Raw genomic sequence first — 144,179 nt, 5'->3', positions numbered from 1 at the left:
GCGCTGCTCTCCGGGAGTGAAGAAGGGGAACAGCATTTAGAAAGAAGGGGGGGAAGAAAGGGGTGGGAAGATAATAGCATTTAAAACAACAACAACAACACAAGCCAACAACAGTGATTAGCTCCTACCCGTCGCACAGGGACTGGGAGGGAACTGTTGTGTGTCTCACCTGACTTCCTTCTTCCCCGGGGCGGCGAGGGAGGCAGTGAGAGGCGCGCACATACCACTCTTCCCAACCAAAAGCAGCCTCCCCCCTCCAAAAAAGACCCCTTAAAGGCGAGAGGGGAGAAGAAATGGGAGGCGCAAGCGGGCAAGAGAGAAGAAAGAAAAGATCACCACTCTATTAATAACAAAAATAACCGGCCGGCAGAGGCGAGCCGGTCACCCTCCCGCCAGCCTTCATCGACCCTTCGCCTTTCGCTCCTTGGAACCCGCGCGCAGCTTCTTCTTTCGCGCTAGCTCAGCGACTGGCGGCGGCGGCAGCGGCTGTCTCGGCTCGGCTCCTGCACCAGCGCGGGCAAGTCTCCGCAAGGGGGAGAGCCAGCCAGCCCAGACGGCTCAAGCCGAGCCTTTTTCTGCTTTGCTCCAGCTCCGAAGGAGGGGGAAGGAAAAGAAACAGAAACGCACCCAACAAATGGTCGCCAAGAGATCCCGCGGACCGGACTGAGAATTGCAGAGAGGACTGAAGCCGCGCTTTTTGGGTAGTTCGCTGGCCCTGGTGTGTGGCGAGAGGGTGGAAAAGGCAGGCGGGCGCCGCCTTCTCGTCGTCGTCGTCTTCTTCCTTTCCTCAGTCACCGCCTGCCAGGCAGTTCAGAAGTGGAGGAGGGAGGGAGGGAGGGTGGCTGTGTGTGGGCCCCCTCCTCCTCCTCCTCCTCCTCCTTCCTTCCTTCCTTTAAACGCCCACTCCTGATGGGTGAAAAGACAACTTGAAGTTCAGTGCAATTAACTTCGCCGGCGCCTGGGAAGCTGAAGGTGTCGCCCAGCCTCGCCCGCCCTCTCACCGCGCTCTCATGAGTAAGTTGGTCTTCTTCTCTCTCCTCCCCCCACCTCGCTTTGGGTGTACTGTACTGACCGGTCACTCCCGCTTAACACCTACTGTACTTTTAAGCTTTTTAGGGACTTATTGGTGTGGACGGTCTACTTTGGCCGACGAGTGGCAGGGCGACTAGGAAATCCGATGGGGATGTGTGGAAGCCCTCTAGGATTGGTTTGGCGCTGTCGGAGTCGGCTCCTAAGAGGGATTCTCTTAGCCGCCTCTTTCTTTATTTCCAGCCAAGGGAAACCCAGCTAGCTTGATCTGGTGAGCAAGCGGTGCCGACGCGCAGGCACCTGCTTCGTGCTCCCCCGTCTCGCCGCCGCCTCCCAAGCCAAGAAGTTTGCGGGCGAGGTCCTTGGCAAGTTTGCTTGGTTCCGCCGTTCACTGTAGCTCAGAAGTTTGGCTCAGTTCATAAGTTTCAAGTCCGGTGCCCTCGGGGATGGAGGGCGAAGGAAAGAAGCTCCGGTGGAGGGGGAGAGAGGTGCCCGCGGGATGCTTGCGGAAGAACGGCGCAGGGAGGAGCGGGACTGTGGAGGGAAGGGGGGCGCGCCAACGCGGCGACGCAGTTCGCTCTGCCACCGCGTCGAGAAAGTGAGGGAGTTTTAAAAGGCTTCTGTCTTGCCCATTGCCGTGAGTGGGGGAAAGGATGGACCACGCAGGAGCGGGAAGAGGTCAACTTGGGGTGCTTGGCGGCGGGAACGGGCGGGGGTTTTGCGACTGGGGAACGGGGGAGGAGGGCATTTGGCCTGCCAGTGACCTCCAGAAGGCGGCTCCTCATACAGGTGTACCTCTCTCTCTCCGCGTGAGGTCCTCCTTTCGCCCTTACAGTCCTGCCTCTTTTTTGCGGGAGGGGGAGCGCGGTGGTCTCCCAGGAGCTAAAAAGGAAATGCAGTTTCCTTTTGGTACTAACCTGTAGCGAAGCTGGTGCTGGGAGATCACAGAAGGGGCAGCTGGGTCGCTTGCTTGCCTCTGTGGAAATGTTTCTGCAAAGTTACTCGGTATGTGGGCCCTTCTTTTCGGCGGTGTTTGGCCACGTGGAAACCGAACTGTTGTTGACATATTGTTCAGTCGTATCGGTTTGTGTTATCCAGGGTCCGTGCCAAAGTTTGGCGTGCTTGTCAAAGCTTCCTACATTTTTGTCCGTCTCTGAAAAGCTTTGGCAACCTTTTAAGCTCCATCTCTGAAAAGCTTTGACAATGACAGCTAAGGGGCTTGAGTTAAAATGTCTGTTTTAGTGAAGAAGCACTTTGCTTATTGAAAGCTGCGATTATTAGCTTTCACTGTATTGACAGATTATTTTAAACTAACTGTTTTATTCAATCTTGCTTTATTTTATAGGCAAAGCATGAAAAAAGCATCTATAATATAAGAGTGGAGAATTAGTATCTCTATTGCTGTGCCTTTCCAAAGGCTCTGATTTAGAAGCCACTCTTTATTTTTCCCTAGTATTATTTAGGTCTAATACATTCACATACTTCTGCTCCAGTCTGCTGGCAGACATTAGCACAGAGGCTTACATTTTTGACAAATGTGCAGACAGAAATATCATGAATAGACATTTTAAATATTAACAACCTAAGCATCTGTTACAAAACAAATTTAATATATTTACTCTGTTTTTATCACATTGTTAAGAAAGGTTAGAATATGTGTAAAATTTCAACTTTAGTTGGCAAAAGGAATTGATTGGGTATTTCACTATGTCTTCAGGAGTGTTTACAACAGTCACCAGATATGGAAGACTTAATTTGCAGCACTCCTTTAAATAAATAAGAAGGGAATCAATATTAACACAACTCAGAAGCAGAATATAGCTTATAAAGTTTACGCATAGTATAAATTTTGCTTTGTAAATCTCTTCCAACATTCACATGAGTTTAAATACATCATGGCAGACAAAACAGAAAGATAGAAAGCAAACATAAGAAAATGCTTTTGTAATTGCATACATTGTAAATACATAATGTGCTTTACACCATATCAAGTAAAATCATTATAGCTTAATAGAAATCCATGGCTTATAACTGAAAAAGATCCCAAAGGATGTTTCCTCTGAAGATCCTAATAAAAAAGTAGAAGAATACATTCAAAGACAATATGGATATTTCTGTAAAATTGTTTTCTCTTTTTTTCTTAGAAATTAAAATGTGTAACAGTAGTTATATGTAGTAATAAAAGTTCTTTAGCAATAAAACATGTAAATGAAATGGACCTAAAAAAGGAACTTTCCATGTTCATGCATTTGACTATTGATCTTTTAAATTGCACCATAATTTCTTCAGGGGATCTTCTTACAACTGCGTAGTTTAGAAGAATTTCAGAATTCTGCCTATTCCCTAAGGTATATTAATTTGATAGAGAAAATATGCCAATTATTCCAGTTCTGGAATTTGACACAGAAAAAATTATTTTGGCATTCAAATAATAATTTGTGTTAAGACCTATTCATCTCAGATGACAATTACCTATTCTGGATAATTAAGCAAAACTATATACTACCTGCAAAATATTATCGGGTTGTTCATTATTAAATGCCTCATGATAGCTATGTGCTTCCAAATCGACATGACTTATACAAGTAAACAGGGAAAACAATAAATGTGCATAATTTCAACTTTTTAGTGTTTCAGATAACATTTTTTTTAAAAGAAGTTCCATCCACTATTCCAAATCCTAGAAAATGCATACTTTTACAAACCTTAAAAAAATCTGAAGATTAAATTTCATATTTTTATTTAACTCTATGCTCAAGAAAGATCTTGGCCTAGCTTATTCATGTGATTATTATACACCATTGTAAAATAATTTAACTGTATGTGTATTAACGATAATAGAGATAATTATCCTAGAATGAATATACCATGTACAAAATGCATCCATGTCCCTAGAGTCTAGTTTCCTCTGACTTGGGTGCGGTATCAATTTTACAAAAATGTCTTCACTGATACGTAATGAAAGGTAAGAGTTTTCTGTATGTTAACTGACACTATGCAGTTTTAGTTTCCATTAAAAATCCTTGATTTTTTTCCATATTTGTTTACTTAGGGATTATATTCGGATTGGGTGCAATGTTGATGTTTCTAACTGCCAAACCATATGTTTAGACACTAACTGTGCAAGGCTCACCAAATACTTATATTTTTGAGATACCATCAAATGTTTAAGCACTTACACAGACCAGGTATTTGGGAGTTTTTCCTTTCCTCTCTTCTGTTTAGTTATATATTGGAATCTATTTTCTATTGGTGAAAGTAAGGGTGCTTTTGTAAGAAGCATCTATTTTGTTGTTTGTACCATATATTTATGACTAGCTAGGTATTAGCTGAGGACCAACAGTGGTGTTTTCCTTAATTAAATTATGAGACTTGGTTTCTAAAGTGAATCTTCGTCTGTAAGTTGTATGATTTTATTATTTTTGTGTACCTGTGTGGGTTTCTGGTGTGTAACATTTCTATAAACAGGCTTCTAGATTGCAAGAGGGTATCTTCTGTTAAGTATACATTTGATTTTGCCGTAATGGGCACAGGATCTCAGTCATCTTGTTCTGTTTTTGGAATCAACACTTCTGATTTAAAGTCATTATGCATCTAGTCTTTATTTATCTTACATTAAACTGACAGAGCAGCAATCAAAGGAAAAATATTACTTACTTTCCTGAAGTAAATACCAGTTTATAAGTGAGTGCATGTATTTATATCCCTGTCTCCACTAAATAATGGCTCTGTCTCCTTTTTAATATCTACCTGGCAGTATTAACCATGGCAACTAAGTCTTCCTTGTTAGCATAGAAAAAAAAGTTTTATTATTTGTACCAGGAGTAACTTAAATAAAGATTCCAAGGGAACCTGTTTTAAAGAACCAATACCTACCAGTATGTAGCAGAGTAAAAATCACTTTTCTGAAAAATAACATGACTAGCAAGTTGCATAGTGTCTGTTTGAGCTGCTGGAGACAGGGGCACAAGCATATTATTAATAACTGAAAGCACATATGTGTAAGTGAGGAAAAATGTTCAGCAAATCTGTCATCATGAAATTCAGTGCATTTTAAACAACAACTCCACTTAAAATAAAGTTACTTCAGTTTACAAAAGCTATTTACAAAGGTAAAATTTCTACAGTAAGTTAAATTTCATTTTGAAATTTGAGTCTGTTTCTGATATAAAATATGATTAATCCTATTCCTATTTGTAGCACATATAATATTCTACAAGACAAGAATAGATTCCTCCTGCCGAGTTTGTAGATTTTGTTGAAGATCTTTCATCTTCAATATTGTAAAACAAATTTAAATATAAGATTTAATTTATAATTGGAAAGATAATTTAGTATTAATTCATTGACATTGTGACTAAGAATTAAAAAAAAGTACTGCATGGTCAGTGTTCAAACATTAACATAATCTTAAAACATTTAGCCTTTTAATGAGATTACAGTGTTCACTAACAGCTACATGGTGGCAGCCTATTTTCATCTATTTTCATTTCAATATGTGTAAATTACTGATTTTTTTTTAAAGGCACAATTACTAATACTGGCTTCAGCTTCTAAATGATTTATTCATATTGTCTTAGAGTGAGTTCAGACAATACTCAGTTGAGTAGTATCACTTGGTTGAGACTAATCTTAATTATGTTAAAATAATATTTCATATTGATAAGATTCCATAACTCCACTGGCCTAAGCCAATTTACAGAAACCTGAACAGAGACTAGAAATTAGTTTCATGTTTGCATAACATGTTTACCCATGGTTAACAAAATTGTGGTTTACTTACGCAAATTTGCTAGGTTTACATAGAATCGCGAATCATAAACTAACTACATGGGCTGAGGATCACAGAGCAGTAGTCTAAATTATAGTTGGCTAGTTTCACGAACATAGCCAAAATATCATCCATCCATGCCTACTTGCCTACTTACGTATGTACAAGTTTATCTATCTATCTTAGTATTCACCTGCAGTATTTTTGTTTGGACACTTTCAATTCCAGGGCATGGTGTGTTGAATCTGTTCATAAAGTCAGATTTGCATGTGAAATCTAATTTTATCACCTTAAAAAAACTTCAGATTATCAGTGCATTGATAAAGTTGTTCATAAAGCAGTCTATACGTGTTAATAATTCACAATAGTGAATTGCGCATATGTAAAAATCTCAACTAGACTTCTGTCCACATGACACCCACTATGTACTCATCCTCCGACTAAAATGGAATTATATTATTCCAAGCTTCAAATACTCACTTTCTCTAATCAGTGTATGCTGTCTGACCTTACAAGCTTTATATCCAGAACTCATTTTTTATCTGGCATATTAAGGTTTAGCCCATAAACCTTGAGCTAAATGGCAAATGTTCCACAGATTTTCCATTTTGTTTATGGACATGAAACAACTCTTAATATCTTTGTCAAAAGATATTGAGTTTCGCACCTTTGATCATTTCTTGTTGCTGTGTTAAAGGATTATAGACTAAGATGTCCATTTCACCTCATATGGTGATTCTTAGTAAATAGATAAGCATTTCATTTTCACGTACATTAAATATAACTTCTAAAACAAGTTGGATGCTTGATTTATTTTCCTTCCCTGTCAAGAGATGTTGGATAACCTTAGCACCAACATTTTGCTGCTTTAATTTCATAAGGGAGCTTAAGTGGAAAAAAATTAACTGCAAAATGTTGTTGCAACAATTATGGAAATAGAAGCCAAGATCAAAAGATTTTTCTTGCAACTGAGAAAAATATTTCTCAATAGTTATGCTATGGAAAGGCAATGTTCTTAATGCAGTTATATATGAAGAAAAATACTTGCCAGAAATCAATATAAATATTAACAGAACAGGTTTTAGCATTTCAAATTATAAAACAGAAACTATAATAAACATGCCTATGATTGAAAGAAGTTTGTACCTCAATGTGTAAACATTCTCTAGCTTTAAATGTAAAAACAAAAAAAAATCTGGTTTTTTTAGAATTCAGTGGCTTGATATTATCCTTTATTATAATCCTTCTAAACATGACCCTATGGCCAGTATTCTACATAGTTTTGAATGATATGCTTTGACTGGTGCAATATGTGGCTTGTGGCTTCACACTGGGAGTGCAAGCCTACCCAGAATGTGAATTAGTGTAGTATTAAGGGTAGCATGTACTGATATGCTGGAGAGGAGATGGTATTTTTATAACTGTAACATTTTGGGAAGTATTTAGAGCACCATAAGGCACTGATGTCTGTATCATTATATCTCTCTAATATGTAATAGTCACTTTTAAAATAAGATGACAGTTAATATCCCACAAAGTACAACGAACATCTTTACCTTACAGGATGAAGTTTAAAAACTGTAATAGTCATATAGCATAGTACGTATTTCTACTGACTTTTAGACACTACTTAGTGCTTATTTTTTTCTCAGTGTGTGTTTAATTGTATGGCAATACACCATACCATGGTTTCCATAGTTCTTGTACCATGTAACCCCTAATTATTACCGCTTTCTGCAAATGGTCATGCAACCATTTTGTAGATAATGGATCTGCAATATTTTTCTTGGAATATGAGGCATTGATTCAAGAAAACTTATTTTTGAGATGAGTTGCACTATGTTGCATTATAAGCTTGAAGTACTAAGTCTTACAGAATGTTTTCTAGTTAAATGTGATTAGAATAGGTCTATATGTTACTGTACTTTGCTTGTTGGAATACCATCTTTTGTTTTTGCCCTTTTGAGATCACAGACAGCCATTTATAACTAAGAAGTGCTTGAGATGACCAGTTTAAATACATAGGGCTTTCACTGGAATTTTTCATGTGTAGGAAAGTTCCTCTTTATATCCTGTAATCTTGTATATTCATTTTAACATTTGTCTATCCAGTAACATGACATTTAATACAATGGACGTACGTGTGAGCATTTGAAACATCTCGTCACGATCAATAAAACAATTTTAGGGCTACTTTTAGGGCTATCTGGCTCTTCTGTCTTGTAAAATGATTAACAGGGCTAACATTTTGCATGGTATTGTGCTTTTGGAGAATACATCTTTTAAAAAATGGCAGTAGTGTAATTTTCCCACCTATTATATTAGGATCTTTTCCTCATTATTTCATAACTGCAGAAGGTAGTTCCCAAGCCATTTCTTAGAAGAGATAAATACTCATATGAATTCTGAGGAAAAGTAATAAAGAAATATATTGTATATATTGGTTACTGAAGTTAGACAGTGGTGACTGTGCATATAAGCGAGTAAGATAAAGATTTAGCAACACACCTTGAACCTGTAATTATTTGTAACTTTTCATAAATGCATTGGACCTTTATAGAAAACATGTTCCTGAGATTGCATGTAATATGAATAGAGAGCTCATTTTGATTTTCATATCTACTGCAGTATTTAAAACAGACAAATAAACAGAATACTTAAATTGCACACCTTACTGTTTCAGTGTCATTCCTCCATCTAGGAACAAAATTTTCCTGTGAACTCTTAAAGCAAGAGCTAATTATTTACTGTCTGTTATTTAGGATCCTTGAAATAAATTGCATGCAACATTATTAATCATTAAGCTAATTTTGTTTTTGAATACCTAAGGTAAAAAAATAGTCAGCTTTACATTAGGAAGGATCTAACTTGTGAGACATATATCTGTTAGGCACTTAAGTCTTGGTTCAGGCCTTCCTTTATGGCTGTTGCATTAATTATGGTCTAGTCTTTCTTTTCTCACCTTTTAAAATTAATTATTTTATGTTGTCTTTATATTATTATATTTTAATTATATTAGAAAAGGCTTCACAATTTACAATAATGGGAAGTGGCATACAAATACAGTATATTAAACAAATACATCTGAGCTTAAAGAAATGTCTTTGTTTATATCAGTCTTGACACCTTCAGATGTCAGAGGATGTTTTGCTTATTGCTGCTTAATACTGCAGAATCTCTGCAGTGCTGCTTGTATCCTGAAATAACTTTCCCTCTGTGGTATGCAGCTTAAAAAGTTTCAGGCACTTAAAAAGAATCTCTTTTTAAGTTGTGTTTCCTTACTGATTTAACTCTTGCTTAAATTTGTTTTTTCAACAGATTATTTTATACATATCCTCAGGATTGGATATAGCAAACAAAGTCCAGATAAGACAAAATAATGGTAGTTTATCTTAGCCTGGGTATTTTGTGTATGCATATCCTAATGGATATGTTTGATTTGAATCTGCAGCCTTGACATGGTTCTTGGACCTGAGAAAGCTGCATGCATTTCTCTGTCAGTCGATCATCTCTATGTTCACAGTCTCACAGTGTGAGTATTATGTAATGCAATTTAAAGAAAAAATTGTCTTTGTAAAGTTTGAAAAGTGGCACAGCTGCTAATCAGGTGGGATGTGCGGCCTGTGCTCTGAAGTGTGTAAGGTCTTCCTAGAATCTAGGCACAGTTTACAGTGTGATTTCTTGTAACCGCATGGTTTCATTTGCACTGAATCTGTAATTTCATTATTGACTGTATTTAAGCTGTTCATTCACTGAAGGAAGCTCGCTGTTTTATGTTTGATCTTACTAGCGTGCTTCAAAATACACTCTAAATTTTGAATCTGTTCCAAAATATTATTTTGTATCTGTTCCAAAATATTATTTTGCATCTGTTCCAAAATATTATTTTCTAGAGACCTTTTAGGAAAAATTAAATCAACAGAATGGATTTTGTTCTTCTGTGGATGTAATAGGTGCATCAAAATAGCAAACTATTCATGGCATATAGAATACATGTTTCAAAAAAGCAGTCTGTTGTATTTTCAGCCAGTGTTTTGTATATAGACTGTTCCTTTAAAATTGCTGTCTCCTCTATTTGCCCTATTAATTGTTGATATGTTGCCATCCATGAGACAAAAATTAGAGCTGTAATTAAATAATCATGTGATGCTCCTTAGTGCCAGTGAGAGCAAACTCATTTTTTCAGACCCTGATGGTCACTGATTATTCTATTACTACTGACTTGCTTTATTTATTCATTTTTGTGAACAGTCATGTATGTTAACTGCTGGACTTCCTTTTAAAATTAAAGAATGTGAGAAACATTATATCAGTTAATTGACAAGTCATCCATAGAAACTTTAAGAAAACTTACCTTTTCTGCTTTTGGTCACCTGACTGGGGGAACTACATCAGTGGTGGGGTTTGTGTGCCATTTAATTTACACTGGTGTTTGGCTGGGTTGGTTGTTTATATGGATTGCCAGGAGAATTACAAAAGGCACAGGGTATTAAAATTCAGAAATGATTAAAATTGAAATAAAAGGATGCTGTTTCATTGCCAGTACTCTGGCAGTCATAATGACACACAGAGATTAGTTTCCACCTTCATCTTGCCTTCTTTCTCATTTCCTCTTGTTTGTTGTTGACACATTTTCTCTTAAGTTTTTGCTTCTGATCTCTGTGTATCCTTCAGCTATTCCCACATTTTTATTTCTTTTTAGTATAGAGAACTTTCTTAACCTTATTATTACAATAACTTCACGGCTTATCAATATTTAATTTCCAGATATTTTGAGATTTCTTAAAACTTAGGTTACCTCTATTAAATGAGGTGGTGTTATTGTTTCTTATCTACCTTCTTCTTTTTAGTAGTTTAACTTGGAATGTTAAAACACGTGTTCAGCTACTGGAGGAAAAAAGGAAACTACCAGTGATGAATAATCAGTTATGCATGAATTAAAATTTAACAGATGGATGCTGGGAGTTAAAAAATTTTCATTTGGTGTCTTGCTTTTTTTCCCTGTTTGTACTACACCTGTCTCTTATGTACAGATAAACATCTAACATAGTTTACAGTTTTTTCATATATCATGCAAAAAATAACTTATATTTGTTCCTTACTCATTTTTTATATTTAAGAGATGCATATATTGCAAGTTCTGTTAAATGTTGGCTTGTGAAACATAGCTTTTACACTGTATGTTTAATTTCACAATTTAAATAGTTTTAATCCAGTTCATTTATTCCAGTGACAGTACTTTAGTATGTATGTACTAAAGAAAACATGTGCTTATGAAATTGTAACCTGTACGCAATTTATTCATATAGAACCAGATACCAAAATGAAGTAGAATGTTATCGAAGCTATCTTGTTCAAAAGAAAAATTATCTGCATTTTATCAGCTGCTATAGGATAGCAAAAGAGACATCCTACAAGTCTTTCTGGTTAGTTATATAAGATGACACACTTTAGGGTAGAAAATTAATGTCTAGACTGAAGATCCTCAAGGATTCTACATAATTGCATGATTTATTGTGAAACTTGTATGCAAGTATATCTGCAACAAATAGTTATTGTGGCATTCCCACCATGCACTTGAAGTCATATTGTGTTAAATTAAAGCACAATGGAGAATCCTGCAGATAGTGCTAAACCAAAAACTTCCAAAATCCAGTCAATGGTGAGGGAAACTGGAAATTGTAATTTGGCAGCAATTGTAATTAGGCTAGAAGTTCCCTATCACTAAATTTTCAAAGTCAAGAAAAGTAGTATATGTCACTCTATTTGCTTTAGCTTGAGCAGCCTTAAGAAGATTGGTGTGTCTGTTTTGATGTTATAGAAAAAAGGATAACATCTTTTTATGGACTTTTAAAACAGTAGATTTTTAAAAATTCTCTCTTGCTTTAAATACAGACTAAAAGAGCTATCATATGTGCGTAAACCAAAGCTCAATAGGTTTTACACCTGGTAGAGATATTTTGCTGACCACTCTTTAATCACTCTTATCTTTTTAATAAGCCAGTCAAAATATCAACAAATACATGCTATCATTAAACAATACATATGGCACATTCAGTAATTTATAATAAGTGTGTGAGAAAATTGGCCTTAAGTTCAAGCTCAAGCACAGAAAATGTGTATAGCTTAGGCATTCTACAACTGGGCTGCAAAAATCCAGATAATTACTAGATGGTTTTTCAGATTTTACAGCCCAGACATGGTACCTCTGGTATAGGTTTGAATGTACATTTTACACTGTAGTTGTATGCCTTAAAGATACTGCAAAGTCTGAAAGGACTGTTATGGAAATGTGCAATGGACATGCTTATGGAAGTTGCAACTAATCATAGTTCCCCAAAGCATTCACTATATATTTCTGAGTATTGGATGATAATTTCTTTTTCACACTTCACAGTTCATCATAGCAAACACTACTGTATATATGGAAATCAGTGTTATTGAATAAAATGTTAATTGATCAGTCTTAAGAGAAAAGCTAAAATTTGAAGAAACTAAAAATTATCCACCTTGGATATCCCATTTCTAATTACCTTTCCAACTTAATTGCTATTCAGATCAGGTATTCTTCATCAGAATTAATTACCCCAAAACATTCTGTTCTCATTATTAGCAGGCAATATTGTTAGAAGCAATATGTTGATGGAATAACAAACAAACCATTAATTTATTTGATTACTGACCTAACAGTTTGATGCTTTAAAGCAAAACATCATCTTTTTTCAAATGCTCTTGACAGATTAAAAAAGGTCTTTTTAAAAAATATATGTGAACCAGAAAAAGTTTTCAGGTTACTTACATACCATACTTCTTGTAGTCACTTGTAATCACATACTTCTTGTAGTCACTATTTTAATTATATATAAAATAATTAAAAGGAGAATCTTTTTCAGTCTTTTCCCATGTATACTGCAGCTGTTAGTTGCTACACCAAAACATAATACTTCTGCAATCTATTAGACATTCCATTTCGAGTCAATATCAAAAAGTCTGTTTTTAACTACTGTATAAGTCTTTGTACTTGACTATCATTTCCATACTGGAGGAAAAGTGATTTGGCCTGTTTAAGGATGTGGATGAAACTGTGCATAGTGCCTGTCCTGCCTGTCCTGCTCCTTCCACATCCATTCTGTTTAAAAAAGTAAAAAAATTGGAGGAAAACTGCACATTTAAAAGATACGTGCCTATTATATGCTAATGTAAGAAATTTAGTACAACAGTGAAAGAACTCTCTTAGGTTAAACCTTGTAGCAAGGCTGGGCCAGTGGATATACTGTCCCACTTAAAACAGTGCTTTATCTCATCAAAGATTTAAAAAAAATTGTGGAAGGACAATCCATTCAATAAATAATACTGTACCTTCTTTTAAGAACAGGAACTATTGTGATTTTAAAAAGAAGGCAGATACTGATGTTTCCCTCCAAATAAGCAATAGCACTCTAAATACTACACTAAGCCATAATGTGGTTTGTTTCTTTTGCTGTTAGCACAATAATAGACCCTCTTATTGTGTCTTAGCGTTGTGTCTAAAAAAGGCTATCATGGCGTATTCAGCAAACAATGTTTAAAATTTCAGTGTAAACCCAGCCTAAAAGTCTGCTGACTGATTAAATCAAGCAGGGAAAACCTTTGTTCCATAGATTGTATATGATTTGCAGGATGGCCTATCTAGCTTGAAGATTCTTCTCTTTTATCAATAGGCTCAGGTCAATAGGCTATACATGGTGATTCTTTTTCTCTTATTAATAGCTGATAAAATATAAGGGAGAATATAATTTTTCTCCCAGTCCCAAAAGAGTTTAAAATGTTCCCTACTAATGTCAGAGATTATGCAAGGTGGAATTTTCCTGAAGGATTATTGCTAGAGAATGACCATTATGACATTTTAAGATGGCAGTGGACATTTTTGAAAAAAGTCACTGCTGGAGAGTAAAAGACTAATCCTATGACAGACTCTTCAGAAACTGTAAGTGGTACAAAATGTGGTAGCTTGTATTTTGGCAAATCAATATCTTCCTAATTCTATAACAAATACTTTACAGTCACTGAATTGGCTACCAATATGATTCCTGGCACAATTCTAAGTGCTGGTTTTAACCTATCTAGCCTTATATGACTTGGCACCTAAGTACTAACAGGAGATCCTCAACCCACCCAGGCATACATGCATACATTCCACCAACATCTTTTAATGGTCTTCCAGGCCTGTGAGCTGAAGGAGGTGTTGGTTTCTAGGCAATGCTTTTCAGTAGTACCGCCCCTCTCCATATTATGGAGTAACATCCCTCTGAAAAGTAGGCTAGCATCCACATTGTTGGTTTTCAGGAAACTATTACAGACCAAGCTGTTCTAAAATGCATTTGGGCAGTGAATAGTGATCAATGTACTTACTGGTTTGCTGAATTTTTGAACTGATCGTTTATTTTTTTGTTTTTATCCTGCTTTAGGTTTTTCTGATGTAAACTGCCAGGAGTCATGTTTGGAATCTGGTAGCATTAAAAAAAAAGCAAACAAATAAATAATTAAAATAAAAATAAGGGGTGTTTTATGGAGAGATAGCATCCATGATTATAATGGGGAATGTGTGAAAGAACTCCAGTAAAGCAGGAATGGATTTAAATAACATAAGTGATTTCAGATTGACATTAGGAAAAAAAAAACCCTTAATGGTAAGATCTGTTCAACAATGGAATAGATTGCCTCAGGAGGTGGTGGACTCTTGCTGAAAGCATTTAAACAGGCTGGATGACCATATCTTAGGGATGTTGTAATAGTGGATTCTTGCACTAGGCAGGGGTTTGCACTAGATGATATCCAAGGTCCCTTCCTTACATTCTATGATGGTATAAAAAACATCCACGGTATGGGCATGCAGTAGAGCAGTGTTTCTCAACCTTGGCAACTTTAAGATGTGTGGACTTCAACTTCCAGAATTCCCCAGCCAGCATATGCTGGCTGGGGAATTCTGAGAGTTCAAGTCCACACATCTTAAAATTGCCAAGGTTGAGAAACACTGCAGTAGAAGTTTGAACCTATGCAACCTCAATGCATTTGTCTGAGGCTAGTTCCTGAAAGAAACAGGAGCAGTAACATAAGCCTTCAAGAGTTAAATTTTAGAATTCTCTGTTATTGTTCCTTATAAATAATGTCCAATTGATACGTTAGTCCTCTACATGGTAAACAAAACTTTTTTCTCTGGTTGTTTGGCAGCAAAGAAAATACAAAGAAAAATCAGGGATGAGACTAAAAAGAAGATATAGAGTGCAGCTCAAAGACACTACCTTCCCAGGTTTTTACTTTTCTCACATAAAATAATAGGAGCTGTATTATAGCCATTACCTACAGTAGTTTCCTCTAGCCTATAGCCAAAATGAACATATTTTTTGTTTTACACTTTTCAGTATCTCCTTAATCACTGCAACTTTAACATTCTTATTTCTTATTAAATATATGCTAATCAATTAACAAGTGGTATTCGTAATGAATGTATTGTTAATTTGATTTTACATAGCCTATTATGTAAACTATATAGAAAATATGTTTCCCTTTGTCTTCCATTAGTAGAGAAGGGAGAATTCAACTATATACTGTATAATGACACCATCTAACTGGTTATGGGGTTTTCCGGAGTATGAAATCTACAGAAATAAACATAGCACACGTCCTACTAACAGCAACACAAAGACACTGCACTAAGAGGACTTGTCCTCATGACAGAGCCTTTGTTCACTGTAGAGGCAGATTATGTTGTCTTTAGCTGTTCTGGTTTTAAAGTAGTGTTTTTCTTCTTTTCTGGTCTTTGAGTATAAATCAGTAAAGTTTTCTCCTGACACAAGACTTGATTTACTGATGTTCTACAAAGCTTCATTGACAGTGTTGGTATTGACACAGTCAAGGCCTGAGACTTGCCCAGTTCCCATTAACCCTTGGGGTTCTGTGGCTACACCCTGCCCTCCATGGCCATCCTGGTTTAGGTTACAGGAGAGATTGAGCACCAGGCTTCCACAGAGACGTCTGCTTATTTGAAGACTGACTGGTGCTGCTTATATAAACAGGTCTAGTATTCTGATAAAAGAGAATTAGGCCTATATTTAAAACCAGAACTAGAACTATCTTAATGGAAGGTCAATTTAATCTGGGAAAGAAAGCCTGATACTGGTTTACTGGTTCTGTCCAAATGAACATTTTTTCACTGCTTCGACCAACAAGCGGTTTCACTGTTCTTCCTATTTATTGGGGTAACAATATTTAATCTACTCAACGTTTTTTGTATTTATGGATATTTCTAGATGCTGCCAGCTGACTTCCCTTGGTTCTAGCATTGTCATTTCCTTGCAGTACTTAGTGATTTAGATAGTGGGAGCCTAGGTGAAATTGATTCCCCCCCCCCCAAATGCTAATTTCCTCTTCTAAATTGAGGGACAGGTCATGCACCCATAGGGTCATAGGCAGAGGCATAAGATCAGTAACTGCTGGCTAAAAATAGCATTGAGGACAGTTAGTGATCCAGTTATCCTCCTACCTGTCAGTTCATTTTTAGATCTACCGATAAACCTGTGTCCCAACTAGCCCAACTGACAGATTTGGGGGGTAAAGGATGGTCCAAGATGAAGCAGGAGGGAACTTTCAGTACTGCATTGTGTGTACTTCCTGCTTTGCCTCACACTGCACCTGCACCCCACTGATATGTCAGCCAGACTAGTTTGGGATATGGGTTTACTAGTCTCCCAGGAGACCAGTTCAGAAATAGCCTGACTTGTAGGTCATTGGCACAGAGCATCTCTGGGCCTGTGACTTGTCACTTGGGCAACTTGAAAGGTGGCTGAAGCCTCCATTCCAGCACACATGCCCAAGCCCACTGCACCTTATTTTAAGGAATGCTACTTAGTGGTTTCTCTTGTCAACTGGTGACAGCAGTTGGGAGGCGAATAAAGCCAGGCAAACCCAACAATGTTACCCTTAAATTAGCAGATAGCACTAACTACAGGTCATTAGTTACTGTTGTTACTGCAGTGGAATAGACCTTGTCCACTGGGGCAGCACAAATTATGCTGGCATACTTTTTTGCCAACTCAAGGCATGGAGAAATGTACATTAATGTGGCCATGAGAAAGAACACTATATTCATTAGAAGGAATATATTAAGGGTGGGGGGACAAACAGAAAAAATTAAGCATGGAATTGTTATGGATGGGAATACCAGAGCTCCAAAATAATTTAGTATTGAGGTCATCTGGATGAGTCCTGATGCTTCTGATGCAAACCCACAAGGTGATTTGAAAAAGAAAAAAATTGAGAGGGCAACCGAATAGGAGAATGTGACTCTTCAAATTCACTAACCAACTGAGTATGTGGGCTGCACTTATTTGACAGTAAGACCCAATACATTCAGTGTGACTTATTTCTAAACATGTAATGAACTTTTCTGATTAAACAGACTGGTGACAGTTTGTACTTAACATTAATAGTGTAAAGGACATAGCTGAAGACTGAATGCTACTAAAATATATTTAAAATGTAAGTTGAGCATCCTTTATATTTACTTTCAAAATAGAGCAAATTATTAAAAATGAAGGGAAGTTGTGAAACTTAACCATAAGAAAATATCAAATATACTGGATACTTCAAAATATTAAATTACTATAATAAGTGAAACTAGACATATCACAGAATCACAGAGGAATAACAGGTCTACAGAAATGGCAGTGAAGTTAATTCACACTATTAAAGAAACTATAAAAGGCAGTACCACTTCTTTTAAGAAAATGGAACTCAAGGCCAAAAAAAATGAACAAAAGAAGAAACAAAAAAGAAGTAACAGGGGGAGGATGGAGAGAGGGGGATAATGGGGAAAAGAACACCATTTCTGAAAAATCATGAATCACCTCCAAAATAGCACCCTCCAGGAGAAAAAATGAAGCATTTTGAGGAACACCAGTGTTCAATATCAGAATATAGAATTTTCTACCCAACTAGTAATCAATATTGAAATAACCATCCCTGCACCCCTATAGTGGAATAATTTCTGTTCTATTTTCAATATACCTCTTGATGTACCAGCAAAAGTACTTAAGGAACTCCTAAATTAAACTAGTTATCTAAATCTTAGCAGTGTGATTTCATACCTTGCTTTTGGAAAGGAAATTGGCTTTGTTACATGCTGGAAAAAGCTATGGAGAGTGCCCTGTTTTTGGTGGACCTTTTGGCAGCTTTTGATATTTTTCTGGATTTATTGGCTGATTTGAAGAAAAAGCATCAAATAGGAGGGTTTCATTTGTAACAGGATCGAAAAAAGTAGTGCCTAGGAATTATTGTTTAATCTTAAGGTACAGCTCCAATAGGGTTTTTTTGCAAGGATTTATTCTGTCCCGCAGACTTTTTAATATCTACATTAAATGATTTAATACAAGTCTGAAGACTTTAATGAAATGTGATAAGTTCCTCCATCACCTCCACCTCCTCTTTTTTTTTTTTAGCAGTAGTGGTAGGTAGGTGAAATGATGGAAACTCTGAATGGATCATCAAGCCAATGAAGGCCTGGATGAGGATGAATAAACTCACAATCCTAAAAAAATATGATGATAATGAGGCATTGATCCATACTGTACCTAAAGATGCATAGACAAATTCCTAAATTCCTAGACAGTGATTATAGCCAAAAGATGTCTTGTATCAGTTATGTCTGATTTGACAGTTAACACTGTTTCAGGGATTGGAGCATCTGCCGACTGTAAGACATGCATTAATAACCTCCATATTACTTACATTATGCACCCTATTTGTGCCAAATTTCAGTTCTGTTCAGAAGCTTACTGTAGCCCAAAATGTTTCTATCTAATTTTGAGTATCTTATTCATTTTAAAATAAATAAATGTCTTATGAGAATCTTTCAGAAACTTTTTTAAACAATATGAAATGGACATTCTTTTAGTGGATTAATGGACTATTTCTTTCCAGGTATTGGATTCTATTTTTTTATTAGATTTTTTTTTTTTAAATGGTATTTCAAATAAGTTAGATGCAATGCAATTTTATACATAACACTAAATTCATATTACTATATGGTAAATATATATGAAATTGAATTCATATTTTTGAAATCCATCCCATAATTTATTTTGATCACTTTTTACAAAGTTGATTATTAGTATGAGGGCTGGTGCTTTTTTTTTTTTTTTTAATTAACACATTGAGGAATAAAAGACATATTTCCAACAAGTACTGGAACGTTCATGCAAAGCAGTCTACTCTCTTCCCTTCCAAATTATATATTATATCCAAAAAAGTTATTTCTTCTCTCCCCAACTACTAACTCAAATATTTACCCTATGTATTATCTAATGCTGTAAAAGATAACATTTGAATGTGTAATTACCTTTCATGAGTAAACACTATATTCTATAACAGGTATGCTAAAAACCAAAAAACTATAAACCACCGGTATCCAAGGCATTAGTTGCTATATTAATTGTTTTTCATTGATGGGTCTTACATTGCTAACCACTAGGAAATCCATGGGCTGTAGACTAGAGTAGGAAGTTGGAGAAGGCAGTAGCAAATTACTTTCAGATCATGCCAAGACAATTGCACTGACATGTTGATGTAATTCACCAAGAGTCAAGCTCAACCTGAAGGTGATTTATGCTGCCCATTAATTTCTATTTATACCATACTTATAATTATTGTATTGATATATTATATGTAATATGTATATTGTGTGTGTGTATATATATGATATTCTCAAATAGAATGGAGTTTTATTAATTGGAAATGCAGTGGATACCATTTTGAATGGACGATACTGTTTGTGTAATAGGAAAATATCATATTACTAAACGGCATTCTTGCATGGTGGGCAACCTTCAGCATCAGGACTATGTGCAATCCCCCCCCCGCTTTTTTTTCAGCCTTCGGGTTTAAAATTCTGGTTTCACTTACTGGCCTTATCTGCCCCTGCCCACTTTATGCTGTTGCTCAGCCTATGACAGAAAAAGCCGTCCCCTCAAAAACTAGGTAAATATGGTCCTGAGCATCAAAAGTTGCCACTCTGTGCTTGAATTAGATATATCTATCTACTTAATTTGTATTGTACTGAATCTAGATTAAGTCACATGCAATGAGATTGATAGAACAGGATGCCTATCACTCCTTTTAGCCATCAGAAAATACTACACACAAGATCAGGAGACCTTGCTGACTTTTGCATAAATTTAGGGTTCTTGCTGAACAGAATAAGTAATGTGGTAATTGCCCAGAAGGATTGGAAAATGCTAAAATTATACAGAGATAGGGAAGGTACCACCTAAGTAGATGGTCATAACAGCAAAAAGCAAGCCATCCATGGATGAACATTTCATTTATTAGCTTAAAATTATTAATGTAAAGACAGTACAGAATGCAACTGATTGCAGTTCTTTATGGCTTAGTTCTGTTCATCTTATCGCTTTCCTCAGAAAGGAGCCAATTAATTCTGTGTCTGTAATAAAAACATTAACTTCCCATTCCTTGTACAACAGTGTTAAAGTGATTAAACTGAATCTTTCTTTTTAAATAATGGGATTTTGAATGTTTACTATATTGCTGGGGAGTGGGGAAGGAACTTCGTTCAAAAACAAAAAATAACAACAATTTCACTATCTTTCTATAACCTGAAGACTGTATGTATCTTGTAGCCTCTTTTTATTCCAAGTGGAGAGCCAGTTTGGTGTAGTGGTTAAGGCATGAGGCTAGAAACTGGAAGAAAGCCAGCTGGGTGACCTTGAGCCAGTCACTTTCTCTCAGCCCTAGGAAGGAGGCAATGGCAAACCACTTCTGAAAAACCTTGCCAATAAAACTGCAGGGACTTGTCCAGGCAGTCTCCGAGAATTGGACACAATTGAACAGATTAAAAAAAAAGATTTTTGCCATGTAATCCCATCTACAAGGTTTGTGTTTCTCAACTGTTCAGTAGCTACATAGTATTCAGGAGCTAATTGCCTGCAGTTCAGATTTTATTATGCTCTGATACTCCAGGTTACACATGAAATGTTAATTATTTTGCTAATTTGTGAATTAAGGATATGCACACATACACTCCATTCATTCATTCATTCATTCATTCATTCATTCATTCATTCATTCATTCATTCATTCATCAATAAACTGTTTTTAAGTGCCTTGGTCCAAACACTTGAATAAAAATATTTGCACTTAAAATGGTTAAATCTACACTGATATAGTAGATAACAAAACTCACGGATTACTTGAATTTATCAATATGACTATAATATTAATAAAAACATATTAAATTACAGAGTTATCTAATAGTAGTATTTTCTAAAAACATATCAGAAGTAAATCATTAAGTTAAATGGGACTATTCCTAGAGAAGGAATAGTTCAAGCCTATAGCCAAATTATGCTAGAATTAAATATTTTAAGATGTATAAAGTATTAGATTATAATTGTCTGTGTGGGAGGCACCAACTTAATACTGAGATAACTAAAACTTTTTCGTCTTTCTTACCATTGTCTCTGCCCATTTCTCTCTTTTTTTAGGTTCCCCCTTGCTCAGAAATGCTTGATTTATGAATGCTTGATTTGCATCCACTTCACATGTGATTGGAAATAACAAATTCATTGCTCCTCCTTTTACTGCATGGGGGGTGGGGACAGGATTTGGCCTATGAAGGATATTTGATTTCTACTCCAACTTTACATTAACTGTTCCAAGTGCAAAATCGTGATATGCTTGAGTATATGATTTGGATAGAATATTCTGTTTAAAACTTGATTGAAATGTAGAATTAAAGTAATTGTTGATTATGTTGCCATAAAAAATAAAGACTTTCTTGAGTTGAGCTTGATTCCTGGTGACTTTGGGCAACTGAGCAGAAGTGCTTTGTTACTGCTTCACCAAGGATATTTTTTTCAATTTTCAGGCTAGCCTACCATGGGCTTTCTTGATAGTCTCTCATCCAAGTATTCACCACATCCAACCCCACTTTTCAAGCCAAAGTTTCTTAGGAGATGGACATACAGTTGATAATAAAACTTGCAATGAAAAAACTGGCTGATAGTGGATAGTGAAAATCCTTTCCTAGGCTAATAAAAGTGTGCAGAAAGTCAGTACAATTCAAACACAGGTTTTGATTGCTTTGTGCTTGAGTCGGCTATTTTCCATTATACTCTATACAGTAGTGCATTCATGACTTGAGCTTTACCACAGTTGTAACTATAAAAGAACTGGCTGCTTTTCACCTTCATGAGAAACTAAAGTGCTATAACAGGTTTTTCTATCAAAACCTAACTTTTATGCCTGATGTTAGATGCCAATACAGGGATCACAGAAGAGGGAGGTCCATCTCCTACACACACACACATTCCAGTTGAAGCTCAATGTAATCTTCAGCTATTTTGTTCTACAGTAACCACATTCCAGTCATTAGCTAAACTTAACTCAGGCCACCAGCATAAACCAGATCAAATTTACCTGAATCCAGATTAAGCTTGTTACTCTGAAATCAACGGGGAATTAACTGCTACTCCTTTGTACAAATTTGGGGTCTTTAGACTAAGCAGAATACACATTTCAGAAAAATAAACAAATTTAAGTTAGGGACTTCTGGTGAGGACATGGTGAGCTAGAAGTCCCTGAAGGGCAGGAAGGGCATTAGGGCGAAGATCCTGGCTGGTAAAATCTCTCCAGAAAAAGAAGAGATTGTGGGATTGCTCACAGGGATTCCCACAGCAGCTCCTCATGAGTAGGCAGAAGGAATCAAGGTTTTTGTGGTCGGCTGGTAAGTGGAACGTCTGGGAGGTGAGGGATTTCATCTGTACCCACAACCGTAATGTAGCCTAAATGGACACAAAGCTTGGCTGAGCCTCATTGTTTAATTACTTTTGGAATTACATTTTTATTGCTTTTCAAATATTTTTATTTATTTTTATTTATTTATTTTTATCCCGCCTTTATTATTTTTATAAATAACTCAATGCAGCGAACATACCTAATACTCCTTCCTCCTCCTAGTTCCCCCACAACAACAACCCTGTGAGGTCAGTTGGGCTGAGGGAGAGGGACTGGCCCAAGGTCACCCAGCTGGCTTTCATACCTAAGGCAAGACTAGAACTCCCGGTATCCTGGTTTCTAGCCTAGCACCTTAACCACTAGACAAAACTGGCTATTAATATTAAGAATATTTAACTAATATTAAGAATATTCGGTATGGCAAGTTTGATGGCATTCACTGAGTGAGTTTCCTTCAACCCTTAATGAAAGAAAAATTAAGTGTAACTTTAAGGACTTAGCAATTTTGAGGAATAAACAGCAAAAGGGTGATTAGAGTGTTGTTTTTGGAAAGTCGTAAGCAGACTAAGGGTCTAAATGGACTTGAAATGGGATTTTGAAATTAATTGAATGAATCCATCCCGTGGGAAAACGGCTTATGTTTTGAATTCTGAAAATTCTGAAAAAAAAGAAAAGAAAACATGTTAGGACTTTTATCTATCTATCTATCCATCCATCCATCCATCCATCCATCCATCTAATTTATCCCCGCCCATCTCCTCCTGTCAGAGGTCTCTGGGCGGTTGGACAGTAGAGGGAGCTAAAAGGAAGTAAAGATTACAATTAAAGAACACCTATTTGACTTGTTATCATAGAATGGAGCAAAATACCTTAACAGTGAATGTAATGAAGGATATATGGGAACAATGGACTCAGAAGTTAATTTTAAGAATGTCTGCCATCATAGATAGACTCTGTGTGAATGATGTTATAAAAGAGGAACAAGTTCTACTGGATAAGAAATAGATTTGAACGTGGATTTTAAAATGTCAGGCTACAAGAATGAACTAGAAAAAGATGAAATACTGGATATACAAATGAAACCAGCTGACATTTTAATAATTAAAAGGGACATAAAAACAAAGTGACATACAAACAACCAATCAGGAGAGTGACTTGAATAATTTCCCTATATTGGATTTACAAAGGAGATCTGTTAAAGTTTTGGAAGACTTGGTGAGAAGGGACAAAGGAAAAAAAAATCACGTTCTAGGACATTACTTGAAGGGATTAAAGATCAAGGTTGTTAAAAGTAAAGGGAAGAATTTAAAGTTGGCCTCTTTGATCATTGTTAAAATAGATGTTATTTCTGATAACCCTTAATGGACTTTTAGTGACCAGGACTGAATGACGAAGTTTTAAGGATTTGCCTATAGATAAAAGATACGATATGGGATGAAGACATATTATTTTTTGTATTTTAAGAGAAAGTGATGTTGTTAAAATTGTTTATACTTGTTGAGATGAAGAGGGAAGTTACTTTATACTTTTCTTTCTTTTTTGTTATATTATTTTTTCTTCTCTATTTTTCTTTCTTTTCTGCACATATTTTCTTTCTATTCCTTTTTTTTGTAGTATGTATTAGCTTTTATCTGTACAATTGTAATACTTAATAAAATTATTTGAAAAAAAATTAAGTAAGAAATAACTAATTTTTTTATTTCCACAAGGCTTAACTTGAACTGATTTAATCAGGATTTATTAAAATCTAACTGATTATAATATTAGTATTTTCTTGTTTAATATTTGCGGAACTTTGTGGAAAGTTCTTCAGAAATCTCAAGTTCAGGCTTTTGAAATATAGTATGACCAGTTAATTAAGGGGCAGGTTTTAATGGCAGCTGATAATGACTATAGATCAGTCAATTGATTTGAAGCTTGGAGATCTAATAAAACTATGTGTATTCCAAAACACATTAACTGTGTTATATATTCTTTACAAGAATATTTACTTCCACATAATTTTATGCTCTCACATGTCTGATTCCTTATGTTCCTATACTAGGCAGTTAGTTTCTTTCCAAATTTTAAATCCTTTCAAAAAAGCTGTTTATAATATTGAAACAAATGCATTTTTAAGACACAAGGAATGATTGAATTTGAATGAGGTCTTTTTTTTTTTTTCAGGTAGGATACTACCTTTCATTTTGAGTTCATTAATACTCATTCTAATTTTGTTTTGTTCTTAGTCACCTTAAATGCTCTCAGGGCAGAAATTTAGGCTATTTCTAACAACAAGAACAGTATAAATCTTGGTTTACACTTTTATTTTAAGAATGTAGATATCTTTATCCTTAATACTGCAAGTGGCAATCTATACTGTTACTGGAATTTTAAAAAAATTAAAAACTACCAAATAAAGCTACTTTGAAAGAAGAAAATTGATATAATTGCTTGTCACCACTTCTGGTATTTGCATGTACTTTGTACATACATTATAACTGTATTTCATATGCATGGAATTCTATCCAGTATGGGCCAGAGATTATTTATGTTATAAACTTGGATTGTTCTAACTGGTTTGCATATTATACTATGAAAGAATTTAAACCAAACTGGAGTCCTCCAAATATGTTAATATTACAACTCACAAAATTTTCACCAGCCTAGCCATTGGTCCCAACACATTTTGGACACACCTGTTACAGCTTCAATGATTCGTATAGTTGCTTATGTTTTAAACATTTTTGACGTCTCATTTTAAGCCTTTGGGATTTTTCTGAAACATATGGTTTGTGGTTCACACCACTCATGCAGAAAAAGTGAAATATCTTAAGTGCACAGATAATGCCTTCCCTTATAACCTATAGTCAAGCTGCCCTCCTTAGTCTCTCTTAAGCAGTTGTTTTAAAGTGAGTAAGCTGTAGTCTGTGCCTAGTTATTTTGAAGTGGTGACACTGATTTCCAGGGGAGCCTTCTGATTTTAGTAAGTGCACATTCGTGACTGATTCTTACATACATTTACAAATAGGTTGGTAGTTGAAGTGCCTCAGTTGAAAATTGTGTTTCAAATAACACTTAGTATGAAACCTTACAGTGTTTGATCTCTGGTGGCTGTTTCACACATGAAGTTATTTCAAGTTAGAGACACTGATTATGAAGATACATATGAGAAATGTGCTGCATTAATTCTACATTGATATTTGTATGTGCACAGACAAGCTGAATGTTAACTTCTATGCTCAGCTGGTCTTTCAAATAACTCTGTTGTTTCAAGCATCATACTCTTTATTTCTAATATAGTAATATATTCTGTGCGTTGCTGTCTGCTATAAATATTTTATGTATTTCACCCCATTACCATTTTCTGCACACTCTATGGTATTTGTGTTTACTTCAGTAGATGCCAGCCTATGTAACTGTGTACCTTCGATGCTTTGTTTTGGTATTATACAAAGATACATGTGTTTAATACACTTTAAAAACATTTGCTAATTTGTACTGTTTCTTTTTTCGAAGTTTTCAGTGTTTTTTCTGAAGAAAAATTTACCTCCCCATTGTCTATTTAAGAAAACACCTTCACATGACAGCCCACTTTTTTTAAAGAACTGTATTTGCATTTGAAAAGGAGAATAGTAATTTCTGCTAGTTATAGACATTTGTTACATACATCCAGAAACCAATTAAGCTTCTGTACCTAGGCTAAAGATCCAGAGAGTGAGATTTTAATTCACGTTGTCTTCCTTAACTAGCTTCTGGATCACAGCCAGTATATTTTCTATCAGATTTGTAAAAAAGCACCTATCATAATAGTTTGTGTAGACTTGTTTTTTCCTTTCTGCCAGTGTGATTTGCTTCTTACCTGATACAGCATATTCACTGTACTATTCATTTTTATAATTATTACAGTTGCAAATGAATTAGCACCTGCAGTACTTTGCTGTCCCATATCATGATTGGTGTCTTTCCAAGATGGGGTACTGTGGCAGGCTCACTCTCTTTCTAACTTTCAATGTGTTAAAATGATTGATGTACATTACAGCTGTTTTTCCATTTTGGGTAACCTCCAGATGTGTGGATTTCAACTCGCAAATTTCCTAAACATCATGGTCATTGCTGAGAATGCTGGAAAATGAAGTTCACATATCTAAGGTTCCAGGTTGATGAATGCTATACTACATAGACTAAATGAGGGTAACCCATGGGACCCCAGTGACAAGCTGCACCACAAAAAAATGGAATTAAGTTCTGGATAATGGTGGTGTAATTTACTGCTGATCTTTCATGGGAAATAATTTTGTTAAACTTTTTTAAGATTTCTTTTTATCTTCTGCTTTAATTTACTTATTCTTTTTCTGCACTTCGCAGAACAGGATAACACTGCTTATCCTGAAAAGGAGTAGTATGATGGAAACATACATTAAGTATGTATGTCAAATAGACTTATAATAGCTATAAAAGATTTTAAAAACCCAAAATTAAAAGAAAAAAATGCATTGAATTGATGTTGTGGCGTCCAGTTCATACAGTCTTCTCAGGCAAGACTTTTTTAAATGCAGCCTCTGGTTGCAGAAAGACTGCTTCAGCCTGCTGTAGACCTAATATTTATATAATTGGGTGTTTGTTATTTTTATATCCCATAAATAAAAGCAAGCAGTATAAAGTACTTCAGATTATTCAGGATGGTTATGGCTGTCCATTTCCATGCTGTCTTTGCACTGTTATTCATTCTCAATTGTTCCCCATAAGGATGGTACACTTCAGTGCAGCACTGCAAAGAATTGGCAAAAGTCCTACAATACTATTCTATTGAGCTATCTTACATTTATTTTCACTATAAGTTCTCCTTTCTTAAAAAAACAGTGCAGCCATATAGAGTTTGCCAAATTGACATTTTTGTCTGTGTGAACTTGGCTGCAACAAACCTGTGTCAGAGATCTGAACATCTGTGAACCCCTGCCCAATTTTTCCTATGTAATGCAGTAAGATTTCAATGGAAACAACACAGGAAATAAGACCTATTGTAATTATTTTGACTGACATTCAAATGAATACATTTAGGTTAAAATATACATTTTTCCGTTTTTATTACTGAGTTTCTTGCACATATAATACGCAAGATGATACATTAGTGTATCCTTGGGAAATTGCATAATGCTCAACCATAGGTTATTGGAGCAGGTTACCACTACTATATGGGCTTCGTTCAGGATTAATATTATCTTATGCCTTCGACAAATGCACAACCAGACTTAAGAAAACCATGGAGTGCAACTTGTGCATGTGCAGAAGTACTTTCCTGTAATGAAACTCATGGCAATCTTAAAACAGGTAGCATTTCCATTTGTCTATTCAAGGGTTACGTCCAAAGGTGGTACAGGGGCAACTGAAATGGCTAAGGGTGCTGCTCGTGTGCATATATATGCGTGGTTAGTTTCAGCTGCGGCAATTAAGGTCTTCCCCCTTCCTTCTCGCCAGCAGAGTATTCCGACGCGCGCTCCATCCTGCTTCTCCCTCGCTAAGGAACCCTGACTGCCAGCCATATGCTCCTGCGCTTTATGTGCACCTGCTCTCCATCCCCCACCTCGGTAGATCTTTCTGCCTGCACAGATGCCCACGTTCTTTCGAGTCCCACTTTGTTTCTAAGTCTGTTGGGTGCGCTACCCCGCGGGAGTGCCAAGCGAGGACGGAGTTTGCTTCCATTCGCCTTCGGCAACGCGTGCGGGTGCGCCCTTACCCCTATCCCGTTTCAGTCGTGGCTGCTGTCCCGCTAGTACTGAAGAAGGCGCTGTGTATGTGCCTGCTTGGGGGTTATGGGGACTTCAAGCTTGCTTTTCTCTGCCCGTCCCCGGATTCTCCCCTCTGCCGCCCTTTCAGCCCCTGGGCGCCCCCTCTCGCCGGCTTTATCAGGAAGTCGCTACTGCTGCTTCTGTTTTGGCCTGTCCCTGCCGTCAGACCGCTCTGCGTACGCTGCGCGATTACCCAGTGCCCCTGCCAGCGGCATCTCGCTCGCTCGCATTGCTCCCTGTTATTCTGGGTATTGTGTGTAATAAATGCACAGCCGCCTCACACTAATCAAGCTGATTACAAATTCTTGCGCGCCCTGTGCCGGAAATCGCACCCCCCTCGGCTCTCTCTTTCCCCTCCCTTCGTCTCCCCCCCCACCTCCGGCTTTCTGGTTTTAACCCCCTCCCCCTTCTGCCTTAACCCTCCAGCCCCCTTTTTAATCCAATTCCCATTTCCACCCCTTCTAGATGCCCTTTCTTCCATCCTCTCCCTCACTCCCCCCCCACGCGCATCGATTTACGCCGCCACCACCTCCTCCTGCTTGTCTGTCTCTCCCTCCCAGGACGGCGCGTCGGATGATCTGGGGCCGCCGGGGAAGAGCTCCAGGCAGCAGGAGGGAGGCTGCGTCCTCCTACTGTCTTGAACTGTATCTCTCTTTTAAAAAAAAAAAAAAAGCCGGTAGCCCTCCGTGTTATTTTGTATTAAAATGAGGAGGAGGAGGAGGAGGAGGAAGAAGCAGCAGCAGCAGCAACAGCAGCGGCAGCGGCAGCAGAAAGCAATAGCGGAGAGGAAAAGAGGAAGGCGCAGGAGCGAGGGACGGCGGCGGCAGGAGCTGGAGCAGGAGGAGGAGTGATGAGTCAACTAATAATTTAATGGGGACAGAGCGAGCGAGAGGGAGAGAGGGCGAGAGCGAGCAAGCCAAGCTGCGTCCGGGGGACCCACACGCGCACACACACACAGCCCTGTAACATCCAGCAACAACCACCAAACCGGCCTAAATTACAGTTATAGCCAGCCGAGGGACAACAAGAATTTGAAATCTCACAGGATTAATTTATATTGTTTTTTGGTAACCTGATTTCCCTTTTTTTTCTCACCCCTCGTCTCTTGTCCCTAACCTTGATTTTGCTTAACTCTTCCTAAGTATATTATTTTTAATTTTCTCCCAACTGAAGGTTCTTGTTTTTTGTTTTACTTTTGGGGGTGATTGTATTTCCTTCCGCTCACCCCCCCCCCCCGTCTCTCCGGGTAAATAAGAAAGGAGAGATTCTCTGCATTACAAAATAATAATAATAAACAGCAAGGGCGATAGTGAAACTAAGTGTTTGTGCCTTTGGTTTCTACTTTTCTGTAGCCTTCAATGTTTTTATTGTGTTTCTTTTCTGTGAAGCTTTGTGCAGAAAGTTTTCAGGTTAGGTTTTTTTTTTTTTGGTGGGAAGAAGGAATGTCTTCAGCTGTATTTTCTTTCTTTTCTTTCTTTTGTATCTCTGTTATAGCTTATTAGAAAAATAATTATAAACAGAAAACTCACTAGGTTTTCTGCTTTCTAAAGTGTCAGATAGAAAAGCTACCTGACTACTATCCTTTTCTCTTCTTTTTTTCTCTGTTCAGACTTAGACAGGTCATGCCTAACCTGAGCTTCACTGTTGTTTTTTAAAATAAATGCTCTGCTACATAATTGTCAGCATTATGTTTATTTAAATATCATGATTAGTAATGTTATTTCCCTTTCTCATCATCCCCTATTATTGCAAAGCCCACATTTTTCAGTAAATATACTAGTACTTTTCTCTCTCTCTCTCTCTCTCTCTCTTTCGGTTTCTGTTATTGCTTCCCACCAATGGCTGCTATGCTTGGCTTATATATTTTCCTTTTACCTTCCTAAGAAAATAGAATTTTGGGGACGAAGTATCCTTCAGTTTATTTTATTTTATTTTTGTTTTTACTAAAAGGAATTAGAAATCATCATCCTCCTCCTCCTCCTTCAAGACATCGGTCTGCAAAGGAAATCTCCTTTGTTTCCATTATTTATATGCTGTCAAGTTTTGAAGTGGTGAGTTTCAGGTCTTTTTATGAAATTTCGCTCAAACTGCAGTCTTCCTGTTTCTAGATAGTGTTTTGCTTCTTTGTCTCTTTAAAAGGTCACAGTGAAAGCTTGGCCTGGATTATCACAGCCATATGGAATGGATAAGAAGAGAGCCTCTCTTAAATGTGATTAAGGGGTTTTATCGGAGAAAGGAGGAGGGGATAAAGAGAAAGGGGAGGGAGCTAAGTCTCAAAGTATTGAAGATACAGTAGTCACTTCTGCTTGCAGAACCATATCTCTAACAACTGAATTCCACTCACAAAATATTTAGAATGTCATCTTCCTCTATAATAATGAACATATGCAGTGCTATTCCTTCTTCTAAAAACTTGTATCACAGAACAAATGCTTGAACATGAAACCAACTGAAACTCTTCTCCCTGTCATCTCCAAAGATAATAATTAACTTCATGGAGCTGTCACAGGCAAATCATGTTGAGTATACCTCATTGCTATTTCAGATGGAGGGAAGCTTTGTTGAACTTTAGCCTTGAATGTAAGAGTTTAAATTAGTAAATCAGGTGTTTTATGTGCACATATTTTTGCTTTGCATTATACATCTTTGTGCAAGATGATTGAGCTAAACAGTGTAGAGAGAGTGGATATGACCAATTCAGTGTTTTTAGTCACTATACTGTATTTAAAATGAATTGTTAGCTTATAACCTTTGTTCATTGGTTATGACCTGAGGGGAATATGTGTTAACTATTTAAACAAAATGTTAGAGTTTTAAGTTGTAAAAAAGTGGCAGTAATCTTCCAGTTCAAGATATTTTTGGCCCCTCAACTAATTTCAAATGAATGAAAGAAAAGCATGGATGTTAGATGTGTTTTGATGAAGTACTACCAAGGATCCAGTAGATGTTGGTGATTTAGATATGCAGTTTTGGGTTAAATAGCAGTTAATGTAATGAAAAAGAATAATCTTGATTAAAAAAAGTGATTAAAGTAGGCATATTTATTCTTAATGAGACTCATAACCAAAAACAGATGGGACCACAATCAATGGTAAACCTTTGATTCTCAGCATGTCACCCTAGAGTGCAAGGATAAATAACCGTTATATTCTAAACTTTATAGTTATTCAGTTGGCATTCTTAAGGATGCAGCTAACCCTTAAGATTAACAGTGTTGTTGTTTTTATAATGAAATACAGAGCAGATACGAATAAGTAAGGAACAAATTTTCAGTGAGAATACAGCAGCATCACTAAAATGAAAATCTTACCAGATTTTCAGAGCTGAAAAAAGGGGGATATATTTACCTTAAAACATTATTTGTTAATGGATTAATGTTGTTTCTCCTGTGTAATCCCCACCACTCCCACCCATAGTGATAGTGTTCATACTTAATTATGTAAGTACTGCTTCATAAATGACTGGTCACCTGCTCCTAGAGTTCATACTGCATATATAATAGAGCAGGTACTGTGATTAAATCTTAGAAAGGGTAGCAGACCCTCTATTGTAAAGCAAATATCTGTTCACAATAAGCATATAAACAAATTTCTTAATATAATTTTTAATAATCAGAAGCACTCTGTTTCTGTATCATAGTAGTTAATGGTTACTGTGTATGTGTTGTACTACAAAAACAATCATAGTAAAAAAATCACAGAATTGGAAAGCAGTATTGAATTATAGTACTTAGGCTAACCGTTTTTGTTTAGTCTGATAATACAAATCTGTCAGTATTCAAAAATTCATCAAAAGGTTTAATAGGTTTGAAAGATTTTCAGCTGGATACCAAAGAAAGTTATGAGGGTTTAAAGAGGCTTCCACGTATGACATTTATATGGTGACTTGGGTGACCTAGAATCTCACATGTTGCTATGGGAAAATAAGTGTTTAATCTTTTCTGACACTGAATTACCTTTAACGATAGAACAATTCTTTTTACGAATTCCAAGTTAGTATATGAGACTTCATTAAAAGATCACATAAAGAAAATCTCATATTCCTAGTTTAATCTATTGAATGCCTAGCTAATTTTTAAGTCCCTTTATTTCTTGAGAAGTTAAACAATCGAAGATTTCTATTAATTGAACTGAAATATTTTGGTAATTTGAGGAAATCGTATTAAGCTCATAATCTTAGAATTTGTACATAAGAAATTTGTAGCAATGGGTATATTACTCTGTGAATGCTACTAAATATACATGCAACTGTCACTAATGATTTCTAGGATACAAAGTCCATATATCCATGTATATAATGGGCTAAAAAAAGTATTGAAATGTCCTGATAGCTTTGACAGTTAAGCAACTTTCCTACAAATACATTTTTCTTTAAGAAACATTTAACATTATGTGAACATGCTATACAGATGTATTATGTACATGTGTAAAGCTGCCTACACAAAATTACGCACGCGTATACAACACATATATATTTTTTTTAAATCATGGCAGGTGATCTTTAGAGGCGGGACTGAGTATGGATCATTTGAACGAGACAACTCAGGGGAAAGAACATTCAGAAATGTCTAACAATGTAAGCGATCCGAAGGGTCCACCAGCCAAAATTGCCCGCTTGGAGCAGAATGGGAGCCCATTAGGAAGAGGAAGACTTGGAAGTACAGGAACTAAAATGCAAGGAGTGCCTTTAAAACACTCTGGACACCTGATGAAAACACAAACTAGAAAAGGTAACACTATAATTCTCAATATGAAACATTAATTTTTAAATAATATAAAATGTCTTAGAAGAAACCTACTTTCAAGTTTGTGTATAATGTGTACTTCACAATGACATCTTTATTCTACAAATATTGCATTCTTAAATCTAATGGAAATGGTACTTGGAAGACCGAATTTATGCCTGGTGGAGCATCTTGTTTTTCAGGGTGGAGTCTTTTTAATAGAAAAAAACTTCCATACTTTCTGATTATTTTTCTCATTGAAAAGAAATAACACTACTAATCAAGATAAGTCTTGCTATAAACTCATTTTGTAGGCGTCTGTGTGTGAATTGCAAAAGACTTTTATAGCATGTGAATGAATAAGAAGGTTCTTGAAATAGCCCAATTTCTACTTCTATCTGCTCTTGACAAAAATCCAAAATTGGAAGGTCAACATCTCTGAAGCATTTGCTAGCTGGCTTCAAGAAAGTAATGTAAAGCTTTTTTGGTGTTCTGTGGAAAACTCCTTTATGATGACAATTTTTCGCACTTTATTTCCTTAAGTACAATTCATTACTGAGCAATGAACAACTTGGGTGTCATATTGTTCAGTGACTGGTTTGCTGTAATTAGACATTCTCACAAGAAAAAAGCTTTTAGAGCCAGTGACTGATGCGGCGTGTGTGTGTCCATGGCTGTTGTTTGTGTTACAATTCTGTTGAAGTAAAATTAATAGTATACATGATCTTTTTGGATCATAAACAGAACCCATGGTAATTTAATCAAAATATGCTATATATAATTTCAAATTCATTTTAATACTCCTTTCCTCAGTATAACTGGTACATGTTTCTAAGTCAGATTTCTTGCATTTGCTAAACCAAGACAATTAAACACACGAAGGTAGAAGGCACTGGCTTCCATTGTGATGCATAACATTCACCATACAATTATTTACTTTTTCCTTGGATTGGCGAAAACAAAGAATATATTGATCTTAGAGTGAACAGACAGAGCAGTCCGTATTGTTTAGATTTGTATCTATTAAAAATGGAAAAACAGCACTTCAGCAAATTCTTTGGCCTCTGCTCATGATTACCCTATTTATTGATTGTTTGCCAAGAATGTATGCATCTTAAGAAAGCCAAGGGTAAGGCATTAAAAATATAATTTATTGCTGCTTTTTAAACAGAGTGCATTAATATTGTACTTTGAAGCACTGAGGCTATGTAAAAAGGACTTTCTGACGCCTGTAAACATATAAGTTCCATAAATTCCTAAATAGGAGATTTCAGCTGTGTCTGGTATTATGTGATATTTGCACAGCAAACTTTAATGCCAGGACAGTTTTAGACAGGGATTCAACAGACTTCTCTGCTCCTTATGGCAGACACTCTGTTTACATAGACTCATAAACCTTCAGCAAATCCTCTGACATTGCTTTCAGGTTTAAATCATACTATATTTTTAGCATTGAACACTGACCAGTACTTTCCCCTTTAATACTAGAAGGTTATGAAGTTGCTGCACTGTCTTGCTAAGTACTTGAGTGATCAACAACTTGGCAAGCTACAAGAATCAAGAAAGCTTTGCCATTACAATATCATATATAAGTATAGCATACTTATCCTAGTGGAGACAGGTTCTCATTTTAGTTGAGACGTATTACTCTCTCTCTTTTTTGCTTTTTAGTAATGCATTTTCTTTTGTTTTTAAGTCAGTGCAAGAAAAGGATAACATAAGCAGATACAATATTGTATTTCTGAAGTATATGAAGTATGAAGTGAATTAGTGAATATTTTGCAGTTAGGCTTATAATAATAAATTAAATCCTTAGCCTCCTTGTTCTGTTCTGGTTGTGATAGGTGAGAGCTTATCAAACCTCTGAAAAGAAATGAAGGAATAAGTTACCAATTTATATTGTGATATTTGTCTGGTGATTTTTTTCTGATATTAATTGCTATGAGATGTAAAATATTGGCAAGCGTTTAGGCATGTGTTTCATGCTGAGTTTGTTTAACAAACTAGAGAATTTGAACAGTTTCGCAAGCAAGTGTAGAGAGGTTGGTTTGCAAGAGACTGACTACAGATGTAGATAAAATTGTGTTTTACATTGTCCTCTTCTACAATACAAATGAAGGAAGGAATTCATCAGTGAATTGCGTTGACAGGTTGGTAGGTGTTATGTGCCTTTATAGGATTAGATGACTTCTACAGATGTAGAGCGCAGTGATTACAGAGGCATTAATGTTGTAAGACTAATTGGTGATATTAGGTACCCTACTAGAGGGACCTTTGCCATCATTTATACCTTGGGACAGCTGTTTTAACTATTTCAGTCCTTGACAGTTAAGATGGTTAATCTGCTCCAGTGAAGATAGTAAAAGTATTATTGTTAACTTGGTTTCATGTAGTTGTTAGTTTTACTTACTATGCTCTATATTTAAATCCATGTTGTAATTCACATGTACTGTTCAAATAGTAGCAAATAATACTTGAATGGACAATTTCATTTTTATTTCTAGCTAAAAGTAAATATTACTTTGCAAGAGTCACCAATATTCTCATGCGTAAAGGACCTAAATTGTTTCAGTGACACTTCCATAATTGTGCTGAGATACTTGATTTTTAAACTGTTCATTCAGTAGAATCATACAATTATGTGTGAATAGTTCCTTGAAATTTATACGAAAAATGTTCCGGACCTATAGATATAGCAGAACGCTTTATTAAAAAATAAAAGAGTATCCATGCACAACATGTCTACTTAGAAGTAAGACCTGTTGAATTCAGTGTGACTCATAAAGTGAGAGAGAGAGAGAGAGAATAAAAAACAATAGTAACTTGGGCTATAGTAAATTTAAAGTGATTAGCTTTTCAAAACATGTTTCTTCTATATGCAGCTTTGTCTTGTTACTGCAATCCATAAGTTAGCTAAGATTAGATTGGCTTTTTGACTATTTTCTGACTATAAAAATTTGAAGAACAGTGAGATCAAGGTGATATTTTATGAGTACCGCTAATTCTGTAATTTCTGTAGTAGTTTGGGTACTGCCAAAGAAATTTCATTGTAAATAGGATTATGTAAATTACATTGCAGTGGCTTGCTCTGAAGTTTTCTGCAGTGTGTGTTTAAGTAGTTATACTTAAGGTTTTCACAACTAATCAAACAGGTTATGAACAACTAGGGTTATTTCTCTGAAAGCAATCTTATTCTTTATATAAATCTGTATTGAATTCCTCAGCAGACTAAGACCTTTTGCACTCTTTATGAAATGCTTTTGTGATGTTTCCTACGTCTTGCAAAAACTACTGTTGTCAGTAGTTCAGCTGTGTAATAATCCTTTAGTAGTCCATTCAGAAAGTACATGTAAGTACTGTGCAAGTTTTGATTTCTTAACATTATTATCTTATAGGAACCATGCTTCCAGTTTTCTGTGTTGTGGAACATTATGAAAACTCCATTGAGTATGATTGCAAGGAAGAACATGCAGAATTTGTTTTAGTAAGGAAGGACATGTTATTCAACCAGCTGATTGAAATGGCATTATTATCACTTGGATATTCTCATAGCTCTGCTGCCCAGGCAAAAGGTAAATATGTCATGATAAATTGCAACATAGTTCAAATTTTGTTTAGATCCATTTTTATAGCTATTTATTTTATTCATGGGAGATGTTGAGGTATGACTTCGTTTTCAAGAAGTTTCAGTGGAAGAGGCAGCATTAACCATATGTGTAACTGGGTACAAAGAGGACAATTTAAAGCATTTTCCACCAGAAGAGCTGTTGAAAAATTCAACTTTATTCTAGGACTAAACCTCTCTTTCTGTTGTTTACTGAGAAATTTATGTGCCCATAGTGTGCAAAAGAATAAGAAACTGTAGGGCATTGTTTATGTTTTATATAAGTCTATTTATTAATTCTTATTGCAAGAGAGAGAAAAAAATACTAGAGAGACAGTGAATTTAAGATGAAAGTTCATTTATTTACAAAATTTTTTATATTGATATATTCTTTTACCTAATTTCTTAACATTGCTGATGTAGCTTTCCTGGAATCATTCTGTTTGATGCAGGACTGATCCAGGTGGGGAAATGGAACCCAGTTCCTCTATCCTATGTGACAGATGCTCCTGATGCTACAGTAGCTGACATGCTGCAGGATGTTTATCATGTGGTCACACTGAAAATCCAGTTGCACAGGTATGTCACATAGAGCAGAAGTCTGAGTAAGAATTAGAATCTGATACATTGTGAATATTCCAAATTTGCTTAAGTCAGCAGAAAAAACCTGTAAATACTCCCTACATTCTTTTGTTACTGCAGTTTGGGGGGAATAAACCAGCCCACAATATTGTAGAAACCTTATATTTAGATAGTTCTGTTTCATAGCTTTTTTTTCTGGGATCTCATTAAAAGTATATAGCATTTTAGTCAATTAAATGATGCATTGCAAGAAGGCATTTTACATAAAGTTTACTTAAGAGAAAAATATTTTTGCATATCATGAACAGCACCATCTGTGTGCATTTTGAAAAAGAATGACTTGTTCACTCTTATTGTTGCAGTCAAGGTTTTTAAATTTCGCTGTAACTAAAAGAGGGGGGAAGCTAATATATTAATTCTTTTCATGATCAGTTGTGAAAAGGCATTACACCTTAAATTGTTTTACCAAGCGCATCAGAGCAGGAAGGTAGAAGTAACATGGAAAAATAGTCGCCACATGCAGCTGATGTATAATTCATGCATCAATACAGCAGATGTGTTGTATAAAGTAATTAACTAATCGGAACAATCAGGAGACTGAGAGCAATCTCCAGATGCATCTGCTTGATGCACAGAATGAAATCTGTCTGTCTTCAAGGAATGTTCTGCAGCAGAATGCAATCTTGTAATAATCCTTTTTCTAATCAATGTCTCGAATAGTTGCCCTAAACTAGAAGACTTGCCTCCCGAACAATGGTCTCACACAACAGTAAGAAATGCTCTGAAGGATTTACTGAAGGATATGAACCAGAGTTCATTGGCCAAGGAGTGTCCCCTTTCACAGGTACTTAGCATAACATTCAATAAATAATAAAACACCTTAGGCAATGTTGAACTGAGATTTCTGCAGACAGTTGCCATTGGAATTTTTGACAAAAATATGAATTCATAGTTTTACATTGTTGTATCTTAAGCATCAGTCAACTATTTTGATATTGTATCCTGTGTGAAAGAGTTTACAAAAATACCAAGTGGAATATTCATTAATTTTTAATGTCAAAACTGCTTTGCAATTTTTTACCAGAGGTACGTGTATATTGTAGTAGTTAAACAATGGACTTTGTCAAACCATTCCTGGATAGAAATTTTATGTTACATGAAAAATAGGTTAATTTTAAAATCTTATAAAAGTAAAGAGTCACTATCAACTATACAGAAACTTATTTGAACAAATCCAGCCATATAATAATAAATATACAGCTTTTGCCTAATGGATGAAACTGATTCAGCTATATTGCTAAAAATGTTTTGAATTCTTTCCTACTGTTGGTGGGAGAAATGTGAGAATTGTGCAATTTAAAATGCACTACTATTAGATTTTAAGACAGAATGATGATCATGCATTAAATTATAATTACAATTTAATTCCTGTACTCTCTTCCACATGGACAAATATTTTCAATCAAAAATATTTTTTTTACTCTTAGGTTCAACGTTTTCCCCCCTCTTCATATTTTAACTTTTGTTGAAGAAAATGTGTTATTATTAGGATGTAAATATAGTTCCCTTATCTAATTCATTTTGAGTTGCATAACGATAAGCATTTGTCCAAAAGTAGCTTCTACTATTATTTCTATCACCAGTCCACTTGTTTTCTTGTGCAGTGGGCCAGTTCTCAGTGTAATCAATCTTTCCTGAATTTTGTTTTGTAAGAATTACCATGCAGGTAAAAAAGTTTCATATGGTTAGATCATCATGAATCACATCCCAAAATTGTCAGATTAAGTTGCATGGCAGTATGAATTACCTTACTGGCTGTGCAAATGTGGGAGTATCTTTCACAATAAGAAGAAAGACCATTTTGACTTTAAAGATAGAAAGGTATGATTAGTTTATAGTGGTAAACCATACTTACTGATCTGCAAATAACATTAGTTCAAAACTAACAAGAGAGTTCATATATTTTATCACAGTAATCCCTTTTACGGCCCCATGAAATAAGACAATGTTTTTATTCTTATGTTGTAGCTTAAGATTAAGGGACACCTAATTCATTTTGGAGACAGATTTACACTTGGAACTTCCTGATTTACAGCTTGTTCTTTTTGTCTTGATTCTGACACTATTCATTGTTCAGCTTCTAGAAAGTAGTTTAATTGCCTGGGTGTTGGAAAAATTGCTTAATTTTTATGTTTAATGTTGCAACTTTAAATGCATATTTCTTAATAAATGTAATTGAAATAAATGGATTTTTTATCCAAACAAATGTTGAATCTTCAGGAATCAAGATGTAGGATATATTTCCTTTTTCCTTTGGAATGTTCATGTAGATGGAAAATTTGCATTTAAAAAGCTCATGCACCTACTAGAGACTTTGACCTGAGTTTAGTTGTGGCTATTATGTAAGAATCAATCACTATTATCTTTAGGAGTCAGAATCAAAAAATATACTTGCAACTCTTATTCTACAAGAACATTCATTTGGGGTCACAGATTTACATCCTTTACATTTGACAAGGTTTCATCCAGTTCTGTGTGTAAATGGAAGTATCCTGGCAATACCATGGTTTCCAAAGAAAGAGTGTGATACAAGTGTCAGAAATAAATGTGGCTACTATGCATGGGTAGTCCCTTTAGTGCTGATTTTAAAGACTGCAGATTGATAGCCTGATGCTGTGCATATTTGATTCGCATGCTTACTTAGAAATAGGTTCCACTTGATCCAGTAGTTTACTTGGAAATACGTATGTATAGAACTGCAAAATAAAAAAGGAAATTACTTACCAGAAGACATATAAATTATTATTTGCAGAAAATTTTAAAAACTTAACATTTCAATGATTTGCCTTGTGCCCTGCCTAGATTGTTTTCTGCGTTTCATCTTGCGCCTACATATCACCCATTAAGAACCAGTATGCTATCCTGCGTTTATGTAAAGAGAGAATTTTAATTTTGCTGTACTTAGGTGTTTTATTAATTTATTTTATTCAATTTGTACACCACCTGACTCCTAACAACTCTGGAAGGGTATTGCCATCAAGAAACTGGAAAATCATACTTTTTTCCCCCCCAATAATTTAGGTGAGATGTTTTGTAACAAGTTTTGGAAGCCAAGTATCATTGGGCCAGTATCACTGGGAAAGGATTGCATTCCATTTTGCATGCTTGTATCACTGGTTTCAGTTTCATGAAGCGTAGAATTGTACCAAAAATTAACTATTTTTAAAACAAGGTTATTGTCTTCTTGAATAATTTTATGCACAAATACCATGGACAGAGAAAGGATAACCCTCTGGCTGAGATGGGTCTAAAATCATGCTTTCTTAAGTTATTAAGAAGCCTTGCCATTGCCAACTAATTTCCCATCTTCAACATATCCAAAACTAAAACAGATTTGTCTGGAATCTGAGATTTTGAGCCAAAAAATGTATTTTAGCTTTATGTAAGCTTTTACTAACAGCCCTAAGGAATTTATCAGTAAATAACAGCTAATGACTGATTTTATTTACACCAAACAAAACCTTATTTATATATAGTCCATGTATTGTGCTGCTTTTTGTGTTTTTTAAGCACTTTTTCCCCATCAGTGTAATAAAAATTGTATTCTTCTACTTTTTGTTTATAAGGTCAAGCTTAGTTTCTTTTCTTTCACCAATACTCTCCTATGGCTTTTAAAAATGTATGAACACCCTTTTTATGGTTGTAATACATACCAAGTTGTACAAGAGTATTTTTTTGCTACTGTGTCTAAAGCAGCCTACAATCTATCGCACTCAGACAAATTCTCATGTGCCTATGCGGCATTTATTATCTACCCTGACAAGTTTGGGACCTAAAGATTGTTGGCTGTTTGCAGAATAAATAAGCTGCAAGCAGCCACCTGAGGTAAAGGATTATTTTGTGCCCTCGGAAATTGGGTTTGAAATGCAGTGGATCATACATTAACCTTTGTTTAAGCACTGAAAGATCATATCTCCATTCTTTTGAGCTTTTCTGCCTACCTTCATGCATTTTGTTATTTTAGTAGTCTTCAGACTAATTTTAAAAGCCTTCTGCAAATGTCCAAGCTTCTGATAAGAACATTCTATCAGTCTTAGAACAGTCCTAAAAGGGAGCAAATAGGAGAAGATGACATAGCAGAAGGAGAAATAAAATGTCTACCTACTAGTATGAGTTTAGTCTTCATTTCATTGCAGATTTAAGCTTTGCCTAAGCACCAGTGTCAGCTTCCTCTATCTATTGTTCGTTTTATTTCTGTATGATAGGTATATTTTAATTTCTGGGACTGGACCCTGTATGTTAGGAGGAAGCATACTAAGGTAGACAATATGTAGGGTATGCTTAAGAAAAAGTAATCAAAATTAAAAGCCATTATTCCTACAAAGCAGAATTTCGCAGTTTCATACCTTTAGATGTGTTGGACATCAGCTCTCACAATTACCAACCAACATAGCCGAAAGACAGATGGAAGACTTGATTATTGGAGTTGAAATTCAACACATCTGGAGGGCACCAAGTTGGAGAAGGCAGCTGTAAAAATGCTGTGGAATTACAAGAAGCTCTGACAATGTGGATGACCACTTACAAGCAAGAGTACATTGCTTTTGGTGTTTTTCATTCTTTTTTAATTGACTTACTCTCATTGAAAGCCATATAGAAGTGTTGTACTGTTAATACCTTAAAGCCAGTGAAATACATAATTTGAAATCTGTCTGAGTATTGAAGTTAGGTTTTATTCAGATGCAGAGGACCCAGCACTCTTTCCTCAGGTCTGGATGTAGAGCTGAGTATGTGTTTTAAATTAGCCTCTAAGAATATAGCAGTGAATTGGATTTAGGCAAATTAAGAATAAATTCAGGCAGGATGGAGGTACAATCAGTGAGGGATTGTCTCCCTAGTTGAGTGGGGGTGGTACTCACTGTAAAGGAATAATATTGACTGTGGATACTAACTGATACTGTGTTATCACTAGAGGCCTTGTCAATTGTTAGAAATACATTGTTATCAGCTTTGATTAATACACTTACTGCAACCCTCTGAGATAGCCTATCATACATATTCTGGAAACTATCCACATAAAGCTGAGTACTGAGCTGTATGTGAAGCAGTCTTTCAAAAGATTGCAGACGCTCTGTCCAAAATAAGAGTATTGGGCTTTAACTACTGAATCTATTCTACCACTACTGTATTAGCTGCACTCATTTTTATGTCAATTTGAAGTGCTGAATTTAAGTCTCAGATAATTTGGGGACAGTTTACCTCAAGGATTGTTTCATTCCACATCTATGCGACTAATGCCAGGTAATGATGCTAATAGAGTATCTTTTCACAGAGGCATCCCAGCTGTAGAATATTTTTACTACTGCCTGGCATCTACTTTCCATTTGTGTTGATTTCTTAAAGGCCCATTTTGGAGATTCTAATAGACTGATGTTTGGTTTTTAAAATAAGACCAATTTCACGTGTGCGTGTGTATATAATCTTGATTACACACATGCGCACGCAAGTGTGTTTGTGTGTGTAGTATTTCTAACACATTGTGTATATAACACTTTATCCAGAGGGCTTTGGTCAAGGAGTCACAGAAATATCATACATATGTACATACATAAAATGGGGTATATTGTACAGATCCATATTCATATTAGCACAATTATTTAGAAAAGCAAATACTATCAATAATAGTTGGAGTTTTCACTAGATCTGCAGCTGACTTTATTATTTCTATCAGGGAAAGTACAGAACACTGACACCATTTTAGTTTTGTCAAAGCCTAGAAGACTGCAAGGAGTTCACAGTCAGCCTTTCATCCTGAATTTGTTCTTTTTTGCTGTTGCTGTTTCTCTGAGGTTGCAGGCACTGATATGAGCAAAGAAATAAAGTACTGTTGTCCTTATGCATGGCATCCTTCTTTGTGAAGTTGTCTGGATTGGGAGCAAGGGAGACTGCAAAAGACAAGAGTGGTAAAGTGGTGGACCCATGGACCGTACCTTGCAAGCCCTCCACCCTTGCAAAATGAATAAACAAACAAATGTAAATCTCTAAATAAAATACAGTCAGTACAGATTCCTCATAATGTTCCTTGTTCCAATTGCCTTACCCTTTCTTTCTATAATACAGTTTTCCTTATATTTGATATATTTACCATCAGCTTGAATTACAAAGTCCATGTGCAGAACAGAACACTTATAGCTCATTGATCAGCATTAACTATCACATAACAATATTTATGACAATGCTACAAATAAATCTGTGGTTCAAGTTGGAATCAGCTTTAATAAATAAATAATTTATTTAATATATGTTTAATGGGAAAGTGCTGTGTGAAGTTATATTTGCTTCCCAGTTCATTGACTTATAGGAGGTGGGGAAATAGCTGAGATACTACAGCTTATCTGTCCATACTTTCTTTATAGGATTCTTCATTTATCAAGCTATAAAACAACACTTGCCTGAAGGATGAAACAAGTAATAGCTGTTTCTGTTGTCAAACTGGTCTAAGACCTGATATTTTACATTTATTTATGGAGAAAGAATTTTATTGTATAAGGAAAATGTGTTTGTTTTCTAGAGCAATATATGTCACTTGTTTCAAGTTATAGAACAGCCAGGCATATAAGATTAGACACACACATGCACAATAGCGCTCTTCTTTAATTTTAATTTTACAAATGCTTATAGTCATTTTGAGTCCTTGAAAAGTGGAATAATAATAACATTAGCAATAGCAACAGCAACAACAAATATTTGTGTGTTCTTCACAATCTCAGTAGTTGTATCTTACCATAAAACAGTTGACTTGTGTGTCAGCATACAACTCTTACCTTGCCAGTCCATTGTGAATCACGGCTCTTTCTTTTGTGCTTGATGCAGTCAGTATCCCAGTGGCATTTGAATGTTTAATGCAAAAGTTATGGGTCAGTTAATCTGCCAGGTTTAACTATTTGTAAAAGGAAAAGATACAATTTGAGTTCTTAAGAACTGTATAATTTGAATTTTTTAGAAAACAATTTGAGTATTTTTTAACAATCTGATATGTTCTAACTATATTGCGGGGCAATCAAGGCAAACTGTGAGGCTCAAGCATAGTAATATATTTTGAATTTTGGGTTCAATTTCTTGGTTGGTGCTTTAATTCTCCAGAAGAGTTTTCAGTCTACCTGGATAAAAACAATAGAAAGAAAGAGTTGCTTATTTAATTTCTGTTGACACAAGTATTCACCAAGTTTATTGTTTCCTAATATGTTTGGTTTGTTCTTTGACCATAAGTGGATCACTAGTTTGCAAAGGGATTCAGGCCTAAATACTGATTATCAAAGCATTATCAAAATTATCAAAGTAGGTAGGAAAAGTTGCACAATAGCAGATTACCTTTTTAATGTCATTGCCTGTAATCAAAAGAAGGCCTCTAATACAACCCATTTGAATGTTCTTCCATCAGTCAAATTCAAAGATATTCCAACAGATCCCATGTTTTGTGCACAAGTGACTTAGAAGAGATAGATACAGTGGTTCAGGTGTAGAACTCATTCATCCTTTTTAGCCAGTTTTCCAGATAGGACTGAAGAATTTAATCTAATCAGTAGACAGAATACACAGAAACAATTGACTCGATACATTCAGAGAATAATTATGATTATTTTTAGTTTATCTTAAATCTAATGTAGTAAGTAAGTGACAGAACCTGGTGGATCTTGGCTGATCTCTTTTTGAGATCAGTACTTGGATGGAAGACCACCAGAATATAGAAAACTAGAAAGTTTTTTCTTAAAATGAAAAAGTCATATGTTTGCTTAATGGATTGAACTGAGAAGAATTGAGTAGTATTAAATAGTCCATTTTATTTAGTTAGCATTTTCTTTCATTTATCAACTGTCATAATCTACATTGACTTGTTTATAATAATAAAACAATATTAAAATCAAAACATCAGTACAATAATACTGTACAATAGTACAGATGGCATGCACCCTTCATTCCCCAAACGCTGTCCTGAAAAAGTCAGTTTTATTAGCTTCCAGAAGGCCATTACAGTACATGCTGATTTGACTTCTGTGGGAGGTTGTTCCATAACATAGAGCTGCAGCAAAAAAAACCACTGTGTGCAAAGCTTTGTTCCCTTAAGTTCTCAGTAATAGGAGATTATTAACAAATTTTGTTGGAAACTGTGCAGCAGCTGAGTTGATTCTGAAGATGGTCCTGAAAATATTAGGACCTGAGCCATATAGGTTCTTTGTAGGTGAACACCAAAACTGTGGTTTGCCCTGAAACTATCGGCATCTAATGCAAAGTCCACAGTACAGGTGTTACATGATTATGGCAGCTCTAGCTTCCCAGCAGGTAAGACCTTGTACTAATTGCAGTTTCTAAGCGGTCTTCAAAGGCAGTGTTATGTTGAGTGTGTTACAGTAGACCAGTTGTGTACTGATAAGTACATGAATCGCTGTTGCCAGTGCTTTCTACTCGAATTAGAGCATTAACTGGTATATTCAAACCTGACCATGGCCACCACTCGCCTGTTTAGCAATAGTTTTGAGTCCAGGAGTACTACCCTGGTCATGGATCTACTTCAGGGACATGCCAAGATATCCCAAGTTAAAACCAGAGCTAGCAGGTTGCCTTTCTGAACAAACAGCAACTTGGATCTGGCTTGGATTAGGTTCAGGCAGCAATGGAGCATCCTTAATTTACTTCCCTTTCATGTTTTAATTCTTGAACAATAGTGAAAGTACTAACCCTCCGAGTTTGATTATACAAACACTGAGAGACAACTGTACAAATTACCCTTTTCTCACATTTGTAATTATTAGAATAACAAGATGGTTAGCTGAAGCAGTGACAGTAGAAGAATCTATAGACAGCTGTAGGTGTTTATCAAATGCAATACTGTAAATGATTTTAAAACTCTTTTCTGTATTTGTTGGCACTGGTGTAAAGGTCAGCGGAAATCTGCTTTGTTTCAGAGCCATGCATCTATATTATTTATTCCATTTCATTTAATTTTCCAGTGAACAATTTTTTCATAAGCCAGCAAAATTCACTATTTTTCTCATATGAAAATTGTATGTATTCTCAAGGTTGTGCAAAGTATTTTAAAGAGGAGTTTCAGGAAACATGTTAGCCCAAGTGAAACACCTTACCTTGAAGTGTTAGAGCAGTGTTTCTCAACCTTAGCAACTTTAAGATGTGTGGACACATCTTAAAGTTGCCAAGGTTGAGAAACATTGAGTTAGAGACTTCTCCTTGGAAAGCTTAGTTAGCTGCTTCAAAGGCAGTTTTGCTGGCAGTCCCAATGGAAGTATGGGCTCTGCATAGGAGAAGTGCTTGACTTTGTCTAACAGGCTTTGCAGAGCAACTTCTTTTGAGTGAGGCTTTGCCCAGTGCTACTATTTTCCCAAACTTCACTACCTTTTTCTATACATCTACCCTTAATAAATGCTTTTTTGCTGTATAATATTCCTTATATAGTACATGCTCTATTTACAGCTTAGCCTTAACATACACTTTTTAAATGTAACTTTTCTCCAAAATTCACATACTTTTTAAATGCAGTTCTCTTGAAGGTATACTTATTTTACCTTCTGAGGTACAGTAAGAATAAATTGTGTTCAATGTTACCATCTCTAGTTGCAGAGTTTACCTTGGATAGTTGTCATGGTTTAATTTTTAAACTCTAGTTGCTTTTAAAAAAATGAATCAGGAAAAGAAGTGTGTCTGACTGTGTTTGTGTGTTCTGGCAGAAGGGAGAAAATTTTAGACTTTGCCCATTGTTGTTTTACTTCATTTTTTTAATTGAATGACTTGGAAAATAGGCCATTTTGGATCAGCATATATTAGTATAATGGCCATGCTACCAAATAATATTTCTTCACCTGTTTTCCTAGAAGATTTCCTTCTGACCCTCTCTTTTAAAATGTGGTAGCTTAAAAGCATTAAATAGCATTGGCAATTTGACTTGTAAAGCTCTTGGAATGTATGTATATATGGGCTTCGGTTAAAATGGTTTCCACTATATTTCAAATTTTGCTTCCCAGAAATATCATTGGTATCATTCTCTTCAATACCAAAGGATTCCTAAAAAATCAAATCAGTAAAAATGCAACATTTATACTTTTCCATGTTCTAACAAACCCCTTCCCAAAAAAATCGTAATTTCCTATAATGCTTTCAGTGATTAATAACAATATTAACGAAGATACTCCATATATCTGATGAAGTTAACATGATCTACTGAAGCCTATGTGATAGTAAAATCACTTAATCTTCAAGATGCCAATTTTTGTCATAATTTACATTTTTAAAAATTGAGGTTTTGTAATAAATCAGGCAAATTTTCCAGAGGGTTTCAATGCTGAGCTGGGCTATGGTAGGATAGAAATGAGGAAGAATTAATGTTTGCATCTCTCCATCCCCTTTCAGGCCTTTAAAAAAAAATTATTATTGTTGTTGTTGTTGTCGTTGTCTTGCATTCCAAAGAATGGCATTTGTTTAGAGATGATTTTATGTGTATCATCCAAGTATATATATGGACTCATACATGCAAACTGTATAATGCCTGTACAAGTTTTATTTACACTTTCATTTTAGTCCTCTTATATTTTAGCCTATCCCAAGCATAGTTTTTCTCTCTGCTTATTATATTGTTGGATTAGGAAAAGGAACTGAGTATCTTCCTCCACAATACAAACTGTTAATGTGGTTGAAATTACAATATTCTTAACAGCTATTAAATACATCTTCAGAAGAGGAGGAACATACTGATGTGGATCAGGAATTTTGCAAATGAAACACAGGAGGACAGTGGAGAAATTTATGTTAAATCCACAGTAATCCATGACAGTGAAGGACATCTGAGCTATAATCCCATGAAAGCCCATGCTTCCAAATGGGTAAGAGATTGATAACTCTATGGAGCCCTTTGCTGTTTGGAAATATCTAAGCGAGCTTCTGTTGTTTCCTTCTGCCTATAGGGAATGGATGGATTTTTCCCTATAGAATTGTGGCTTCCTCTACTAGTTGAACTACTTAACCCCCTAAAAGCTTTATAATAACTATTTGTATTGCCAACGTGATTCTTACTGAATCTGTATTCAACTAGATTATGGCCTTCCTAAAATATAATGTAATTATTTGTTAAAAGTTTTGACAGTTTAACCAATTTGAACATCAAACAGGCTAGGTGGCTAGAAAAAAAATTAAGTATGATTATATTGAACCATGGATTAGAATTATATTGCAGTATTTCTTTATCCTTACATAAATTTATATTTTAGATAATAAAATCTTTGTGGTTTATGTACAGTTTGGACAGCTTACAGAATAGGGACATATATACCATATGCTGGTTTGTGTTCTAGAGATGTCATTGATTGTGACAGAAAAAACACAGAATCTTCAGGGTCTCAATTCAGATTCTGTCAGGTTAGTACAAACTGTGTGTGTGTGTAAACACGCATGTGTGCTATTCCTACAAGTTATTAAATCTGTATGCATTAATTGCTATTACGTTTAATTTATAAACCCCAGGTTTTATTTTATGTGAGAACTTTGAAATAATATATGACAGTGTTAACCACAAGATTGCAGTTCTTTTGGCCTGGAGGATTGTTACTGTCTCTGACTACTGTTAAATATTAGGGCTGCTATACATCTGGGGTATCTATTATCAAAATTCTTTTACCTAGTAATAGCTGATGGAATCTTCACCAAAATATTGGGGAGGGGAAAAATCACATGTTAATGTTTATGTCTAACACAGAAGTAGCTGTTTTCAGCCCTTGACTTGCCTAAAAGGATACAATTTTTAATATGCATTTTTTTTATTTTTTTGGTGGGAGGGAGAAAATCAACCCTCCTTAGTCTCACCGAACAACCATATGCATATTTTCTCTACAGTAAATCCCCTTGAATTCATTGTGGCTTGTTTTCTGGTATGTATCTATAGCATGCATTTTCCATGTTTTAACATTTAAAGGAAATAAATGATAATAAGTTAATGTTAACTATGGGTCTCTTATTAATTAGGATTTGAAATCAGTTTTCAGGGGAGAAATTCTTCGTTTGATTTCCAGTTTTGCAAACAGTGATTTTCAGAGTATAAGGCATTATAGAAGATAATATATGTAAGGCATTATATTTTTCAATGTAGGTAAATATTTTGTGGAGTGCACTTTCTCTATTAAGTTTAAGAATAAACTATATATTTTAATTGGAAATCAGTGTTAATTTTAAGAAAATAAAGAAGCAGTTGAAAAGGTAATGGTGTGAGAAATCTAAAATAAGCAACTAATGTAATGTTGAAGAAAAGTCATATATACTGTAAGAAATATAGATGTGGCCAAGTATATTGAACAGTTTTGCTAAACTGATATTAAATATGCAAGGCTTGAGGCTTTACTGCTTCCTAACATTGTACCTATGTATCTCATATTTACAGACACTGTTGGTGATAAACCCTCACTACAGAGAGCTTGATAGAGTTCACAATAATTATTGTCCATTTTTTTGGAAGATAATGTTGCCAATATTGTAAATAACTTAAAAGAAAATTTAACTATGAGAGCCATGGTTGTCACCATGTTGTCTAATCTTGGAGATCATAGCCAGTGAAGTAAAACAAGATCTGTTTTAATGCAATACAATACATAAAAAGATTTGGATATACTTACGCCATAAGAGCTATGTATAAAGCTAAGCTTAACTTGTAATGACCATAAAGCACTGAGATTTTTTATGTGAAAGATGTTACAGATATTGGGCTATAAAGCAACTTGATGCCTTCCAGATGTTATAAATCATATCCCCAACTAATATCCAGCCTACAGCCCTTCAGTTTGGGAGATGCTGGAAATTATAATCCAACACATTCACAGGTTGCCATGGTGGGAATTTCTGCTATAAAGCATTGATGCAGAAGTTGGCCAGGGACAAATCACATGTAAATTTTTTTGAAATTTTACCTAAAGATGAGATTGTGCAGTTCCAGTTCTCTTGATCTTTGTAGATGGAAAGAGCCCATATAACTTTACAGAAAGAAATGTAAAACTGATGCTGCTACCAAAATATTCTTATTGCCTCACCACTTCCATATTTTAAAAAAGCATTATAACTATGCACACTCAGACACCTTTTCATTTCATATAAGATACCTGATTCTTCAGAAGAAGCAGCAGTTGCAGGTACAGTAAACCCTTGATTTAACAGACATTCAGATTAAAGATAATAGATACAATCTGTACACTATATGCTTCTGTACGTATATAGCATCCTGTTTGTTACTTTACACAAATGTAAAATCCCATTCAGATTTTTATTCTTTAACATTCATCTTCTCTTTTAGTCCATTAAATCAAAGGTTTACTTAAATATTTTAAGAGTAGCAACCTCATCAGCCTCTTTCTAGCTGCCTCAAAGTTATTACATGTCTTGTTTTCCTCACATTTCCTTTATTTAAGGAGTGAAGTCTTGTGGCTATGATTCCAGACACCCAGTTATTTTTGTGCATTTATTATATATTTTAAAAGATTTGGATTCCATCTATTCTCCAAGGAGTTCTAGGGGCTCATTACAGATAAAAATACCATATTTAACCATTAAAACATCCTGCTTTATTACCAGGCCTATAATGTCAAACCCAAAACATAAGCACAAAAACACAATGCTCATCAATCATAAATATTTAACATACTAAAAATAGAAGCTAATTAAAACAGCATCTAACATTTCTCACTGAAAGTTCTCCTAAAAAGAAGGTGTTCGTTAAATGAATATGCCTGCTACTCACAATATTTGTCCAAATGCTTTGCTTTTAATAAAAAGAACTTAATAGTCTAAAAATTAAATTCAACACTGGAATTTAATTTCACTTTTCTTTGCATAATGTTTTGATATGTAAATGTACATGATAAATTATGTTTTCTGTATTTTCAGCTGCATCTCTGTAATTTAAAGACTTCATTGTTCCTGTCATATTGCTCAGAATTTGCTGTCTTCATCGGATAATATTTTGGATTTCCTTTTAAAATGTACAGTACTTTTTGCTAAAATAAAATACTGTTTGACAACCACAATGACACTGCTACCCATAGACTAATATGTGGTAATATATGGCCTGGCGACTAAGGGAAAGCTTGAAAATCTTCTAAACATTTGACTTAGTAGTAGTAATAAACCGTGATGAAGTAGCAAAAGGCTGTCAAGATTGCAACCAAGTGCCATTTTGTTGTAACTATCTTCCAAACGCTTTTTTATAAAACTAACCACAGTGGAGTAGAAATACTGTATCTGACTGGGGACACCAATCAGCACCTGTATACTAAATTTGCTTCTTTTCTGTGCTGCTTTTTAGAAATTACCACTTACATTTTTATCTGTGTACTACTTTGAGGGAAAGTAGTTTCTAATTTTTGCTATAAATAAATATTGATGTTTAGTACTCAGAATGTACTTGACCAAAGGTAGGGCAGTCATTTGGAGATGAACCAGGGAGGCAGCAACAAAGAGAAATTGTAATAATAAGGATAATGAAGTAGCTGGATTTCTGGGCCAGTTGGCATCATTGTGTTGAGAACAACTTCTGATACTTATTTCAAACCAGCAAGGCTCAAGCAATTGTTATGCTGACTTTACATTTTATATTTTCTGGGAAGGTAAATTTATTTATTTATTTATTTAAATTTCTTGGCTGTCTAACTCCAGGGCACTCTTCATTGTTGAACAATCATGTTTCCTTTACTAGGATCATATATACTTTGCTATACTTGTTTCCTCTATCCATCCTGTCATTAGAATTAGAGAAAATCTGAAATATTGTCATATTTTCCCTGAGATTTTTCCCACTTTTTTGAACTTTATTTTCAGCCAAATATTAGTTATTATTTTTTTAAACTTACTTTGCACATTCCACTTTAATAATATTAATGTTTTCAGCCAAATGATATAGTGGCTAATGTGTTCAGCTGGCACCAGGAGACTCAAGTTCAGTTCTATTCTCAGCCATGGAAGTTTAGTGGGTATCACACTCTCTTAGCCTAACCTATTTCACAGGATTGTTGTGGGGAACAAAGCAGAGGACGGAACCCTACGTATGCCACCTTGAGCTCATGAATGAGAAGTAGACTATAAATATAACAAATGTTAGCTATTTTTAGTTCAATATGCTTTTCCATGTAGAAATATTAAGAAGAGGTGGAGGACATATTTTCTCCTTTGAGAAAACTGTTTTCTTTGATGATGATTTTTTTTTTGTAGGGGTGGGGCTGGGGCTGGGGTAACAATGGATGGCAGGAACACTTAAGAGATATAAATGCCCATATGATGAAAGTTAAGATTATATTGTTCCTAATATGATATTTTTAAAACTGTGATTATCTTACACATCCTAAATTGGATGGAGTTTCAGTATCTTCTCCCCAATTCCAAATCAGTAATGTTATGTGGTAACTATATACAGTATAGCAGCATTGTAGCCATTTGGGTACATGATGGTGCTCCTGAGGTCCAATGATGTACTAGTTTGCAAATGCTAGAAACTAGTTTTTTTTTAATCCCCCCCTCCCTCCTTCCCTCCCTCCCTCCTTCTTTCTCTCTCTCTCTCTCTCTCTCTTTATCTCTTCCTTTCTTTCTTATGGATATTTTTTAATATATCTTACATTCCCAACTTGGCTATACAACATTATTTGCTTTGAATTTGTAGATTGTTTCTTAAATTCAAAGTATGGATGTTGTATTCATGAGTTATAATTTGTGTAAATATATGTTGTGCATGTCACTATTTTTTAATATTGGCAAATAGTGTCAACAGTTCTGTGTACACCAGCTTGTGTCCGTTCAAGTACTTGGCAAACTTATTTGCACATCTGACTACTGTATACTCATTCAAACTGCCAATTACATTTGCAAAAAAAGAGGTGGGGGAGTTGTGATTCAAACCTAGATAAACCTCTTGGGAATAGCAGCCATAATTTATATCTTTGTAACTTCATGACTGGCTATTTCTTTAGGGCTTGTCTTGAAGAAAATTCAGAAAGTTCAAGAGCCTCTGCGTTTCCTGAGTAGCAAAAGAAATACAGGTAGTCCTCGCTTAACAATGCTAATTGCGACTGCAACTCCATCATTAAGCAACACAGTCATAAGTCAAAAAGCCATGTCACTGTGTCACTTGGCGACAGCAGTCCTGGTTGCCATTGTTAAGCAAGGACTGCCTGGGTTGTTAAGTAAGGATTTCACGTGACCACGACTTGCGACTTCCTGCTGGGGTCCCCATTGACTTTGCTTGTTGTAAGCTGGCAGGAAAGGTCACAAATCACAATCACATGACTGCGGGACGCTGCAACATCATAATCATGAGCCGGGTCCTGGATGCCCAGATCATGATCACATGACCGTGTGGATGCTGCAATCCATCATAACTACAACTCGTTCAGCACCGTTGTAAGTTCAAATGGTCGCTGAATGAGTGGTCATTAAACAAGGATCACCTGTAAGGAACAGCCTATTTTGCTGCAGTTTACCTAGCCAATTTTACACTTTCATTATTATTTATTAACTGGTATGTATCCCACTTTTCTATAAAAAGAAAATCCAGTGCTGCTTACACACACTGAATCAGAAAATAAAAAATGTTGGAGGGCTCTAAATAACTCTACAAATACTATCTAAAATTAAAAGAACATTCCAGTACCATCTAGAAAACAAAGTAATGGCACCAGTCTAGGTGGGTTTTTTAAAATCTTATAATCAATCACATGACAGTGATTGAGAGGCTATTTCTTGTTAAATGCTAGACAATTCCATGGTTCAGTGAAAGGAAAATCCCTTTGTTTTCTTTTGACAATTTATAATAATATTGAGAAGCCTTCTGTCTAATTTTTCTTCTCTTCAACTATGCTTGTGGTCAGCAAATTAAAATCCTAAAGGTTATGTATTCATACTGAAACGTCATTGCTTGTATATGAACATTTAATAGCTGATAATACTCAATTTTTAAATTATTTTCTCAGATATGTCTGTGATGGAAAATAACCAGCATGGGAAAGTTTTGGGTGTAGTGTTCCTTTTTCCAATCTAATGGGATGTTGCAGAAAAAAAGTGTGTAAAGGAGCTGGGGATTCTCTCTGGCACTGGTGTGATAATTCTTCAAAAACTAAACCAAACAATACCAAATTCTGTGTCAAGGTGAAGATAGAAAAATAAAAGTTAGGTTTGAAAATGGCCCAGCTTTGGCCGAGTGCTGCAGAGAAATTCCAGAAAATTTCTCCCAATGCACCCCTAACAGAAAAGCGGTTGGCTAGTGGCTCCGAATGTTATCAATTCCTCGTCATCAACCCTTCAACTCTATAACAGCTGTATACTGTCTTTATGGCTATCTCCATACTCCTCTATTCCCGCCTGGACCAGGCTTTTTACTTACTTTGCAAGAGTAAGCCTCACGTTTCTGATGTTTCTCATAATGTCTGAAATTGTCATTAATAATTTTCAAACAAGCTAGAAAGTTTTTAAAAAACTACCTATTCCAGCTCAGTGAGATGTCTAAATGAGGCCACTATGGCTTTTTGAATAAACTCTGGAATAAAATATCCTGGCATGATGTTATGAACAAACCTGGCCATTGTTTCCAGTTTGGACATAAAGGAAGCTATAATTAATTACCGTTTCCTGATCTGTTTCCTACTCCAATGAAAGAAAATAAATGTCACTGTGACTATATCTGAAGCTAGATCATGTTTTACTTTAAAAAATATAAACCTGGTTGCCTGAATATAACTATTGTAACTCTAGTGACTCCTTAATATAGTGGCTATTATTTATGTCAGAAATAGCATTGTGTCACAAGCTTTATTTTAGTGAATTAAAATATACAGGCATTAAAAGCCATTCAGAGTTCATTGGGTAGATAGGGGAAAAATGGAACCAGAAGTTCAACAGGTTGTTCAGTAAGTGTGACTTCTGCTGAGAATTATAAAATAAGATACTCCTTTACACTGCTGAGATATTAATATGATACATTTAAAAGGTTAGCATTAATACAGTGTTTCAAAATCTGAAAATTAACTGTTAGGATTAATGGGCAGCACTTTTTACATTTTGCTCAGAAGACAAGGTATTGTAATGGTATATGGGAAAGACCTTGGGAGAATGGGCCAAGAAACGCTGCCTAGGGAACAATCTGATAAGAAAGAGGATAGTGGGTGGGGCAAGAGGCTCATAAGAGACCCTCCCTAGTTTTTCGGGCTGTAAAGGAGACGGCAGAAGAATTGTACTTTCAGACTTGCAAGATTCTGTTAATGTAGCTTTACAGTAAAGTAGAATTAGCTTGTCTGGTTTACCTAGTAAGGCTGACATCAATCTTGCAAGTGTCTTATAGTGTCTTCCAAAGAGAGGAATTTCAGGAATGGCCTCTGATCCTCAAGGAACTCTGCTATCTGCTGAGCATCTAGCATTAGCATTGTTGCACAACCAGCAATGGATGCACAGATGACCAATTTGTAGAATGCCATGATACAAATAACACAACAGCTGGGGCAGAATTTGCCCCAACCTGCAGCAGCACAACAGATTGCAGCTCAGCCAATGGTCCTGCATTCCCAGGGGATCTTGCTGAAGAAGCTCGGAACCAGGATCAGTTCTGGATATTCACCACCTAATGTGAAATATTTATGGTGGGCAAGCCAGTAGAGTTTCCCACTGATTGCACCAAAGTGACTTTTGTGCTGAGTTTGCTGAAGGAAGCAGAAGCCAAGTGGGCAATACTGTTCATTGAGGGGGATGATCCAGTGCTGGATTACTATCAGGACTTCATGCATAAGCTCAGACACTTTGGGGTCCCATACAGAGAATCACTGCTAGTTGAGAGATCTAGAAGCAGGGACAGAGGAAAATAAGGTCATATATTTCGGACTTTAAATTACTTGCTGCTGATGTAGGGTGAAATGACTTAGTCCTGATTGACCAGGTCCAAAAAGGGCTGACTGAGGACCTAAGAGATGAGCTGGTAAGGCAAGACATCCCAAATACCCTGGAAGAACTGTATCATGTGTAATAATAGACACTGGACTGGAAGAGTTAAGGCAGGGAGGAATGGTAAGGGAAAAAGAATCCACAGCCTGTCTTCTCCCATACCACCCCTCCCAGTGGCCTCCTCAGAATCCCACGAAGGAGAACCCATGCAGTTGGAGCAACCAAGAGATCCCTATCTTCAGAAGAGAGGCAAAGAAGGGATCAAGGACTCTGTTTTTACTGTGGGGCCCCTGGACACATTGCCAGATCATGCCTGGTAAAAGCACTAGCGTCTGACGCAGCAACGAGGTAAAGAACTTAAAAATCCACAGAGCATGTAGCCAGCAAGTGCCCAGCTTGCTTCAAAGCAGCACACCAGGGAAACTTTGCCAGGGCCCCCTCCAGTGCAGAACAAGGGAGGATCAGCACTGCCAGAAAAATAGGCAGCCATGTTAACCCCTCCCCCCATCAAGCATGTGATTGCACCATCAGTTTGAAGCCAGGAGCCCAAATCCCAGCAGAGACAGTATCCCATGTCTACTAGCGAGTTAGCCATTCTCAAGGAATATTTGGATGTCAACATCTAAAAAGGATTCGTTCGGCCTTCCAACTCACCAGCATCAGCACCCACATTTTTGTTCCCCCCAAAAAAAGGAGAAGCAGCAGCCTCTCTGAAGGGAAAGGAGGGAGCCCTCATGTGTAGGGCATTTTCTGAAAGGGAAGCAGGGAGCCCCTCTGGTTGTGTTTCCTATCTAGTGAGGCTGACAGGTATTGTTTACTTTGCCTTTAACAAAATAATTCCGTCCTCTCGTGAAAAATGAGATTAATGTTAAAGTGTAAATAAATCCTTATCTGAAAACAACATGAAAAAAATGGGCTCTTTATATCAAGTAGATTCTTACTTGCATGCACACTTGTAGTATGACAAAATAATACAAACTTAACCTTATGTAATTTTTTTTGCACTGCCTACCAATTAATGTAAACTTTCTGGGCAGAAAGGCAGGATACAAATCGAAATAACAAAATAGCATTTCAAATAATTTTTTCCAGTGTAGGAAAGATACCTTAAGCTGGTTCATTTACATTTATAATCTATTTACCATATTGTGGTGAGTATTTTGAAAAAGTTTTTGAACCACTAGAAATGCATTACAATACACAGATGGAACATAAGAGAAACTCTACAACAAGCTATGCCTGTAAAAGGAGTGTTGCATCTTGCATACTCTACCTTACCTTGTATAAACAGATTTTGATGTCTGTTTTTATAGATTTTGAGGTGAGGAAGACTTTGTTAAAAGAATCCTTTTTTTTCTAGCAGTCACAATTTCGGTCTTGCTTTACCTGTAATGAAAGCAGATGGTCTGCATCTCTTTTGAATATTTATAACTATCAAAAACAATCTCTTGCTATTCACCCTTAGGCTTATGAGATGTCAGGACTGTTCTAGTTGGGAAAAATCGTCTTGGGTGTTTACTAAAAGAGGATTATATTAAGCTGAAATGACTATATATTTTCTAGTTTCATGTTTGTTCATCAGCTGTTTAATCATATTTAGATAATTGTGTAAATAAGTAGTTGTAACCCTTGCCCCCTCTACTGATCTAGCTCAAATGCTTTCAACATACAAAGACAATTGTATATGAAATGCAATTTTTCACCTTCTTAATTTTTTTTTTTAAAATACCTGTTAAAGTTTTATAGGTGATACTTTGAATTATCTTGAACATGTGAGGGATATAGCCTAATACCTTTGTTCATGAGTTTGTTAAAGAGAACATCTGTTTTTGGAATTGCCTGTTAGATTAGTTGGCACATTTTCATAAACAGTGCAATGCCTATTCCATGAAGTTGTTCATAATCTTTATTAAAGATGTGTAAGACTAATGCTTAAGATATTGTTAAAGAGGATAGAGTGTATTTGGATACAGTGGAGGATAAATGGATTTTTGACCTGAAGCTGAGCAATCACAGATAATAGTTTTTGTAGTGGCTGGTTGATTTGGCAGCAAAGCATGAACAGTTTTAGTTTAGATAATTGAACTGACCTGATTAATGTTGTTCTTTGTTGTTTCTCAAAAATGCAACAATACATAGCCATTTATGATCAGAGAATCTATTCAGATTATTATGAAGAAAATACAACCTAAAAGGTTGCATTGACTGCTTAAGAATGAATCAAATATAAAAAAGTTATCTAAGCTAAATAAATAAATAAAAGTAGATTGCTGAGAATAAATTTTCTTTAAGTAAGAAAATGTATGCAAAATTACTTTGATGCCACTGTTCTCATTATAGGCAAGGATAGAACTCTGAATACTGAATGAATTTTAAAGCTGTCTAGATGAACCAAAAATGAACTTTAGGAGAAAAAAACCCAATCCCTATTGCCACACAGTTATGGAAAAGATAATTATAAATAATGCATTTGGCTAGAAAAGAAAGCTCAGACTGTGGCAGATGGTATCATCCCAGTATAGTAGGGCTTTTGCAAAGGTGGCACCATTTCAGATCAAATCTTCATCAGACAATCAGAAAAAGAACTACAAGTACTGGGTATATTTACATTTGGGTACTTTTAGATCTGGAGGCACATACGAACTCAAGTGAACTTGTAGTAAACATGCAGACAGGGTTCTGTAGGTTGTTTAAATTAATTATCTTTTCTGAGTTCTATTTCAAGAAAGGGCAAAAGCTGTTATCAAATCATAGATATATCTACTTTTGACACTGTAACATATTATAGCTCCTTTCTTAGGCTTATACCATAGATTTTTACAAACTACTAACAACTATGGCAAAATACAAAAACAGCTGAAAATCTCTAAGCTTTTGTAACCTACTTTGAAACTGAAGGGAATATAGCAAAGATTTTTGTTTCTAAAATCAAGCTATGAAAACCTTTAAAGATGTGGTAGGGTTATAATCATTAATCAGTGGTAATTTTGGAAGATGATGTATGTATATATGAAACAGAATGAAGACAATAATTCCTTGTAAAGATCTGCTGACAGTAATCTTAAATTCGTATTTGTAGTAATATCAGATAGCACATGACTGATGGCAATGTGACAATAGTTTTGAAAGTATTGCAGAAGCTCATTCACTTGATACTTTAATCTAGGCTCTTCAAGTTTGGACTTCTAAAATAACTTTTGCCTCATATCACCATTTCACCATGAATGATTCTCATACTTTGTTGGCACACCATTCATTTTAATGGATTCATAAGGACAGATGGCAATATAAACAATATAGATCTTGGCTCATACTCCACCAATTCATTGCAATGATTATGATTAGATTGCCTTTTCACCTAAAACTGAAGAGAAAGAAGAACAGGTTCATGTATCCTACTACTGCTGTTACTATTATTAAAGTGTGTGTTCTGGAGGACTTAGAACAAGAAACAACTACTCAATCCAGTGGTGAGATTTCAGGTCAAAAGCGAGATAGAAACTGCAGCTGAATTGCTTCCCTTTCTCTTAGCAGTGTTTAGTTGGTTAATTCAGATTAATGTTAATGTATTAAATGTATATTTTTCTTGCCTGTATGAAGGAATATGTGTATGTATATATATAAATTAAGAATACATTAGTGAGAAAAGAGGAGCATATGGGGTAGCTTTCCTTCCTGGAAATAGATTTTTAGAAATACTTCTAGAGATGATCTGGTTATGCATTATCAAATAAAGAAATAGATACTGTGAAATGCATTTCTGAAGATGACTTCAATAGAATTAAGGGAAGTTGGCCATTCATTATAACTTTTAGAACATGTAATTTATCCTTCATGAGGAAAAATATATGAACAATGCTGTATGGTAATCTTCCATTCTGACACATTTTGTTAGCCCTGTTAATCCCTTAGAATGACAGCTTTCAGATATAAATTTCAGATATATCAGAACATAAACTTTACATAATTTGTAATATTTTAAATAGTTGTTAATATTTTGGGTTTTCTTACATCTGTATATATTTGTGTAGAATAGAATGTGATGTTAAAACAATATATAAATGTAATAGCTACTGAGTATACTACAAGATTTGCCAATATAAACTGTTTAAATCTTAATAAAATTGAATATTGTATTACAACCAGAAATGTTACTGATCAAATAATTAAAATATCCTCTGCTAAACATTATAGTGATATAGATGCTCTTTCCCTTCCTTTTTAGAGTATGATATCTTCCATTGTGAACAGCACTTACTATGCAAATGTCTCAGCAGCAAAATGTCAGGAATTTGGGAGGTGGTATAAACATTTCAAGAAGGCAAAAGATATGATGGGTAAGCAAAAGGATAAGAGCTCAAGTAGCATTGTCTACATACTTATAACTGAATACATTTTAAGCTTTGTTTGGATATTAGAAATGGACTTGATTTTTACAGATCTGGTGAATTGTACCATGTTTGATACAGCAAATATTTCATAACATTTTGCAAAACATAATGAGAGAAAAAGAAAGTAGATAAATGTAAAGGCATCACAAATGTTTAGCTTTCAAAATCAGCCCTAATTGTAATCAGCTCACTGATATCTACTACCATTCCCATAATTTGGGAAAGATATTTAACTTATTTTGTGTATTGAATCTAGCCCATGGCTCTTACATGCCCTTTGTTAGTAATGGCATTGTGTAATATTTGTGATAGTTATTGAAAATATTTCCAGAACTATTTCAATATAAGTATCACAATAAGTCCTAAATCAGTATTACATAGCTTCCTTGTTTGTGACATGAGTTTACTATGAATATGGCCAAGTTGGCATCCAATCCATCCTCACATCCAAATTTAACAAGGTGTGGTTTTGGAAGTTTTATACACACACACAAATACATACATACATACATACACACACAGAGACATATATACATATTGTAAATAAATAGAATTGTAAGTGATGTAACCTATAGAAGGCATCATACTAGCTTATATTTGATATTTATGATAGAAATGTTGCACACAAGTGTTAGTTGCACACAGAGTTTTGGTTTCTCTGAACTGAGATGCAAAAACAGACTTATTTAATTCCATCAGCATTATCATAGATGAAGGCATAAAGTAATGTAATTGAACAATATTATGAGATGCTCTGTGAGATTAAACCACTAATGCAAATAATCCACAATATTTTAATACATGACAAGACAGAAAAACTTGCATGACTTATTAATGCTAGTCTTTTTAGGCCAGATCTAGGTAGTAATTAGCAACATGGGTATCTTTCATTATATTACTTTAATTTTTGGAAATAGCAGCAGCATGTTCACCACAGAGGTTCAACTTTCACACACTTTAACAGAGGTTAACAAATTACAGAACAGAAAGTAACGAACTGCAGAACAGAAAGCAACAAACTATAGAACAGAAAAGCTACTGGCCTAAGAATGGAAGTGGGACAGACTCCAAATAAAGTCATACATGTCCGCATTTGATGACTGAGATATAAAGTGATGGTTTGCCTGTATTAAAATACAATTAGTGTTTTTGTGTGTATGTTGTGGCTAAAAAGCAATACTGTGTAAGATAGACAGAGGTATGGCACTCCTTTAAGCCACAGTATTTTATTTTTTTTTTGGTGGAGACCATTTTGAGTGATAAGCTGAATGGTGCGACATTAGAAATCTTTTTAGAGTGCTAAGTGGCTGCATCATTTCTTCTGCCATTCTTCTGCAGATCAGGGCTATGAATAAATGCCTGCAAAATCTAATGCAGTAAATGGCCAATTTTGAAGCATTAAGCACCCAGTATTAACTCTATATTGGAGTTCAACCTCTCACAAAAACAAAAGTGGCTGCAGTACTGGATGTTGAAAATAGATAACAGCTTAATCCTCACAGGCATTTCTTCACACATTTGCAATCTTATACTACATTGTGTTTTCTGTAACTATGAAGCTATTGCATGGATAAAAATGATGTATATGTTTTTTTAAAACACTGAAATTTTAAATTGTATACATGAATGTCTGAAGACCTGTGAAGTTGATCCATGATTTCGTACACAGAAATAGCTTGATGCGTAGGCTTAAATATTTTAGGAATGCTGGATTCATTTTCAGGTTTCTGCTAGTTCTCTTGGGGGGAAAACGTGATACGTAGAATGCCTGAAGTCAGGCAGAGAGGATCTTCATTTTTCCAAAGAGATTTTTCAATAATTCCAATGAAAAGCAGTTACTTGTTCTAGGCTGAGAAGTCAAAAAAATCCCAAACAGCTTCTGTATTGTTGTTAAAAATACTTGAAATTTCCTTATAGTCATGAGGATGAACTCCATCTCAGTGAAATGCTTGCTTTTCATATTTATTTGATCAGAATTTACATGGGGCAAGTGTTGTTCCATTAATGAATGATAATTTGTTTGACTTTGGTATACATACACAATATTCATGCCCAAAATACATTTTTATCTGGAGTAGAAATGGGAAAGGAAGGACTTCCATTCTCACCATCATGGCCAGTGGTGAGGGAAAACTGGAATCGTAGCCCAACAACATTTTGAGGGCCATATATAACAACAGTGCACCAAACTTTTCTTGGGCTGACTAGCTTTTGAATGCTTTGCAAAAAAAAAAAAAAAAAGGAGCTTGGCTACCTAAAGAGATTTTAAAACTGGTTGGAAGACAACACTACATTACATTACACTACATATGAACATTGATACTTTTAACTATTTAACTCTGTAATTATTTAGTATATGCACAATTACAATGATTCTCGTCTATGCAAATAGTAATTGATTCCTGTGTTTGAAATGAATTAAATATGTGAGCAAAAAGTAAAATTGTTACACACATAATCCCATGCATACCCATCCCAAATCTATATAAAGAGAAAGCAGCAGCATGATATAGAAAGATACAGGAACTTGTTGCTTGTTGGCAGTATAAGAAAGAGACAGCCCCAAGTCAGACCACAGGCTGTGCATCTACATCTTAGCCTAGGGTACCATCTTCGTGAAAAGTGTGTATATGGCATTCATTCCATATGAATTGATACTTGCCTTCTACCAATGAATTTTGATTTGGAGATAATAAAAATAATTATATCATTTTTGCTGTTCAGCTGCCTTGGTTGCCTTCTTTGCATTCATACCTGTATTACATTCCACTACACATATTAATTATAGAACTGCTAAGATTGTGATCGTTCTGTGACTTTCATAATGCTCAGTTTTAGAGTTCTATAAGGTAGCCAAATTATAATTTAGACATCTTAAGTTATAAAATCAGGCTTAATAAGAATTTAAATATATTTTTTCTGATTTTCTTAGCATTCCTATTTTAAGTAAACCAAGTTATGCTATGCCACAAGCAGATGGATTTTTTTAGGTAGTTGTTTTTGTCACTTATTCTCAGAACTTGATGTTGTGAAAAGTTCACTTTTTATATTAGTTCTGCTACATGGAAAACCTGCCTTTTCCCTTTGCATTTTTGTGGCTTTATTTCATGTATTTAGCCTAAATACAAGCCTGAATTTAAGAGATTTTGCAAAGGAAAAAATAGATAGAAAAAACTACAATCATACAGAAATATGGTGCAGTGTCCAGCTTCCCTACTTTCTCCACCCACAGACACAGTGGAAGCGGGCCGTCTCTGCAGTGGCACCTGCCCTTTGGAACATCCTGCCACCGGAGATCAGGCTAGCCCCATCCCTTTTGACCTTCTGGAAGTCCCTGAAGACCTGGCTCTGCCGCCGTGCCTGGGGTGGGAAGGGGGGTGGTCATTCTTGAGGGTGGCTGGCACCTTAGAGTGCTCCCCTCATATTTACAATCTTTTATAGCCATCTGGATTTTTCTTTTTTCATTTTTATATTGTATTATATGATGTTTTATAATGATTATTGTTTTTAATTTTTAACTGACTAATTTATTGTAAACAGCTCAGAGTCCCCCTCTGTGGGAGGAGATGGGCGGTGGTATAAATTTGAGAAATAAATAAATAACTAAATAAATATCCCCCCCCCCATCCTTCAAGAGGAAGCAGCAAAGAAAAAGACTGAAGATGGGTAAGAGAAAGGGAGGGAAAAGACAGATAAAGGAGAGAATCAAAACTCTGTTGGGTATGAGGTGAGGGGAAGAAGGTAACTGGAAAGGAAAAGAAAAGAAAGGGAAAAAAAGATAAACCTTTTCAGCTGCTACAAAAAGAATTAAAAGCACCAGGACAAGCGACACGAGTAAACTGTTTCCTTTAAGTTATTGTCTTCAAAAGCAGCCATCATCTACAACCAGCTTTTGCAGCTTGGTTGCTTCAGAGAATTAGATCATCAAGGGCAGTATGGAAGGGTCAGGGTTCATCCCTGCTGTTTGTCTGACTAATTTTAACAGTTCTGCTAATACCTGGAACAGAGCTAGATAGTTTGTCCTATGCATTTAGAAGGCAAATGTCTGTAAAGATGCAAGAGTGCATCAGTTGCACCCTTTCCTGGACCAGGAGTCCCTTCTCATGGTCACTTTTGCTTTTGTCACCTCATGTGTGGATTACTGCAGTGCGGTCTACATGAGGCTGCCTTGAAGACTATATGGAAGCTGCAGCTGGTCCAGAACAGAACAGCATACACACATTTGGATGCACCTTGGTTTACCCATGTAACACCTCTGCTACGCTAGTTTCCAGTGAGCTTCCAGGTGAAATTCAAGGTGCTGGTTATCATCTCTAATACCCTTTATGGCATAGGGCTTAGCTGTCTGAGAGACTTACGTTCTGCCAAGTGTCCAAGCAGTGATCAGGTGCTCAGACAATTGGTTCTTTTAGATCCAGAGACAATAAGCACACCAGTGGATAAAGAGATTTTAAGCGTTATTAGTAACTTAAGCAAACAGATTTAAACAGAAACATAGTTTAGGCAGATTAAACAGAAGCATAAAAAGCATGGCATAAAGAAATAAAAATCATAACATACCAAGCAAGTTGATTCACAACCTCCCATAGGCTGTCAGGAGCCCCTTAATAAAGACAGTGGAGATACCCCAGGGCGGCTCCATTTCCACAACACTTAGTGCTCAGGTCTTTGCAGAAGCTCCCAAACTCAAAAGGCAATCCTAAGGTCTTTATCAAAGTCTGGCCCTAAAACCTTGTGACCCTGTTTCCACACAGACTGCAGGATCTGACTTTGACTGGATAGTTCCCAGGGTCTGGAGCACCTGTTTAATCCAAGAGCCTGGGAACTATACAGATAAGCTAGTGCTTAACAAAAACAATCTTGAGGTTTTCTCCCCCATATTTCAAATAGAAATAAAAAACAAGCCAGCTAAACATTAGTGTAACTCAAACTCTAAGCTTCTTCGTGTGAAGGAGAAAAATCAAAATATGTCACTTAAACTCCTCAAAATACAATGGTCTTCCATGTTGCCACTACAAATACCTCTCACGTTATTTTTGTCTGCCCCATAAGTTCTGATAGAGTAGGTGCACTTCATGTCCCATCTATTAAGCAATATCTTCAGATGGGTCATAGGAAGTGTTCCTCCCCTATTGATACTATTCCTGATGTCTAGAATAGTATCTCCCTGGCTTACAAACCTTTAGATTTGCCTTTTCCCCTAAGCTCTGAGATAGATTGTGCCCATTTGATGTGTATTGTTTGATTTGGCTATGATAAGTGTTTTCCCCACTGTATAATATTCGTTTTGTTGTTTTTAGGTATTGCATTCATTTTAATTGTACACTAGAGTTGGTTTTGATTTGTGATGATCTTATACATCAAAATTATAATAATAAATATAAATAACCCATAGGAATCATTTCTTCATCCTTTCCAACAGCATTTACCTCTTTAAATAGTGTCTCACTCAATCTGCAAATATAAGACAACCTCCTATTTAAAAGTGCTTTGGGGGGGTTGCCTTCGTTCAGGTAAATATAGTACTGACTTGTAATAAATACATTAAGTGCATTTTTCAAGATCCTGATAAAAATAGAAAAAGTCCCTATGTTCTTTTAGTCAATTATTTTTATATATGTTAGCTGAAATGCATTTCAAAAGTGATAATAATGGGTATCTTTGTTTCAGTGTGTATTCTCCAGTTTGTGAAAAACTGGATATATAAATACATGGCCAATTACAACAACCATTTATGGTTACATAAGAGGAATTCTGGACACAATATGTATAAAAATATTCTGATGTATTGCAGACATTTCAGAAAGTACTATTAAGCTTGTGAAAAATCATTTGAAAAAGCACTTTGCTTGTGTCTGAATCTGCTCCTCAGAGGTGCAACACATCTGCTTTGAGGCCCAAGGTTTGTAGGTAGATGTGTGTTCAGCTGGTAGATAATTGAAGAAGCAAAGATTTGTTCATCCCTACTGTGTTATTTGATTAACATCTCTTGAATGATGCTGAGAATAAGATAGTGATGCTCTGAACTCAGCTATTCTTTTTAATATATTCATTTATTTCCTTAGACAAAATAATTTATACTCTGTTTTTTCTCCTCTTAGCTGAAATGGACAGCCTTTCTGAACTATCACAACAAGGTGCCAACCATGTCAGCTTTGGTCACCAACCAGTCCCAGGGAACACTGCTGAGCAACCACCATCCCCTGTTCAGCTTTCTCATAGTAGTCAACCATCTGTTCGGACCCCACTTCCAAACCTGCACCCTGGACTTACTCCCATTAGTCCTCAGTTGGTAAACCAACAATTGGTAATGGCCCAGTTGCTAAACCAGCAGTATGCAGTGAACAGACTTCTAGCCCAACAGTCCTTAAACCAACAGTACTTGAACCATCCTCCTCCTGTCAGCAGATCCATCAACAAGCCGTTGGAACAGCAGGTGTCAACTAATACAGAGGTGTCTTCCGAAATCTACCAGTGGGTGCGTGATGAATTGAAACGAGCAGGAATCTCGCAGGCAGTTTTTGCACGTGTGGCATTTAACAGAACTCAGGTTAGACTTTTTTTAAAAAAAGCAGGAGTAATTTTATACAAAATTGATGGTTAACCTAAATATATTTAGGCTGTGATCTCAAACACGCTTACTTGCGCTAAGAAATTTCATTTTTTTTCTCTCTGTCTCTTCCTTTCATTCTCTCTTTCTCTCTCTCTTTTTAATGGCAATTATTTGGGGAAATAGGAAACCTTTAAACTAAGGTTTTTAAGAACCTATTTGATATAGTTTCCATTTATCCCCATATTGTTGGACCTTGCATGCTCCTATTTTTAATAGTGCAAGAATGGATTCATTTATCCAAAACAATCGTAAAGTTCCAGTAATAAAGGACTTCTTTTCTATCCACCTTATTGGTCTAATTCACCTCTCACTGAATTAAATACACTTTGCACATACTATGATTCTGGACACCTAGAGGCAATATTTGCAAGCTGAAATACTGAACTATTTCTTTTAATATTACTTATGCAGCAGGAATTTTTGCTACCTTTGTTACCCAGTCTGCAAAACAAAGTGAGTGAAGTAAATCTGAAAGAAAGAGAATGGAGCTGGGAGGAAATAGTTGTGGCTATTTCATCCATTGCATCAGTACAGTCAACAATAGATTCTGCGGATTGCAACCTTCAACCCTGAGCATTATATTTTAGACTATTCCTATGTAATTATCTCAAGCAAATGAATTATGCAAAAATAAATAGCAAATGTCATTAGGTTACTTCATATCCTGCAGTAAGGTCCTATCCTTTTTTGACACCTGCACAAACAGAAGATGCAACAAAAGGAATGAACCCAAAATAGATATGTATATAGAAATTGATCCAAACTATAAAGATAGATCATTCAATTATTTTAGAAGCATTAGACGGTATAAATGGGCATATGGTATCAAAGCAACATATATGACCAGACATCAGTGACATAACATTGAAAACGGATGTTACTGATATATTTTGAAAAGGCATTCCAGTGATAGCAAATGTAACGTATTACTGAATTACACTAATCCAAGTGTATGTTTTTAAAGTTGTATAAAATTGTCCATTATTTCTCTAGGATGCTGCTCCACAGACTCTTTCAAACTGGGTTTTTCACAGAGACCAAAACTGTATATGATCCTTTTGTTTCAATGTTTGTATCTTGATTTTATTTCAAAAAGGAGGTCCAGTGCTGTAAAAACAAATCAGACCAAATTCAATAATATAAAAATAACCAATTTGAAAAATATTCTGCTAAAATATTGCTTCAATAATTATTAAAGAAATTTAATGTTTTAAAAATTAGATGTATAAGCATAAGTCGTGCCTAAGGTGCTGGGCTAGAAACAGTGAGTTTGAGTCCTACCTTATGTATGAAAGCCAGCTGGGCAACTTTAGGCCATTCGTTCTCACTCAGCTAACTCACAGGGTTCTGATTCGTAGGACAATAATCAAATCTGTATTTCAGCATGACATTATTTGTTTATTTTATTTTCTATCCTGCCTTTTTTATTTTTATAAATAACTCAAGGCGGCAAACATAGCTAATACTCCTTCCTCCTCCTATTTTCCCCACAACAACAACTCTGTGAGGTAGGGTGGGCTGAGAGAGAGAGCGACTGGCCTGAAGTCACCTAGCCAGCTTTCATGCCTAAGGCAGGACTAGAACTCTCAGTCTCCTGGTTTTTAGCCCGTTGCCTTAACCACTAGACCAGACTGTTTGAATAAGTTTTACACAAACATTGCTTGATTTTTTCTGATAGACTTCATTAGCAAAGTCCTGCAATCTGAGCTTTGAAAGTGAAAAATTTAATTCTTCAATCATTTTGTAACATTCTAAAACAATATAAATTGAAAATATTTGTGATTGTTTCTGGTTCTATGACATTTTCCACTGAAGTATCAGAATAATTTTCACAATATTTCATCTGCTGAACTTATATTAAACACATTGGAATTGTGAGATATTTCAACATATAGAATTTGTGATATGGATGAAAGTTATTTTCAATTTGCTCTTAGGACTTCAACACCTATTTCACTGATAAACTGTATGTGTTGCTGTTTTTTTTAATTAATCAGTCATAACTGTAAATAATAATCCAAACATCTCACTGAATGCTAAGGATTTATTTACAAGTAAGCATGGATAAGTTTGCAGCCATAATTATTGCAGCCCTTTTGCTAGTAAAAAAGGTCAGTAACAAATGAAGACTGTGCAGTTTGATTTTAACAATATAATTAAAGTTAACAGTTTTCCATTATTATTAGTGAGTTAGGATCAAGTTCTTTTGCTGACACCAACAATATCATAAATTTACACTGACTTTTTTAGTTACTATACAGGTAGTCCTCATTTAACAAATACAGTTGGGACCTGCAACTTGGTCATTAAGCGAAGCAGTTGCTAAGTGAAACTGTGACTGTGCTTATGATCTTACTTCAGCTGTCCTTTGCTTTACAGACCTGCAAAGATCATAATTGCCAGGATTGATGGTAAAGTTACTTTTTCTTCATTGTTGTAACTGCGAATGGTCACTAAATGAGGCAGTCCCTAAACGAGGACTACCTGTTTTACTATTATAGCTATTAAAGATTTTAGATATAATACCTGGGCAAGTATATTCCAGAAAAGATACATAGTTCAGAGATGGAGAATGGAAATAGACCAAATAATTAGGAAAATAATTGAATTTAGCTACTGGTATTTTTTAATGTCTGTCCCATTTGTTTAATAATGACCTTTTCCCTGTTTTTAATTTCTTATTAGTATGTTTTGCATTAAAACTACATGGCTTCTCTTTTATAGTTACATTTGAGGAAAAGGCCATTATGGATCAAGTGGGAAATTAATTTAAAGCCACAACAAAGGCTTACCCAGGTTACCAAGTTTGGTCTTCATTTCTTTCTTCCTTCTTTTTTTTTCATTTCATGTTTGGTATACTGTTTATTTTCCAGTAAAATGAAGGATGAAGATGGATTATTCAAAAATGATAACAGTAATGGACCATCTTGTAATGTTTTATTGAATTTGAGTTCTGCAAATTACTTGGTAGAGGGAAATTTGCCTGCTTAAGTATAACAGAAATTGCCACTATGTTCATATAATTCTTCTTCATAGTGTAATTTAAGAAAAACTCACTACCCATATCACTGTTTGAGTAAAAGGTAAAAAGGTGCTATTACACTATCATGACAGCTCTCCTCTTGCTAATAAGTGACAAAGATAAATGTGTCTGCTTATATGTTCCTTGGCAGGACTCCAGATTTGCGGGTGGAGTTTGAAAATAATGTTCCACCTGGATATGAGATTTCAATCCACTGCAGTGCAGATAGCATACAGTGATGTTAAGCATATTGGTATTTTGGGGGTGAGGGAAAGTTTCAACAGATCATAGTTTTCTTTGGAGAGCTCTGAAATTCCATGAACCTGATAAAAATCTATCTGAAATAATGGTTATATTTAAAGATCAGACAAACTGGGAGACAGAAAGCTGTGCTTTAGTTCTCTCATTTTGAAGGATTTGTAATTAGCTTTGGAAGCACTTTATATTTTAAAAATCATTTTTATATTTATGATGTTTTGTAAAATTTTTATTTACTTTTTGTGATGTGGTTATGATGAATCTAATTTCTACTGCAAGGAAAAAATAAGTAAATATAATTAAATATTTCCTTGTTTCATACAAAGGCAAAAGTCTAATAACACATTATACAATTGCAATCATAAATATAAAACAAAAGGCATGTGAGTGTTCAGATCTGATATTCATATAGTGTAGATTGGCAACAGAATAACAAAGTAAGGTAAGTTTCAGGCTCCAAATGCCTATCTAAATAAAATTGTATTAATATTGTATTAGTCTGACTGAAGGTAGCTTAGAAAAGGGCTCCTTCTGCAGAAAGTAAATTTCACATTAGTGGGAACCAGAAATAGAAGTTTACAAATGTGTATCCAAAGTCTTCAAGGGTGCCATGTTTTCTGACACATCAGATTAAAAAACCTGATGGTATGGCGGCAAGTAAACATAAATGATGGTAGATCTGAATAAACATTGAGTAATTACATACATACATACAGACTAGATTTGGCTATCTGAACAGAGGATCACCTTTTAAGAAGATGGATTTCACACTGTCTCTTGCATAGATATTTGAAATCAAATGGACAAATTTAATATAAAGGATTGGCTTCTGTACCACATGACTAATGTTTAAATTTTGTGATATGTAATGGAAACTAAAGACTTGGATTATGAAAAGTTAGATTTGGAGCTCCTTATAGTCATGAAACAATCAAGGTAATTTGGGGACAATTAAACATTGTTTCTATAAAATATCTAGCAGGATAAAATAAGGAGATGTATAAAATTATATCCACCTACTGACAGTAGCATTTCACTAGTGGAATGCAGTCGTCCTCCCCTCAATTGCCAAACACTCACAAATCTGCTGCAAAAGGCTTGAAGCATATGTTTTGGAAGTAGAGAGCAAGAAGAAATCTGTATTATGCAAGGTTAAGTCCACACACCTAAAATAAAGTGAAACTTAAGGCAACTAAGAGATGTACTGCCTTAATGCTATTGAAGCCTGGAGATAATTTTGAGAAAATAATATGCATAATAAGTGCAATCCCATAACCACATCCAAAAGTTTGGGAAATGCTGATTTATGTTCATTAGTTAAAATATGCAAGGAAGTTAGAGTAGTGGGTTTAATTTTAGTGTCAAATTCTAAATGTAGCCATGACAGCAGGGGGGTGTTTTGTTTAGCTGAGGACCACGCTATATTATTATTATTATTATTATTATTATTATTATATATACAACAATGTGAAATCACAGCTGCCAGTTCTTTAGCTGGTGTTGGCCTTCATTTGCATCGAGTTCTTCCCAAGAACCTAGGATGTCGTAATGAATTGACGTAGTGTATGTGTGGATCCAAGCAGTGTGGCCTTTTGTAATTGATAGATGGAAATTTTGTCAACGCGCAGATTTTCTAAGTGCCGTCCAAGTTTTTTTGGTATGGCATGTTTGGTGTGCCAACAACCACTGGGACCACCACGGCTAGTTTATGCCATAATCTTTCAACTTCAATTTTCAGATCTTGATACTCTGTGATCTTCCTTGTCTTCTACTCTTCCCTGTTATTGCCACGTCAATTATCCACACTTCCTTCTTCTCAACCAGTTAAATCTGGTGTGTTACGCCCTAAGACGTTATCAATTTGTATTCGGAAATCCCACAATGTTTTAACCTGCTCATTTTCAACTACTTTTTCAACTATATGTTCCCACCAATTTTTCATTACTGGATTATTATTATTATTATTACTATTACTATTATTGTTATTATTATTATTTTCTTCTAGGGGCTGGAAGGACTATGATGGCAATAATAAGCAACAGGGTTGATATTACTAGTGTCTTTAAAAATGTAGGGAGGGTTGGGCACAAGTTTTGTTTTCGTTTAGTTATTTGGTTTGATTTTTAAGCAAAAAGAGTTGCCTTGTGTGAGATGGGAGGCTAGATAAATGTGAGCATTAATTAATTAATTAAAAATATGTTAAACTTCTCAGAAGCTTAATTTATCAATCCTGGAACTTTATTTGTGAAAGAGATCCTCTTCATTTTCAAATGACCTCCCTTTTTGCACCAAAGAGAATGCATTTCCCATTCAACTTTCACAGCATAATACAGCCTTAGAACACTCAAAAACTGCATGGAGGCCACAAGTGCCTACGGCATCCATAAGATCCAGTCCTCCCACCTTCAGTTATAGTTCATGGGGGGGGGTGTCACTCTTTTCAGATTGATATATTTTTGCCTTTACCTTGCTGAAATAGTTCAGTGGCCCATATCTATGCTTGCCTGATGACCGCTTCAGCCATGGACTTTGATGGCTGAAAGTGGCAGAAACCAAAATTGCTTTTTCTTTGCAAAGATAATAGTAATACCAATACCAATACAAATACATATAGCATATAGCGTGCAACGTAAGAAAGTATATACACTTGTATATTGCCTAAAGCTCAGTCTTAATCAAAAATCAGTTTGTCTCAGGGGAATAATTAATGATAGAGGCAAAAATCTCGATCTTCATACTCTAGTGATGATGTAGGTTGTAAATATGAAAATAAACAATAGTTTGATTCTGTGAAGCAATTAACTATCATAAGGTAAAATATGAAGGGTGCCAACATTCCATAATTAAAAAGTAAAGCTTTCCAGGGTGTCTCCTAAAAAGGAATTTCAGAATGTTGGATATTAAGAACCTGTTTCCTTGATTGCGTGGGGTTGTTGGTAATAATGTGCAAAAAAAATTGAATTCTAACATTTTGAGGTTGAAACTATTCCACCATTGCTGGAACAATTGAATTTGAACTTCGAGCCTGGCATTTTGAGTCTAAAACACTTCAGTTGGGAAATATGATTAGCACAGCATAAGTGGTAAACTCAATCTGGGATAATCATAACTAAATAGAAAAAGAATTTCTATGAGAATCAGCTATGAATTTGGAGCTTATCTAGTAATATTCTACCATTTTCCATGTGTATATGTGCACAGACAGATACAATATACACAAATCTTACATTAAATAAAAAATAGAGTCTAATTAAGCAGAGTTGGTTTGTTTTGTACATAAAACAGATGCTTAATAAAATTAAGAATGCAGCTGAGCTTCTCTTCTGGCTACCTAAATTGTCAGTAGTATGTTCCTGTTCAGAATTAATGTTTTTTTTCATGTGCATTTTCTGAAGTTGGTAACAAAGACAATTGCAATTTTGTGGTATCTGCTGTATAAAATTTCTTACTTTGCCCTATTATGGCCATGTGAGTGTGTTTGTATATGTTTTTTGATTCTACAGGGCTTGCTCTCAGAAATCCTGCGAAAAGAAGAAGACCCCAAGACTGCTTCACAATCTTTACTAGTAAACCTTCGGGCAATGCAGAATTTCTTGCAGCTGCCGGAAGCAGAAAGAGACCGAATATACCAGGACGAAAGAGAGAGAAGCTTGAATGCAGCTTCTGCTATGGGCCCCACACCTCTTATAAGCACACCACCCAGCCGACCTTCACAAGTAAACAATTTTCTACATTTTGTTTTATATTTTTGTAGCTAAGTTATTGGTAATGTGCAAACAAAGAAAGGCAAGCTGCAGAATATTTTTCACAGATAATGTAATAAGGGCAGGGATTCTAATTCATTAATTTAAAAATACCAGAACTGCAGTGTGTGCAACAACATAGTTTGAATAGAGTGACCTTTTAAACAACAAAACTGGAGCAGACATTCTAAAGAAATTGTCAGTTGTATTGAACAATTTAGCTCACACCTATTTCAACATTTAAAATATTAATTTTAGTAAATATTGATGCTGCTATGCTAGTTTATGTGTGGTGATGTGCATACCATGTGCCAGAGAACTGGCAACATTTATGTTTGGTTTAAGCATTAAATGCCTTACAGTTTTATTAATGAATTCAGTTACATGTGAACAAGAGATTTAAGTTTGACAGCACAATCTACAGTAAATAAATTATATTTTCAACAAAAATGTGATGGTAATTGATATATCTTCTAATACCTGGAAATCATCTAATTTTTATGGTAAATCCACTTTCTTCAGTATTTTTCTAGAAATCTGGCCAAAAATGTATTGCATTAAAGTATCTCATGAGAGACTTTTTGGATGCACATGATTTCCTGTTTCTTGTTACCAAGATAGAACTGACCTTCAAATTCAGAAGATAAAATAATTTTAGATGCCATCTTACTATGTCTCTAGCTTTTGACTGATTGTTTAAACTTTTGAAATCAAAATGTATTATTGTATTTTATATGAAAAAAATATAAATTGTTGTCTTTTTACCATGTCTTCTTTTAATGATATATTTGGAATAGCAAAAGATAAAATAGAGCCTTCCATTCTTGAGAAAAACCACCATGGAGAGGGCAGTTAATGGAAATACTAGCATGTAAATAAAACTGTGCTTCTAGGCGCCACTGTAATAATGGAGTAGTAAACTTTGTCCCGATAAAAAGCTGTTTGGAAAGCATATGCATTTATTATAACTCTTGTGCCATTTGCAGAACAGGCTTGAAAAGTAGTTTGTTTTCCCTGGAATGAACTACTTCATGAATTTAAATGTACAGTATAATATTAAAAGCTAAACGAGGATTTAAAAATACTTTTGTTCCTAAACTAAAACAGTACTTAAAAGAATGCATTTATAAAGAGAGAGAGAGAGAGAGAGTGTGTGTGTGTGTGTGTGTGTGTGCGTGCACATACCTGGGAAAAATATGAACTTTCATGTTTATTAATACATACTCGTTTCATTGTTTCAGCCTTCATCTTCTTTGACTTTGTTCAGAAATTATGAATGATTCCAATTTTTTTATTTTTAGAATTAATCAAAAGTGCAATGTGTTAGATTTGCTAGAATCTAAATATATTTAAATAGCCTCTTCCTTCAATGAGCCTAAAAGCTTAGAACAAGTTTATACAACTGTTAGCAAAGTTTTTCTTCATTACAATTAATACAGCAAATTGTATTACATTACAAATAACTGAAGACTGTGTGTTGCATATTTAAATGTAACATTTTAATATTTGTAAATCTTGTTTTGAATTCTGTGTAATGTCTTGTGTATTGATAGTGCTATGTGAAAACCAGCTCTATATGCACCACCTTAATGTATTTGAAAGTTTAAATTTTATAATTCTTTCTTTACATAGCATTGTCTTCATTTCTAACTCTTAACACTCCTTTTAGGAATCTTAATTTTATAACCTCAATTTTTGGGGAGGACTAGATTTATAAAGTATGATACATTAAATTATGACTGATGCTTTCAGTAGAAATTATGGAGGAAAAACATAGCCTCTAAAAGGTTAATTAGCAGTATATAATATAGTGTTCACTAGAGCACAGCAGACTAATCATCCATGCTGTTCTTAATGGTTCAGGAGAAACTGTTAGGAAAGAAGGGAACTATATTCAGGTCATTCTGTTAAGCAAGAGTTTGGAGAAAAAAGACATTCTGAAGCAACCTATATACCAGGTTCATCGGCATATGTCAACCGCCTCCTAATGTTTTGTTAAAACTAATACAGTTTAATCTGTTTTTTCCTAAAGAGATGTATGAATCTTTATCCACTAATATTCTTATAATCAATGCAACGTTCTCCATTATAATCAAAAGCTTCCTAAAAATAAATAAAGGTGATCAAGATAGGTGTGTATGTAAATAAATAGACAAATTGTGTGCATATATGTATATGTGTATTTTTTATGTTTGCCTTAATAAATGCATATGTACATATGTATACATGACTGTCTAATAATGTTTGTACTTGTGCATGGTTCAAAAGTTAATTAGAAGCAGAACTTTGACCTCACTTCAGTGTAACATCTGTTTGCTTTTCATTAAAGCAGCTTAGCGTTTGCAGCCATTCACATAAGCCTGAAGAAAAAAGTGACGCTGCTTTAAGGAGTTGACTCATTAAAATTTAATGCTACTTCTTAAAGTAGCAGCATCTTTTTCTCAAGCTTGAACTGAAGCAAAAAAGTTATTTAATAAATAGCAGAGTAGGACTATGTTCATATCCACGTATACATAAGTGTCTTTTTTTATGTTTGTCAGATGTAACCCATGTAATTTGAGCTCATTTGCTCAAAATATGTTCTCTAATCTTGCAAACAACAAGAAATGCCCTTGGTGACTTAGAATAGTCTAGCATGTGTCCCTTCGTTGCCACCATTGCGTTTTTTCTAATTATCAGATATTTATATTGCAATATAAAAGGTGGAAGGTTTTTTTACATTATTTCTGAAGACACTGAATCACTAAGATGTGTTCCAGATTATCTCAGACTAGAAAATTTTCCTGAAAAAAACCATGAAGCTATGACAAAATTAAATGTTGAATATAATATAAAGAAAAAAGTATAAGTGAAAATGTATGAAATAGGGAACTGTAACTGACCGTTTTTTTTCCTAGCCAAAAAAAAAATTGTGCTGAAACTATTTAGATATTCCATGATAAATTATAAAGTGAACAACAGCACTATGCCTCACTTTCTCTTAGAAAAAGTGTTTTTTAAAAATATTTCCAATAATATATTATTAGCCTAGTAGCTTCTTTTTAAAATGTCTTATGGTCTGGGCTCATACTGCCTGGTTACCTAGGAAGATCCTGAAAACTCTTACCTCTATTGCCAGCATGTTTGACCATGAAAATTAAAGTTAAGAAAATTAAGAACTTTGGCAGTTGACTTCAAATGTATGAAAGGGTATGAAAAAATACAATTATAACAACCTGAGGACCAAACTAGGTATTTCATAGTTTGCCTTTCCATAATTAATAATAATAGTAATAATACATTTTACTATTCTAGCCATATGGTAATACATCAGTACAAATACACAGTGATTAAGTGCTTCATACCAGAATAGAAGACAAGAAAGCAAAAATAATAAATTCAAATTCATTCTATTTCTGAAAAAAAAAATCCATGTCTTCTAATTTTGATTTCTTTAAAAAAAATCTATAAGAAAAATATTTGAGCTGCACAGTAATATGCCAGTGTATTCCATTGTATAGTTAACATATGTTTGTACTTAGGAGAAAACAGTGTTTCTAAGTTGTTCATTCCTCCACAAGAATCTTCTAAATTTTAACAAGATTTTGTAACTATAGGATCCATATAGAGAAGAAAGCAGATTAAAATAAGAGATCTTTGCCAGTTTGGTGTAGTGGTTATGGTTAAAGGACTGGACTAGAGACCAGGAGTTGTAGTTCTCCCTTAGGCATGCAAACTGACTGGGTGACTTTGGGCCAGTCACTCATTCTCAGCCCAATTCACATCACAAGGCTGTTGTGAGGATAATGGGATGGGAACATGATTTATTCCACCTGGAGTTGTACAAAGAAAGGGATATACATCTAATAATAAATAATGAATAAATAACTGATTTTATTTATTAAATAGGCAGTATTAAGAATATGAGTTGGATTATAATAATGGTCTGTGGGGGAGGGGTTATCTTTAACCATATACCTTATCAGAAATACTACCTGAACCATTCAGAATCACTCACGTCTCCTCTAAGTTAGACATACAGTGGGTGCTTAATAGTTTGTGAATCCTTTTCAGTTTTCAATATTTCTGAATAAATATGACCTAAAACATGATCTGTTCTCCACACAAGTCCTTACACTGGATAAAGAGAACCCAATTAAACAAATGAGTCAAAAACCTGTTCATTTATTTACTGAGGAAAATGATCCAAAGCTGCATATTTGTACATGGCAAAAGTACATGAACCTTTGCTTTCAGTAGCTGGTGTGCTCCCCTTGAGCAGCAATAACTGCAACTAAACATTTCTGATAACTGTTGATCAGTCCTGCACATCAGCCTGGAGGAAGTTGAGCCCATTCTTTCTGGCAGGACAGCTTGAACTAAGAGATTTTGATGGGCTTCCTCACATGAATTGGCCAATTCATGTCCTTCCACAACATTTCTATAGGAATAAGGTCAGGACTTCAACTTGGCCAGTCAAAACATTAACTTGCTTCTGCTTTAACCATTCTTTGGTTGTAGGACTTGTGTGTTTTGGGTCATTGTTGTGCTGCATGACCCACATTCTCTTGAACTTCAGTTAATAGATACCCTGACACATTCCTGTAGAATTTTCTGGTGCAATTTGGAATTCATCAATGATGGCAAGCTGTCCTGGTCCAGAGGCAGCAAAGCAGGCCCAAACCACGATACTGCCACCACCATATTTTACAGATGGTATAAAGTTCTTAAGTTGGAATGTAGTGTTTCCCTTCCACTAAACATAACATTTTTCCTTCAAGCCAAAAAGTTCTATTGTGGTCTCATCCATGCAAAATTCTTACAACAGCCTTCTGGCTTATCCATGTGGTCTTCCACAAATTGCAGATGGGCAGCAGTATTCTCTTTGGAGAGCAGTAGCTTTCTCCTTTCCTGCCGTGCACACCATTATTGTTCAGTGTTTTCCTGATGGTGGTCTCATGAACACTGACATTTGCCAATGCAAGAGAGGCCTTTAGTTCCTTAGACATTACCCTGGGGTTCCTTTAGACCTTCCAGACTATTACATGCCTTGCTCTTGGTATGATCTTGGTTGGTCTACCACTCCTGGGGAGGATAACAATGACGTTGAATAGCTTCCATTTGTACACAATCTGCATGACAGTGGACTGGTGGAGTCCATAGTCTTTGGAAATAGTTTTGTAACCTTTTCCAGCCTGGTGAGCGTCAACAACTCTTTTTTGGATGTCCTCAGAAATCTCCTTTGTTCGAGCCATGACACACTTCTGCATACCTCTGTTGTCAAGGCCAGACTTTCATAGTGAATACCTGGAATTCTATTCTTTAAATAAGGCAGGACCTCTCACACTCACCCATGATTATCATCCCATTGATTGAAACACTTGACTCTAATTTCCCCTTCAAATGAACTGATAATTCTAGAGGTTCACATACTTCTGCCACACACAAATATATAGCTTTGGACCATTTTCCTAAATAAATAAATGAACAAGTCTAACATATTTTATTCATTTGTTTAACTGGCTTCTGTTATCTAATTTTAGGACTTACATGGAGAACAGATAATGTTTTAGGTCATATTTATGCAGAAATATTGAAAACTCAAATGGGTTTATAAACTTTTAAGTATCACAGTAGCTGAATGGGTTTGATTTACCTTGCCTTGAAATTGTCCACAAAGTCTGAATGCTTTGAGAGACTAGCTCTGATAAAAATGCCAAGTAAATATTCCTCTTTCTGGTTTAGGAAAAAATTTACAAAGGAAATTGGGAAAATGTGCAGGGAAGCATTTATTTACTTCATCTGCCATACAAATAATTCTCCTTAGCACTATAGAGAGCTCTTAAATAAAGAGGAAATGTTCTATTTGATAGTCACTTTTACTAGAATCTGACTGGCTGGTTAGAAATAGTATCACTACGAAGTCTGGGCACAGTTTGTTGATCTCTAATTTAGTCATTGCCTGTATGTCTTGCCCATATACCACAAAATTATAGGAATTATCTGCCCTTTTTCATTCTCTTCACTTACATTACAAATTTGAAATACTGTGATAACTATAGAATTTAGTGAATGAATTTATGAAAGTTCATACATTTTGAGCTAACTCCACTACAAAAAAAAATGATCATTTTCCAGCAGCATGTCTTCAAATGTCGTATCTGAATCTATTCAGGTATCAGATGGATTAATAAGTAATAATATATATACATATGCTTAACACATATGATCTTTTATCGATGAAGTTAAGTTGGCAGTACTGTCTTATCGAAAATGGATGATCGTAAGAATAAGGGACAATTTGGAAAGCTGCCTGCCAGTTTTTGATTGAAATATATTCATTATTACTGCTGTTATTATTAAATGGTTAGTTTATACCCACACTCCTACTTTAAGCCAACAGAAAATTCAGGGCAGCTAAGAACATTAAAAAATAAAAATGTAAAAGTTACAGTTAAAAAAAACCCTAAAATGAATAACAAAACTGTGGTAAAAGAGAGGCATCTTTACAGATTTTTCTGTATGTACTGAGAATAAGGGCCAAAGAGGACTTCCAAGGAAGTACATTCCTTTGCTGGGGTACAACGCAGAAGGACTTATCCCATATGCCAAAAAAAAAAAAGGTGTCTGATAACTATGGCAACTTCAAAAATTCCTTTTTTCATCTTCAACGGGCCTCTCTTTTTTAAGATAAAATAGGGAAGTTCACTTAAAGCTCTACATGTCTCTGTTGTCCTGTTATTTAAACATTTGGAAGTATCTTGTTATAGGAAATATATAATTATTTCACCTTATTATTATATTTGGGTTTGAAAGTAAGCCCTCTTGATTTCAGTGGAACTTATTCCTAATTAAGAGCACTTAAACTCTAGTGTGTGCTGACAGTTATAGTGCCTCTTAACTGGGCATCTTTTTTATCTGTTGAATAATAATATATCATATTTCTAGGTAAAAACAACTGCTATTTCAACAGAAAGAAACGGAAAACCTGAAAATAATACCATGAACATTAATGCTTCCATTTATGATGAGATCCAACAGGAAATGAAGAGAGCTAAAGTATCTCAAGCATTATTTGCAAAGGTTGCAGCAACTAAAAGCCAGGTAAGTCTTATGGTCATCTGTGAATTAATGTTGCTATTCTTGCTTTTTCATTGTTCAGTTTCGTTGTACTGACTATATGAATAAAATCCTTTAACTGTTAAGTATGATTAAATACAAAAACAAATGAACTAGCTTCTCTAGAGCGGAGGTCAAGATGTCTTTAGCTGATTGTATTTTTCCTGCTACATTATAAAACATGGCGTATTTGCTGGCATTATGTTGAAATACTATTACGTAGACCAATGATGTACAGTTCAAATCATAGCCTTTTAATCCATTCAGTATAACATTACCCCTTGTATAGGTGCAAATCTGAATATCCTGCAGTCCTTTCTCCCCATTTCCCCAACCTAGTCTTCTTCTCTTTACTTAAGACTAGAAAGCTTAATGGTTATGCCACAAGTAAGCATAGAGTTTTCTGAATCACACAGAAAATAGGAGTCCATATTTAAGAGAAAGGAATACAAAGGTGAGGGAACATGGGGTGGGTGGGTTAGTTAGAGGATAATTTCATAAATAAACTAAATTAGATGCAATGCTTGGGTGTTTAGAACTTCTCCTATGAGAAGGGAGGCAATGGAGAGCAAATAAAATGTGCATCAGTGTTGCAACATAAATCCTGCCCCTTTTGTAAGGCATGGAGCTTTCATCATGATATCCCTGTGTGTGTTTGGCATTTTGATGAAATCTTGGCTTGCTGCAGCCTTGAAGGACAAGTTGAATGAAATGTTTCATCACTTAAAATGTTGAACAGTTCCAAGATTTTTAGATGTATTTATTAGGATGGAAACAAGTACAAACTAAAGATTTTAATATCTAAATCATCAGAGAATATGTTCAAGAATATTTTGATAAGAGAAATATTAGAAAACACATGTAACTGAAGAAGAAAAATGGATTTTTTTCAACAGTAAGGAAAAGGTGATGCTTCCAAACTCTTGAGTTTCTAAGATAAAGCCAATAGAACTGGGCAGTGCTTCAGTAAACATAATGACACTCAAGTAGCAACTTGTCAGCAGTATCTTAAAACAGCGGTGTCTTTTCCTGAATTCACAGCATGATCCTGGGAACTGTATGTTTGGTTTAGTGATGGGTCTTTCAGACTGTTTCAGGGTTTCCACAAGAAGTTGATGGGGTTCCATGAGAGACAAAAATGCACTTGAATGCAGCCAGTTTTCTATCATTTGTATCTATCATTTATATCTTGATCAGGGGATTTTTTGTAACTTCTACTCTGATGCCCTGACATATGTTTTTTGCAGGCCCTAACAGGATTACAAGTATATTAACTTTAAATATTAAATTTGTAGCCTGCCTTTCTTCAGGAGTTCAAGTCAGCATATCTATGTATTTGTTTCACCCATTTTTTTCTGTCCATCATCTAACAAACTATGTTCAGCTAACTGGCTCAACAATACTTGGTGATCTTTATGGCTGAGTGAGAATTTTAACCTGGATCTCTCTGTTCCTAATATACCACTCTAACATAGGATAGGGAACTTGGTTCTTTTCATCTCTTTTGAACTCCCTCACTCATAAACCACAGCCAACATGGCCAATAGTAAGTTACAATGAGAAACAGTCCAAAATAGCTGTAAAGTATCAAGTTTTAATAATTATACCAAATTAGCTGGTTTTTTTTAATGTTCATTAAATTTTACACCTTTAAAAAAGAAAAGTCTGGCATAGTCTTTATAATTAAGAATATATGGCTTGAAATATAATACATATGGGTCATCCTTAAATAGTGAACTAGACAAACAAAATCAAAACAAACAAAATCATGATTGTTCAGATGGAATAGTTTGTGGTTTGGGTTCAGGCTGTCAAAAATGAAGGCAAAGACCGTGTGTAGAGGCGCATGTTTATTCATAATATTGTTTGAACATATTGTGACAGTATTTTGGATTCTGACTTGGTTATGTTTAATAACTAATTTTGGGATTTTGATGGATTTCTTTTTCCAACACCCAAACTTTAATGCACCTTCAGCAACATACAAGACAATGTTGCTTTTATATAGCTAAGGTACTTTTCCTAATCCTAAATTTGAGTTTGTCTTCATTATTCGTAGAGCACACTGAATCAAAACCTGCAGTATGTCTTTAGACAATCCAAAACTTTGACCTGAAGTCAGTTTATATCAGTATCGTGCATGGTATGATAGAGTATATCCCATGAATACAGAATGATTTACTTTGGAGTAAACATCCATTTCTAATAACTTTGGTTATAGGGTGAATTAGAAAAAATGCAACAATAGCAACAGCAACAACAATTTCATTTAAAATTTCATTTTAATAAATTTAATCTGCCATTTAGATGAAAGAATCCTTTCAGAGCACTGGAGTAACTTTATGAGTTTACATCTCCTTGAACAATAAAGTTCTGTCTGCAAAATAAATTAATAGCTTGTCACAATAAATACCTTTAGGCAAGTTCACTGTTACTAAAGGGTAACTGTGTAACTGTATTGATGTTGATTATTCATACTTTATGGCTTGATTAATCTTTATCCATACTTTTTGTACAATGATTATACAGTTAAGACTTCTACTGTTTCCATATTGTATACACACACATGCACAAACAACTTTTAATGATGCTGAGTAAAAAATTAATGGATTACATTGTGAGAATTCACTGCTGATAAAATTGACATACCAGATTTTTGTCTGAATAAATATCATGTAGAATTGAAATACATGAATTGTAAGTTTTGCCTTAATATTGCTAGCTTACCTGGGTTCTTGGATCACATGTCTAAATTTAAATTATTCTGAATGTATGAAGAAACCAGATATCAAGATGCAAAGTTGACCTGTAAGGTCAAATATGGTATCCACTTCTCCACTGAAGGGAGGGAAATATTTTCAGTCCTGGCTAAATTGACTGAATGTCACCTTTCTTTATATGTGGTGCACTTTATATTCTGTTGTGCAGTTTGCTTTATTATTTAAGCTGTAAGTTTGGAAATGTTTGCAGTTGGGAATTGCTCCATCTTTCATTATATAAAAAAGATGTTTCTTTTTAAAGTTATATGCTGTAAGGAATACTTAAAAGGATATTTTGGAAATGTTACATCAAAATGATTAAACTCAAGCTGTGGACTGTAAAAAATTACAGCTTTACAGGCCACATGCCTGCCTACCCTTCAATCACTGTCAAAGTGATAATTTCTGCAATAATATGTTTCTTTTATTGTAGGATTCTAAACACCAAGTGCTGTTTAAACATTAAACTGAATTGTTTATGTTAGCATTGCACTCACTGTGTCATACATCAGGCCACTACAATCTCTTGTGGAATGTAAAATTCTGTCATGAATCATGGCTTGTGTATTGGAAATTACTGTAATTTTGATTGGAAATTACAGGGCTCTTGAAATGTTTCTAATTATGATAGAATGTTAACCATGACTTCAAACCTGTACGCTTCTTTAGTTTTTCTATTTTCAAAAGAAGGTTATGCAGTATGCATTAAGAAGAAATATCTGTTGTCAGTACTTCTCCATCCTTAATATTTTTTGCTTTGCTATAATATTGTAGTCACTGAGTTGTATGCTGATACTAAGATTTTGTTTTCCATGAATTCCACCTGCATAGTAAAAAGCACATATGGCATTTTGTATTAATTTTAGATATTTTCTTTTAATGTTAGAAAAGACAAGAGAAATCACCATACTTTTAGGAAACATGGCTTTTTCTGTTAGTTGAATTTTGAAATAGTTTAAAAGAAGGTTAATCACTAAAAGTACTAAAGATCTTTCTTACAGGGACAGCAGCAATAAACAACCCTCCATTCATTACTGCCCTAATGGTATTGTACATATATGCATTTTAAAAATAATATTAAAGAACATTAAAGAGACAGGGGTCTCTTCATCATTATTAGTAACAGGCTTACTTAAAACGAGCTGTTGCCTGTGTTAAAGTTGTGTTTTTTCATAGTAATCATTACCTTTGACCTATAATTTAGAGATACTATATATCATCTATGTTTCCTAATTGTGTCCAGACTGAGATTTTCTCAATAATAATACAATAAGCATGAATTGGTTATGCACTTCGGTAGATTTTATAAGTCTCCTAATTATCAAAAAGCAGTTAGTTAATTCTACAGTGGAAGACACAGTTGTGGCTCCTGTTGAGGGAAGGAAAGTTACAGCCTGGGAATAGATCAGAATCTTAAATGTATATATTGGGATTTACTGATCTGTAGTACCTCTCCAAAATATGTACATAAGATGATACCTTGCTGTTAGATGATTTTTAACTAACATTGTCCTTCCTAAATAGATAATGTAATTTCTCCACACTGAAAACTGCATTGTCAGAAAGATAAAACCTTTTAAAACAAAAATGCCAATTGTCTTAAAAGAACCACCATTTTAACAAATGGTGTCTATCATGTAATTTGTAATTACTGCATGATAGACGTTCTTGTGATGTGGATAGTGGGTACCCGTTTAAGTAATAGCTTTTAAGCTGTCTGTCATTTTAATATTGCTCTTTTAGTGTTTTATCGAATTTATGTTTTAATTGCTTTTAATTTATTGTAAACTACCTTTAACTAGTCCCTATTTTGGGATCCCTCAAAAAGCAGGTTAAGTTTTTTATAAATAAAATATATAACTAAAATGTTCTCTTGCTGAATAGAAAGTGAAGAAAAAATATTTTATTTCATTTGATTTTTCAACACCAAATAATAATTTTGTTCATATGAGAGCACTTAGAACTTTCTTTTTTGCATTCCCATGTGCATGGAAATATATATGTTGCCATTTGATAGTGAATACACCAAGTATTCACACTGCCATGCCATGCATATTTTGGCATGGAAGCTACTTATTTGCAAAGCTTTTTCTTCCTGCAGTGTTGGACTATGATGGATGCTAAATGGGACCAGAAGACATAAGGCAAGTTTAGGCCAGTGTACTATAGAGTTTTGCTTATAGTTTATCATAGTGCTTTCATTAACAAAAGCTATTATTGATCATTTAAACAGCAGAAAATGGGGCCCTTTCTATACACAGACACAAAATCACATTTTGTTTAGTTAGTGCCATGGTATTGCTTTCATTATAGAGACATTTATTACCTAGTATGAATGTTGATGATACCTTTAAGTTTCTGTGGTGATCTACTCAACTTGGCCTATCATATTAGATAATTGTAAAAATATATATATATATTGTCTGGCATAGCTTTGTTAGACATTTGTTACTTTGGTGTAACATCCTACAATTAAATCTGTACTCAAAGTCAGCATTGTTAACCATTTTTCATTCTTTTAATCGAAGACAATTTTAAGAAATAACAACAAAAGAAGTTTTTAATTGTTTATTTCTACTTTATTGCAATTAGTTAAAATTACAAAAACTTACAAAATTTTGGAAGTAAAAGCGTGGGGTTTTTTTTGTCTTTCCCCCTTGAAGCATCTACAAGGGAGAGGGACTGACACAAATAATACACTTTTTGTCATTTGCAACAAGACATCATGACTTTATCATGGCCTCAGATAGACACATATGTATATGCACCTTACAATTTTAATTTTCATAGAAGGTATTACAGAATGTTTACTGAAATATTACCATATTCAGAACCTGAATCTTGTTTGGTACAGTGTTGAAAATAGCATAATACATAATTGGCGCTCTCCTTTGTGGTTTGTATCTGCTAAACAGAATAGGAATCATTATTTGATGGGGACTTATATTGTGTATGCTATTTATTTATTTATTTTTCAAGTTTCTATTACCACACATCTTCCCCAAAAAGGGGACTCTTAGTTGTTTCATGAGTATTTTATATTGTGACACTTTATTAGAAATATTTAGTGTTTTTTCTTTATTCAGAGCTTCTTTGTAAAATATCACATCTTAAAACGTGGTTGAATAGCCTTTTCAAACTTTTACCCGCCTTATATGGCTGTTGGAAAATATAATTGTCCTCAATTCTTTTCCTGCACCTTTTTTTCTTCCTGTTCAGAGAGTTACACCTGTGCTCAGAGAGAGAGAGCATCCTTACATATTTCTTTTCTTGACTCCCCACCGATAGTCCAGACACATCAAACTGGAATATACATTCTCACACTAACATTTTTTCTCTGATCATAGCTCTCACTTCTGCCTTTTCAGTTCATCACGCAGTACGATGTTGAATGTAAGTTTGAGATACTTGGATTTAAATTTCTGCTTGGCCAGTGGGAGGTCTTGGCCAGCCACAGTCTCCCAGCTTAATCAATTTCAGAGTTCTCTTAGACCAAACTACGAGGTTACCACATAAGAACCTTCTCATTTTGTGAGACGGGAGGAATATCCTCAGAACTCTTCCCACCAATGGATTTTTCTCTTTATTTTTCCTGGCCTCCACATCTTTATTTACATTAGTAAGGAGGCCTGAAGATTTTGTGGTTGGTTTTAATTGATTGCTGGGCATTAATGTTGGAATTGCTTGTATTATATGGGAATTATACTGTATACAGAGAGGCAAATAGGGGAACAGATCTCTTAAGCTGCTGTTAAATAATTGTTTCAGTACTGTAGTGAAGGATGAAAACTGATCCTTATAGTGAAGAATGTAACCAATTTTTACCTTTTCAGTTAATTAATTTAAACTGCTGTAATTTCTCCATTGGTCAACTATAGTCTTAATTGTGTTAGATAATTTTTAGTATCATAATACATTACCGCTTGCCTGGTTATTCACAGGATGTGTAAAATAAAGAGAACTAGGGCAAGTGGAATCTTGTAAAGAGCAGTTTGATTGTGGATTCCAGTACCTAGAGAGGTCCTGGGCTCCCTTTCACTGAATGTCATAGTTGCTTTAATTTGGGTTTAATTTGAATTGGATTTGATGGCCTAAATGAGACAAGAACCACACTAGCAAGCTCTGGAAAATATCCTTTGAAGCTTTCTACAGCAGGCTTCAGGACATGCTAACATTGAGCTATGTGCCTGTTCTGTCTCATGACTAGGAAAAACATTGTTCATATGGAAGGAATTTCATCAAAAATGTAAATTAATTGGTTCACACTACCATCAGTTTTTAATTCAGTTAGTAATGGAATCAGTCCTCCCTCTGACTTGGATAATATTTTACTTACTGATGCTCTTTCCTGGAACAATTTGAAGTGCAGGTTATAACAGAATTTAAGTGTATTTTCCTAGATAAGCCTGTCTCATTTTCAAAATCTGTATGTGCTTTTTCTTCTTGAATTCCACATATTGTTTATTTTATTTTGGTATTTAATTTATGTTAACTGCTTTGAGCCCTGGCTGATGAAAGACTGGATAAAAATGCCCCAGATAAATTTATATTACCCAAAAGTGCTTAATAGAGAGTTTTCTCTGTGCCCATTAGCCTCACCTGTTACAATGGCAATAGCCTCAATGATTAATGTAATAGTAGGAGAAACAGGTCATTGCTGAATGTTAAAACCATTAACAGTACAAGGATTGGGTCCCAGATATCTCACCCCAGTCTTAGTACTCTAGAGTAAAATAATATAAGCAATAAGATTCCCTGGTCAGCTGAGCTAACAGGGTTAATTAAGATATATTAACTACATAACAGGCAGCTGGTCTTCTGCCTTTTTGACATTAGACTAAGGGTACAGTCTGAATTAGAACTACCACACAGGAACTGGAAGGCAGATTTAAACTTACTTACCATTCAGCATTTGTTTTGTAACACCTCAGAGTCATGCAGGAATTAGAAAAAGAATCTCTAGTAATGCCTTGAATCTAGATTGAGGTCTAGCACACTTATTTGCATGTAAATAGAAAACAGATGGTGAGCTACTAGCTACTTGATTTGCAGATACTGGGTGGTGTAAGTTAGCATACAGTTTGGGGAAGGCTGTGCTAATGTGATGGAACATAATGTCAAGATTTGGGAGACCACAATTTTCTACTGTACTATATTCTGCCTCTGTCACACCCACATACATATACCTATACGTGTGTGTGTGATCATGATCATCCTCTTTCATAGAGCAGTAAAAAAAACCCTTTCATGGGTCCAGTCTTTCAGGAAATCCATGATATTAAAATAAATTGCAAATTAAAAAACTCCTGCAAAAAAAGAGATTAAAGCATAATGTGCTATGAGCTTTCTGTAGGATTGGTATGTTTGGCAACTGTAGAAACAAAACACTGGCCTAAATAGGTCTTTGCTCTGAAACAGCACTGCTTTTTATTTATCTATTTTATTATTTATTTATTTTTTGTATTAGGGAAGCATATCTGTCTCTGCTCAAGTTTTCATCATTACTCTTCCAACATATCATTTAAATATAGTGAAGCAATATTAATAGTATACAGGATGCCTCATTCATTAAGACATTGTGCCTTCCTCCTATCTCTGTCTTACAATGCCACATGGTGAAATGAGCTCACGGAAATTCACGATGATGTACATAACGGTTCTGTAACTCCTCAGGCTTCAGTGTTGCCTCAGTACCTCTGATTCAGAAAATCAGATCATAGGCTGCATGCTGTCATATAATAAGGTGTCTGATCCTTATTACCAGTTTGTTGATGCACAGACTCCTTCAAATTGACCATTGCAACACATGGTTTCCCCTGAAACTAGCTGTGATAATTAGTGTGGCTCTAATGAGACAGAATGTCACTGATCTTGTGCTGAACTGTCGAGTATTGACGCTACGGATGGCAACTGTCATAGCCTGCCATCTGTGACAGAGCCTGGCATATTCTGTTTGCAAGGTAAGAGCATGCTCAGTGGGTTGATTTGAAACAAATGGTTTGTTGCCTGATCAGAAAGAGCTGTGGGATGATAAAGGGGGTGATATTTTTGTTTTCGTGCTTCCGTTGTGCTAAATCAGTTACAAAAATGCTAACCTATTTCAGTTTACAATTAGAAAAATATTTGCAGATGTTGTTTCATATTTTTGCTCTTTGTGAGGCAACAGTTCAGGTGCTTATTTTCATTTTTAAGTGGAAGGATTAAGTGATAGATAGATAGATAGATAGATAGATAGATAGATAGATAGATAGATAGATAGATAGATAGATAGATAGATAGATAGATAGATAGATAGATAGATAGATTTTAAACCCATGATACTTCATAGAAAAGTTTGTAGATGTTTACATTTTGCAGCATCTGTGGCAGTTTGTGGCCCTAGCCATTCAGCTGAGAGACCATTAATAGCCAACATACAGATCCCAAAGAAGCAGGAAATTGCCACTTTGATATATACCAAGTGTATCTGAGTGTCAGCAAAATATAAACTGGAGTTTATTTCTGACAGAGAAGCCCGTGCTTATTGGCTGATGCTGTTCTTAACTGAAGACTCTGGTCGCACATTTTGTAGGAGTGGAAGTCCAGTGCTGTTTATCACTCCAAAATGCTTTGTTGCTTTTTATTTCCTCCTCTTCTGGCAGACCACACAGGGCTTGTTCTGAAGAACATTTTCACTAATCTGATCAGGCAGCCAAATACGCCGGGAAAACTGCTTTAATGATCCCACTAATTACCTCAAGTCAATATGAACTGTATTATTAGACTGAGGGAAAATATTCCATTAGGTCTCCCCCTTGGGAGTTTCTCCGCTTTGTGATGTCACTGAAGCCTTCGCCCTCTTGCTTGTAATTAATTTTATTTACACACGCAGGCACACACAAGGTCACACCTGCACAACCAGAGCTGGCCAGGGAGCTAGTAGCACTCAGGCTTAATCAGATCTGTCATAATTACCATTCTGCATGTTTCTGACACACGCTGTGAAATATTTCAATTTAACTGCCGCTACCAGCACAACCAGATGTAGTGCAAGTGTGGCTGCATTGGAAATATTATTCCTCAGGATAAACTCTCTCCTCCTTTTTTTCCTCCCACCCCCCTCTCCCTTTTAACAGCTAATATGGCACAGAAGCTGATGTATCCTGTAAACCTTGAATGCAGCGCTAGATTGATAACAGCAGATTAGACAGTTTAACCACAAACAGCTTGTTCATTTTTCACAAATGAAAACCACATGTGGTGCAACTAAAATTCCAGGCCTCTTTTCAGTGATAGTTCTTTTTCTTGTTGCTTTGTTATTTGAGGTGTGTTTTTTGCCACAGAGGCTGTAAAATCATGTCTTAGGCACATAGAAAATAATTGCTATCCAAGCTTCTCAAATTATTTCTAGGTAATAATTCTACATTTCATTAAGCCTGTAATACAAAGTCAGCCAGCCTGCAGCAAAAGCAAAACATGCACAAGATAGTATTTTGTGGGTTATCATCTTAACCTACTTTTGGAAAATATCCTGCAGGATCATTAAAAAAAAAAACTTGTAAGTTTGCAACTACATTTCTTATTTGCAAAAATTTAACTTTTCAAATGCTTGGAGAAATCTCCTGAAACTGAATTTTTACTGGAGTAAAATAAAGATTGATGATACACCCTTTGCATTTTTGAGGAATGCAAAGGATTCCTCAAAAATGCAAAGAAACAGTATGTTTTGTGATTCAAAAAGGTAAAGCTAAAGATACAGCATACAACACTCATCATCTTACATAATGTTCTCAGTGATTCCTACCTGCTATTGCTTAGATTCAGCGATGCCACCTAACTGCATTTTATGTACCCAAGTAAATATATCCAGAGACTATACTGCTATCTATTCCTGAAAGGCAAAAGCCTACCATGCTTTCAAAATGTTTGCATTTATGACTTAAAATTCTAGGAATATACTGAATGGGAATGCATGAAAACATCTTGTATTATTGAATTGTTTTTTAAAAAACAAAGAATAGTTATAGTTTTATTTATATTTATACATATATATATATATATATATATATATATATATATATATAAAATTATTTCATTAGATATATATCTCCCTTTTTCTACAGGACTTGAAGCCAGTCTAAATAGCTAAATAGCTTTCCTTCTCTCAGTTTTCTCCCCACAATAGCATTAAGCTGAGAGAGAGTCTCACAATCACTGAGTGAGTTTCCATGACAGAGGATGGACTTGAACCTGGGTCTCTCCAGTTTTAGTCCAACACCTTAATATTACATTAGCATATTGTAGTAGGTTATTGGCTGTTTTACAGTTGAACAGTAAATCAGGCCTTGCTTTGCTTTGTTTATTCTCAGTTTAGAGATAGATAGATAGATAGATAGATAGATAGATAGATAGATAGATAGATAGATAGATAGATGTATAGATAGATATATAAGCAATTTAAAGCAATCTAAAACTACAGGATGAATGGATGGATGGATCTTGCCTGTAATTTAGATTGCTTTAATTGTTTTGAATGCCTCAGTGCACAAACAAACAAAAAATTAAATACTTAAGTGAAGTCAAAAATGAATGTGGAGGATAAGCTTTCAGTAGCTAATAATCATGATAACTATTTTATAAGTAATATCAGAGCATCGTGCCTCAGACCCTGTTTCCAGAAAAGATGACTGGTAGAGTACTATTGTATTTATGAACTACTTGTGGATTTCTCATGGGCTTTCTGTTGGCTACAGTGTGATCAGAATAGTGATCCAGCCCTTTGACCAGATTATTTATTTATTTATTCATTCATTCACTCATTTATTCATTCAACAAATTTATATGGCCGCCCAACTCACACATGACTCTGGGTGGCTTACAGATTCATACTATGAATAAAACGTACCAGCAGGATTATATAAAATAAAAATATGGATACTTTTATTGGGTTTGTTGGTTTGTTTTGGTATAGCCCAGAAGCACAGATCTTCTAGATTTGCCAGTAAAGTACATGTTAGAATTTTCACACTTGTCAAGGGACACTCTGTCCATTCTATCTGAATAAGGCATTGGACTATGTCATGGAAGTGACGTATATCATGGGCAGTGATATACGACTTCTTCAGCTTAATGGCATGGTGTCTGTCTGCTGAGTTGTGCAACAGAGCTGCTGTCATTCCCAGGACAGAGATAAAGGGATGGCATGAGAAGAAACTTTGCATTTGACAGTTACTTAAGGCCAACATTCCAGTGTTTGTTTGGTTTTTAGCATTTATTACTCCAGCAATATTTGTCTTTTTATATAGAAGAACTGTTAGCAGAATTCAGGGTATTCCTGTAAACTGGAGTCAATTAAATAGATTAAAAATGAGTTGCACCAGTTTTAATAATGCATCGAGATCACATGCAAATGTAACTGATAAAATCGTGTATCAGTTTTTATAATGTGCTGAATATATAACATCACTTGAGCCAGGAAATTCCATCATCAAAAGACTAGTTAAGCTTTGGAATTTTACAATAATTAGAGAAGCTGTAGTTAATAAGCATGAAGTAACAGGTGATCAGAAGGTAGTAATTTCATTCCATAGGAACCGATTAGTTGATAAGTATGATAATATAAGTATTATTGTTGTATGTTTAAAACATGTCAGTAAAAGTTACAATTATAGGCGGCTGCTTACATGGCACTCTTGTTTTACTAAGAACTGATTGAAATTAAAGTGAATTGTGGTTGATTACATGCTTAAAAGAAATTTGTTTTTCATATAATAATTTACATAGTGAAAGAATGAGATAACAAAATATTCAACAATATCTGGACAAGATAAAATAAAATGTCACACTCTTCAGATTTAACATTCTTTGCTTGGTTTTGAAAATGCAATATGATCTGGGCCCATTGCTGTTCTCTGTTTCTTCTCACACAGATTCCTTGTAGAATTCACCATCATGGTGAAGCAAACTAAGATTTCCCTCGTACCTAAATTTAAGTAAAGATTTAAAGTACAGTTAGAAACCCTGATTGTGAAGGAATCTGATCAGTCTTAATAACAGAGAAGCTATAATAACATATAGCATGGAAGACTGGCAGAACCTGGGGAGATAGGGGGTGAGGGAACATTCACCTATAGCATTTTTTCTATTGTCCTAAACATTTTCAAGAGATTGGAAAAGTTATTTATTTATTTAAATTTATCGGCCGCCCAACTCCAGTGGACTTGGAAGGCGTACAAAAATTAACAAATGTGCAGTTCATAAATGTAGTTTTAATTATACTCATTAATTAATATATCCCCTTTTTTAATATTGCCTATTTTAACTATTTTCTTGATATTATGTCTGTTGAGTAATCCACACCCAATTATTCACAGGCATCAAATCAGGTGGGTTTTTTTCAGCGATTGTTTCAGGATAATAGAAATGTGAACATAATATTTTATTAACCATTTTATTTCAAGCAAACATCTAAATTGCATAGATATTAATGATTTCATCCCTGTTAATTCCTAAAACAAAACATACCTATTAATGTCTAATATAGAACATTTCACACATAGGCACTTCCTATTGTTCATACACAGTGCTGCAGTTGTAGGGGAAAGCAACAGAATGATCTTGCCTGGAAAGAGCTAAGCATAGAGCCCATTCATCAGTGGGAAAAATCATCAGGTCTGTTTGCACTTTAACTATATTTACCTAATGGGAAGGTGGAGGTCCATTCTCTCCCATAGTGTTGCTATTGAAACTGAACAAATGGACAGGAGAGCATGTGTGTCCGTGTGTAGAGAGTATGGGCTGACAGTTAATAGATGGATGAATGGACGGACGGACATTTATGCAGGAAGGGATCTTCCAAGTTTCAGCTTGGAATTGCATAGGATTTATTTCTGTGTTTATAATAAATTTCTGTTACTTTCTTTTGGGGTGCAGCCTGGTCATCTTGGTATAACATGGGTTTATTAAAGCCACACATCATAATAAAATTCAACCTAGAAAAATCCACAAACTAACAAGGAAGAGGATCTGCCTTTATCTTACCCACTGCAGCCAAAACAAGGCATTTGTCACTCATTGTGGCATCCCAATTAGTTCTTGATAAATCGTTGAAATATTGTCCACAGACAGTATTATCAGTATCTCTGTCTTCCCTGATCCAATAGTAGTAAAAGACTCATACCAATGTAAAATTTTGATATATTCATATATTCACAAACTTTTAGTAATCACCTGACAGATGATTTATCTTATTTGATTTTAAGAACATTTTTGACCAGTATATTTTTGCCTATAATTGCAATTTGCATTATAAGAGCATTATATAGGATACAGTTGGAAAGACGGATAGAAGGGTAGGATATGAATTTGGGTACCCATGGTCAACCATTTTGTTTTTATTACATATGACTGTAAGCTGCATTAGAATGCCTATTATAATTTTGATTAAGAATTTCTGACTACCTTTATTCTACTGGACAAGTAATTTCATGAAAACTAGTTACACCAGTTTGGTGTAGTAGTTAAGGAGGCAAGAGCAAACCACTTCTGAAAAAGCCCTGCTGATCATGAAATCTCTAAGTAAATATGTGCAGGATTTTGTTATTAATATAATAGAATAAAAACATTTTTTTCTGAAAGGCTTTAATACATTTATTTTTGTACTTTAATCTTTTTTGCCAAATATTAATCAAAATTGAGTAATTGAATTAACTGCTATCTAAGGCAGCTTTTGGGGACCCATATGTGAAGTGTAATCAAGTAACTTGATTATTAGTACATATTTATCTAAACAAGGTTGGTTATTATTTCAGTGCTAATAACATAAAAATATTTGCATTTTGCAATGTGAAGAATCTGAGTAGGAACAGGGCTTGTTAAAATGGTTCTTTGTGTGGCTGACCTTCCCAGTTCAGTTATGTGCATTCTTTGCAGTCACATTAAGATATGTCAGTAACAAAACTCTCTTGGATTTCAAGATTTGCAAGTTGCATTCCTTTTGTTCAAAGTATAAATCTCAGAAGAAATGAAATGAAGCTGATGTTTTATTGTTTGTATAAACACAGTTATTAGTGGTTCATATGTGTATCAATGTCTATCAATCAATACATTAAGGGGATTTTCAGCTTCCCCTTCTCCTTCACAACCCATAAAGTTATCCTTTGGAGGTGAAGACATTCTCTGCAGGTTGCCATCAGATGAAGGGTGTTGAACTATTCCCTCAGGTTTAAATGGAAGTATTCTGTTAGAGATAAGAAGACAAGACCAGGTTGTTGAGAATGGGGAGATAGATGCTTTTTTAAAATAGGCCATGCCAAAGAGCAAAATAACGAACTGCTGGATTGCCTGTAGATTCCATAATTGCTTTGGACTGCCCTCAGGCCAAAAAGCTGGCGCTGCAAAGATTGACATTGAATATCAGTCTGAAGTCAACTCTCTCAGAGCTCTAGAATCCTACTATATGCAGGTTCCTGGGAACCAGCAAACCTCTTGTATACTCTCACTTCCTCTTAAGTTGAGGAAAGGATTTTTCAGGTCTAGGCACAAGGTGCTCCCATTGGCATTTTTATATGGCAGGTATGCCAACATCCCCGCACCCCAGCAACTGTGTCCTTGCAACTCTGGGGAAATCTAAACAATACAACATAACCTTCTTTACTGTAGCTTCTACAAGGAACTTTGAAACAACACTATAAGTCCCGTTTTCTGCAAGTGCCTGGGAGAATGGACAATTTCTATACCCACTACCACTTTTCAGACTCAAATTGTGATGTCACCCACACAGTAGCTAAATTTGTTAAAACTAGGCAATAGTTAACTTCAGACTCAACCTGATAACTAAAAGTCCTTGGACCATTTTATTTTTATTTCCCTTCTCTTACTTTCTCTCTTCCTCTTATCTAACTCTAAATTATATTATAATAAGAGAGCTGGTTTGGTGTAGTGGTTAAGGCACCAGACTAGAAACCAGAAGACCATGAGTTCTAGTCCTGCCTTAGGCACAAAGCCAGTTGGGTGACCTTGGGCCAGTCAAACACTCTCAGCCCTAGGAAGGAGGCAAGGGGAAACCACTTCTGAAAAACCTTGCCAAGAAAACTGCAGGAACTTGTCCAGGCAGTCTCCGAGAATCGGACACAGTTGAACAGAAAAAAAAATTATAATAAACAACTAAATAGGTACCAAGTAAGCATCATCACTCAAAGTATTCTAGGTAGAATTTTATCGTTTTAGTGTATACTTCTCTATCTTATTACCACATTTTATTTATTTAAATGTTTTGAGATATCAGTATTTTAATGCTTTACTAGCTGGTAATTCAGTAATATAGCATTGTACTTACTTAACAATTAACCACTCCTTGAAATTCCCACTGCCTTACATATTTACTGTAAATAGGGTCTGGTACTCCAGCTCTTACCAGCTTTTCCTCCTCTTTTTTCTCTCTTTTGAGTAAATTGCATACTTACCTGTATCCCACTCTCCTTTCCATCCTGTAATATTGCTGAATTGTACCTACAGCTGGTCATTGAGCGTAATAAAGGATTTTGATTTGATTTGGGAAAAAAGAATAAACAATGCATTGCATTGGGAAGGACTGCTCTTTGATGAATGTTAATCCTTTTTGAAATGCCTAAGCAGGGCTTTTCTGTCTTATTTTGCCTTCCGGAGCCAACTACTCCCCTCACATCATCTGCATACAATTTTGTTCTGCTTTTTCTCCTAGTGCTTTTTCTCCCCTCTCTTCTTCCCCTTCCCCTTCCCCTATTCCATCTCCATTTTGTTTTCTTCTCCATCGTGTTTGCTGTTTCTCCAGATAGGCTGGAAAGGAATGTTATGTGTATATGTTTTATGTATGAGAGAGTGGTATGTGTATGTGAAAATATACCTGGTACGTGCAGATACGGGATAAATTAATTTTATAAATAGGGTACTTTATTTTACAGGCAGTTAATTCTAATCAGTAGTTATTAGAGCAAATTAATACTGAACTTTTTTTGTTCCTGGTCTGGCTGTCTTTGGTATATGGCTTCTAGCATATATGTGGGGATATGTATAAAATGCATGCACAAAAATGTTATAAAGACATGTTATAAAGACACATTCATTTGGAATTCCAGTATTAGTTTCAGCTGGAACTGGCAGTACTATGGAGAAGCTAAGAATGATACAAGAATTTTGGTCTCCATTTTATTTTGTGCCTGCTCTTCCTGTTTGGGGGCTGATCTTAAATTGTTTTCCTTTTGGGTAGATGCAGCTCTTGTGGTAAGTTCAACACAGAACATTAAAGCTTGCAGTACAATTTATAGAGACCTCAGGAGATACTTAATATTTAATAATAATTTCTGGCATTTATATAACACTTTCAAGTATCCAGGATGCTTCATGAACATTATCTGATTATATCCTTGTATCAACATCAGAAAATGAACATTCCCTGTATCAGAGAATGGGTGTCTGAGAGACATTATCTGCCTAAGACCACCATTTATGGGAAGCTCAGTTTCAAACTGAATAGTTGATGATTAATATTGTTGGCATTACAGTTCACAAACTGTTACTCTGTACTTAATGTACCTAGAAGTATTAGCTGTACTTGAAAATATATGCAGTAACTAAACTGCAAAAAAAAGTAGAAATAGTTATATGATACTGAAATATAAGCAGGATGCTAGAGATATTTTGATGGGAAGAATAATTAAAACATCTCATTTTTCCAATCAGGGCCGAGGAGGGACAGTTGCAGTTTTCTTTACTCAACAAAGGCACAGGGGTTTAAATCTGCAAATTCTGTAATTTGTGCTGGTCTTGCAACATTTTTGTGTATGTGTAGTTGTAATCAGGAAAGAGCAAGTGGAACAAATGCTGCAAATGTATGCAAATGAGAGGGAAAGAAAGATTGTGCAAATAAAATGGTATCTAATATAAGGGAATAGATAATTTAGGCAAACAATAGCTCAAATTTAGATAATTGGAATACAGCAAAAACTAGAAATCTCAAGTTTGACTTGTTTTTTAAATCTTACTGGAACAAAAACACGAAGTTGGAATAAAGCTAATTATGAGTTTTTAGAAATGTATTTCATATAACTGTTTAAATATACTTACCCAATATTATTTTGTATTATTAATTTCTGCATATAGTTTATAGCATCTGATCTACAGATCATATTAGAAGGTCACACACTTGCCCAAATATTGGTGAAGCTAAGATTAATGCTTCCAGTGGAATTATGAACTCAGAACACAGCCTTGTGGAGAAATCTAGATCAGATCTACAGTGAAAATATTTTAAAGCCAATGAGTAACATGATACATAATAATCTAAAGAATTCCATGTATCATTATTCTTCCTTTTGTTGTTGAAAGAAAAAGTAATTTTACTGAAGGTAAATTCCAAAGCAAAACATACATCAAAACTATCACAAGATAAAATCATAAGCAAGATTTAATGCTGGCTTTTATATATGTTGCCCAACTAAATGGCAGCAGCTAATGCCTTTCGCTGATCTTGAAAAGCTAAATAGGAAGGGACTTAGTTAATATATGGATGAGAGACCTTCATGGAATCCAGGATATAGGCTAGACAGGGAAGTAAAATAAATAAATCCCAGAACTAGATCACTTCCACATTCTTAACAGGAGTCAATTTTATTTAAAGACCTTTTTTTAATATATGTCAGAAGAAGGCAACAATAGTGATTAATCCAGTGTCAAATCTGTTTGGTTTGTTGGTTTTATTAACCACCTAGTTGAAGAAAAGTCCTGGAAACTCAGAAGCTTATGCCCTACTTTGTGGTCTTTAATTTGAGCCCAATTAAAAACTATTTGTTGCATTAAAAAAAAATCCCTGTGGACCAGCACATTCACAAATTATGCCTTCGTCTTTGATGTGAAATTATAGTGAGTGTATTCTGTGATCTGAGATGGAATATTTAGCATTCCATTTTTATTAGGAAATTCGTCAACTCTGAATCTACCGTGGATTATTTTGTTTTGTCCAGTCAGAATGGTGTTGATGCAAAAGTAATGTTGGGCTACACCACTGTGAATAGAAAATGTTGCTGGACATTCCTGATAACCATAGCTATTGTGATCAATGGGGAGGGATGCTGGGTGTCCCATCTCTTAACTTCATTCAGAGTGTGCTCACCACTGAAGCATTGGAAGATATAGACAAAGGTGAAAATACACCATTTCCTGAGGCTCACCTATATGTACTTGTCAGAGGGAGCAAGGGCAAAAGCTCTGAAGAAAGTATCAGAAGGTAAATAGATTCATGTGCCTGAAGGCAATGTTTCAAGCATCCTGATCCCTAGTTTTTCACATGTTAAAGATTAAAATAAGCACTGAGTGCAGATACACACTAGTCAATAAAGCTACTGGTGTATTATGATCAAATAACTGTATCATTAGATTGTAGCATGTCTAAATAGCTATTTGCTTGGTATATGGATTTATATAAATCTGCTCTTTGAAAAAAAAATTCAAAATCTGATTGAGACATTAGGTATAACTAAACACCAAAATAGGGCCAAATAAATTAGAACAAATATAAAGCCACTATGTATCTGTATACTAATCTAAGCTAATATATAGCAAAAATATATTTTAAAGAAAAACATATAAATTGGAGTTTTTATATTTTTCAATTATAATGTTTATTTAAAATGGTCTAAAAGAAAATATAGCTTTATGTTTTGGTTTTGTTCTTTAATGTAAAATTTTACACCTGCAACCTCTAAAATCTGTGCATGACTATCTGTGAAACACAACGTTTTCTGTGTAAAGCCTACCTGGACTAACTTGTCAGAAATAGAATGCTTTAATATGATGCATCCAACAAAATTCTGTAAACCTATTTATATTGTCACATTTGCTCAACTCCTGGTGACCTCACAGACTCATCCGTGTCCTTTTTTTGACTTTAATATGGAAGTGGATTTCACTGCCTTCTTCCATGAAGCTTTTTCTGTATCCCAATCTAGACTACAGGCCTGGTATTTCCTGGAAAACTCTGTCTTCAGATTAAACAGGCTGATCTTTGCTTAACTTCTGAGTCCAGTCAGGTTCAACCTGGTGCTACCATCTCCTGTTCAGAAGCTAAGCTTCCCAGTCTGTTTCTTATCCTTCCTGACAGGTGGTAGGTTGAGCACCTGTCAGGAAACCTGTTTTCCCTGAGCAATATCTGCCCTGAGATAGGTTTGCAGTACACCTGGATGGTAGGAAGGCCCATCTTTTTGGATATCCTTACCACCAGTTGAAGAATTTGTTTTATTTAGGTATTTATTATACTTGCTTCCTTTCTCACAATTATCTGTAGGCAAGTACATTTAGAATATCAACCTTCTTCTTCTTGCACATATCTTGGATTCTTTATTTCTAGAAGCAGTAAAAGAACAGTATGACATTGCAGTTATTTTATTCAAGCCAAAAATTACCCCTTTCAACAGGAACAAGGTGATTTATCTAATGAACAGTAAGATTTGGCCAATCTTGGGAGACCCATAGTTGCCCTGCTAAAGCCAGGTACTCTATTGAGTAGGGCCAGCAACAGCCATCAGTGCATTCAGTTCATGGAGATATGCAGCTCCTTGTTTGTGGTAGCCATGACAGACCTGCTTGAACAGAAAAAATGATGTCGCATTTCCCTCTAGAAATGGAGCTACAGAATCTTGTGGCAGAATCTATATGACAGATAATCCTTCTCTTTGATCCTGAAAAGGTCACCATTACATTTCAGAACTTGTCAGGTATAGGAACAAACTTTATATGGATATCCAGTCCCTTAGAAGCATGTTTCTTGTGGGAACATTCAGCGTGAAGGAAGCCAGTATGGAGAGTCTTGCTTGGAATGTACTTTTTTTTCTCTGAAGAAAATGCATGCGTCTACAACACACACACATTATTTACAGCGTAAAGTAAAGTGTGTTCAGTGGACACTTCCAGTTTAGTGTATGAGCTGAGATGGGGCATCTGTGCCATCTATATGTTACTAAATTACAACTGACAGCGTCTCTCACTTACGGCTGTGATAGCTGATATTGCTGGCAATTATAGCTTAGCAACATTTGGAGGGCAAGAAATTCCCTGTACATAATACAGAGGATTGGATCCTGGAGATTCAGGGCTGTACATATAATATGTCTGGAAATTGTTTATTAGGCTTATGCAGGTAATTTGATGATGGACTTTGCGCGACATGCAGACAACTTTGCAGGGTCTACACTTTGGACTTCCAGAGATTTGGGGTATGGGAGAGGGCTAGGAAACAGCTGAACAGCTCCTTCGAGAAGCTGCAGACCCTTCATGCCAGAGATCCAGAGGGCTGCTTTGAATGTGCTGCACCCTCCTAGCTGTATGGGGAAAAATAGTTTACAATTAAATATTGCAAGCAAGTGTTTATATTTTTTTTAACTAGCATATATTCTTTCATTACAAAAAAGCCTGTAGTAATGGAGATTGTTTTAAGAACTCTGGAATATTTAAAGGGGTTAATATGTTAGATAAGGAGAAAAAAATCAAGGCAAACATTTTTATTTCTGGACATGAGGGTGGTTCTGATTAAATTACAAGATTATTAGAATGGGATAGATGACAGAGTGCATCATTTCTTGCCCTCAGCTTTAATGCCTTTAATCAAATAATGACCTTCTGGAAATAGTTAATTTTAAGCATTTGGAAAGATCAATACCACTTTGCCACCAAAAAATGGCCCCGATGATGTGAAATTTGATGTATTTAAAGTACCCTTTTAACCTAGTAAATAATTTAAAATGCTTTCAGTAATCTTTTGCCACCATTATGTATCTCATTGTTCAAAGTATGACTCCCTTCCATGTACCCCACCCCACCCTGATTTTTGATCTTGCAGGTTGGAGCCCAAGGTGAGTTCAGTGTGGTTGCTTTCCATCTATACTCATGTAATTATCTAGAGGATTTGTTGTTGTTGTTGTTTATTCGTTTAGTCGCTTCCGACTCTTCGTGACTTCATGGACCAGCCCACGCCAGAGCTTCCTGTCGGTCGTCAGCTCCCCCAGGGACAAGTCCGTCACCTCTAGAATATCATCCATCCATCTTGCCCTTGGTCGGCCCCTCTTCCTTTTGCCTTCCACTCTCCCTAGCATCAACATCTTCTCCAGGCTGTCCTGTCTTCTCATTATGTGGCCAAAGTATTTCAGTTTTGCCTTTAATATCATCCCCTCAAGTGAGCAGTCTGGCTTTATTTCCTGGAGGATGGACTGGTTTGATCTTCTTGCAGTCCAAGGCACTCTCAGAATTTTCCTCCAACACCACAGTTCAAAAGCATTGATCTTCCTTCTCTCGGCCTTCCTTATGGTCCAGCTCTCGCAGCCATATGTTACTACGGGGAACACCATTGCTTTAACTATGCGGGCCTTTGTTGTCAGTGTGATGTCTCTGCTCTTAACTATTTTAACAAGATTTGTCATTGCTCTTCTCCCAAGGATTAAGCGTCTTCTGATTTCCTGACTTCAGTCAGCATCTGCAGTAATCTTTGCACCTAGGAATACAAAGTCTTTCACTGCTTCTACATTTTCTCCCTCTATTTGCCAGTTATCAATCAAGCTGGTTGCCATAATCTTGGTTTTTTTGAGGTTTAGCTGCAAGCCAGCTTTTGCACTTTCTTCTTTCACCTTCATCATAAGGCTCCTCAGTTCCTCTTCACTTTCAGCCATCAAAGTGGTATCATCTGCATATCTGAGATTGTTAATGTTTCTTCCAGAGATTTTAACTCCAGCCTTGGATTCCTCAAGCCCAGCTTGTCGCATGATGTGTTCTGCATACAAGTTGAATAGGTAGGGTGAGAGTATACAGCCCTGCCGTACTCCTTTCTCAATCTTAAACCAGTCCGTTGTTCCGTGGTCTGTTCTTACTGTTGTTACTTGGTCGTTATACAGATTCTTCAGGAGCCATACAAGATGACTTGGTATCCCCATACCACTAAGAACTTGCCACAATTTGTTATGGTCCACACAGTCAAAGGCTTTAGAATAGTCAATAAAACAGAAATAGATATTTTTCTAAAACTCCCTGGCTTTTTCCATTATCCATCGGATATTGGCAATTTGGTCTCTAGTTCCTCTGCCTTTTCTAAACCCAGCTTGTACATCTGGCATTCTCGCTCCATGAACTGCTGAAGTCTACCTTGCAGGATCTTGAGCATTACCTTACTGGCATGTGAAATGAGTGCCACTGTTCGATAGTTTGAACTTTCTTTAGTGTTCCCCTTTTTTGGTATGGGGATATAAGTTGATTTTTTTCCAATCTGATGGCCATTCTTGTGTTTTCCAAATTTGCTGGCATATAGCATGCATTACCTTGACAGCATCATCTTGCAAGATTTTGAACAGTTCAGCTGGGATGCCGTCATCTCCTGCTGCCTTGTTATTAGCAATGCTTCTTAAGGCCCACTCAACCTCACTCTTCAGGATGTCTGGCTCTAGCTCGCTGACCACACCATCAAAGCTACCCCCAATATTGTTATCCTTCCTATACAGGTCTTCTGTATATTCTTGCCACCTTTTCTTGATCTCTTCTTCTTCTGTTAGGTCCTTGCCATCTTTGTTTTTGATCATACCCATTTTGGCCTGGAATTTACCTCCAATGTTTCTAATTTTCTGGAAGAGGTCTCTTGTCCTTCCTATTCTATTGTCTTCTTCCACTTCTGTGCATTGCTTGTTTAAAAATAATTCCTTATCTCTTCTGGCTAACCTCTGGAATTTTGCATTTAATTGGGCATATCTCCCCCTATCACTGTTGCCTTTTGCTTTCCTTCTTTCTTGGGCTACTTCTAGTGTCTCAGCAGACAGCCATTTTGCCTTCTTGGTTTTCTCTTTCTTTGGGATGTATTTTGTTGCCGCCTCCTGAACAATGCTGCGAACTTCTGTCCAGAATTCTTCCGGGACCCTATCTACTAAGTCCAGTCCCTTAAATCGATTCTTCACCTCCACTGCATATTCCTTAGGAATATTAGTGAGCTCATATCTAGCTGATCTGTGGGTCTTCCCTAATCTCTTGAGTCTGATCCTAAATTGTGCAAGAAGAAGTTCGTGATCTGAACTACAGTCAGCTCCAGGTCTTGTTTTTACCGACTGTACAGATGTCCGCCACCTTTGGCTGCAAAGGATGTAGTCAATCTGATATCGGTGTTGTCCATCTGGTGAAGTCTATGTATAAAGCCGTCTCTTAGGTTGTTGGAAGAGAGTGTTCGTTATGCAGAGTGAATTGTCTTGGCAAAATTCTATCAGCCTATGTCCTGCTTCGTTTTGTTCTCCCAGGCCATACTTACCTGTAATTCCAGGTGTCATTTGACTGCCCACCTTAGCATTCCAGTCTCCTGTGATGAAAATAACATCTCTTTTAGGCGTGTTGTCCAGTAGGTGCTGCAGATCCTCATAGAACTGCTCTACTTCAGCTTCTTCAGCATTTGTGGTTGGGGCATATATTTGGATCACTGTGATGTTAGATGGCTTGCCCTGAATTCGAATTGAGATCATTCTGCCATTTTTGGGATTGTATCCAAGCACTGCTTTAGCCACTTGACTATTAATTATGAAGGCTACTCCATTTCTTCTGTGGTCCTCTTGTCCACAGTAGTAGATTTGGTGGTCATTTGATGTGAAGTGACCCATTCCAGTCCATTTCAGTTCACTGACGCCCAGAATGTCTATCTTTAATCTTAACATCTCACCAATAACCACATCCAACTTGCCCTGGCTCATAGATCTTACATTCCAGGTTCCAATGGTGTGTTGATCCTTAGAATATCGGATTCGCCGTTCACCACCAGCATCGTCGGCTGCTAGCCATCCTTTCAGCTTTGAGCTAGCTGCGTCATCACGTCTGGGGCTAGTTGAACTCATCCTCTGTTCCTCCCCAGTAGCATTTTGACCATCTTCCGACCTGGGGGTCTCATCTTCCAATGGTATACCGACATATCTCTGGTTGTACTGATCCATTTAGTTTTCACGGCAAGAATACTGGGGTGGGTTGCCATTACCTTCCCCAGGGATCGCATTTAGTCAGACCTCTCTGTCACGACCTTCCCGTCTTGGGTGGCCCTTCACGGTTTAGCTCAGGGCATCATTGAGGTGTTCAAGCTCCAGCACCACGACAAGGTAACGATCCTTTGCTGAAGATCTAGAGGATTTACAGAGGAAAATTGTGTGTGTGTATGTGTGTGTGTATGTATGTGCATGTGTCTCTGTGTATATATATATATATGGATTTAACCATGGGTTTTAACCCATTTTGACTTTTTGGTGTAAGGTGAAAAATTAGGTGGCTTTGATTATTTTGAAAGTCCATTTTATACAGTTTGTAGAACACGGGTATGAAATTATGTTGGAGTGCCATCAGTTTTCTAAATGGGAAAAATTACCCTCTATTAGTATGTTTGTGGGCAGATTAAAAACAGTCTTCATTAGCATAAGGAACACTTACTGATTCTTTATAAAACTAGAAAATTATTTGCTGAATGATAAATTGCTAGCTTTATAGTTAGTTGTTGTTGACAATGAGCTCATTCAAAATGTGTATTGCAGTTTAGTCTACAAGACTGAATTCCTTTTTACTCAGAACTACTGTTTAATGGATTATGTACTTAAACCCTGTTCATGCTACATATGAAATGTAATTCATGCTTTTCACTAAAATATTTGTATCAAATATCATGCATATTTAGACTGATTTCTTTTAATACTGTGTGTTTTTGTGATACTTTATACCACAGAGATATAACAAAATACATTTGCATATAATTTTAGAAAAGAAAAAGGCTCTCATAGTATTAAGATTAGGAAGCATGAGTTAGTCTTTTGAATCTAATGGAGAAATCTTATTACATCATTTAAAAAAACTCAAAAGTATTAAAATAGGGCTAGGTACTCAAGCAAAGAGTAGTACTGTATTTGATCTGCTTTACTGCTAAATGTTTTAGGCATATATAATGAAATTAGTTGCATTCTAAAGAATTAAGGACTAATTTTATCAGAAAGTTCATAGGGATACAGATGTTGATGGCTTATAGCCATAATTTACAGCCATGGTTAAATTGAAGACATAGCCTTTGTTCTGTCTGTCCAAATAGCACTTTTATCCCTGGTTTCAATAGACTAGGAATTATATTCTATGAAGAATTCTATTAACAATAAAAATTAAAATCAAAAGCTGTCTTCATTTTTCTTTGAACAGCATTGTACATTCTTACTAATTTGATAAATCACAGTCTGAAGGGGTTTTTTTAAAAGCCAAATACAAGTTTGTATTTAAATAATTTACGTAAGTCTTTTTGAAATCAGAAATTTAAGGCTGTTACAATAACAAGATGCAAAAAAGGTTAATTAAATACTGCTGCTGTTTTATTTTTCAAAAATTTCTCAGCACTGGATATAATTTCCACTGAATTGTTTGGCAATTGATTTTCTGTTGTTTTAAAAATTTCATACGTTTCTTTAATAGTATTCTTAAGGGGAAAAAACTTAGTTGCCTCTCTTTCACCATTTTTTGCTAACTGTAGCAAGACTCTTACATATGTCACTCAGCTACTATAAAAGTGCATAGCAGTTTTTCCTTTGTGGCAGATGGATTTAAAACTTGACTTCTCAATAAATGTAGGTTTACAATACATAACTTTACAGGATTTGTGTTGTATATAACAGGTTTGAACACATTATCTCAGAATTCATCTGCATGGCATTTTCAGCTTATCCCAGGCCCCATGCCAGTATCTTAAGTAATAGGGAGAGAGTGTAGTGATGGATAGCAGCTAAAGGCGTGATTTTGAATAGAAACAAAGGCTTTAGAACAGAAGGTGTCAAATTAAACTTTGTCAGTTTGAAAAGTAGTAACATCCTGAAAGTTCATCTACATATTTACATGTGACTAATGTTTATATTTTGCTTTGCTTTGCTCCTTCTTTATATGCAGCGCAATGCTGCCTGGCAGAGTTGCTGCACAGCAGTGAAGGATGTTCCTACTGTCGTTTTAGGATGTATTTTTTTCCAAGTATGTACAAGTCCTAAGGGTAGTCTTCCATATGTGTTTTTATATATCAATATAGGTGTTGGGTTTTTTTTCCTTTTTTTAATGAATACATGATTTTTGTTGGAGGGAAAAAAAAGCCCACACACATTTCAGTTGTTGTTCTGGATTAAGCTAGTCAGTACAAATAGTGATGCATTCACTTCTAGCGTATTTCCTGTTGTATAGGCCACATATTTCAGTTTTGATTTTACCCCAATGAACATGCTCCCAGTTAGAGATATTTGAAGCATGACGTGGTTTTCATAATGTTACAAATATTACAAATTATATCTCTAAATTTTCATTTGTATTGTTTGCTCAGTTTGAATCCAATTAGCCATTCTGTTAAACAAATAAAATAATGCAAATTGCATCTTAGCAAGAAAAAGCATATCCCTTTTGCAACAAGGGTAAGGATGGGATGGTTATCTCAGAAAATAATGAAATAAATATGGCAAATAAATGTGGACTTAGCCTATTTGGAAAAATGTTTAAAATACTATGTTAATGGGGCAATGTAGAATGTAAGACATTCTGTATTGCCCCATTAACAATATCATTTCAAAAAGTTTAAATATTATGCTTTATATAAGCAAAGGAGGGATAATTTAATTTTTATGATGTTAAAACATGAGACAGTAAGTATTTTCATGTTTTAACTTAGGGTTTACATTTTGTCAAAGCCCATTGCATTTTAATCTCTTAAAATTACTGGCCACCCTAGGAAAGCTAACCGGATTGTATTTAAACTTTCAATTCATCACCCTATTTTGGGGGTGAGGAATTGGAAGTATTATTTCAGAGCAAAGGTTAATAGCAAACTACTGGAAATGTTTTATCAGTCATGGGTAATTAATAAGGATATGTTGACACTTGGAACATAGAAGTGACAAAAGAGCAAAATACTTTCTAAATGAGTAGATTTTTTGTGGATTTTTTTTTAGAATTGCTTTTTAACTCAGACTAGGTTTGTTAAGAAATTAGGTTTTGATAATTGCAAAGAATATACTAAAAAGGGTTTTTAAAAATGGATGGATAGATAGAAAGAAAGAAAGAAAGAAAGATAGATAGATAGATAGATAGATAGATAGATAGATAGATTCCATCTATTTATTTTACCAAATATATTTTTGTTTTAAAGTGGCATCAAGATTTTAGTCCAGAAAAATTAAAGCTAGGGCAGAATTGCTTGTTAAAATTTTTCATTACCAATCATGTAATTCTGCCCTTCATACATATATTCTTAGTTACATTGGCTTATTCTTGTTGAAACACAAAGAAGCAAGGCTTATGAATAATAGTACTATGAACTCTTCAAAGTGCTTCATATCTCATGCAAGTACAGCTGTTCTCTGCTGTTATTCATTAAAGCAGCCTGATTTTTCTCAGCTTTCCACTGGAGTCTAAAAAGGATGCTACTGCTTTTTAAAGAGCTGCAGTGGATTCCTCAGAGCAGCAGCATCCTTTTTTTCCCCCAAGTTTGCACAGAAACATGCAAAACCATGGGCTGCTTTAATGAATAGCAGAGAGGTTCTAACTTTTGGCTGGCTTACTGTGCTGTATCACCAAATGCAGTTGCAAACAAGGCTTCTTTTCTAAACGGGATTGCAATTTTCAAAAAAAAAAAATTTTTTTTTGGTTTGTTTGCTTGTTTTTACTTTCTTTCTTGTTTTGGCCCAAGCAACGATGCTTGGGCCAAAATGCTTGACATCAGTGGGACAGCATGCTGAACCTCTTGCCTAAAGGTTATGTATATATTTAAAAAAAAAAAACATTTTTTCACTGGATAACATACTGTGCTGGATATTTGCCATACAAAATTAACAGGAATGAATCCAGAAGAAGACCTAAAGCACACTGTTTCACTCTATTCAATGGAACATTCACAACCCAGGCAGTCTGTCACTGAGACCAAGATATTTATTTACATTTTAAAAAATTATGCTCCATATTTCTGATACTTAGCAGTTCCCGGGGCCTTTTCCATGGTTGCCCATCCCATCTATCTTTGTCCTTTTGTGACTTATAAACATCCTAAAATGTTTTCTACTATCAATAAAAGCCTGTACTATCAAGACTTGCATTGATTTTGTAAATGGTTGTTAGAGTTTAATCTGATTTTATAGATTAGTTTCTTGTGTTTTAATTTTTTTATTACATTGTAAACTGTCTTAAAGGCTTGGTCATCATAAGCAGTATTTACAAACAGAAAGTTAATGTTAAAATATTCTTAAACTATTCTATAGTTAAAGCATGCTAGCATTTAACCCTAAATTGCCATGGCCACTTATGTATCAGTTTTAGTGTTTGTCTTGATGCATTTAGACTGATAAAACTAAACATTGGTGTTCTTTGTCATGTTTGCTCAGTTTCAATACTAAAAAAATATAACGCTATTGATATAATTTAAGACGGCATGTAGGCAATTGCTAAACCGTTAAGGAAAAAAAAAATCTGTGCATCTATTTTAGAAGCAAATTAGCATTTGCTACAGTTCTCTTGGGACAATCTTTTGGCATACTTTCAAGCTTGCTTTCCCCTAGAACATATCTGGGTTAATGCAAGTGCTTTTACAGATAGTTTGCATGCATATGGAGAGGTTGAAGAATATGGTCTTGTTCATATAATGCTTAAAATCATAAGTCTAATTTGCAAATCTTTTATTCAAAACCAGGAGACCCTGAATTGGCTAAAAAATTATCAACAGTTTTGATTTGTCTGCAGAGCCCCTCTAAGCACTTAAGAAAGAAAGAGGATACCCTGCTCAGTAATGTTTCTTCAAATAGGTTCTGTACTATATGATTAATGTGAACCAGGGCTATAGTCAGGCTGTCATGATCGCCGTTGCGATGTTTGCGACATCGTAACGGCTCGCATGACAAAGCGTGGATGCGTGTCAATGACTGGAGAGGTGCAGGCGATAAACCAGACAAAGAAGGTAATGGGTTTGGGAGATCTATTGAACAACAAGGTCTTATCGCCCGGTAATCGACTATTGACACCATTGCCAAAGAAATGATCAGGACGAGGTTTGGAAGGGCGCATCCGGGCTTTTGAGGAATATCAAGGTCTAATCGCCCAGTAATGGACCATTACCTCGCAGGAAGATAAACAGGGCGATGCCCGGGGCGAATGGGGCTGGACGACCTCTCACCTATCAAGTCTTGATGACCTGTCACTCTGTGGAACTCGTGGGGCACACCCGGGGAGTGTGGGGGTGGAGCGCTGTTTGGCGCGAGACTATTTAATTCAACTTTTGGCGCGCTTCCCTCACTCTCAGCTTTTTACTGGTGTGCATTCTATTCTAAATAAAAGCCAGAGCTTAAACTTGATTTAGAGTCTGAATCTTTTATTTGGCCTTAGGCATTCCTCACACAGGCTAGATACAGGATACATTCTCTAATTCTGAATTAAATAATAGCATCATGGTTATTTTTTAAAAAAATACGTGATACAGGTGTGTCTTTTCCTATCAGACAGATACAGGCTTATATTTTAAAAACCAGAATTGGAGATACAACAGTAGAGTGAAGTAAAATAGCATGTTCTTTTTCCTTGTATACCTGAAATAATGATGTGCTGCTGTTGCTTTCTCTTAACAGCAATGCAAGGGTATAATTCTTAATGCAGACATTTATTTACTAGGTTGGTAAAAGTGTGTGATGGTATCTTCATAAACTGAGATTTTGTCTATAAAATGCTATAGGATTCTCAAGAAGAAGAACAATGAAACAAGACTGTGCAAATATGTTCACTTTGTTCTCAGTTCATTCAATTTGCTTCCAAGGAAAGCACTTTGTGGGACCTAAGTTTTTGATAAGGTGGTCTAATATTTTGCTGATAATTGTCTTAAGGGCTGGCTCTGTGAACTCCTGCGCTGGAAAGAAGATCCCTCACCTGAGAATAGAACTCTGTGGGAGAATCTGTCAATGATCCGGAGGTTCCTCAGTCTTCCTCAGCCTGAACGAGATGCCATTTATGAACAAGAAAGCAATGCTGTTCATCACCATGGTGACAGGCCTTCCCACATTATCCATGTTCCAGCAGAGCAGATTCAGGTTGGTTTACCTTGACCAATTCATTTAGGAGTAAGAAAAAAAGCAAAACAAAATATTGATTCTTGAGAGAAAAACCATTCCACCTCTTCTTGTTTTGTTAAATATAAATGTTTTAGTCTGAACTAAAACGTTCATCTTCAGTAGAATATGTGATTTTTTCCTCAATGCAAAGGTATGTGTGCAGATTCATTTTAGAGGCCCCCTATCAGCAGATCCTCCATGTTCAGTTCCCAAAGTTCTTTTTAAACTTAAAAAATAGTGGGTACATGCAAGAGTTGCTTGAAAGTGGTGGTCACTCATAGAATAATGTATATGTGGTTGAAGCATTTTCCCTTTTCATCACCTTTTACACCAGAAGTTAGGTGGGCTGCTAAGAGTGATAATTTAAAAAAAAAAATGGTGTGTATGCACGCCTCTCACACGTGGCCATAATTTATAAATGCGCAATGCTTAGATATTTTAGGTGTCATACTTTTAAAATAAATTAAAATAAATTCATTGATTGATTCATTTAAGCAGAAATAATAGGAAAAGTTTCAGCCCCAGGTTCTCATCCTACTTACGCTCAGTTTGAAAGTGGGGATGAGTCAATGTTTGTTTGTTTTTCCTTTAGAGCCCCTCTCCCACCAACCTTGGGAAAGGAGAGCATAGAGGCGCTTTCTTACCTGGCCTGCTGACCACTGGACCTTGGCTGGGTGCTGCTCCCCAGGTGAGCTGGCACAAATTTAATGTGTCAAGGAGAGACATGAAGGGGTTTCAGGACTGATCCAGCTGTTTCCTTCCATTTAAAAACAGATCAGGGAAAATTGCTTTTTTGGAATGGATGAGGCTTAATTTAATTGTAACCCACCCTGATAATGTATTTAAAAGGCAGCGCATTTAAATACAAATCATAAATAAAATGAGTCTTTTTAAGTCTATTTTATTTAAAATGTGGGATCAGCCCTTTTTTCTCCTTTTCTGCAAGAAATGGATAGTCATCTCATTCCCCTAAGTTTCTTGATCATTTATATTATCAAAAAACTATTTATAAAGCATATCGGAAAATGATTTATAAAGCTTTTTCAGAAGTCCAAAGTAGCATAACTGTGGTATAAAAAATAAAGCAAATGAAGCAATTGGACATTGGTTGCTCAAAATTGTGAAAGCAGCTTACAGTGAGCAACTTAGCCAAAAATGGTAGACAAATAATTATAGTACAAAATGTTACTGCAAATGCCTGGAAATTCCACATTTGAAAACACTTACCACTGGTAGAAATAAAAGGAAATAATTATGCAGCAATATATTCCCAAGATTTGTCCCACTGCTAATAAAATTTTGCTGACTTTTGTAGATAACACTAATATCTGCAGTCTTAAACATATTTAATAAAATGAAACCCCACTGAAATTAGTAGCTACCAGTTCTAGTAATCATGGGTGGGTGCATTATTTATGTATCTGCGTATTACTTATATCCCACTTCCTACTCAAGGCACTTCAGCTTAACAGTATAAATTAAAACATTAACATCAGTTAAAATTATAACTAATCCAAATCAAAAGGCATAATGAAAAATCCAATCTTGACTGGCTTGAGCTAGAGCATAGCTTAGCATAAAAGCTAAGAAAGCTACTGATGTATGCAAGATTCTGCCCTCATAATGTACAGTACTGGTGAAAGGTGAAGGGTGGTCCCCTGTGCAAGCACCGAGTCATATCTGCCCCTTTGGGGGGACGCCACTTTTGCGACGTTTTCTTGGCAGACTGTAGCAGGGTGGTTTGCCATTGCCTTCTGCAGTTGTCACCTTCCCCAGCAAGCTGGGTGCTCATTTTACTGACCTCGGAAGGATGGAAGGCTGAGTCGACCTGAGCCGGCTACCCAAGAATCCAGCTTCCGCTGGGAACAAACTCGGGTCATGGGGAGAGTTTTGGCTGCAAGACTGCCGCCTACCGCTCTGCGCCACACAAGGCTGTTACCTTACCCTTATGTGCAGTACTAGTGACAGCATATTCCCAGCAGATTTTATCTTTTGTACACATGGAGATAAATACTCATGTAGAGTTTTTTATCAGAAATGGGAACTTGTGGGACTTCAGTTCCTATGAGCCCCAAACAGTGTGGTCAGTGGACAGCAATCATGCAACATGGAGCAACAGCTTTAGGCAGGCCACAAGTGCCCTGTTACTGGTCTAGTGTTATATTATTTGTCCAAAGTCAAAAATTGTTTTACGATGCTAAATGTAGAAGTGTTCTAGAATGGTTAATTTCAGATCAGCAATTTTATTTTATTATATCCATGTCCCAGGCTTTGTCCAGATTTCTCAGGGTAGGTTCATTATTACACACACACACACGTTTTTCCTTACAACCCTATGAGATATGTAGGTGTTTGGTGTAAGAATCTGGCACTTTTGATCCCAATAATAGTCCGACTCATGCAGATAAAATACGCAGATTTCAGATTTATTGAGAAGGTGTACAGATCAAGGGAAAAAAGCTGCGATTGAGGATTCCCACCTAAACTTCCTAATTAAAAGCAAACCATCTCTATTCTTCCTGCCTAGTTCCAACTGCCAGGCATGCCAAGCACAGATGTCTTCTGATGGTACAACCTTGACTTTCCCAATCAGTCCAAACAGCATACTTTCACACTCTTTGCTGTTTCCCCTTCCCCACTGGTTCTTGACACGCATTGACTCATCATGGCAGATGAACACGGTCAATTGATTCATCAATCATTTGATCGTGGTTTCTGACATTTGGGTTTTTCAGGCTCTAGCTGACACTGTCAATACTGTCATAGAGGCACCCTCTTACAACTGTAAGTAATAATAAATGGTAACATACGGCATGTGCAACTGTCCTTTTTTTAAAATAACTTCATTAATTTAAATACGTTGTCCTTTTACTTTTATTCTCCTAATCACAGAATATTTTTTAGATTATTGATTACATTCTGATTTTTAATTGTTATTTAGTATAAGATTGGCAGTCAACAAAATATTGTTCCTAATTTAATAAGTTGATAAAAGTACCAAGTTTGTATTGTTTATTATAGATATTTAACTAGCTAAAGAGTCAGGACCAATGTGCCAATTGAAGTGTAGCATACAACCAAGGATATTTCGTTTACAGTAATTTGTCCAACACACAAAGCAGGAATGAAGTTCTATTACTCTTGAAAACTATGTACTGCAGTTATGGAATGAGCTAAACATCAAATTAAACAATTAGCTTACAGATTCTGATTTTGATGTTTACTAATAATTTGAATAAAGATAGTTTCCATTGCAAGTAAAGGGACAGTGGGGCTGCCCAGTGACCATGCCTCTGACACCTGACAGCTTCCTCCATTGTCAATGTTTACACATTCAAAGTGAACATCTGTAGGAGATAATGTGTAGCTTGTGAATTTTGCATTGTTATGCTTCCCCAGCAAGTGGAACCTGTCTGTTTAAACCATTTTAAAGCATTTACCATTTTAATCTGATATTCTCCTTTCACCAATATATCACATAATAGAATAGGTATTTTTTCAAATACAGTTGAGAATAAATAATTACTACATACATACTCTAATCATAAGATTTGGTTGGTACCACAACTTGAGGATTCAGAACAAACAAAAAGCCCTAGAAATTTGATCTGGAGCAATTTGGAAGCTACTTAATTTGATGTAGAACTGATTCTGAAACCCAAAGTTTTGTGCTTCTCAGTCATTTTCATCTTAAATACATAAGGGTTTTTTTCTTTTATTTTTTATTTTTTAACAAAGGTTGAAATGTATGGGTGCAGACTTTTCTGTGGGATGAAGCTTAAAGAATTCAAAAAGATGGACGCAGAATTTGGTTTATACTCTGCATTAAAGTACTTGTTTGATTTATATACACATGCAAAGACAGTACTTGCAACTTTTTTTTAGAATGCTAAAGATAGAAGGGAACATTAAGTCAGAATTCTTTTTATATATAAGAATTTTATTAAATTTCAGACAAAGATAAAAGCTACAGAAAAATAAAAAAACTACAATGAGAAGAAAGAACTAAAAAGATGTGAAAACACAGAAGGGTTTTTTTTTTAAATTACAGAAAAAGGTGACTTCTGACTTTTAACAGCAAGAATATAGAACAGTTTTCCATAATCAATTCCTTACTCTATATTAATCCAAAGTCATCTTATTTCTATAAATCATACCATTGGCACATTATAAAAATCACTAAATACAGTTGCTCCCTCCCCTTATATTAAAAGAAAAAAGTGTGTGTGTGTGTGTGTGCCAATTTAGAAAATGATATGTGCAGACGTGTTTTTGGCTAGTTCTCATCAATCTTGATTTGGTGGTGCAAAGGAAAGATGTAAAAGATTCCCAACCCCCCTCCTGAAGTTGTGTGGATGGCACACTGATTTACTGGTATTCACTGGCAGCATCTAATACAGAATTACAGAATTATATGTTCTGTCAGGAACCTGAATCTGACATATCCCACCTTGCAGAATGCTTTCTAGTTAGCCAGTGCCAACATCACATCAATTTGATTCCAGATTTAGATGAATCTAATGCTGATCCCTACAGGGTCCTGCAAATGACCTTGTCATGTGGAGTAGTTCTGTACAGAGTTCTATCCAGTTAATCATTCAGCCTTCTGAGTATTTCCTTCCATTCCATCCTCTGTCCCTCTCAGCTTGTGGGGTGAAGTTTGTTTGTTTGTTTGTTTGTTTAATTTTTTGCCCCACCTTTATTATTTTTATAAATAACTCAAGGTGGCAAGCATACCTAATACTCCTTCCTCTTCCTCCTCCCCACAACAACCACCCTGTGAGGTGGGCTGTGCTGAAAGAGAGTGACTGGCCCAAAATGACCCATCCAGCTTTTATGCCTAAGGCAGGACTAGAACTCACAGCCTTCTGGTTTCTAGCCCGTTATCTTAACCACTAGACCAAACTGGCTCTACTAATTAATTACTTACTAATTAATTAATAGATTAATAATTAATTAATCTAATTAACTTGCAAGGGTTGCTTTGTTTGTATCTCTTTATTTCTGAAAACTTGTGCAAGTTTTCCCAAGCGTTCTGATATCCCCCTTTTATTTGTCAGTCGGACTAGTTTGAAGAACCAGTTTGGTGTAGTGGTTAAGGCATCAGGCTAGAAACTGGGAGATGGTGAGTTCTAGTCTGCATTAGGCACAAAGACAGCTGAATGACCTTGGGCCAGTCACACTCTCCCTCAGCCCTAGGAAGGAGACAGTGGCAAACCACTTCTGAAAAACCTTGCCGAGAAAACTGCAGGGACTTGCCAGGCAGTTTCTGAGAATTGGACATGATTGAACAGGTTTTTTAAAAAAGGACTAGTTTGACAGTAGTCAGAGTATTCAGTTCACTCTTAATATATGTTTATATGGAGTTTACAAATAAAGATAGCAGAAATGAAGGAACAGTGATAACAATTTAGTTTAAATATATGACTATGATTGAGTGGGGACTAAATGTGAACTCCTAGGGAGTATGTTTTTTAGCAGAAGAATGACATAAAAGAAATACACTTTTTTCTAACTTAGTTTTGCTTCCCCCTGATACGCTCAGTACTAATCCTCTGCAAACTTACTGTAATAGATAATAGGTAAGGACCATAATTAAGAAGTCAGGCATGATCTACAGGCTCCCATACTTTTGTTAATCTTCCTTCCCCTTTTAAACATAAATCTTCCCTGATTCATACCTTTAGGTACAGTATGACAAAATAGTTGATGTGCACATGTTAGACAAGGTTCAGTACAAATGTTGAGATGCTAGTGTCAGTGCTCTTCTGTACTGTACATACCTACACTTTGATCTTTGATCATCTGGAGTGAAGGTGCTGTTTTTTTTATTATTCAAACATTTGAAGTCCCATGAACTTTTATGCCAAAGCAAGTAGCATACATGGATATTTTGATTGTAATACAGTGGTTTAATGTGTGACATATTGATCAAAAAAGTTTGATCATGTTTAGCTAACCATGGTTAGCATAAACATTTCTATCTGTGTGCTATCTGTATTTAAGTCAAGGAAGGGCAAATCTGTGCAAGAAAAAGAAAGCTGATGAAAGTGAAAATCAACGGGGCGCTGGGCAAGCCCAGGAGCATTCGGTGTGGAGATCGAGCAGTGTTACACTTGGTCCTAAATAATATGGTGAAGACAAATCTTTTTTTAAGAAAAGTGTCTTTCTTTCTTTGTGTGCTTAACTTTCTCTTTCATTGTCTACCAGCAACAGCAGCAGCAGCAGCCCCAGCAGCAGCAGCAACAGCAGCCCCCACCCCCCGGTCCCCGATTACCCCCCCGGCAACCAACAGTAGCATCACCAGCTGAATCTGAGGATGAAAATCGTCAGAAGAGTCGCCCACGAACAAAAATTTCTGTGGAAGCTCTGGGCATTCTTCAGAGTTTTATTCAAGACGTAGGCCTGTATCCAGATGAAGAAGCAATCCAGACTCTGTCAGCTCAGCTCGACCTACCGAAGTACACCATTATCAAGTTCTTTCAGAACCAGCGATACTATGTCAAACACCATGGAAAGCTGAAAGATAACTCAGGCCTGGAAGTAGATGTTGCGGAATATAAGGAAGACGAGTTACTTAAGGATTTGGAAGAGGGTGTCCAAGACAAAAGTACGAACACACTTTTTTCAGTTAAATTAGAAGACGAGTTATCGGTAGAAGGGAACACTGACAGTAATACTGTATTGAAAGACTGATAAAAATAGTATTTATTCAACAGCATCATCGCTTACTGATAAAAAGAAAAATCCATCCTGTATACTGTCAGCAACCTCTTTATTCATTGTTTGGCCAATGAATCTTCCAAAACTTGCACAAAAGTTGAAAAAATTAAAGGATAATACAGACTGCACTAGATATTTTACAAACTGCTTCAGAGATAGAAATGAAGCATTGAAGATTGTTTCATATTAATTTGTGTTCACGGGGTACATCAACATGTATCCAATAAGCATGATATCTGTGGGTTGTTTTTCTTATTGTTGTTGTTATTATTATTATTATTCTAGAGCTTTCAAACAAGCATTACTTTGTGACTTAACCGTTTTTATTTTTTTCCCAGTTATTGTTGACACTCCACACTTGATCTATGAAAGCTTAACATTTATTTAAGTAAAATAAAAAAGAAGAGTTAGTTACTCTTGCTCTATTGTATGTTACAAAAGAACTATAGACTGTGGGATGCAGTTTAAAGTTCACATATGCCAACAAATGCCTTGTATTATATGGCACTGCCGTAACTCAGATTTTTTTTTCAGAAGTAAGAAGTCACTGTATCTTTTTCATTTTCATTTGTTACATTTTTTGAAAACAAAATGTGAATCATGGTTTTTCCCATTATTTATTTGTAGATCTTTCAATATCATGTTGTAATTAATTTTAGAAGTTTCCGTTAAATGTAATATTGCTTCTCTTGTTATCATATTGGGTTTTTTTTTTCCTATTTATAAGTGTATTTTGATGGGCAGTAAAACAAAGTGTCTTAAAAGTTTTAAATAGAAAAAAATGTGCTTTACACAGTTGCCTATAAAAAGTGCTCTATGTTATCCAAGCAATTCATACTATAAGCTTCACTCTTATTGTTGTATGCAATTTTTACTATCATGCAAATAAGCTTAGGTAAATCAAACTAATAGATCACCTTAGAAACTTATGCAATTAATGTGAAAATAATTGATGTTTGCAATGTGTCTTCCTTTGGTTTACAATCAATTTTAAAGCTACAGCTGTATAAATTTTCTGTATAAAGGTGTATTTCTTTTTTATGAGTTTATTGCTATGAAAACACCAGTTATTTTGTTACAGCTGGCTGTTTTTATAAGTGTATCACAATTTTCTTTATGCAGAAATGTTCTGACTAGGAGTGGTTATTGACTGTAACTACACAATTAAAATTGTTTGTATGGTATGATATGATAGGGTTTGTCTGCATTTGTGTATCTTGCAGAAATAGCACCCAAAAAAAGTCTGTTGGACTGTTTTATTCATTCTCTTGAAAGGTGATTTTCTATCACCTTAGCAACAACTGCTTTCTATATTTTAAATTATCCCAAACTATGAATCTGAAAAGATACTTTTCAGAAACTCAGTTTTACTGTAAAAATCATAACCTGTCTCGACTTGGTTTTAAAAGTTGCCTGGCCAGCAGAGATAGCAGGATATTATTGAGTCAAAAGGCTATCAGGCAAAAACATATTTACAGTTCCTGGCAGTAATGCACTTATAATGAATGCAGCTGGTTTTGTTTTACAATATTTGAATTTATGATAACGTCGTTTCTTACACTAACATACACATATTTTTTTAAGACCATTAGTAGGCACAAGGAAAAGAGAAAGGATATACAGTCTTTGCTAGGTAAGGTTATATTTAATGAACATTAATAACGATGTTAAAAAACTAATTATTATAGGGTTTTGATTTCATATGGACTACATGTCCAAGCTTGTAAGAGCTGACATGATGATGCAAAGAGTAGTAAAAAATATATAGTTTTTTTTAAAAAAATCAAAGCATATTAAGACTTCACAAATTCCATTTAAAGGTTTAAATGGAAATTTAAAGCAATTATACTACAAGGCTAGTGATTATTGACAAGTTTATGGCTATATTAATTCTTGAAGAAGTTAAGTTTTTGGAATATGTATTTACTATCTTTCATGCAAAGATAAATAGTTTCCACTTCTGTTGAAATTGGAAAGTCAAATTTCCAATTTGCCAGTAACATTGGATTACAACTCCTACAATGGATGGCCAACAAATCCAAAGTTTGAGTGCTAGATTATGGAGAACTGGCTTAGTGTTACAAAGACAAGCAACACAAAATGTTACATTAATATGTTCCCTCATTTTTGGCTTTCCAGTACAGCCAATAGAAAAATGGCAAACTTCTGCATGCTTTAGATGAACAACCGTGTAATGTGTCATCCAAATCGTAAACTCTGTTTCATCTTAACCATGGTTTGTTTGAACTAGCTGATAACTCATGACCTGAAATTGGCTTCTTTCACCAATCAATAAGATGCATCAGTTTGACACTGGAATGATAGGACAAATCATAAAAACAAGGAAAATACATTTACAGTTGCATGTATCATTTGGCAACTTGACTACGGTAATTAAGAGGTCTGATTAATTCTATGAAGGAAAAGCTGGTAAATAAGAAATGGAAAGAGGGTTTTTTAGGAATTAGCTTAACATATATCGTCTACATGCAAGAAGCAGGAACGGGAACTAGATGCACCAAACAAAATGTTTTGCTGTCTATTTGTATCAAAATGCCCCACTTGAAATGCTCTGTCAGCATTTCTATCTGGCTGTATTCTGAGTCAACAAAAATCAAAACATCTTGAGTGTTCTGTTGGAACAAATCTCAAAACCACAAGGGTCTTTGCATAGGAAACAATGGGAATCCTTGAGGAGGTTATTTAAAGAATATAAAACCAGCTTTCTGTTGAGAACCTGCAAGGGGTGGAGAAGGTCAGACAATTGATTTTAAGTTAGTAACTAGTTAAGCTTCCCCATCCCAATTATTTAAAAAACATTTTTCCCCCTTGGCCAATTTTATGCCACTTGGCTGTTAGCATGGACTTCCACTCCATTTTCTCTTATGGTCCTGGGGTGAAAAATGAACCACAGGCTTGTCTAGAGTTCCCATTGTTCTTGCAGCCCACAGATCAGACCAATCCCAAAGCTTGAAGCAACTGGAATACTTGAAAGAATGATTCTTAAAGCAACAAAGTTTTATTCATTCTTGTTTTGTTTTGAGCGCCAAACATTTGAAAAGATTCTTTTGACCTCAGAAAGTTTTTCATATGTCTAGAACAAACATGCTATTGTAACCTCTCTACAGTTGCCATTCTTCCTGTTTTCACATGGAGATAACTCTATAGAGCAGTCTTTCTCAACCTTTTGACCCTGGAGGACCCCTAGAAATAGTTTTCAGGCCTCGGGGAACCCCTGTACATTCAGGCTCAAATATAGGCACCAGAAGTTAAAAAATTATAATATTAGTTTCATGCGTAGGCCTATATATATGCATTAACAGTGTTCTTAAACTAAAAATAAAGAATGAAACTTACCTCTTTAATGTGAAGTTGCCTGAATTTGAAATAATTTTTTAAATCAATTGTGATTGCCCAGAGAACCCCTAGTGGCTTCTCACGGAACCCTAGGGTTCCATGGAACCCTGGTTGAGAAACCGTGCTATAGAAGCTATTCATATAATTCAGATATTTGATTTTCCCAGAGTCTTGGAATAATGTGAAAAAACCTATTGGTTCACCTCAGCTTTTTGAAAGACCTAATTCCCCTTATTTCCTTCCTCCACTTTATAACGCCTGTGTTTGATAATTTGCCATGAAATTTCAGCATTTATTTTTATTTATTTTTATTTATCAAACTTTATCACCGCCCATCTCCCTCCCAAGGAGGGACTCTGGGTGGTTTACAATAAAAACAATTAAAATCAAAACACTTATAAATACAATAAAGATAATAAAGATAAAAATGTGATGGAATCTAGATGGCTGAGAGTTCTTTATCAGTCTGTGAGTGTAATAGGTCCATCGAAAGTCATTCTAGGGTGCTAGCCATCCCCAGATAAGGCTATTCCCCCACCCATTCCAAGCCTGCTGGCAGGTCTTTAATCTTTTTCGAAAGTCCAGGAGCAAGGGGGCCTATCTCACCTCTGGGGGAAGGCTGTTCCAAAGGGCAGGAGCTACTGCAGAGAAGGCATGCTTCTGCAACCCTGCTAGATGGAATTTTTTTATGGATGGGGTCCGCAACATGCCTTCCCTGCGTGACCGGGTGGGGTGGGTTGATGTCATAGGGATGAGACGGCCCCTCAGGTAACCCGGTCCCATGCCATGTAGGGCTTTAAAGGTGATAACCAACACCTTGAATTGGACCCGGAAGCAGACTGGAATCCAGTGCAGCTCACGCAACAAAGGTGTTACATGTGCAAACCTTGGAGCACCCAAGATTGCCCGGGCGGCTGCATTCTGGACCAGTTGTAGCTTCCGTATATTCTTCAAGGGTAGCGCCATGTAGAGCACATTACAGTAGTCTATATGGGAGATGACCAGGGCATGAGTGACCATTCGACGGGCCTCTCAGTCTAGGAATGGGCGTAACTGGCGCACAACATGAAGTTGTGCAAAGGCCCTCCTGGCCACGGCTGCCACCTGCTCCTTGAGCAGGAGTCATGAGTCCAGGGGGACCCCCAAGTTACACACCTGGTCTGTCTGGGGCAGTGCAACCCCATCCAGCACTAAAGATGACAATTTCCCAGAACCCGAGGTGCCATTAATCCACAGCCAGTCCATCTTACTAGGGTTCAGTCAAAGCCTGTTGTTCCCCATCCAGGCCCCCATAGCACTTGGAGAGGGTGGCCATGGCATCACTTACTTCACCCAGGATGGAGATACATAATTGAGTATCATCAGCATATTGATGATACCTCATCCCGTGGTGACAGATGATCTCATCCAGAGGTTTCATGTAGATGTTAAAAAGGAGCAGAGAGAGTACCAAGCCTTGCGGCACCCCACAAAAAAGGGGCCGCAGGCTGGATCTCTCACTCCCTATCAACACTGATTGGGACCAGCCCTGAAGGAAGGAAGTGAACCAGTGCAAAACTACCCTGCCCACCCCAACTCCCTGAGCCGACCCAAAAGGATACCATGGTCAATAATATTGAAAGCCGCTGAGAGGTCAAGAAGAGCCGGGATGGATGCACTCCCCAGAGGTCATCCATAAGTGTGACCAATGCCAATTCCATCCCATAGCCAGGCATGAAACCTGACTGAAAGGGGTCTAGATAATCCGTTTCATCCAGAATCCTCTGGAGTTGCAACGCCACCACTTTCTAAACCACCTTCCCCAAAAACGGGAGGTGGGAGACTAGGTGAAAATTGTCCAGAGAAGGTTTCTTGAGGAGGGGGCGCACAAGCGCCTCCTTAAAGGCTGTTGGAAATACCCCCTCTCTAAAGGATGCATTTACCATCGCCTGGACCCAACCACACGTTCCCTCCCGAGCTACCTTCACCAGCCAGGAGGGGCATGGATCTAATAGGCAAGTGGTGGCATTTATAGTCTGGAGGATCCTGTCCACTTCCTCAGGCTCAACAGGATCAAACCGTTCCCAGATAACTGGGTAAGAACATTCCCTGGGCATCTCTGCAGACCCTGCCTCATGGTCAGAGTCCAACTTGGAATGGATCTGAGCAATTTTATCCTGCAGATGCCCATAAAACTCCTCAGCTTGGCCCTGTAGATAGATCTCCAAATCTCTTTTCCCCAAAAGGGGTCAGGTAATCTTAAACAGGGCTTCTGGGCGGCATTCCGCAGATGCAATAAGAGCGGAGAAATACTGACTTTTGCCGCTCCTACCACCACAAGGTAGGCCTTAATAGCTGCTCTAGCTTGTGTTCAGTCAGATTCAGTCTTTGTCTTTGTCCAGTGGCACTCTAGGCATCTCTTAATCCTCTTCAGGACCCTCAGCTCTTCCGTAAACCATGGGGAGTGTCGGGTTTGATGGGATAAGAGAGGCCACATACGTGCAATCCTGTCCAAGGCCCTGGTTCCTTCCTATTCCAGGCAGCTGCCAGGGCCTCCGCTGGACCATGCAGCAGATCCTCGGGTATAACCCCCAGCTCCCTCTGAAACCCTGCCGGGTCCATTAGTCACCGGGGGTGAACCAGTCAAATGGGTCCTGCCTCCCTGCGGAGGGGAGCAGCATAGGAGAGTCTTAGTGTCATGAGTAAGGATGGCGAGCAGGGGGCTCCCATCCAGACTGTTAAGCGCATGCGTAGCACTGAGGAATTGGGCAGCCATTCAAAGAAACACAGATCGGGACTGCCTTAACCTTTGGGGTTTATATGTCTGGGTTTTTCCCACGCTTCTTCAGTTTGTTAGGATTCCTGTTATGTACACGCAATAAAACATTAGAGACCAGTTCCTTGTCTCAGCGTGGTTCCTGGCTGTTAGGACACTCAGGCTCACCAAGGCATGGTCTGACCATGACAAAGGGGAAAGATATACTTCTCCCCTCATATCACGTTGGCACTGCTTTGACAAGAAACTAAATCCGGGATGAGGCCTGAGTTGTGTCCTGAATAATCTGAATCAGGTCCATGGCCACCATGCTGGTCATGAACTCCCAAGCTGCCTCCGAGGCCCATCCCAGGGATGGCAGATTGAAGTCCCCCAGAACCATAAGTCTGGGGAACTCCACCACCAACCTTGAGATGGCCTCCAGCAGCTCAGGCAGGGAGGTTGCTATGCAGCAGGGAGGCTGGTACAGTAGCAACACTGCCAACTGCTCTCTGGCACCCAACTTGAAAAACAGGGTTTCACACTCAGTCACTTGTGGAGCATGGCCCCTGAAGGCCACTAGAGATTTCCGGATGACAACAGCCACCCCTCCTCCCCTGCCCTGAAGCCCCGGCTGGTGCCATACTCAAAACCCGGCCGGGCACATCTCTGAAAGACGGAGAAAAAAAAATGTGGAAAAGCCTATTGGTTCACCTCAGCTTTTTGAAAGACCTAATTCCCCTTATTTCCTCCCTCTACTTTATGCCACCAGTGTTTGATAATTTGCCATGAAATTTCAGCATTACTGTTTTGGTGGATGCTGGGAACCATTAACAACATTTTGAGGGGGCACGTGCTCTGCAAGTTGCTTTAAGCCTGAAGGAAATGTTCCATGACTCAGAAAAAAATCATGGCTGATTGAAAGCTAGCCATCAGTGCTGTGCTCCTGCATAAATTGCTCAGAGGCCTCATGTACTGCTATTTAGTGGCTGTTTTTATTATTTACTCCAGAAGCAATGCACTTAAGGTAAAACAAAGATTGTGTTGAACAATAAAATGTAAGCGAAGACTAAAATGGGTTAGTCTTTTATAATGAGAAGGTAGATCCATCCTCTACAAAATAGATAAATTTCAGTTCATATTTCTTTTTCATGTATGTAACTAGAGGCTATGACATCCATGATCCAGCTTTAAATAATTGGGGGGTGGGAGGAGAGAGAAATGGATGACAGCTTTAGCCTATTATGACTAGTAGAAAATGTTGCATAACACTTCAATTAGTGTATGACAGCCCCAAACAGAACAGAAATATTCTGCCTTGAAGGCCTTGAAGGGCAAGATTTCTGTTTCTGCTCTGTACTGTTCTAATTTGATCCAGTTTTTCAACAATGAACATAGCAGCAGCATAGCGCATAAACACATTGTCAGTACACATGCTAAGTTTTCAAAATATTACTGATTTAATTTTTGACATAATACAAGTGCTTCTTAACTTTTGGCCTTCTGTCATGTCTTATTTCCAAAGGGTTACATTATGTTAGATCTATCATGTGAAACATTGTCCAATGGCTGGAATCCAGATACGTTGACTTGACTGCCCCATCCCCCCACCCCCAACTTTTCAGTGGCACTTCTCTATGCAATTCTATAAACTGTTCTAAAAAATTTCCTTAGTTTAAAAAAAAAGTTTACCAAAATGTGATAAGGAAAATTGAGTCAAAGGGAAAATGCTGTTACTCAGTGGCAAATCCTGTGCTTTCTCTGTGAAATGTGCTAAATTCAAACTCTGGCCAAGAATTCCAGTTTTAATTTCTTAGCTGGGCGAGATTTCCAAGTGTTACTGCTAATCCGACTGATCAATGAAGTGAATTGATACAAAACCATTTCTTATATTACGAAGTCTGTTTGGGCATGTGGAATGAATTCCTCTATTCTTTACATCTTTGATTCATTCTAAAACTAAAACATAGTACCCTTCTTATAGTAAAAGATAGACCTTTTGGCTCTGTGGTGAAGAAAATAAAATAATAAAATGCAGGCTGCAAACACTTCTCCCGCTGCCCTCCCCTACTTGTGGATGTGACTAAGGGCCAGGAGCAGCCCTGTACACATGGGGATTCACTTTTGCCACTTAATCAGATCCAGGGTGGTTGTTAACTAGAGCAGCCATAAATCAAAAAACATGCTGAGTTATGTCATAAAATCATAAATCTCTCTTTAGTTGCTTCTAAGTGCTGCAAGGGGCTAGGTAAACACAGCACTGGGCTTTGATGGTACTCACCTCCCCACTGCCCCCCCTCCATTTCTTGGTGGAGCCTAATTTCTCTGAGTAATCCCAACGGAACATGAAAATCAACCTGAAAGTACAGACATCCTTGGGTTTTTCCCAGGAGCTCTCTCTTCTGACCCATAGATTTTCCAGTCAGTGAGGTAATTAATCCCATCTTGTGAAGCTGGGAATCCATAATCTGCTTCTTCCCTGCCCACTGATACACTGTGCTGATTGTGGTGGTGATGGTATCCTGCTAGATCTGGATTAGAAGGTATTAGTGAAATACTGAATGGATATTGAGTGAAGTCAGTGCTGGAGTTTGAACGTCAAATAATTTACAACAATGATGGAAAATGGTCTGATGTAACAGGCATCTAGTTTCCATGTCCAACACTTTATATGCAGATGTCTATCTGAAGGGATTTTCCACAGGTAATCCACAATTTTTTTGTAGTCTTCTTTGGCCTGCTTCAACTCTTCTTTCAGAACAGTGCAAACTGCTTGGAGCTTGTGGACTAGCTGGTCTACTGCACATACAAAACAAACAAACAAGGAAAAACAAGAATGGCACCCATAATGTGAACAGAAAGAGTTCTGCTGAGACCACACATTGGGAACAGTATACAAATTCTGTCAAAGGCTGCAGCATGGCTGAACTATCTTTTTGATTAATAATTTGATTATCAATCAATTATTCAATCAAGGGTTGACTCAATTATTATTCAATCAAGAGTATCTGGCATTTCAGTGCTAATATTGGGCTTGGCTCCTCTGTATCTGAAATACCAGTTTGCTTTGCTGGTCATCTTTTGAAGATGATGACATGTCAGCCCCCAACATTAGAGCACATAACTCCATCTCTTTTCATATATTTGTTCTGAACATCTGAAGGGTACTTTACCCTAGAATATGTTATGAATTATTAAATTCAGAACCCAGGAATCCTGTTCGAATTCAAATGTATTTTAGGGAAGGGTTTTCACAAAATAGTACTGTATCACAAATACTGCTATGACCAGGATAACCAACTCAATTATGTTAGTCCTCCACTCCATATGTTTAATATACACATGTGTTGACATGTGTGTATTAAACATAAGGAGTGGAGGACTGACGTACAGAGGGAAAAAAATCCACATATATGATCTTTATTTGATATAATTGGCCTTGCTGATTCAAGTTGCTAGGAGTTAACATCTAATTCTTCACCCCAGACTGACATAAAAGACTTCAAAAAGAAGGATACTACAGTCTACTTTGTGAAGCATTGCTTAGTTATCATTACACATTCCTCTGGTCATAAAATAATGGGGCAACCTCAGAGGTTTTCAATATGTTGAAGTATCATAAGAAATGTTTGCCATTTTCTATCGGCTACCAATCTCTCTTCCCTATTTTGGAATTATTTGTTTCCTCAAACTATTCCTTCTATTCCATTAATTCATATAATAAAACTCTAATAAATATCTGGTGCCTTGCAATAAATTATAATGCAGTTAAGGTTCAATATGTTTTGTCAAAACCTGGAACATTTGGATATGTTATAATAATATTCTACTCAATCTAGCATCCAGTACTATTTGTCTTGGCTTAAGCAAAGACCACACTGAGATGAGGAGAATGTCTCTAGTGTTTATTTAACGGCTATAGTAGACAGAAAATCCTGCCAAACTGAAGGAGCGTGGGAAAACCCAGACAGATAAACCCCCAAACTCAAGGCGGGTCTGTTCTGAGTTTCTTTGAATGACAGTTCAAAGCCTCTAAACTACGCATGCATTTTCCCCCTTGAATAGGGGCCCCCTCCTGCTCACCATCCATACTCATAACACTATTTCTTCTTTTACCTGAATCTCAAATAAAATAAAAGAAAATATCAATAAAGCCTTAGTTTATCAAGAAAATACACCCAGAAAAAGAATATTGGAGTAAAGCCTAAATGGTATAACATTATTTTCATTTGAATACTTCACTCCCATAGTAATTTGCCTACTATAATCCCCATTTCAGGATGTTGAACTTAGGCAGAAACAGCCACAGAAAAAAATCAACCAATATGTCTAACATTTGGAAAGGATATAATTGCAAGTCCACATCTTCACTGAATTTTTCAGGGCATTACTTAGGAATTATTCTGCATATCAAACGTTAGTTAAACATATATCACAGCCTGATGCTAGATTTACATTTACCAGCCAGCCACTGTCTTTTTAAAAAATGCATCCTGTATGTCCTTTGCAAATTCAACAACTTATTATTTGAATATATGCAGGATCTATCATTGTATTAAAATATCTTGTGAGTACCTGAGAGAAAAACTTCTTGCTACTCATTGCACAAACAAAAGATTTATCATGTTTTATTTTGAAAACTGTTTTGAAGTATGTCCCTTTTTTTCTTTTCAAAGCAATGGAAGATATTGACAAAATTATTTATTTATAAGGAAGGCAGCTAAAATGTGCACCTGCATTGATTATTTGTATTATAACGAACAAACTCTCCAAAGATCCCAATCATCTGCAAATCTTTTTCAAAGGCTGGTAAAAAAAAAAAAGAATGTTTCCAATTTGACTCAAAGACTTAGAGTTCGAATGTGCTCCTCTTCCATTTTTAACATTACCTTTTTCATGTGGTTCAACATCTAACCACGTATATGAACACATCTGATTGTCCAACAATAGTCAAAATTCATTAGCATTGTGTAGGAAGTTCTTTGCATCATTCACCCTTGACTAATAATTGCCCATCACTGCTAGGCACACATGATTACCCATTTGCATTCCAAACAGATTAACCCGTAGCATTATTTATTTAAAATATTTATTATCTCATCTTTTTCCATATGAACAGAGGATGGCAAGTGGGTAGAGCATTGGGGTAGAATGTACTGCATAGCCATATCTTCTTCATCTGTTTACCCATTAAAAATGGATATCCCCTAGCAACTTTGTCCCTTACAGTGGTAAGGCTGACAAGCAGGAAATGGAGTCATATCCCTCTCCCATCATATCCCACTCCTATCTCCTATCCTCTTCAATGGTTTTTGGAGACATGTTGCCACCAACCCAGAAGTCATCTTGCATATTTAAGACTCATAGCTCTTAATGCACTTGTCCTTTATGAAATTGTCCTGTCCCAGTTAATGGCCAACGCCACATCTTGGGGCAGTGAATTCCACAAGTTTATGTGCTATGTGAATAAGTAATTTCCTCTCTATTCTAAAATTCTTTCTGTCAGTTTCATTGACTGATTCTGATATTTGAGAGAAGAAAGACTTTTCCCTATCCACTGTCCCCGTGCTATGCAATGCAACTTGATCACGTTGCCCCTTGTTTCCAAACTTTCTAGGTTTTTTTCTGTAAGGAGGATGATTGAATTGCCTGAGAATATTGTTTGCCCTCCTCTGTACTATCTCCACCTCTATTACATTATTTTTAAAATGTGGTCATCAGAACAATGTGCCATAGATTTATACAAGGGTATTAGTAATCCTACTTTCAATCAATGGTCTAAAGAATTTACCATTTTGCAAATTTCTCTATTTGCCTTTTTCACAGCTTCTGATAGACTAAGTCAATAACTTCACTGAGCTGTAGTATCTACTATGACCCCAAATCCCATTTATTTATTTGTTTGTTTGTTTGTTTGTCGGATTTACATTTTCCTGGTAAATTATAGATATCTGTCTCCATCAGTGTAAATACCAGCTTTGGGGTTTTCGTCCCATTGTGCATCACTTTACATTTACTTAAATTGAACCATATCTACCATTTGGTTGCCCATTCACCCAGTTTAAAGAGATCGTTTTGGAACTGTTCATACTTGCTTTGGTTTCCACCACCCTGAATAGTTTGATATCATCACATTTACTCTCCAACACTTTGCACACCCCTAAGATGAGATATTTTATGAACAAATTAAAATATTGGTTTCAAGACCGTCCTTAAGGGATGCTACTCCTTATTTCTGACCATTAAAAAAGTCCATTTATACCTACTCTTGGCTTTCTGCTTTTTAACCACTTAAGGTAAAGGTAAAGGTTTCCCTTGACGTAAAGTCCAGTCGTGTCCGACTCTAGGGGGCGGTGCTCATCTCCGTTTCAAAGCCGAAGAGCCGGCGTTTGTCCGTAGACACTTCCAGGTCATGTGGCCAGCATGACTCACGGAACGCCGTTACCTGCCCGCCGAAGCGGTACCTATTAATCTACTCACATTTGCATGTTTTTGAACTGCTAGGTGTGCAGGAGCTGGGACTAGCAGCGGGAGCTCACCCCGCCGCGCAGATTCGAACTGCCGACCTTTCGATTGGCAAGCTCAGCAGCTCAGCGGTTTAACTCGCAGCGCCACCACATCCCTTTAACCACTTAGCATTCCATAAAAGGACATATCTTCTTATCCAATGATAGCTAGGTTTATTCAAGAGCCTTTGATTAGGAACTTTATCAATGGATTTTTAAAATTCCAAATGTACAATATTGACAGTCACTTTTATCCATGTGCCAGTTAACATTCTCAAACTCTAGAGGGTTGATAATGCAGGATATCCCTTTGTAGACCCCATGCTGGTTTTCCTTGGCAAAGTTTATTTAACATTAATAACCAATACTTAGGGGGCTTGTTTATTTACCTTTCCATCACTTTGCCAGGAACTGATTTTAAACTGAGCAGCCTAAAATTTCTGGATTTCCCTGGGTTTCTTTTTAAAAATTGGTGCAACAGTACTTGTCTCTGGTTGTAGAGTAAGGAAGATAACCTTGAGAGAAATATGCAAGGACCATTACCTAGGCAAAAGTGTCTGAATCATTTTTTTAAGTCCAGAGCAAAGAGATAACATTCAGAAACAGATCAGACACCTCCCTAATTCATTGATGTATAAGAAGGGAGAAAAGGTGCAGCACAATCAGACTTGCAAGATTCTGTTATTATAGCCAATCTCAATAAAAGTAGTTTCAGCCTTCCTGTGGAGTTGAATTCCTTGTCTCGTCTACCTAGTGGGGTTGACAGGTCCTCTAGCAGTGAACCCAGTTTGAGGGATGAGTTTCATATTTCTGCTAGGTCATCAATTTTGCATTGGAGTTCTTTAAGAACTCTCAGATGGATGCTATCAGAATCTATGGCTTATTACTAGGTAGTTCCCCAAGATATCATAGAATATCTTCTTCTATTGCTTTGATTTATTTGTTTTGTTTGTTTGTTTATTTTCTATCACACCTTTATTATTTTTATAAATAACTAAAGGAGGCGAACATAACTACTACTCCTTCCTCCTCCTATTTTCCCCACAACAACAACCCTGTGAGGTGAGTTGGGCTGACAGAGAGTGACTGGCCCAAAGTCACCCAGCTGGCTTTCATGCCTAAGGCAGGACTAGAACTCTCAGTCTCCTGGTTTCTAGCCTGGTGCCTTAACTACTACACCAAACTGGCTTGCTATGTCAAATCCAACTGACAATTTCCCATTGGCATTTATACAAAATACTATAGTATTATGTTCCCCATTAGTCCACGGCACTTGCATCTCAGCCCAGAACACAATAATCTAGGATTAAATCTAGAGTTTCCTCCCTTCTGACTGGTTTGAAGACAAATTGTTCTGAGGGATAGTCATTTAGAATAGTTGGCATTTGATTTCTTTGTCTTGACCTGATCAGAATGTACCCATAATAACTAAAGTCACTTATTATTAAAATGACTTGACCTTTATGTGCCTTCCTGATTTCTTTCACCATCTAAAGATCCACCCTAATATTTTGATCAGATAGTTGATAGCATATCCCTAAATATAATTTACCTTTGTGGCCTGATATTCCTACCCATTGCAGTTCAGTGGGAAAATCCAGTTTTCCAACATTTGCTAGGATACTGTTGTATATTGTCTTTGATATAAAGAGTAGCACCTCTCCCAGTGTGCACCTACCTATCCTTTCTACAGAGGTTGTAATAAGAAATGACTATCCACTCTGTTCCATCACATTTCTGCTATATCACTATATCTATATGCTTGATCATAGCCAAACACTCTATGTGTTTTATTCAGAGAGTTCTAACTCTGGCATAGAAACATTATATACAATACCCTTTCTCAAATCGAGTTGGCATGATACTTTTTTTCCACCGTCTTTTTTAAGCTTTTCATCTCCGGAGTGTCATGTCCACTCATTAATCCACTGTCAATGTTAACCCTTTCCTTTATATTGTTTTCTAAAACAGCAGCACTATTTCAGACCAGAAACCACCCTGCACCTGTCACCTTTCCATCAGTTTGGGAAGCTCAGCTCTGATCAAACAGCCATGAACCAGGCCAGAGCAAAAGCTGTGAACCTACAATATAAAGATTGGAATCATGTCAATTAAACTAAAGCCCCAGCAATAACCTGATTCCTGCTGAATTTTCAGAAAGTAATTTTGACTGCTGGACAACCACTTCGGTTTCTCTGTTTGCGCATATTAATAACACATTCCAAATCCCTAAAGGGGGGAATTGTTCTATCACTGTCCCACTTTTCTACAGAGGTGTAGCACAGCCCTTCTAATTATCATCTGATTAGTCTCCTAAGCATTTCCAGTAACTTATATACATTTTGTTGTTTATTCATTTAGTCGCTTCCGACTCTTCGTGACTTCATGGACCAGCCCACGCCAGAGCTTCCTGTCGGTCGTCAACACCCCCAGCTCCCCCAGGGACAAGTCCGTCACCTCTACAATATCATCCATCCATCTTGCCCTTGGTCGGCTCCTCTTCCTTTTGCCTTCCACTCTCCCTAGCATCAGCATCTGCTCCAGGGTGTCCTGTCTTCTCATTATGTGGCCAAAGTATATTTGCCTTTAATATCATCCCCTCAAGTGAGCAGTCTGGCTTTATTTCCTGGAGGATGGACTGGTTTGATCTTCTTGCAGTCCAAGGCACTCAGAATTTTCCTCCAACACCACAGTTCAAAAGCATCGATCTTCCTTCTCTCAGCCTTCCTTATGGTCCAGCTCTCACAGCCATATGTTACTACAGGGAACACCATTGCTTTAACTATGCAGGCCTTTGTTGTCAGTGTGATGTCTCTGCTCTTAACTATTTTATCGAGATTTGTCATTGCTCTTCTCCCAAGGATTAAGCGTCTTCTGATTTCCTGACTGCAGTCAGCATCTGCAGTAATCTTTGCACCTAGAAATACAAAGTCTTTCACTGCTTCTACATTTTCTCCCTCTATTTGCCAGTTATCAATCAAGCCGGTTGCCATAACCTTGGCTTTTTTGAAGTTTAGCTGCAAGCCAGCTTTTGCACTTTCTTCTTTCACCTTCATCATAAGGCTCCTCAGTTCCTCTTCGCTTTCAGCCATCAAAGTGGTATCATCTGCATATCTGAGATTGTTAATGTTTCCTCCAGCGATTTTAACTCCAGCCTTGGATTCCTCAAGCCCAGCTTGTCGCATGATGTGTTCTGCGTACAAGTTGAATAGGTAGGGTGAGAGTATACAGCCCTGCCATACTCCTTTCCCAATCTTAAACCAGTCCATTGTTCCGTAGTCTGTTCTTACTGTTGCTATTTGGTCATTATACAGATTCTTCAGGAGGCATACAAAATGACTTGGAACTTATATGCATGCTTTCTGTTTTATGAGTTTCTAGATTGGCTACAACATGAGAAATGTCTAGTTGACAAACAAGCAGTTTTCAAGGAGGGCAGGTCAACCATGGAGTGATTTGCTACAGTATATTACAGTTTTTAGCAAAGAGATACATGCATGCTTATTCCCACTCCCTATATGTTGCCTTCATTGATTTAAAATCAGCCTTTGATTCCATCCTTGAGAAAGACTCTGGTGGAAACAACTTCATTCCTCTGTACATCAGGGGTTACTTTGCCTAATTACACAAGTTAGTTATAATAGCAGCAGCTACCTCTTTGCAGATATCTTATTCCAGAAAGGTGAGATAAAAGGCTTTATTCTTCCCCCTCTTCTTTTTAATATGTATGTGAACTCAATGGTTTGCTTTCTCTATTTTTCTTCTTTTTGTAATTCTCTTTATATTGAATTTTTTAGTTTCTTTGGTTTTCTTGTGAGCTACCCAGAGTCAGTGTGGAGTCAGTTGGTGCCTAAATTGAAAAAACTGAATTGAATTGGATGGTCATCACTTTAACCAAGGCAGAATTCCATCCCCTGAAACTTAATAACAGACAAATGGCTGTACTTCTCTATGCTGATGATGTGGTTCTCCTCTTTCTAACTCAGGCTGGTTTCAGAAGTCCACCACCTCTTCTGGATTATTATAAGGAAAAAGGCTTACAATAAACTATTATAAAACCAAAGAATATGGTTTTTTTACATAGGCACTGAGATACCATAAACAATAATATGATCGGCCATGTTTCATCCTTAAATATCTTGGCACAGTAATCCAATCCTCAGGAATCTCCTGCAAACAAATAAAATTTATTTGGGATAAAGCTAAGTGCTAAAGACATAGTGGGCTTCTTCCATCCCAAAGGAGACACAAACTTACCTGCTGCCATAAAACATGGAGATTGCATAGACGAACAGTTGTAGATGATGGATTGGGTGCCTGTTTTTTCTTGATTTTTTCTTTTTTTGTTTGTGATTTTATCATTGTTGTTAGCCATCCAGAGTTGTGTGCCACAAGATAGGTGGCAAAAGATAGAGAGAGAGAGAGAGGGATGGATGGATGGATGGATGGATAGAGATGGATAGATAGATAGATAGATAGATAGATAGATAGATAGACAGACAGACAGACAGACAGACAGACAGACAGACAGACTATTTAAAGTTGAATCAGTTTCTCAGATATTATAGAGCTTTCAGGTATGTGCATAGAATAACTTAAAGCACTTAAATATTATCCAGTTTAGAATCCCTTATAGTGTTTCCAACATAGCACTTCGTATATAAACCATTCCCCTGGAATCCAGGGTCTGCATATGCCAACTTTATTTCTTTCTCAAACTCTCAACTTCTCTAGCCATTCCCTTGCTGCCCTGATCCTTTCTGATAATTTTTCCTCATCATGGAAAGCTAGAATTCAGACTGCCTTACACCAGTGTGGCCTCTCAAGTAAAGGGTTTGCCGAGCACCAGAGCTGCAGCCCACTAGCAGGTGTTTGGCATAGCTCTCCAGATAGAACAGAGCAGATTAGGCTACTGATACCGCAGCATCTAAATAGGACACTTTTCACACCAGCAAGCTACCTCTACATAACCTGCCTAGTGTCCTACCTTAATAACTCCACTTGCAAATGGAGGCTTCTCTTGTACTGAGGCTGACTTTATTTGTTTCTTACTGTTGGACTGGAACTCTGACATCTCAAGGACAGTCACAACAGTTATTTCAGCTGGTTTTGTCTTATGGTGGAAATTAGTCCTTTAATCCCACCAACATATAATTTGGTTTACGCCTCACCAGTCACTGACTCCAAAAGTTTGTGTGTGTGTGTGTGTGTGTGTGTATGCACACACACTTGTTTGGAAGCGTAGTACTTAGTAAGCTTTTTAATACTTTATTCATGAAGTAGTTTTATAACCCTGCTATTAGTTTTTAATATTTAGGGTTTCTTTTTATTAGCAATTTGTATTAGCATTCTATTTTCATTTATAGTGTTATACTGAACTATTTCTTTTAGTTTTACTGATTTTTAAACTTTTATGTTTTTTAATTTGAACCTTGTAACCTTTTATAATAATTGTACTAAATGCTGGTCAGTGACCATAACAATAAAGATTACGGTAACAAATTACACCAATAAATCCAAACGTATGATGCCAAATTATATACATGTAAGAATTTCACTGATAGCATTATCATCATGAGTCCTGCAATCAGAAAAGAAATCATAGCAATAATTTCTTCCAACTTGCCTGTAAAATATGTTGCAGAATGCTGGGAAAGCCTTTAGCCCAGTAGAGATCAGAAAAGTCACACACCAGGCATTTCTATAAAAATAATTTATTTACAAAAAGCAAAACAAAAGCAAAACATATTTAAAGGACTTAGCTCTCATTGAGAGCTACCTAGCTTGGCTACATATCGGCACAGAGAGAAAAAAGAGGAAGTAAGAAACAAGTCCGGGCAGGTTCCTCCCCCCAGGCGATTTGCATCAAGCACGTGAAAGGAGACAATCAAATACAACCTCTTCACCCGGCCAAAATGATTAGGTACAATAGCAGTCTTAATCGTTAGTAGGAAAACATCAACAAAATATACCCACTCTAATTCCCCCATCCCTACTTCCTTCTCTTTCCTTTCCCCACCTTCCTTCTCTTCCTCCTCCTTCCTCTTCCTCTTGCTATTGGCCTACAGTAGATCTCAGATAGCTTTGAGCTTGGCAAAGGAAGCTACTCAGACCAATACATTTGGTCCTGTGCCAAGATGTAGATGGTGATAAATGATGATGATAATGATGACGACGACGACGATGATGACGATGATGACACAAGCAAGGGAACTGAAGCTCTGCAGGTAGTATTTTCATTCATATGCCAGTTTGGTGTAGAGCTAAAAGTGTTAGACTAGAAGCTAGTGGGTTTTGGTTCTTCCTTAACCAGAAAATGGACGGGTGACTGGTCTAACCCTCTCTTTCAGCTCTAGATTGGGAAGTTGAAAAACGTTTATCTACCAATCTGCATTGGACTAGTGTGGTAGATTAAGGTCCATAATCTTCAGTGAAGAGGCTTTAATTGTGGAACACATTGATTCAAGGTGATTATACACATACACACACACACACAGAGAGAGAGAGAGAGAGAGAGAGAGAGAGAGAGAGAGAGAGAGAGAGAGAGAAAGTGAAATATTTGTAAAACTGAGGAAATATCTCTGCCTAGTTTTAATATTCTTGATCTCTGCCCCAAGGGTTGTACACCTAGTGATGTTCAAGGGATGGATTTAAATGTGGTTGTGAAATATATTAACTAACACATAAGAATATATCCTAGTATTATATGTGGATAAGGTAATATGGGCATGCTTTAATCTAGTGAGATGGAACACACAAACACACCTTCTGCTGTTTACCCTGTACATCATTGGGACATGAAAAAGAATGACTTGCTTTGCCTAGCCTAAACTCGTCTTCAGGATTATTTCTATAAGTGTTGCTATGCAGAGTATTTTCATTTCTAAAAGCAAAGCAGAGGAACAGCTGCTTAGTCTGATATTGATATTTGATACTCTGAATGAAACTGAAATGTTCTGTTTCGAATTAAGTACTGTCCTTTTTTAAAAAAAAATAATTTCTATAGAAGCATAGTTGTGGGTTATCTCTACAGTGCTTCCTTTTATAATTTTTGTTTCTATCATTGCTAAGATCAGGCGTAACAGCGAAAAATTGTAATGTATTTATAATATACTATTTGTATATTATAATATAATATAATATAATATAATATAATATACTATCCCTAGTTATTTTTTAAAATTACCAGCCCTATCAAGTAAACATATCAACCCCAATCCGAAGTGTACTTAATTTATACTGAGACTGGTATAGCATTAGTCATGACTAAATTAAAACCTCTTGGTTGCAAAGAGATTAATAGATTTCTAATTCAAAACCAAACGAAAACAAAAAGCCCATAGTTGCAAGTATTTCCTATAAAACACTTAGATCAGGAGTGCTACAAGAGGAGTTTCTTGGCTGTATGAGGTCTGGAAGGGATGGGACATGACAGCTTGTGGTATCCCCCAACTCCCACTCTCTCAGATCTCTCAAACTCCACTTGATACTTCACTCTAGTTGACGAAGACCATTGATGAGAGCTTTGAGTAAAGGCTTTGTATCCATTCAATTGTCATGTCATCCAGCTTACACTTAACTAGCGTGCTAATCAGACAGTTGTGGGGTATTTTATCAAATACTTTACTGAAATATGTATTAAATCTACAGTGTTATCATCATCTGCTAAGGAAGTTGTCTGATTTTTAAAAAATGAGCCAAATTATCTGGCAAGATTTGTTTTTGATAAATCTGTGCTGTCATAATTACCACATTATTTTCAAGGTGCTTACAGATTGATTGCTTTTGTAATATGCTTTGGATCATACTACGTGCAACTGCAACTATTTTTGAGTAATAAAAATATTAATAATGATGATCTTAATTATTCCATAATTTCATGTACTATATTCATAAACCTTGAATAATAACAAACCCTGGTGATATATTTTTTAAAAATACAAAGTTCATGGTCAGGTGATATCTGATCATTGTCATGGTCAAATGATATGGATGCATAATTGATTAGATGAAGAACAGGGCTTTGGAACATGCTCATATAAGTATTTACAAAAGAGTAATGTTTGTTATTAAAGCTCAGGACAGTAGCATGGAACTGAACAGAAAGTCAGATAGCCAATATGTCTCAAACTATCTTCCAAGCATTACTAAGGACCAGTATCCAGTTAACATACCTTTATAAATCAACTACTGAACTGTAAATTATAGTATCTTTTTCTTATTTTTTTAACACTGATCAAAATAATATAATTCTGGAAAAAAAATGGTTAAGGAGGAAAAATTCCACAGAGGAGAACAATGACAGCTCACCACAATATTCCTATACCATCATATGAGTAATAATCTATAAATGCTTTCTCAAATCTCCCTCTCTCTTTTTTACTTCCAAAAATTATTCCCATGTCTGGTGAAGCTTTGCCAGCTCATTATTCAGTTGGAAAAGCAGCTTCCAAACAGAATCTATTTTTATCTACATGCATTGAAAACCAGTCTTTTAATTTAGGTGGGTTGGCACTCTGTTGTGACCCTTCTCAATACATGAGCCTCTTGTCATTGAATTTAAATCATCAGTGGGGAAAAAGAAGGATGGACTTTGATTTGGCAAAGAAGTGGCAGTGCTCATTTGTCTCTCTCTCCCTTTTCTTATACTATCACAGGCACCCAAATATCACAATGATTAGCACAATGGAATAAACACATGCTCTTCAAATACTGTCCATATTTTTCTGGCTTTATATATTTGTAAGTTGAGGAAATGCTGGCTTTTCTAAAAATTCTTGGGCTGCAACTTTTGGTCTTCTACCACAAAACAGCAATCTGGGCCAACAAGCAGTGGGTTCTTATTTTCCACAAACTCATCAACAAGTATAAATGTTTTTGCAATAATCAGGAAATTATTGACCAAAGACAACACCCCCTTTCTGATAAACGGTAGAAATGTTAATACTCTTGGCAAAATTGTTTTTGCACTAATTACTGTATCCATCTGCTCTGAAAGATTGATTAGATTGAAAATGTTTGTTCTCCTTTTCTCAGCAATGATGGGCTTCTTCTTGACATTAGGCTAGTCCTGCCTAGTGTCTCTGCAGAGATGGATATGCAATTTTAATCAAACCAAAGCAAATGTTCATTTTAAATGAAATTAAGTCACTTTCCTTTCTTAAGGAACTTTAATGGAGGAAAAAAAGGCAACATTTGTATGGATGCTAAATTGTAAAATTGGTATCTCTTGGCTGATACTTTCAGACTTAGTATTCTTTTCTAATGCTTTGTCCAGGTTCTCAATTACAGACAACATATGGTAAATGTATGAATGTCGTCGACAGGAAGGTCTGGCGTGGGCTGGTCCATGAAGTCACGAAGAGTCGGAAGCGACTAAACGAATAAACAACAAACATGAATGTCGTGTGTTCTTTTCTTGAACCGCCAATAACCAGACTGACCCAGACTCAGTAACAAAGCATTGGAAACATGGACATTTGGTTGGGTTCTTGTATGCCCCTTCAGTGGCTGGGGGAAGACTTTTCTTTTACAAAAGGAAAGCTTACAGAGTTCAATCTATCTTTTATCCTTTTTTTTAGTTTCTGCTTTCTATTTCTGTTCTGTTCTTTACTCTTTTTTCATCCTTTTTCCTTGTTTGTTCCTGGCTGGGCTTCTCGAGTCTTCTCCTTATCTTCTGAATTTTTACTCCATATGAGGGAAATGGCTAGAAGAACATTTACTTCACACCAGCTCTGAGGGAAGGAAAAAACACCTCTATCTCCCCCAGTTTTCTCAGTTGCTGCCTCCTTTCCTGTTGCCTCTTCTCATCAGGACTATCTATCTTTCAGTTTGCCTTTTTGACTCCTGGTTTTTGGCTTTGTTTATTCAACCTTTTCTTCATGAGGTCTGGGGCTGCAGAGGTCCCAGGTTACAAACATGCCTTCCCTCCTTCTCACCTCCTGCCCAAAACTTCTTTTTGATTGGCAACTGGGTCATCATGATGATGGGGGAAGGCCAAGAAAGGGAGTGGGAGGAAAAAGCATGGTGCTTATAAGCTGCTCAGGCAGTCTGGCCTTCCACCATGAGTGGTCCACAACCAGTGCTTTGCAGAAGTCATGTAATATGGGCATGACTCTCCTCCCCATATTGACAAAGAGTAAGGAGGGAACAAGAAAAGAGCAGAGTCACCAGCCAGGAACTTTTTATTGTAAACTTCCCAGAGTCCCTCCTGGGGGGCGGGGGGAGATGAGTGGTGATAAAAATCTAATAAATAAATAAACAAACTAAGCAGCTCTGCAGAACATTATCTGGAGCTCAGAACCAGAACAGTCTCTGAGAGGTTTGGCCTTGAGAGCCAAAATAAAATAAGACAAAATAATATTTTGCAGTAGTTAGTTCTCATTAGTTGGGAATTTTTGTTTTGATTTTTTTTTTTTTTGGTTAAGAAAAGACTGTTCCCACAGTGGCAACTTTGCTTTAGCCCCTGTTAGCTCTCACTCATAATTTTACAATTATAGCACTATTGTTAATGGTTTTGTTGTAGTATCTTAGTTTTTAAAATGTACTATAACTGATAGATGTAGCAGAATGCCTGTAAACATATATTTGTTTTGGGATAGGGAGAATGTTAGCATGATGGGATCCAGATTCTTTGAGGGATTGATGGGACCTAAAGTAGAAGGGGTTGAAAACTCCTGGACTCGACTCTGAAAGAGTCCAAATGCCCATGAGGTCTTTCTTGTGCTTGAGCTCAGCTGCAGAAATGCAACCTGTTTTCCTTCCCACCTCTTGGCAATGTATCTCCCTAGTGAAGAGCTTCATGTCAATTAGCTCTCTGCATCCACCAGCACCTGCAAAGATGGCTGGCCTGTGATTGGAATATGAATGCCAGCCAACAAGTAAATCCCTTAAAGAGGTACAGAAGAAAAACATCCTTTCCTCCAATTAAGCTGAAATCACTGCCTGACTCTCCCCGGATTGTTACTCGCTCTAAGTCCAAATGCCACCTCTCAAACAGATGGGAATTACACTTTGCAAGCAATGACAGGCAGGGCTAATGTTGTACGAAACCTACATATTTGTCAGAAAATCTCTATCGCTATTTGGTGTTGGATCCAAAGGGAATGCATAAAATCAGAATGGGGAAAAAAAAAACCCTTTTAGAAGGCAGGAAATAGAAAGGTGGTGGGGAATTACCTAGAATCTAACACAATTAATGTGGAGTTATATTTCTGGAATAAACTCCAAAGTCATAATAACAAATATCGGCAGGGGTAGGGAAGGAAACCCAAATAACAGAACAGGGGATGGGTGAAAGACAGAAATCACATTCATTGAAGTCAGTAATTGCCAAGTGGAAAAGCAAATGAGATTACAGGTAAAATCCAAAGTTTACTTTTGTCTCACTGGGAAACTCTCAAAAACTATTCTTCTACATCTTCAATAATTGTCAATATTCTGGACATTTCTGAATTAGTAGGATACAGGCAACAATAAGTTGGCTTGCAAGGTAGTCTCTAGATTAGAGATCCTGGTTTGCAGAAAATAGTGTGAACATGCTTGAGATAAAACTGAGTTTTGGTTCACTTGTGGCAACTGGAGAAAATGTGTCAAAACTGGACCTTATTATTTCTACCATTATAGCAGGGAATAACTAAGACTAGTAACTCAGGCCACATCTTTTATCTTACTAACAAGCATTATATGAAATACTTGATTTACCCAAGCCACAATAGACAATGAAGGTCAGGACTGATGATCCAATGGCATATGGAAGATTGTGACTTGGAAAATAAGTGCTATTAATAAAAGAAAATGTATTAACAAATAAAATAAATGAAATTAAAATAGATTAAGTTGTGTGTCTGTGAAAGTTAAGAGGAATGATGTAATAAAGCTGAATAAGAGTACAGTAGTCTGAACTTTTGGAGTAGAATTAATGAATATAGAATATGGAGAAGTGAAGGTATAGGCTAAAATATGAATGAAAGAGCTAAGATATATTTCAGAAAGTCTAAACTTGCATCATCTAGATTGTTGTGGATCTATATATAAAGTGGGTCTCCATAGGCTGGTGATAGTTATATGTTACGGTCCAGTGAATGGTGATATTGGAAGAACCAGATCTGAGTTCTGAGAGAAAATCATGCAACATTCTAAATGAATATGATTCAGATGAAATAATTATTCTCTTAGGTGACATAAATGGCTAGATGGGAATGAGTCAAGGGAGTACTGTACGAAATAAGAGATTGGGCCATTTGGAGATTAAAGCATAAATGAGAATGGTGACTGGTGAGTATTTGCTTGGAAAAAATCTGTTTATTTCTAATATGTGGTTTAAGCATAAATATATCCATATGTACTCATGGCAAAGGAATTAATATTCATGACTGATTTGATTACTAATTATCTCAGTCTTTCATGATAAGCAAAGGATACAGGGGTGATGAGAGGCTCTGAGGATGACGTTTTTGGACAGTGTCAACAGTGGGTCTTGGGAAAAATGAACACCGAGAAGGAAAGAAGACATGAGAGTAAAAGTAGAATGACTCCAGAAGAGGAAGTATTAATCCTGTTTTTTTAAAAAAAAGGATTTACTGTAGAACAGGTTTCTCAACCAGAGTTCCATGGAACCCTAGGATTTCATGAAAGGTCACTAGAGGTTCCCTGGG

General features: G+C 36.2%; 1 protein-coding gene across 2 annotated transcripts; it reads left to right on the top strand.

The window, feature by feature from the left end:
* The first annotated feature begins 28,740 nt into the window (after positions 1–28,740).
* SATB1 (SATB homeobox 1) lies at positions 28,741–120,113 on the top strand. Of its 2 annotated transcripts, XM_063303870.1 has the most exons (13): positions 28,741–29,423; positions 30,307–30,407; positions 32,850–33,085; positions 36,475–36,651; positions 37,136–37,262; positions 37,986–38,109; positions 60,448–60,559; positions 66,715–67,163; positions 74,010–74,222; positions 81,177–81,332; positions 111,979–112,182; positions 112,796–112,891; positions 118,441–120,113. In XM_063303870.1, exons 3-13 carry the CDS (start codon positions 32,875–32,877, stop codon positions 118,897–118,899), a joined length of 2,328 nt encoding a protein of 775 aa, XP_063159940.1. In that variant the 5' UTR covers positions 28,741–29,423; positions 30,307–30,407; positions 32,850–32,874; the 3' UTR covers positions 118,900–120,113. The 2 variants fall into 2 exon arrangements, with proteins under 2 accessions (XP_063159940.1, XP_063159941.1); XM_063303871.1 differs by lacking the exon at positions 112,796–112,891.
* The last annotated feature ends 24,066 nt before the right edge of the window (positions 120,114–144,179 follow it).

This window comes from Candoia aspera, chromosome 4 (assembly GCF_035149785.1).
Source record: "Candoia aspera isolate rCanAsp1 chromosome 4, rCanAsp1.hap2, whole genome shotgun sequence".
Lineage (NCBI taxonomy): Eukaryota > Metazoa > Chordata > Lepidosauria > Squamata > Boidae > Candoia > Candoia aspera.
This window is presented reverse-complemented; position numbering and strand designations above follow the sequence as displayed.

What these genes read in the sequence shown, in the direction of transcription:
- SATB1 (XM_063303870.1), top strand. Translation starts at nt 32,875, where the DNA reads ATGGATCATTTGAACGAGACAACTCAGGGGAAAGAACATTCAGAAATG. An exon ending in CTCTGCTGCCCAGGCAAAAG is followed by an intron (nt 36,652 to 37,135) that starts GTAAATATGTCA and finishes TGTTTGATGCAG; the next exon opens with GACTGATCCAGGTGGGGAAA. An exon ending in CTGAAAATCCAGTTGCACAG is followed by an intron (nt 37,263 to 37,985) that starts GTATGTCACATA and finishes TGTCTCGAATAG; the next exon opens with TTGCCCTAAACTAGAAGACT.